Source organism: Ylistrum balloti, unplaced genomic scaffold (assembly GCF_031769215.1).
Source record: "Ylistrum balloti isolate Yb309-2 unplaced genomic scaffold, AGI_CSIRO_Ybal_v1 Utg369920, whole genome shotgun sequence".
Lineage (NCBI taxonomy): Eukaryota > Metazoa > Mollusca > Bivalvia > Pectinida > Pectinidae > Ylistrum > Ylistrum balloti.
Genome location: NW_026782038.1, coordinates 235707 through 343901, shown reverse-complemented (window position 1 = coordinate 343901; position 108195 = coordinate 235707). Strand labels below are relative to the sequence as shown.

Here is a 108195-nt window from a genome sequence, read left to right as displayed (position 1 = left end):
ACAAAAGATAAAAAAGTGCTGTAAATAAAGATTGTATACAAAATTGAAAACATATAATTTTGAATAAAGTTTGGGGATTAGGTGTGAATAGATGATGATGAGGCAAAACACTAATAATAATAAACAGCTCTGTTGTTGATCAGTGTATGATGTGATAATGAGGATAAAAGGTTGATGATGAAGTGGTGATGATGATATGATGATTACAATGCTGAATATGTGTTACTGCTGATGATGATATGATAGTGATGATGATGATGATGATGATGATGACGATATGGTGATGATCATGATAATGAAGTGATGATGATACGATGATCATGATGATAACTATGATGATGATGATGACGATGGTGATGATGATGACGATGATGATGATGATGATGATGATGATGATGATGATGATGACAGCAGTCATTGAGTTTGTATTATTATAGGGGCGTGTGAATGAAACACAGTAGTACATTGTATGTCATGTCAGCAAAGAGGAAAGAGTAGGAAATAATGAGTGCATGTTTTGAGTGAGTGTACATGGGTGTAGTGTGATGTGTGCTAGGGTGTGTATGTGTATGTGAGTCTAGTATATATCGTGTGTTGCATACCTTTGTAAAATCTTGAAAAACAAAATAAAAAAAAAAGTTAAAAAAAAAAGATTGTATACAAAATATGATAAAATGTTGTAAACAAAAGGTAATAAACCATTGTAAACAAAACAATTTAAAGTAATTTAAAGGTATCGTACACAATATAATAGTGTTTTGTTTAAACAATACAGCTGAGTGACGTAAATATAACAAAGTTTGTGGAGAAAGTAGTGTCAACAAAATATATAATAAGCAAAAATAAGGATGGGATATCTCGATAACTGGCTCTCTGATTTTACAGATATACATATTTCTACAAGTACAAGAGCTAAACGTCTTGAGAGATCTTTCATAATCTTATCTTTCATAACCAACATCTCAAGCCTTTTAAAATATCCACATGACCAATTTCAGGAAGATTCTTATGACTCACACTATCACTATTTCAGTACATGTTTAATTCCTAGCTCAATTACTGCAAGGTGTTCACTTTTTGCACAATCATGTTTTTCATTTCGGAAATCAAATGACCTGGGTTTTTTCTATTTAGTTTATTGGGATTTTCTGGCGAGAATTCCCAGGTGTCCTCTACGCTGCTACCTTAGATACTCACTAAAAACCTGTCTATTCATGAGAAAGGTGTACGTTACGTCACAATTAATTTCGAGGTATTTCAGTTAACTGTCTTTGTAATGATTTACTTGTATGTTAAATTGATTTTAGATTTATGTATAAAGTCAGTTTAAGAAAACAAATAGTAAGACAGGTGAAGACGTCCGTGCATTAAGATTGTGTTTTTTAACACAGAAACTGTTCTCATGTCCTAGAAAATCGATGTGATTTAACAGGTATAGTTGGACATTGTAGTCCAGTATGCCACAATGTTTAAACGCGGAATAGTTAGCACATTTGTGCGGACGAGATAGAACAAGTACTTTGACATGGAGTTTCAAGAATATGTAGATATTTGTCTCACTTAGCCTTTTTATTTTGTTTATATTTTTAAATTACATGTATCATAATTATTTCATTTTATGCGCTTTATCTGGATCTACAACTTTCCCCGTGTAAATTGCCAGATATATCTAAGCGAGAGTTCCTCTCTGGGTCACTGTTAATAAGAATTCGAAAGCGGTGACTTCAGTTGACCTGAAGCGTATGTGACATCATGTCGTCGTAAAACACACTGCCACTTACAGAAAATGATAAAATTAACGCGTCTTACCCGGCCAAGGTGGTAGTTTTACACCTGTAATTACACTACTGATGCTTTATGAGGTTGACCTGAAAAGTTGAAAGCCATTGTTACATAAAGACGTATATCAGAACAACGATACACATTTCTGCTTCCTTTTGGCACCGCAGGTAATTAGTAATTGGCAAATATATGCTCAGATCCGATGTAGAAAAGCCACTTTGACGTGCCGATGGCCGATAAGTGACATTTGTGAGGATTTTGGACACGCGCTATGGACGTTGATGGTAGGCATAATCGACGGATGCCCGACATTCCTCGTTTCTAGGAGGTCACACACTACTACGAGGAGAATCTACAAAATAGTTTGTAATGTTTTGTACAAGATGAATCTGAATGTTTCGACTTCTTGATATCAAAGAAGTACCTGTCTGTACCATATTGAGAAAGAGTACAACACCAGTAGTTGTTTGGACATCAAAACTGTGTACTAGACAGCATATTAACGGAAATAAAAATGTAATTCGAGCACAACAAAACCTTGATACTTAACGGAGTATCACTAGCATAACCATTCCCATTGATTGAATTGATTGATTGGTAAGGTTTACACAGATCGCAAATATTTTCTTAAGGAATTATTCGCAATACATTGAACTACAGGTAGTTTGTCAGAAATATACTTGGTGCCACAATTGGATGATTGTAAAATGCGATAAAAAAATTATATTAATTTCCTCAAACAAAATATTTGATTCTCTTGTATGTATATCTTGGCCTTCACTTTGACGGTTTTTATTTCCAGCCCAACTAAGGAAGAAAATGAATTCTGTCCTCAAGCCGTAACATACCAAAGTCTCAAAGTGATATGTCGTGCTCATTCCTATCGCTCAGCCTCATTCCATGAGATGCACGGGGTCAGGCTAGCTCATTGGCAGTATTTACCCGAGTGGGTGTCATGTTATTACCTTATCTAGGTTGTGATATTTCAATGCGATGGCACTATACAATCGTCCGTCACGGGCCCCATTGTCTGTGGAGCCCATTTCCTAATGCCCATGACTGTACAAGGATGTAAAACCATTAATGAATCAGTCTTTCTCTAATGCTGAAGGTATATCAGACATCCTCCCCTAAGTTTGATGTAGTAATTGAGGTTATTGCACATAATATTTTGAACAAAGGACAGACAAATGCAAGTCTACTATTGGAGATAAAAAATAATTGTGTTTAAAAACACGTTAGAATATATGACAAGTTTGTGTGGGAAACAACAAGAGACTTGATCCAGACTCTTTGTAAGAGAAATTTCGGAGAACCGTTGGTGGACTCCATTATTGATCCATTATTGAGTTTCCACATACCATCTTCAGAAAGCAGCCTAAACTCTCTTCCTGGGCTGCGCTCAGCGGTACACCTTGATGGAGAACAGCGAAAATATGGCCGATGACCAGTATAGCAAACAGAAGATACGACGAAATAAAACTGCCTTCAAGGAAACTTGTAGAAACTGTATAAGGTTTGAGGAAGGAGTAGATAATCGGTTGGTAGAACACAAAGAATTGAAGTCATAAAATACAGTAGGTTGTTGGGAGAATTCACAGTCGCAATAGAAATAGGAGGTATCACCACGAATCGGCAATGGCCCTGTAGATATGAACTTAAAATCTGAAAAAAAATAACCATCCTTCTCGATTGTAACATTTGATAGAGAAGGAGGAGATCATTTACAAAAGATATGCAAAAAGTTGAAATTCGAAAGAGAGTTGTCGGAAAGGATAACGACCGTAGACAATTACCGTGAAATGAAACAGTGTACGTTTCCATTTAATATGATATCCTTGGCGATCCATGGCGAGCAGAAATTGAAACTTGGAGACTGTTTTTGAAAAGGAGTAACCATTTAGTTATGTCATTTTCAATTCATGACATAACATCATTGTCCTTCTTGTTTGTGACATCATAATTGATTTCTGACCTAGCCAATGAAAAACGCCCCAGTGTATCTTACACCAGTAACATATAATAAAAAAACCCACGAATGAAGTGAATTCACCGGATATAAGGCTGATTATGTGATAGAACTTGACAGTGCGGCAGATATGGTGACGACACGTCTGAAACACGTTCGGCAGGGCGATATACGCAATTTCTAGGAAATACAAATGTGGTATCGAGGTACTGTATGGAACGACAACTCTGGTAGAAAATTTGTCTGATAACCCTAAACAACAATCATGAATAAAATGCTTTTTCACTGCTGAATCAAACAGTAATATGAACTTATACAATATGAATTTCTATTTTTCGGCAAAAAAAGGACTATATAAGAACTGATCCATGTGTGACTTCAATAACATCACAGTGATTGTTGAGAGTGCTTTAAGCATCAATGGCTGTCATTTAGAAGTTAAATGACAAAATTCGTTTTAATACCTATCTTACACTAGCTGAACTATTTCAGTGTCAGAGAAAGTTTGTTTTTTTTTCAGTAAAAATGGAAACTAGAGAGTCAATAAATATAATAAAACTTGTGTTCAATCAACAGTGAATAATTTTATTACACAAACCCAATTTCTATTCTGTTGTTAAGAGCTGGAATTTTGAAGGTGATCGTATTTGAGACAGAAAACGCAACACTATGATGACAAAAAGCGGATGACGTCGAATAACATACGTTAGTTCTGGTATAAGGGAGACCAAATAATCACGGAAACTTGCGGCGTCAAAACAATGTTTACATAACGGGTCAGGGTTGTAACTTGTTGTTTATAATACAAGAAGGGGGATAATCCTTACGGGAGCAGTCCGTTAAAAAAGACGAAAAACTCAGCCTTAATTAATTCTTGTACGAACTTTGTTGTCAAAGTTCTGATTTTAAATATACATGTAAATACATTTTTCAAAGTCCAGAAAATAACAGCACGAAGTAGAATCAAGTGTAAAACTGCTGACGATAGCAAATGTGTATAGTGTTGTATTTAGTGAAATACACTGTACGTACAACCTAGTGTTTTCAATAGCTAATGATGAAGATCATTTCAATATTACTATCCTACTGTACGTCGACTGAAAAAAATTAAAATCGATGGCTATAAATGATCGAGTTCTGGATACCGAAGCCCTTAATTCCATATTTTATAATATTTAACGTTGGGCGATTTCTACGTACAGATACTTTTCCTTGACAAAGTCGTGCGTGCCTGCTTCTGTGTTTGGTTATTGTCAGGTCAGTGAATCTGTATAACATTTCTGTAACAAGATGTTATGTTTTTTCGTACCCGGAAGCCAAGACAATTGGAAAGCTATCACCGTGCGGCTGTAATTTACAATACTTAGGTTGGATGGGAGATAACTCAAACGTTTTGTTAGTAAGTTTGATCCTTCAGAGACCTAAGTTCCTATACATATGATATATTATAAGTCAATATGAATGTATCAGTAAAACAAGCAATCTATTATACACGATTCGAGAATTCCCCAGCTCAGGGCAGACTTCCATAACAGTCAAAGACAATATGATAACTATGATTGTACATCATTTTGTTGTATTCTGTACATAGCATATTTTCCATGAAATTTGTGATCAAACAAACGATATTGATTTAATTATAAAATTCGGATAGTGACTGACCGTTTTGTATTCATTCTTTTTGAATTGGTTACCATTTGTTTTGTATCCATGTCTGTTGATTTTGTTTGAGCTGTTTATTTTGTAATGCATAATATTCGTTTAACAATGCTATCAGTCTGTTTTGCTTATTTAGATGTTTACGAAATTAATTGTACTTTTTGTAATCTCGTATTCTTTATCCTTTTGTGGACTAGCTACACCAGAGTTTGTAGATAAATCATGGTAAAACAATATAAAGGTGGAGACTATGTTGTCAACCGAACTGTTCTATATATACATAACATCTGAAGTAGGTCTATCAAATCTAACAACGTCTAATCCTGATGTTCATTTTAAAAAAACTCTGAATTACTGCAATCTTTTACGTTTTATGTATAAATGTTTACCATTGTTATGATGTTACCTTACCGAAGACAGCTGTCTATCACCAGCTCATCTACTGTCAAATCGGCGGAGGAATATTGCAAGTAATGTAGGACAAAATGAGAAATGAAAATAAAAAATCTAAGCGTTGAACAGTTTTAGCCGGCACTCTTAGACATAACTAGACATTAAGCTAGAACCAATCTGTTTGGACCTCTCTATTTCTGAACAGTCGGTGCTCCGTGATTGGTTCAATCTGATAGTACATCTCTATCACTTAACAGTTGGTGCTCCGCGATTGGTTCATTCTGATAGGACCTCTCTATTACTTAGCAGTCGGCGCTCCGTGATTGGTTCAGTCTGATAGGATCTCTCTATCACTTAGCAGTCGGTGATCCGTGATTGGTTCAATCGGAAAGTACATCTCTATCACTTGACACTCGGTGCTCCTTGATTGGTTCAACCTGATAGTATATCTCTATCACTTGACACTCGGTGATCCGTGATTGGTTCAATCTGATAGTACATCTCTATCACTTAACAGTCGGCGCTCCGTGATTGGTTCAATCTGATAGGACCTATCTATCACTTAACAATCTTTGCTCCGTGATTGGTTCAATCTGTGAGAACATCACTATCACTTAACATACGGCGTTCTGTGATTGGTTCAATCTGATAGGACCTATTTATCACTTAACGGTCAGTTCTCCGACACCCAACTGGTCAAGGTTCAATTCGTAATTAATAGGCGACCTACCCCATTTAATGATAGCAATGTATGTAGATACTGTTTTATTGTAAGACACTACGAGCGGATTGAATCAGATTATTCCTTATATAGATCTAAACCCCGAAAAGGTTTGTGTTGTGTTACTCTAGAGTGGTAAACAGTTACTAACACGTAAAGATACAGTAAAGATAGTTCAGACTGTCTTACCAAAACATCGTGGTAAAAACCGGATCTTTGCGCTAACACTTACTGCAAACAGTTTCCCAAAAGGCAAAAGATCAAGGATTTCGATATTTTCATCTCTACGTCATCGAAATGAGGATATCTCTGTGGGCGATTTGATCATGTACATTGTAGGTTTGAAGTTCTTAAAAGACAAAAGTCAAAGCAACAAATCGACCCAAATGGTTCATTGCCTTTGTGTATGTCAACAAGTGTCTGTTAGAAAGTAATGCAACAAGGATTTCAATCCGTTCTTTTCTTTTGTGTGCTTTTCCTAGTCTGTTTCCCCATTCACATTACTTTGAAAGATATGTTTGATTATCAGGGTAGGAATACCACGTGACTTTTAAGTAGCACACACGTGACTAAACCAAAATGTCGGCGCCGATTCAGGTATCTGTCTATGAGCACAAAGTACCACAAGCAGCACAACAATGGTACAATCGAATAGATATATGTTCGTTTCCAATAAAGTATTGTTTTAAAGTTGTACCCAATCAACCAATTTCGACACATAGAATTCGTCATGTTATTGTACACATTTTCCCCACAAACACGATATATCTTGTACATGTCGATACTCTCTGTTCATAGTTTTACCATTGAAGTAAAATTTTAATTTCCTGAATGGAGAAAGCATATCATACACACGAATACGTTCATATTGATAGACATTACGTATAAAATTTACATATTTTCTCCGATATTTAATCAATGTTTTCTAAACGATGTTCACTTGTGATGATACCACCAAATGACGAAATAATTCATCGTGTGCTGATACGGGGTGTCCATTGTAAATCAGTAACATTTAAACACGGGCCTTCAAGGTTTTTAATCCAAGTCCAATTGACTGATGGGATTTTATGCATATTTCGCAGCATGTTGATAAGAAGGATTCTGATTTTGAAGGTGATTATACTTGTCAGCAATATTGAAATAAAACACGACAAAACAACAAATAACGTAACAATTTATTTAGTTACTAAAATACATGAAATATGGGATAGTTGTTATAAAAGACACACATTCAAAAACTCCCCATTCCATGTGTGTCGTCACACTATTATCTCTCTCGGTTCCTAACACGACTTTCTCCCGCTTACTTTCCGAATTCGCGTGCTACACTCACATTTTCACACAAAGTCACATTGGTCCTTTTTATAGAATGAAAAATCCTCAGTTGGACTTAAAACTATAGAAAATAAAATGATCATGACCGACCAGTCCAATCGGAACACTTCAATTCTTGGGGTTTATTATTGAATTCGACTTGTTCATCTGAACAAAACATTTCTTAGGTCTTAGGTTTGCAGTTACGAAATTGGACTGTTACTTGGGACTTTGACTCCTTCATTATAAAATATACAGATCAACCATACAGAAAACAAACACTACAGCCGGGTAATGTTCTTCACTTTGTCATTTGTAGTCTTTGGCAAAGTACTGACCCGAATGTTGAACTCTTTTTTTCTCTTGTGTGTGGAAAAAGCACACACTATCATTTGTGAAGGCTAGTTACATCTTTATTGGTATTTTGGTTCTCTGTAGCTGAAGATCGTTAATGAAGTTTACTGCAGAACACGTGACGTTAATAAGGTTGCATATTGACCTATTTTCCCTGTTGTTGCGGTTGCTGTTGTTGCTGTCCTTGTTGTCCTTGCTGTTGCTGTTGTTGTTGTGGAGAAGGGCATGCCATCATCGTACACGCAGGCTACAAGAGGAAGACATTAAAGAAATTAGTATCGCGCATGCCCGGAAGGAGTTACGAAACGTTTGTAGTGCCAGGGGTCATACCGCTGTACACCTGTAAGTGCTGAGACGTTATGATCCGTCAGGAAACATGAAATATGGCTAAGACTTAGGTAAATGGTGTTTAATGATCACTCGTGTGTATATTAGTACCAGATAAAAGATAGAGACGGCTAGTAATGATTAATTGTTCATTGTTGGGCGTCAAAACCATTTTATGATAACGTACACAAAGATACACGTGCAAGTTAAAATATTAGCAGATTTGAAATTTTGGTATGGAAATAAACCATCGTAATACACTCACATTAACAGAAAACAATTTATGAAAAAATCAGATATATTACGGCTTTATATAAGTTTAACTTACCGTTCCATCGGGACTATTACAGGTACACGTGTTTCCACACCTGTCGATTTGACGGGACTGGCCTAGAGGGATAAACAGGTTCTGTGCCTGGCATCCCTGGCGGCAAGTGCAGGGCAGAATTGGGATCCAAGTTGGACACATGTGGGCACCAGTTGGTGCGAAAACACACTGAGATCCACCTGGGCAACCTCTGAAACGACAAATATAGGATAATATTGAAATTTCAAAGTAATTTGTCATATTTTGTTTTTATAACTCGTTAAGGCAATACAAACATTCATGAACATTCTTATAATAAACAAACGAATCAATCATTTACCTTGTTTTATTATTCTGAGAACAATGAACAACTCGTGTTGTATTTAGAAATACAATGACCAATGATTACCATTAATCTTGTTTAATGAAGCTACAACATATATCGTCGTTCTTTTAACATGTTTTGAATGGACAAACTTTAAGAAAAAACACTCGCATCGTTTTTGGACCTCTGTATGTCTATACCATGAATCTGGGCACAAGTTTCCGACATATATAAAGCAATTCCCAAATCTATTTCTAAAATTCATAAATAATGTATTTCAATATAATATTCTTTAGCTGAATCACTTTTAAATGAATGTTTCAGTCTCTTAAATCTTTGTTTTACTTTTCAGTTAGCTTTATCAGTTTATTCTGTGTACATTTTGTTTTAATTTCTGCAGGTCTTGAATTTATGAATACTTATGACCAAGTTAAAGGTTGGCCACTCTATCAGAATGTTCCTAATAACCATGAAACAGCGGGAGGGTAATTAAACTTTACTACGTCCCTATAGAATACAACTTGAAACACAACATAGCCTTTGTTTAGCCTTTTAATCAAGACTATAAATGCTTCGTGATTTTAAATAATACAGTGTTTTACGTCTGATGTTGTTTAATTACATCAGTCCTGTGCCGCACATTGCGTGTTAATATAATTTAATTATTTTTAAATACTTACGTTGTATGGCACTGGCCCGGCCTTTGTCCGAAGGGGTTAAATGGATTTGGACCAAACTGATTATTAGGACCAAACTGTCCGGTCTGGGGTCTGAACTGTCCATTTGGTCCAAATTGTCCAGCTTGAGGTCCGAATTGGCCGGTCTGGGGTCCAAATTGTCCGGTTTGTGGTCCAAATTGTCCAGGTTGAGGTCCAAACTGACCACCAGGGATTTGCTGTCCTGGTAATTGTCCCGGCTGTTGTCCTGTCTGTCCATTGATGAACGTTTGGCCTTGACCAGTAATAATTCCAGATTGTTGTTGACCACCATTGGTTGTCGCAATTTGACTCGTTCCACTAATTGCATTTCCGGTCTGCTGGGTCGCTCCTTGTTGGTCAGTACTTCCGGCTTGGACCGGAACTCCTATTTGTCCTGGAAAAGCAGCTGTGTTCTGAGGTGTAAATGGCTGTGCTTGTCCGGGAAAAACGGTTGTGGGAAAAACGGATGGACGAGGTTGCCCTGGAAATCCGGGTTGTACGCCTGGTTGTCCGGGAAAACCTGTCTGCATACCTGGTTGCTGTCCTAGAAATAGTGGAATTTGTCCTGATGTTGCCTGGCCTGTCTGACCAGGAAACATTGACTGAACGGCAGGTTGTCCTGGGAACCCGGTGGGTCTGTTTTGCTGTCCTGGAAATGGTTGAACACCAGTTTGTGTCGGAAAAACGGAGTTTATGGCTGGAGGAGCAGGTGGAAAGCCGTTTACTCCTTGAGCCTGACCAGTGAATCCAGTATTGACAGTTGTACCCGTCGTTGTGCTTGGAACTATAGAGTTGGTCATCTGACCATTGGTTGTTCCGGCGCTTGTTACAGGCACTGTTGCAAGTCCAAATTGAGACTGATTGGTCGTTTCTGGTACGGTGACCGGAGATTGACCACTGAAAGCAGTAAAGAGATTAGGAGTTTGCATTCCATTGGAACCTGTTTGTCCGGAATTAGCGCCAGTTTCTTGACCTAAGAACATTGGTTGGGACGGAAACGAGACGCCATTTTGTTGTCCTGTTGTAGTTCCTTGTGCATGCACCAATGCAATAGATACACTTAATATGAATCCGACAAACAGCGAACGTCCAACACGGAATAGCATGGTGTAGTCCTTCAACACTTCGATACAGAATTCAAGTGACTGCGGAAACGGTTGTGCAAAACTTTTATACCTGATGTTGTCTCTCCTGTCACCGCCGCTGTATGCCGTCACTCAGATGTGACGATTTAGTTGGAATCTCCCTCCACACGTCACACAGTGATGACAGATAAGATTGATCTAAGGACGTACCTGAGGATTTTCACGGACCAGTATCAGTGGTGATATTGACCCCGGGTCAAACACACTACACACACCTTTCGTAGGTTTATGAAAAATATAATATTTGACCAATCAATGAACGAAACATCTGTGGAATTCTTGGACTCAACATGACGTAAACGACATAAGGTGATGTTTCATTCACGATTCCTTTGATCAGTGATTGGTCATACAGAGGCATGTTGAATTGATGACACACTGACAGTCTAATTTATATAAGACTTTAAATAATAGGAATACTTCCTAGTGATTAAGATTATTCGTCATAAGATAGTTTATACTTTTTTTCTAAAACTTTCTTTGAAATGAAACCAATGTAATACTAAACGTTATAATAAAACACCACGGAGAATGTATTATAAATTGAAGTTCTTGTAAAACAGTTCACTTCAGTATAAAATTAAATATCAATACGCCCCTTGACTGTGATTTTCTAACAAGCAAAAGACAAGCCTCCCTTTGATTAGTTATCTAACCCCAAGTAAAAACATACCAGTTTCCTCTTGTTGAACTTCTCTAACACTTCCAGGGATTAACATCCCTTCTGTTTCCCTCGTTAGCTAAATGACTATTGAAACATATTCATACCGAGACATTCAAGTGTGATGGACAGAATTAAGGACGACAGCTCGTTTCGGTCATACTTAAATTATTTTTGGATGTGAATTGTTAACGAAAAATCAAGTCGAGTCATGTAATTTTACAAGGAAGTAATTTTGTCAGCGTTATGTTCCGCTGCAGTTTTATGTTATCTGACAATGTTAAGATAAATATGGATGTTGCTGTTGTGATAAGAAACGCTGACATTTGTAAAACATGTATATTTTTTATATTGTAACAAAGACATTCAAAGATACAATTATTGCAGATTTGGTTCATACCAGCATTCTCGTATACTGTAATGACACATTACTTTTCAATCCGATTCTGAAGGTGTTAACGGTCGTAAAAAGGGTTCACAGGAGTAAGAATCGCCTCTACTCTGTTCGCTCGTAGAGACCCCTAACATATTCATTACCTACAGGGCATATTTGGAAGGTTTTTATTGGGCAAGACTGGTCGTTGATAGAATTATGTTATAGTAATGAGCCTCTATTTTCTATAACGGAGCGAAGATTTGACGGTTTTATTGGGATTTTTCAGTACAGCGCCCAAAATACTAGTTTTTGTGTCGAGTTAAGAACTATAGCCTACAGAAAAGAGAAGCTAAAAAGTTGAGAAGGACAGAATGAGAATGGGTCCACATCAGGCGTTTCGAGAAATTGTTCACCAGAAACAATCGCTTAAATTTCAACTTTGTAACCTCCACATTTGTAATGTTGCCCATGGGTTTTGGCGGTGTCATTAAAACATTATTGAGTTAAGCGTAAGTGTTTTATCGAGAACCAAAATAAAAACCATGACAAGTCTTTAACACATTCAATCCTTTTATTAAATGATATTTAAGTAGTGACAAGGCATGATTCATCAATATTCTGTGCATGTATAAAATGAAAAGCGAACATTCAGACTTATTTAGAAGATATGATTATCAATCTATAGTTCCCGTCGGTCGCTTTGTTATTCGTCATTAATTATCAATGACCACAAGAACTGACCACTCTTTATTACCTTCATTACAGCCGGTAAGTACACTGACCATGCGTACAGTATGACTAAATAGTAAGACTGTTGAATGACCAGTATGGTCCGAGTGTCTCATGTGTTTACGGTAGTGGTCAGAGAAGAGGAATTACCTTGTGTTTAATAAGCCGTGACCATGCAGAATATACTCGCTATTGGTCAGTGTTTCGTGACGTAACGCGGCCCATATCCATCACTCACAGTCCCCTGTGGTCATTCAGGAAGTGATGACCAGTACATAGCTGCCAGAGTATAAGTATTCAACGGAATCCTGCCGAGTCTTAGAAACTTATATGTACATCAAAAACACTATCAGATGTATAGAAGATAATTTTATGAAACGTTTTGGGATAATTTTCTGTCTCCTTTATCTCAAAATACAAATTTGATTGAGTTTTCAAGATTTTTTATCTCGTTGACCTTGGGTTGTTTTTCCGCAGAGTCTTGCAAGATCGTTTTGGGTTATTCTTGACTCGTACAATACAGGCAGATTGTACAGAGTGTGAAGAAGGTACGGACTGGTGATAGCAACATTATGTACCGGAAGACTCTCAGTTTGTTGATTGGATTTTGATAAAACATATCTTATTTGTTCAATATAACAAATGGGATTAGGCACAAATCATCACAACTTAAAGACGCCTTCTCCAAAAAATTACAGTGCACACAGATCTAATATATCTACAATAGTAAACACTTTCATCAAATCTGATTTGCTACATATGCATATTTTAGAAGAGAAGAGATGAAAAGTAGAACAGAAATTGAATATTTCTCAGTACAGAAGTACGGAAACGAAGGAGAAAGAAATATGTACTACTAGTGTACCATGGAAGATTTTTACAGATGACCTTACTGTTTTTGATAAAAGTGTAAACGAACTGAAAAATATTTGTATTTTGCTCATCCGACAGGTTTAGAGAGCCACAGAGAAGAACATTACTTGTGACATTACAATAATGGGACGTCTTATAAAATATCAAGCTGCTTTATATGATATACTATAAAAAGTAATTTTCACATTCGTTACCACATTCACACACTGGAACATGGATAATTTGTTGTCCTTACATGTTATAGGCCGGGATGTAGTATTATGGCTATAGTAATCCTAAACATTGAACTAAGTAACGACACTTCATTCAGTACACAGACAGTTAGACCCCAGATGAAGCTTACCGACCCAATGAAGTAATAACAATAGAACCGACAAGTCAATTGTCAAATCCGTCACTTTATCAAGATACAAACTAGTTCACAAGTTACATCACAAAAACATGCATCAAAAGCACACAAATCGCAGAAAACAAAAGTTAGAAACTACAATCGAGATCAATGATATGAAAGTTTCCAAAAATCAATCGGCGAGTTGGATGCTGAAGTCCTTTTAGAGAGAGCGGAGAGCCATGTTAAGGTGATTATATCAGAGACATATATAACATATATATACGTCTCTGATTATATATACATGATCACACACCAATAGAAAGTGGCTGTCGGTACATTTCGGTCACACTATATATAAGAAATTGGTAGTAGATGTCAGCAATTGTATCGTTGAGATTCATATGTGTATATATTTGCTTAAAGTAAATAAAGCTCCAGGTTGATTATTTGCTCTTAGAACTAATTTATTTCTGTTTGTGTTGTCAATAACGCCAGAGTATATGGCATTGAACTCACGGGTTTTTAGCAATGTGTGTATGTTTTGTGTATATTTGTGTTTTTCAAATGTTTGATGGAAATACGTCATTATCAAATGTAAATATAAGATTTTAAGATTAGCTAATGTAAGTTCAAAACTTCACCAAACAGCTCAGTGTGTAGGGATTCCGAATATCAATGTCAGTATTGGAGTGTCGTTTTATTGAATTTATGGTCTAAAATTTATGGTGTAACCAACAATTTCTGCTGATCAACAACACATTGCGCTGCAGTTTGTTTTCTTGCAAAGTTCTGTGATAACGACCACAACAAAGTAGTTTCATACCTACATGAACATTTCTGAAACAGTCTATAATAAACCCTGTAATGTGCTATGTATCAATTATGTTTTGTTACTATATATGTAGTACAAGATAATTAAATATGTCTTATAAGATAAGCTGGCATTTCTTATATGTAATATGAGGAGAGACATACAGGATTTAATATGCCTGTCATAAATCACATATCATATGGAAACGAATCTGAGATCCATTTTATCACACGATCGACTTCTCAAACACTTACGATAGAAAACGGACATTTTTACGTCAAACTTTAAGTCATGTTCGCTCTTTATCTATGATCTCAGTTGTAACGTCACAATGACATCTGTGTATATATGACGTCATTTCATAATCTAAGGTGATGTCACAATTAGCTATATAACACGTATAAAACGCGAACATATGACAAGGCAATCGGGTGATAACTTGAAATATGGCCTTGATTTATGACTTGTTGGTCAATCAGTTTTTATTGTTGTTGTCTAGACAATGTTTACAGTTGATCAATTCCCGTATGATGATATATTGTTGTTGACAATAGTAAACATACAAACAACTTTCGTAACATCGACAGTCTCTACGTTGGAAATGCATGAGTGATTTCGTGTTTATCAAAGAGTGTCATATAGTGCTCCTATTTCTGATATTGTTGAATAATAATAACATTATAAAAGTAGTCTATGATATTCTAATCAAATGACCAACTGAACATATTCGAAGGCAATCAAGTTATATAAAAAGGAAAGAAATTTCAACTGGTAAGACAAACTGACACATTCGATGACGGAGCTGTCTCTAAATAGCTTAAACGTACTGTCTGCTTTAAAACCATACACATAAAGTAAAAATGTTTATGTTTGGCTCACTGTAAACTGTTTCAAGCACTTGTTATGCCGATACTAATATACCTATATATTTATTAATATATAATATAAAATATTGGTCGAAACTTTTAAGACTGATAGCTGAATATTGAGGAAGTGTCATGTTGAATCGTTAGAACTAAATACAAAGAAGCCCAATTGTCAGACAAGCTGGGTCTTTAATATAAAACAGGAGCTTTATAGGTTGGGTTTTAGGGACGTATGATTGGCAGGTACTTAATGAAAAAGATTTCTTCCTATAAACAACGGACACATAATTAATTTATTCAAGTATTAAGAAATGGTTTCGATAATTCTTCAAAGTGTATTATATTCATGTATAAACATATCGAAGACCAGTTTGCTACACAATCCTATCTCATCAAGCCACTTACTTTAAAGATAAATACATGTATATTGAGACTGGAAGATTTCATGGCCTTCATATAAATCAAAGACTGTGCACGCTGAGTGACGAAAACGAAGTTGAGGATAAAACTCATTTCATACTATTATGTCCAGCATATTTAGAAGTAATATCATTACATATCAAACCAAACTTTTATCATCGACCATTTGTTTTCAAATTATTTCAATCGTTTTCAAACAATAATGTGAAAACTCTTCGTAATTTTGGTAGGTATCTAATATGTAATATGAAGATGAAATTAACACATGGTTGTATATCGGTTCTCGTGCTCTTTTCATAAAGTTATGAGGTAAAACAGTGCACATCAATTTCTACATTGGTACAAATAGAAAAAATGTTGACTTCTGGTATTTTATTAGCCCTCTTGCTGTTCAGGTTGCTTGTTATTAATTTTTCATGATGACATCATAATGTTATGACGTAGTGCGTGATGCTTTATTCATGTTTTTTTTGTATATATATACATGTGTATATGTTTATATATATATAGTGGCAAATGTTCTCCTTTATCTTATACAAAGTTTTGTTATAATATGTATGTACTTAACATGTAATCCTATATGATATTTGCATACGGAATAAAGTTAATTAAATTGAATATTGAAATTCGGTACATAGATCGATATCAAAAGTCTTATAATGACAAGAAAAAAGGGCGTTCGATCGATTTGTATTTACAGAGTATCTGTAATCTATTATTCATATTATTTCAACAAGTTAGATAAAAATGTCAATATTGCCTACAGGGCAGGCCAATGTCCAAATTAATCATATATTCACAAGCGTCCAGCAATGTGTCCAGAATTTTGCATTCTAAATCCAACCCTTTGATTATAGAGGAAGTTTCAACTAATAAAACTTTACATGAATCAACATTACACCAAACTGAAGTGACCACATAGCCGTCGTATATACGAAGCTGCTTCTTGTAATCACTGTCATAAAAATAAGGCAAAAATACAAGTGAATTTAGTGATGAAAATAGTCTCCTCTGAGACTTAAATATAAAATATGTGAAATGACCAGTATTAGATTGAGAAAATGAGACAAATTTCCAAACTTATCTAGTAGTCATAAACTACAGCTTAAAAGGAAAACAATTTGCAAAGTTTAGAATATGTGACCATAGTAAATATATGTATAGCAGTTACATATTGGATCCTGGTTGTAACGGAAGAGAAAAACCAAAAATTGAATTTATCATACCTCAGATTGAGGTTTCATTCTTGTATTCCATCATCTGGGAATACTGCACGGCATCATATCACCGGAAAATATACTCCTGCTCTCAGACAGTCCCCAGGCAAACACGTCATCTCGATAGTGTTTATCCTCGATTGTGATTGATTCGTGTTTACACTATCGCCTGTTTTCGATACCGATCTATGAAAATCACTTATATACAATTTTTGTAATTAGTGTCACCTTCAAACCATTTTAGGACCATACCGCATTCTAGTCTGATATTCATTTTTTGTCTGAACTCGCTTATAATTTCCTTTTTGTTGCTTTTTAAAATCAAATTGTTGGTTAATTAACTTTAACTACAAGACTGAAATAATAAATGTTCTTGAAGATCAGCATAATTTACTTACAAGAGCAACTGGAAGGTCAACCGAATCTTGACGAATAAAATTGACGTAATTTAAGCAGATGTCTGTTAAGTCTGTATTTAATTGTTTGAATTAAAGATGCACTAAACAACATCCTATGAAGGTTTCTTTTGATTTAGCTCCAACAAGGCCAGAAGGTATCCATATGTCTGAGTACATTACACAGCAATACTTTGTCACCTGACATGCGCTAAGAGTTTATTGTATACTCGGGAAGTCCCTTATTGTTCTTTTTGGTATTCTTAGTCAATGGCATCACGTTGGAATGTTTTCGAAGTTTGTTTGTTTATCGACTGTTAATTACTTCACGGCATTCCACGCTAATTGTAATCTGATGACAGTGGTCATTTCCTCTATGACCTGCCACCATTCGGACACTTTTATTGTCCATGTTGACAGTTTGATGCTGTCTCACGTAGGAAGTGCCGCTCTACGTCACCGGGATCGCGTACAATTGTAGGGGAAACATGTGTATGCGTCATCGTTTCATGCCGTTGCACATCCGACAGACCACAACAACCTGCTTTCCGTGACAATAAGATGCACATGTTATGACCAATACGTACGTCATCAAGTAGACATTGTCTGTATATATAGATCCACAGAATAATGTCCAAACCAGAAATAACACAGCCATTGACTAAAGCATTAGTTCTATACAATCCAAGAGGACTTTATATCTATACAGGATTTTTTTACGTATCAATCTGAAGTATAAACTGTAAAAGACAATGAATACCATTCTGTTGTTCGCTGTAGCAGTACTTGGAATCCTTTCCGACTGTTGTGGACATATCATATATCATCGAAGGAAAATTGTATCACCGCTCATCCACCGTCGTGTTGTCATTCCTCATCGAATTTATATTCACAGGTATCCCACCTATATGGTCCGAAAAGGTATGGGGACTATCTACCCAACAAAAGGCCATGGACCTTTCTACAGACCAAGCTTTCCTGCTAACATAAATACATTTCATCCGCAAGCGACGGTAACACCAAACTTTATAGTCCCTTCAAGTGACCTTGGGTTGAATAAGAGGTATGTTTTCCCCACTACTGGCGGTACCATCAACCATGAAAACAGCGGTATCGTAAATACGGGATTCGTTGTTCCCCGAGAAGCTGGAGTTATCCCTAGTGATGTGAATGTTGTTGGGACACCAGATTTTGCTAGTTCCGTACCAACATTCCCAAATCTTGGCATCAACTCCATGTTTGATACTGGAGACAAAATACTGATTTCGGGAGTCGAGACCGGTATAGGCTTTAAGACCAAAGATGTGGATGCTGATGGGAAACCAGTCGTTCAAGAACAAAACAAAAACGGAGATCAAGCAACAACACCAGACTCTCCATCATCTGACACAGGAATCAGTTCCATAGTCGTTACAGATCCCGGTAATGGAGAGGAGCTCCCAATTATAACTCCAGTGATCATTACTGATGCATCCGATTCCAACCTCCCTGACACGGGACTTCCCGACATGACATTTCCTGAAATAGGATTACCTGACACTAACAAAATTTTCCCCGGAGTCGAAGGAGAAAAACAGAACTCGAGCTGCCATCAGACGTAAGTATTTTATGTTAAAAAACAAACCAACAATCACTCCTACTATTTGCCAGTAAATGCTTTTAGTGAGACTATTATTATGTACTCATTAAGTATTGAATGAAACTGCTTACATTACAGCATGTTTAAAGATATGCCAGTTGACATGTTCTATTTCTCTTGTCTTCAGTGGTTGTGATACTGGAGCTGAGTGTGTATTTGCGGAGGAATACATTTGTCCTAGCTACATTCCCTCCGTTGCGTGCGAGTGTCGCCTGGGATGTCGCCTCGACTATACCTTTATCCCTCTGGGTGGATCTATCACGATCGACGTTTGCGGAAACACGTGCTCCTGTAATAACATGTATGGCGCGGTAAGTTATAAACTCCATCATTTGCATATCAAAATGATAACAAATCAAATTGTAATTTTTAAAGTCGTGAAGTATATCGAATTTCATAATATGAATGACCTACTTCACAAAGGTTCTCCGTGTATATTTATTAGATGATGAACATGACAACTAAAAATGGTACTTAAGGTTAACTGGTATACGTTGCATTTTCGTAGCATACCTTCACTTTATGAAATTATCATTGATTATACTTAAGCTATTCATGTCATTTTCTGTTTCATTTTTAGGCTGAATGTACACAACGCATGTGTAAACCAGAAGATCCAACAATTTCCATTACGGGAACAGTTTCATCAGATGCTGATCTCGGAGGGTTCCAAGGCGCATTCGATAGCCTTCCTACAGCAAAGATCGACAGCGGATTTGAAATTTCAGCTAGTTCCTCAAATCGTGTCACAGTCCCGGAATTGCAACAATTTATCGAACCTATGAATGTGGTGGAAAAAATTGTAAACGATTCTTCATTACCAGAAACTGTCTCTCAAAAACCTGGGGATGAACTAAACAACGTTACCGGAATTTCAAATACAGACGTTACTACAACTAGAGAACTTTCGACAGAATCTCCTTTGGTTTAATCTTCAAACGATGTCGGTTGTTAGAAAAAAAACAAGGAAGAAAACATTATTATCTAACATGAAAAGGGACGATTCAAAGATACGGTCTGAGGTTAAAACTATTTGACATTATTTATACTGTTAACCACAAACTTTCCTTATTAATCAAATGTGTTAACAAGTTTGGTTGAAACGAAAAATGTCGTAAATACTATATAGTCCTGAAATTCAAATAGAACAGAAACTCACCGCACAATGGAAATTAAACTCAAGAATAGAGAGTAAAAATATTGAATATTAGTATGTGAACTGCTACAATTGAATATTGACGTGAGATTTCGGACGGAGAGCGAAGAACTTTAATTTATTTAACATATAACAATTTTAGAAATGCACGGTAAATGCAGCAAAATATTTTTAAAAAAGTTAATGGTAGCAACAGATATTCAACTAGACACGGAATGAGTTAATTTTGACTGTTTGTAACATTGAAAAGAGGTCTGGTAGTGTCACTAGTTCTGGATGTTTAGTTTTCAAAACAAGTTTATGAAAGCATCGACGTGTGAAGTGAGAAAAGAAAAATTGAAAGCGAGGGCGACTGTAGGATGCGTGGTTACTAATTCATTAAACATAAAAGGCAGAAACTGGACATAAGTTTCATGTCTTTTACATAATGTGTCCCTGTTAATCATGGAATCCTAATATGTGCTACCTATTGTGCTCAATTATCATAGCGTTGTGTCCCCATTAATTTACGTATTTATGTCAATGTAATGACACCTTTAAGATATATCATGTATATGAAATCCTTATACCATTGTATATCAATTTCTGTATTAAATTATTGCTTTTTATAATAAAATGCTTCATAAATATGAAACAGGGTTTTTATTCCATTATTACATAGTATGATCCAGGTGATTCGTGTCCCTCTTCCAGTTCATCCTGGTAATACTGAAATGCTGAACAGTGTTGGATGAGTATGACATTTGTGTTTATGTGGGTGTTTGATTGAAATTCATTTCAGTCCATCACAGGATGGGCCACTGTGTCATCACACTGAGATGTCATAATCTGGAAAGGGTAGCAGGACACCCTACCGGTAACGGACATAATACATTGTCAGCGGGCACATTTAGCACCAGACACTGCGCACACAGCTCCATTTCAATGACTTTAGTTATCACAGTTTGTAGAAAGAACTCATAACCTTCGGATTGTTCTACTTAGAGGCCAAAGATGATGTAGCAAGAAAGGGACATTTACGAAAAACTTCAGGAAAAAGAAAATCAGGTCGAAAGTTAATAGAGGTACTTATAACACAACCAGTGGAAGATTAATGAGTTACTTTTGATGACACCACTGTCGCCTTCATCAGACAAATGACCAGTATGTAATCTATACGTCAGTGCTAGTACGAGTCACACTGGCCATTTATCTGATGAAAGTGACCGTGTAGTCATCGAAACGTCACACTCTGATCTTCTACTGATTGTACTATGAGATGAAGGTGTTTGTGTTGTCATCGAAACGTCACACTCTAATCTTCTACAGATCGGGAGTTATTTATAAAAAAAAAAAATAGCAATTTTATCACATTAAATTCCTAAGAAGGTTGATAATTCTCGAATGTCAATCTTCTTCACACTGTTTAAATGTTTTTTCTAACGCCTTGCTTCACTAAATTTACAAGTAAAATATTCAAAAAGATCTCCGCCGAAATTTACGACAGTGTGAAAGAACGTTGAAATACTTTTCATATGTTTAACTTTGAATCTTTCCAATGCTTCTGATCCCAATAGGACACTGCCGTGATACTTTGCAAGCGATTTTTTTTTTCAACGAGTCTTGTTAATTAAAACGTTACAGAACACGATTGGTTTCGTCAGTATCTGATGCAGTTCAATTAGGCACGAAAGTTGCGCACGTGCTGTGAAAGGAAATCTTGCCTGTTATGGTATGCTTATTCTTTTCACCAACTAGCGTTGCGACATCGAAACGTTTCTCGGTTAACAATTAATGGTGTTCATGTCCAGCAGATTATAAAATACATCTAGAACACACATTGATATTCGCTTGGTGCCTGTTCCTTTAAATCTACAATTAGATAATTAAAAACGAAGAACATTTAAGAAAGAAGAAGAAAACATATCTATTTCATGAATTCCTTCTACACCCCGGTCTCCAAATGGATTAAATGGGTAAAACCTACCTACAATCACATGATGGAATTGGCTAGATATATTTTTGAAAGTTCTGTTCCTTTTTTGGCAGTGGTGACATTCTACGTCATTGGACGGTAAAACCACCGCTTTGGGATGGTACTGTTTTTAACTAATTGAAACGTCGGGTCTGTGAAGGCTAGGGTACGTCAGAATATTCTTAGAGAGTGAATTAAATTACACTTATATGAACCTTCAGCTATATCAGAATCAGCTGGTATCATAAGTTGATGCTTTACAATATCTAACACTACAAATGACATGGCATATGGTGTTCCCACTCCGATGTAAGAATTTGCTCAAAACTGTTTGTTGAGATTCCTGATCTGTGAAAGTTGCGTCAAAGACAGCGGTATTAGCACTATTTTCTTTCATTCAATGCACAATTGTTAATACTTCACTAGTTTGTGACTACGCGTTTCATTTAATAAAAAGTTGGTCACTGTAACTTACTGAGCACGACCCTGCTTTATTTAATTAATCAAGTGTTACGTATGTTGTATTTCATATAGAAATCTATATTAACACAAAACTGCGTGCCCGGTTATCTCGAAAATTAAGCAATAAATAAGGTCGAGAGATTGCTATCCTTGCCTAATCACTGGAATGTCACTGAACATCGTAATCATTAACATATCATTATACATAATTTCCATTGCACGATCCGTTAAGGCAGGTAAGTGAAAAATCTAAGACTCATTTAATCAAATCTCATATAGAATAAAAAATAAATCATGTAAAATCATAAATCTGCTTCATATAAAGCCAAGAACAATGTGGATGATTGGACTGATCAATCACGTACTTTTAAGAGTTGATGTTGTGTTGAGTTGACAATTGGAATATTTCTGGGGTAAACAGTAAAGACTGATCGGTATCGTAGTGGTTGGTTTCATCTGACAGGAAAACACGACATCAATGTGTTTATTTCACAATCTCGTGATTCAGTGTGTCTGAATAATGATCTAGCTTTAATTGATTAGCATGGCATTTGTCATCTTTGACCTTAGCTGACCACTCGCATTCGTGACCAGTAAACATGGAGCTAGGCATGTCTCATAGGCATGTTAACGTTGTTGATATTTTCAATGCATAATTATCAAGCATGTCAAACCTTGTAATATTTTTTATATCCTTTAATTTTCGTTTCGAGTTTAGCTTGTGGTTGCAATTTCTGAAATGAGTAGGAATACTCCAACCACGAGCAACGAGCGTATTTGTTAATAAAAAATAAACCAATGATAACGTCATTTTCATTCATTGGTATATAGTGTATCCAGGTAATGATATTGACATTATCGTCATTACGACTTTTCTAAGTTCACTAATTTGATCATAGCGAGGATTTTAAACAGTAACAAAGCACATATTACACGACATCCGTTTTATTTACATATTTTATTTTAGAAATTGTTATTTGAAGTTCGTTGCATCAGAGGATTTCAAAGTCGAGCTTAATTGGAGCTAAATAGGGCTGCTTGTTGTCAGAAACATCATCAATCATTTCATGAATTCTATTCATTTTCTGGCGTGTTGTCAAAACTAGACACGGAGTAGTCAATATTATAAAAGGGGAAAGGATGTTTAAAGTCACGAAATATTATATGGGGTGAACCTTGAAGCATTCATTTCCGTTGCCCTCCTTGCGTTCACAGTTCGGGTCACTTAGGCGACAGTTAAATACAAAACACCATTTTCCCTAACGATCAATTTCCAGCATATTTTGCTATGGTCGCCATTACGAAATCTCTCTGGACTTAATTTTGTAAATCTACTATTTCTCTCAAACACGCGAGAGTTTACTTTTTTGAATGTTTACAAGGACAATGTTAAAGAGATTCCGTAGTGACAGTCATTACAGAATTAAACTGAAAAGTGTTTAGAAAGAAATGAGTGGAAATGTCGTTAGTTTACAACATGTAATTGCTTCGAGCTGTATGCAAGTAAGTTGAAAAAAGTTATAACTACCAATCCTTCTATGAGTTGCTAAATTCCTGTTTTTTCATACAGAGGGGGGTTTAGGCCATCGACGCAACCAATATGAAAACATAAAATCGCGGTTAGACAGTCAAAACCCTTCGCATTAGGTAACGCCATGTCCATACTTTGTTGGTATATATCGATTAATTCAGTATCAGGGTATTGACTTGTGAAAATAAAATCACATTTTGGTCGCTATTGTTGTTTGTTTCTAATAAATGATATAAGAAGCCATCATATATTACATCAGTTATATTGGAAAAACTGAGCTGAGAATATAGCTTAGTCCTACAACATTTTGTGACCATAATTACGAACAATAGCCTGTGCGTCAAGAACAAAACAAGAACATCATCTACAAGTGTTAAGTATTTTTAATATCCATTTCATGGGGTTTTTAATCACTTATGCCATATTTTTTTTGGGAGTTTGGAATGGGAAATCTGTCTTTTTCCAGCTAAAATTTCGAAAATCATTACTTCGGTATGCGTCATTCATAGTACATTGTACTACAAGACCATATTTGGAACTAAATCTCAATGAAGCCAAATGGTACACGTGTCAAAGGTCACGTTTGCCTTATTTGGGAAAAATCTTCAATGGTCGAAGTACAAGCGTACGTTTCGACGTCACAAACATTTATATCAAAGGTCAATTTAAGCCAATAACGTGTCGAGGACTATCCTCCGATGACCGGTCGTGACAGATGATTGATAGATGTCGGTTTTCATGTACGTAGGCCATGTGTGGATGACCTGAGATTACCAGACTGTCATACCTAGTGAAAGCATGACGAAAGTAAACAAAATGGAAATTTCCTATATATATGGATGGAATAAATCCGGATCTCATCACACCTGTCTCAACACTTCACCGGCTCACATCAACTTTATTTGAGAATCTATACCTTAAAGTTCTACAAATAAGTTCAATTGTAGAGTTAATTTCACGGCAGTAGCAAATATTTCGTTAAAGCTCAGAAACAAGATGTGTACATCAACTGAATTATTGTTTCTCGTCACTTTGGTTCTGGCGGTAGCCCCAATAAGTGCTCACCGGTATCATCAATTTAGACCAGGAAGTGGGCCGATGATCATTTCAAAGCTTCCAAACATAATTTACCCAAGTACATCCAGCGTCTTGTTGCCAGGACAGCAGCTCTTCCCAAATACGTACACGTCACAGTTTCCTACAATTCCACAGATTCCCGCCATTTCGTCCCAGCAGCAAACTGTACGACCAATGACAGGAGAGTTCTGGCAGACACAGCCTAATGCGGTACAGCGCGTTCCTGCTTCAGTGTCCCGATGCCGTACAAGGTAATTAATCTTAGCGGTTGATATTGAATTTTGGATACAGCCGTGCTTGAATCTGTTTGGCATTTTATAATTCTGTATCAAATTGACAATATGTTACTCCTGTTTACAGCCGTGGCTGTGCCTCTGGTGAAGAGTGTGTTTTCGCTGACAATTGGCAGTGTCCAGACTGGATCCCCAACCTTAAATGCCAGTGTCGACAAGGTAAGTCACTCACCAACAAGTCCTTATGACAATTTCAAATAATTCTAACACAGTTGATATTAAAACATTTCACTTCTCGAAGATTTAACGAAGACGTTAATATTTCCGAAAAAGAAAGAAAGAAAGAAAAATTCACATCAGTCATTAAATCTTACTTTATGATTAATATGATTCTATGTACTATTTACATGTAAGTATCTTTTTTTCTATTTTAAAAAGGTTGTCGTCATCAGAACACTTTCATACCGTTTGGAAAGACAGTTATTGTGGACAAATGTGGTAACAAATGTTCCTGTTTTAATGTATATGGCGCCCCGGAGTGTTCCTTTGAGAGCTGCTGAACATACTAAAATGTAAATTTTGCTTCGTGTCAATGAACATTGGAGACTTGCTGAGACAGTACGTTTTTATCAGACTATTTTGGATCATTGCACACTCTAGATAATTTCAGTAAAGGTTATGTTCAAATACACCGACAAATTTTACACACGGAGTTGCTGACAATTATTGCTCAGAATGTCTCGTAGAGTTGCTGGACAATTGTCCTTTCGAGAAAGGAAGAGAAACTTTTTGGGTGATTCTCAATAAATCTGAAGATAAACACGTTTAATTTTAGACTTGCTGGACAAGTCTCCTGAAGAAAAAATGACAATTTGTGAACGATGTCGTTTGAATCTAAAAAAGTGCTCCAACTTTGTGCTAAACCTCATGTGATAGTAGCTGAATAACTGTGTTAACTCGTGTTCACAATGAAATGCTGTTTGACAGTTATTATTTTGTATAAAGTGAGATTCCATTTGAATGATGATGAACCTATACAATTTTATGTGTTCTCGAGAAGATATAGAAGGTATATCCTTCACATGAAATCTATGTAAGAGCTCATTTCAGTTTGGAAAATATCAGAATATGTTAGTCAAATAATTTTCAAACTTACATTAATGTACTTTAGTGCTTTTACCCATCGATAACGAGGACATAATTTATTTATTTGAAAGTACATCTTAAGTTAGTCTACAATGGAACAGATGAACAATGGCTATGTTGATATAAAATGTCATTTGAAAATCCTAGCTCATTAAAAAGGAATTATTCCTGTGCGTTTGCTAATTTGAACACCCTTGTGTTTCTGGATTGATGAAGTTCCAAAGTATATTTCTTGTGTGTGATATAATATTTTGTTTCTATGCTAAGCGTGTATGATCTATGTCTATGCTATGTATGTATGGTAATGTTTGTCCTGTTGAGGTCGCATTCTATTTCTATGCTAAGTGTGCTATGCCGCCTGAGTATGATGATATCTATAATTTTCCATTTAATGCTTAGAGTTTACAATATTCTGTTTTATGCTAAGTTTGTGTCATGTTCTATAATAGATGTTATTTATCAACTTAGGCACATATCACAAAAACCTGTTGCCTGGGTGAAAGACAAGTGCGTTTACACTACACCTTCTACTGGAAGTGTGTATGATAATATATCATTTCTATTCCAAGTGTGTATATGATGGTGTATCATTTTATTCTAAGTGTGTATGATATTTTGTGTTATTGCTATGGTAATTGTGTATAATGGTGTATCATTTCTATTCTAAGTGTGTATGATATTTTGTGTTATTGCTATGGTAATTGTGTATAATGGTGTATCATTTCTATTCTAAGTGTGTATGATATTTTGTGTTATTGCTATGGTAATTGTGTATAATGGTGTATCATTTCTATTCTAAGTGTGTATGATATTTTGTGTTATTGCTATGGTAATTGTGTATAATGGTGTATCATTTCTATTCTAAGTGTGTATGATATTTTGTGTTATTGCTATGGTAATTGTGTATAATGGTGTATCATTTCTATTCTAAGTGTGTATGATATTTTGTGTTATTGCTATGGTAATTGTGTATAATGGTGTATCATTTTATTCTAAGTGTGTATGATATTTTGTGTTATTGCTATGGTAATGGTGTATCATTTCTATTCTAAGTGTGTATGATATTTTGTGTTATTGCTATGGTAAGTGTGTATAATGGTGTATCATTTTATTATAAGTGTGTATGATATTTTGTGTTATTGCTATGGTAATTGTGTATAATGGTGTATCATTTGTATTCTATGTATGTGTATGATATTTTGTGTTATTGCTATGGTAATTGTGTATAATGGTGTATCATTTCTTGCTATTTGTGTTATGTGTTATTATTGTGTGTATGTGTGTATATTTTGTGTTATTGCTATGGTAATTGTGTATAATGGTGTATCATTTCTATTCTAAGTGTGTATGATATTTTGTGTTATTGCTATGGTAATTGTGTATAATGGTGTATCATTTCTATTCTATGTATGTATGATATTTTGTGTTATTGCTATGCTATGTTTTATCATTTGCATGGTAACCTTGTAATTCTGTTGTCATATCATAATTATTCATATTTATTATATTTCTACTTTTTAATAAAACAAATATTTTATGAAACTGTTGGGGTGGTGGTTTATTTACTACGTTTAATTCTACAGAAACAAGACATAATAATCCCGGCAGTTCAATGGATTTCCTCGTCACGTACTATCATACAGTGCATAATTAGTGGCACATGGCACATAAACTATTTTCATTACAAATTTCTAATTAAAAAGAGTTGAAACAAAAACCGGAGCTCAACCATAATATAAATAGTAGGCTTGTGTATGTATATACCGTGACGAGATGAAATAAAAAAAAAATATCTGGAAATATGTCCGCTATCAGATACCAGAACATCAGGAAAATAGATACTTTGGGTAACGCACCATTTCCGACCAAAATGAATAATAATTTGGACACTTGTATTTATTTCGTTAAAATTGGAGAAGTTTCCCTAAGTGCTATATTACATTACTTGAGATAATGCAATCCGTATTTATATCCACAGTCTTTTTTAGCAATTACAATCGTATGTATTTTAGCCAATCAAAGACATGTATTTTCTACCATAAGAAAGTTTCAATGACACATCGCTACAAACTTCAAGATGATGGGAGATTACTTTTCGGACGTCAGTATTGACGACACTGACATCAATGAAGACACTTCGAATATTTGGGATATTTCAAACAGTAAGTAAAATATATGTAAGTTATGAACGAATGAATGATAACGTTTATCCATCCGTTTTCATATTTGACATTTTAATGTAAATCTACATATAACTTAATCAAGATTGTAACATGTTTCAAATATATCATAATGTAATTAAAGCAAAAGAGTGGTTGGTCAATTTTATCTAACTGTGTGCACTTCCTAACCTTAACTTAGTAATGTCAACGAAGCATTTAGGCCGGTGTAGGGAAGGGAGATAACCAGAACAAATTAGATTTGTATTTAACCTCGCTGAAGCCTGTAAACTGTGGCATATTGTTATATTCAAAATTTTATTATCATAATTATTTGTTAATGATATAAATCCAATAAATAGTCTGTAAAATTGATCGAATTTCAGTTTCTATACCTGATTCGCCAGACGAAAGGACCTTCAGTGTAATTCCAAAGGTAAGACTCAATATTATTTTGACTGGGACGACATTCAATATAGGCCTAAATCATCAAAATATCATACATATATATAATATATATAACTGGCTTGGTCCGTGAATATATAATCATGACTATATGTTATGCTCTGGTTTCTGGCAAGGTAAACTACGATATATACACCATTTATTAAGAATTTAAATTTCTGTTTGGAACAGACCCGATCACCTATCTCTGGAAGATCAAACACTGGAGAAGAAAAGGATGGAAATTTGAAAACGAGTACGTTTAAATCCCTATCTCCACCCTCAACATCCTGTATCTCGGAACATAACTGTATGTTATCTATATCTCTTTGTTTTTCAGTAAACGTTGATATTGCACACAGTGTCCACGATAAATGTAAGGTAAGGTAAAGTTTTCAATTATAACTCCAGTTCGACAGACGTTTGAGTTTTTGTTTTAAACTTGGTTTCAGTTTACCTATGATTTTTCATTTTACAATAATACTTACAGTTAAGACTATATTTCTAGAACATTTTCAATAGCAGTTTAGTGAAAGTTCTTCTAATTCAACTACCTATTCGGCACGTGCAGTTCCATTTATTGAATTTACGAAACAGCAGCAACTTACAACGCCATCTCATGAATAACATAGTTGTTAACAACGATAACTATACAATCTTTAGGTTATTAGGCTTTAATTGATTGTTTCTATTTCATTATCGTAGACGGCAAACCCAATACACCCAAGACAGCCAATAGGTGAGTTTAACTTCACCAAGTTAATAAAATTGAGCTACAATAATGGTTACTAATTATCTTGATCAATTATATAGTTAAATATTTTTCTTTCTTTTTTAGTCTATCCTCTTTTGGCTCTTAATCATATGTTGCATTGACAGCTTAATTAATGATGTAGTAAAGTCAACAGACAACAGTACATCCTAGTTTGTAAACCTAATGTAGTTAGAGTGTAGTACATCCTAGTTTGTACACCTAATGGAGTTTAATGTGTAGTACATCCTAGTTTGTAAACCTAATGGAGTTTAATGTGTAGTACATCCTAGTTTGTACACCTAATGGAGTTTAATGTGTAGTACATCCTAGTTTAATGTGGCGTCCTCCGTAAAAAATCAAAAATGTATTTGGAAGGAGTATCTAGTGTTACATTAAGAATCATTCTGGCTGCTTGTTTCTGAGCAATCAGGAGCTTGCCCATTATATTTCCACTCTGGCTATACCGTACTACACTTTACAAAATGTGGCAAAATGCAAGCATGGAAAAAAACTGAGTTTTCCTTCCGTGGGTAGATATGGACTTATACGACGCAATAGGCTTAATCTTTGCCTTATTTTGCCAAAAATAAATGAAACGTGCTCTGACCTTGTCAAAGATTTATCAATAACAACACAAAGTAATTTATCTCTCATAACCTGTTACAGAGATCTGTTACACAAATCAATATCTAGAGTTAAACAGTTTCGACTTTGTTTCTGTTTAGAGGCTATAAACATACATTTTCTTACATATCTGTACCAGCCCTCACATTTAATCGGGACTTTGATTTGACGTCGTTATTACATGAAACCGCTTGCCAGTTTCTATTAGACGTAACGTCACAATGAACTCTGATATGCCGATATTTATTGTTTATCTTTGCAGGTAAACATAAAGACTATTAGTTTTCGATAGTGTAGTAAGGAATGTTTTACAATGCTTTAAAAGAAACACTTCAAGTCGTTCAAACGCCGTCTTTCTTATCATTATCGACATTCCAATATCATGATTATGCAGACAGGATTGGACTTCAGCTTGAAATAAGGGAACTCTCTTAAAATTAAGATATAATGCTGAATACATTTCACAACGAGTTGGTTGATAAATAGAATGAACATAATATATATGAACATAGTTACATCATCTTTGCTTTTAGCCCCTATATTGAAGTACTACAAAATACTTGGACCTCCGCGGATTTCAGCTGGCCAAAGAAAATTCGACATAGGAATCCACGTTACAGATAATGGTTATTCAGATAATGACGCGTCCACCAGAGTTGAACCGGTTCAGCAGAACGAACCCTTTTCTCCATCATCTGCAAAGACTCGTCAAACTTCGCAGAAAAATTTGAGAAGAATACTCACACAAGAAGTACTTTCTGAATTTGACAAGATCCCGGAGGAAGAGGAATGCACACCGAATGAGAGCGTGACCCATGTGCCCATTATCAGTACGCCTACAAAAGACTTAAGCGACACACTGACATCGTTTAAGGGTATCAGGTTACTTGGTATGTCCATAGAGTGATTATTCATTGGGTGAACTCTTCCAATTCAGCGATATTTGGTTTATTATATTAGACAACGATAGTTTATATATCTTGTGTTCGTAAATAAAGATAGTGGTTTCGCCGGATTATTTGTCAGGGTTGCTTCCCTTCCTTACAATTGTAGATTTAGATCCACATGGACCAAATTATGTTGAATAAAAGTTTTGTGAAACAAATTCATAGTTTTTAGTATTCGTATGTATTATCATTGTCCCTGATCCATTCAACAATGTTAAAGAGTAATTTACAAAATTTCGAGAATGTCGTTTGCTTTTTAACTCGTCCTGTTTTCATTATTTTCCCTTTCAACATGAGTGATTTCATGATTTCACGCATGCTCAACAGCAATCAAAATTGCTGATGTCGATTGATTGGTCTATGCTGATAAAGCAATATCGCTTTAACTTGATTGACTGGAAACGTCCATTTCGAAAAGAAGTTTAAATGGTCTGATATTGTATATGGAATGGTTCAGTCAGTCGGTTGAACGCCGATTCAAAATGCTCACGTTTAGTTTAGACCGTGGTTTAAGCAATCTGAGACGTTTAAACTACATTATGGTTATTTACGAAGTATTAAAAGAAGTTAAAAATTGAAATGTAGAAACCATGACGAAAAAGGTCATGATCCAATTTCATAGCTTCAGAACTAGATCTGGCTGAATATAGGATTAACGTTTTACAATATTTACTGAAAATAGATTAAATGTCGCTAGATGCCAGTTCCAATTGACATAAATCGGTCATTCCATTTGATTTGCAAAATCGTAAACACCTTGTAATAGCCCGAGGTTTGTCTGCATTCTACATGAGTGATGCGTCAAAGTGTCTCCTGCTTAATCGGATGTAGTCATGTATTTCTCGGTCAAGATGAAATATAGCAACGGATCTAAGATGGCGTCTCTCTCCTTGGCAACCCCCACCCACCAGTAACATCATTTCATCAGCACACAATGATTCATTATTATAATACTTCGTTTAAGGTATCTCTCTGTAAAGACATTAACTGGTATCGTTGCAAAAAGAAAAAATATCCAAATGCACCAGAAAAAGTTGATGAAATAGACAAGAGCTGGAAGATTTTCCAGTTATATATGGAACCGTAGTCCAATTTTGATCTTATAAGAGCTCCATAAAGTCTTAGCAACACTTTTCTATCAGCTCCCCAACCACTGTGGGGCGCCACCTTTAGAATATTCAGTACCTTAAAGCATTTAGCTTTAAGGTATTTTCTATGCGGAAGGAACGACAATTTACTGTCGGAGTTGTCCGAGGAAGTTGGTTTGCTCAACAACCGGAGACTTGGATTGTCGTGTTGTTTCCGCATTTGACAAAAATGCTTACTAACTGTTTTTGATTGTGAAAATTTCAATCCATTTTCATCTTTCCAAATTTGGAGTCGATTCAAACAGTGTTGTAGTTGTCTTTCGATGGTATTCATATTCCTTGATCGATAACATATAATGAAGTCATCGACATATAGAGCGCCCTGCATTGAAGGGATAATATTTTGACAATACTGTTAATTTTAAGTCTAGAAAATGTAACCGAGAGAATGCTACCTTGTGGTACAACCATTTCCTAATGATGAACACCGGAAAGGGTCGTTCCATTACAGAATTCAAATACTCTATCTGATAGGAAATTTGAAACAATATTTGGTAGATTACCTCTAACACCTATACCGTGCAGATCTTTCATTATGCCGTATGTTTACGTTGTGTCGTAAGCCTTTTCCAAATCGAAGAAAACAGCAACCAAGTACTCCTTCTTTAGAAAAGCCTCATGCACAAAGGTTTCAAGTGTAAACATATGATCGTTGGTACCTCGCTTAGATATAAAAACGCTTTGTAGGGGTGATATTATGATTGGATTCAGATATCAAAATTAATCTTGAATTTATCATTCGCTCCAGAGTTTACAATCGCAACTCTTGAGTGATATTGGGCGGTCACTGGAGGAATCTATCGTATCTTTAACCTGTTTGTGGATAGGAATCACAGTTGCCTTTTACCATGATTTTGGGACATTTCCCGATCAAAAAATAGAATTAGAAATAATAAGTTTTTCTAATGATGACTCTGATAGATATTTTAGGACCTTATTGTGAATATCATCAGGTCCTGTTGTAGAGTCATGCGATTTTTGAACGATTCTCGAAGTTCTAACATGGAGAAAGGTTGATTCTAAGTTTCATTGTTTTCGGAAGAGAATTTCAACTTCGTTTTTTTCTCGTGTGGTCCTAAATTTTTGAAATGTATTGGAATGATTATTGACAAACGGACTTTTGGAAAAAGAAGATCCTAAAGCATTTGTAATATCAAATTTCGATGTGGCTAATTATTTGTTTTGAGATTTCCCATCGTTTTGAATGTTTTACAGCTGTTTCGTTTAATCATATCCATACCTTTTTGGTGGATGTATTAGAATTTTATTTGGACACACACAAGATATCCGAGACATTTTTTTGGGTAAGCGTATAGCACAACGGGCTTTTGTCCTCATAATTTTATAGTTGTGTAAGCTATCGCTTGTGGGGTTTGTTTGAGTTGCCTCAAAGCGATTTTCCTATTGCTAATAGCTTTATAAAAATTTCATTAATCCAAGGTCTTTTGTTGTGTTTTCTTTTGGAGTTTGGTCAACATTATTCGGCTATCTGAAGAAGTTCGGTAGTAAATTATTCCATCGGGTCTTCTAAATTCAGGAAAACAATGGTGTTGAGAATTTTGGTACTGAGATGTTCAAATTTACTCCAATCTGCTTTATATGATTTCCAATGGGGTACATGAACGCTCTCTGTGGGTCCAAAATTCCTTAGAAATATTGGTAGGTGGTCGCTTCCACAGAGATCGTCATGCACTGTATTCGAAATTGAGTAACAACGATGGGTGACATAAAGTTAAATAAAGGTGCGAGAATGTTCAGGAAAAGGGATGCCAATAAAATAGATTTATTATTGTAAACGCAATGGCTATTTTCCAATATATTTTTTTTTTCATTTTTCACTCCTCTCATTAGTGTCGGGTGAACCCCAAAGGCTGTTATGACCATTAAAGTCAGCGAAAAGTATAAATGGGGGAGGCAGTTGCGAAAGAAACTCGTCTAGTCGGTTATTCGTAAAATCAGAGTTTGCAGGGATATAGATAGAACATACTGTAAGCATTCTATGGTAAGTCATAATAACGAGATAACTGAACTAATAACGAGATAACGTAAGTCATACGAGATAATGCAAGTCGCAATAACAGATGATTAACTTGTAATAACGAGATGAGATAAGTTGTAATAACGAGATAACCTAACATGTAATAACGAGATCACTTAAGTCGTAATAACCAGATAGCTTAATTCATAATAACGAAATAACTTCAGTCGTAATAGAGATCGAGATAACGTAATTTGTAATAAAGGGATCATTTTTATTTTTCATGTAGTACTAATCAGTTTGGTAGGAAAGAGTTGTATTATACAGGTTAATACATTTGGCATCACTGTATCTAACTCTTCAATTTGTAATAGTTGCATGGTGCTATTAATACACACAATACAATATCACAGTGAGATGAGGGTTTCTAGCACTCTTATTGTCTCTATGGAAAGTTGTGATCTGTATAAATGTGAGTTAACTATTGTTTTATATGACTTAGCTTAGATTCAAGAGTAATATCTGAGTTTCAAAATAAAACTGTTTTCTCAACTTGAAATTCAAAACCAAAACTTTGCTTTGTAGTCCTTTCTTTTATTTCCATAAATGACATAACGTTTCAGAGGTCATGTATATTTTATTGAATTTTGTTTGTAATATAATTTACCACTGACTTGCTTAATCTGGCAAGAAACAAACATATTTTAATGTGTTTGACAACAATACTTTCCTACTATCAGTTGATCACCTGCTTTAATCTTACCAAAATCCCAGGTGTGATTAGACATTGGATAGGTGAACATTTCCAAAAATGTACAGTGAGATGAGCTCATTTATGCAACTTGGGAAGCAAAAAATTAGAAACAGCATTTGACTTGTTGAAATAAAAAATCAATGCACTAACTAATGCTTTCATTGTAGATAAATTACTCTAAAACAATATTGTTTGGGAGGTTTTTCTTTTCACTTTAAAAATTAAATTATAAGATAGATAAAGAACAGGTCTATCAATCCAAGCTACAGACTGACAATGAAAGTTCTATCTTCAAAAAAACAACCAGAATTAATTCTGAACATAAGTTGCCATCAGTTTATAAATTGAAAGAAGACATTGTCATCTAGCACAATCCTCAAATAATTAAAATTAAAATAAAACCAGCACCCACTTTTAATAAATTCCGAAAGCATCTTCTGTATAAGGAATAACAAAGAAACCATTGATTACACTCAAAAGACGTGCACATCTTATGATTAAGATACATTTACTGGCACTCAACATGTTAAACATTATTGATACCATATACACATACTGATAAATTTATCCGAAATAAATACACCAATTTATCAGATGAGATTTCACATATGTAATTTAGACGATACACATATTTTACAGATGAGATCTGACACAAGTAATACAGATGACACACATATGTAACAGACCAGACATGACCCACATAACAGAGACAAGATGTACCATGTGCACAATATTCTCAATGTACACGGTTCTAATTATCAAATCAATGACACTGCCAGATTCTTTTGAAGGAAATGTTAAAAACTGAAACCTTACGTTTCATTTTTAACAATAATCTCTGAATGAATAACATTTATTTGTTATACTTTTCCTATTTATTCTCTCTACAGTGAATAAAGTCTGAAATTCCAGATGTTTGCCCCAGAAAAATGATAACTTGTCAACATCTCCATGTTGATGGCTTACGTCAAAGCTCATTACTGTATGGTACTTCCCGGGCATTACTCGACAATTTCCGCCATTAAGCAATTGTACAAGTCCCTGTTGTTGTTTAAAATTTATTTCAGAATAAAAAAAATAGTTAAAATGATGCCACTTACCATTTATATTCATTTATAATGACTTTTTTTATATTATCAACAGTAGAAGGCATAACAAAATATTTGTATACTGGATTTTTGGTTAACATGTGTTATGTTGAACCAGAGGACTAAACTGTTGCCTGAGGCCGAACGCTATGTTGACCTCAAACTCAGTCAACAACTGTATAACATTCAGGTATAACTTAAAGCTGGTACTGCAGATGAGATCTTCTAAAATTTGAAACAAGTCTATTAGCATTTATCTTCAATCTAAGTAATGTCATTATACACAGATCTAGACAATACACCAGTGAAAAAACATTCAGTACAGTCTTGCTACTTTGATACATAAAATAATTGTGCAAACAAATATTAGCCCAAGTTTCCTTTAGCCCCTTCACCAGCCATTAGACATTTTCACATCTATCAATCACAACGTCTGGTGTTGCAGCTGGGGCCATAGGAAACTCGGACTACATATATACATATGTAAATCTACAGAATACTTTTTGTAAACAATAAATCTTTACAAAATAAAGCGATGCAGCATAAACAGAATACAAGGTGCCCTTACCACCACAACTGGAATATCATACTACACATTACACAACTCTTAATAAAATGACATCTTGACAGTGAAATTATTCTTCAAGACAGCTTCACATTTTTGCAATATCAGTAGTATGTAAAGAATACTCCAATTGATGTAATGTCTATGCATAGCACTGTTGTCTATATGAACATCTGTGTAAGGACACCTATCATGTGAAGTAAAAAGTAACAAATCTTCCCAATATCAAGATCGTTCTCTTCATTGGCTCAGCTTGTTTAATGACTTTTGGAATTTAATTATTGTTAAGTTCACATCTTAGTATCCTTTTCCCTCTCACAAATCCATTATTTTTCCAAATTTCATGTCATAATATCATGGTTACAAGGTTTATGTCAGAACAGATACTGTAAACATACTATGGTTACCGGGTGTATGTAAGAACAGATAGTGAACACACACCATGTTTACCGGGTGTATGTTAGAACAGATACTGTACACACACCATGGTAACCAGGTGTATATTAGAACAGATACTGTACTCACACCTAGTAACCAGGTGTATGTCAGAACTGACACTGAGCATACACCATGGTCACCGTGTGTATGTTAGAACTGACAATGTACACACACTATGGTTACCAGGTTTATGTTAGAACTGACACTGTACACACACCATGGTAACCAGGTGTATGTTAGAGCTGATACTGTACACACACCATGGTTGCCAGGTGTATGTCAGAACTGACACTGAGCGTACACCATGGTCACCGTGTGTATGTAGGAACTGACAATGTACACACACTATGGTAACCAGGTGTATGTTAGAACTGATACTGTAAACACACCATGGTAACCAGGTGTATGTTAGAACTGATACTGTACACACACCATGGTAACCAGGTGTATGTTAAAACTGATACTGTACACACACCATGGTAACCAGGTGTATGTTAGAGCTGATACTGTACACACACCATGGTAACCAGGTGTATGTTAGAACTGATACTGTACACACACCATGGCTACCAGGTTTATGTTAGAGCTGATACTGTACACACACCATGGTAACCAGGTGTATGTCAGAACTGACACTGAGTGTACACCATGGTCACCGTGTGTATGTAGGAACTGACAATGTACACACACTATGGTAACCAGGTGTATGTTAGAACTGATACTGTACACACACCATGGTTGCCAGGTGTATGTTAGAACTGATACTGTACATACACCATGGTTACCAGGTTATTAACAACACTTGAAGTATATATGTATATACAATTATCACAGACATTTTCATCATTACAAGCAACAGTATACAGTATGTTTATATATATACAACATAAACAGAGCAACATAATCATATTAATGGGTACAGTACATGCATAAGCATGTAAAAAGCATGATAAAATACTGACAGATATATTTGTTATTAGAACAAATTAAGAAATAAAAATCTTAATATCATACTGAAATTCAAAAAATCATGTTATCTAATACATCTAATCTGATGTCTTATTATCTTGTATTTTTTAGGACAAAATGGTCCTCTTTAATATACAAAATATAAAGATGCCCTAGCAATTCTTGTCTTTATGTACAACAACAACGGCTAATATCTTGCAGACAGGGATGAATAAAGGTAGGTTATTATCTTTATATAGCCTGAATTCAAAGTGACACAAATACAATTTAACTATACTAAGAGGCTTCAGCTCAAATATATGATTACACTAGTGCAGATCTTGTGACAGTACAGATATAAAATGTACAAACTGAGACAATTGGTACATTTGAAATGGCCGGCTTTCCAGAATTAGAATACCTGATAGAATATTTGTTGTCATGGACAAAACTCATATTTAATCAATAAGTACAATGTGTATTTCCCAATAAAAAGAAGAGGCCCATTGGGCCTGTATCCTTCACCTGGATCTACATTCCTATATGTTGGGTATTTCAAATAGTTCCAATAAAATCTCAGTCACTTAACCTCATTGATGAGGCAAGACCAATAGGTTAATTCTTATATCATTACTGTCTTTCTCTTTATATTCTCAGTAAGAGTTTATACAGTTATTGGGTTGGTATCTCAACTATATCAAAAATATGACCCAGAAATAATATCCCTTTTGGTGTTTCTAGATGCCAAGCAATTCTATATATATATATGGTTATGAGATGGGGATTTCAATTGTTTCAAAGATATCACCAAGAAATCATCCAGACGGTTGAGGCCACACTCAAGGGCCAGTTCTTACATTGAAAATGTGTTTATCTCTTGATGTCCAGGATCTCAACTGTTTCAAAGACTTTACAATGAAATTGAGTCCCTAAGAGTGGGGCCAAACCTCCGGGCCAATTCTTACATCACAGTTGTGTTTATCTCTTTATGCCCAGCAATGTTATACATGGTTATGGGACAGGAATCTAAACTGTTTTCGGGCCAAACCTCCGGGCCAATTCTTACATCACAGTTGTGTTTATCTCTTTATGCCCAGCAATGTTATACATGTTTATGGGACAGGAATCTAAACTGTTTTCGGGCCAAACCTCCGGGCCAATTCTTACATCACAGTTGTGTTTATCTCTTTATGCCCAGCAATGTTATACATGGTTATGGGACAGGAATCTAAACTGTTTTCAAACTAATTTTCCTTATTAAGCCCCTCCCTTCCTGCCCTAGGGAGCAGAGATTCATCATTTACACAAAATTGATTCCCATTCAATTAGAGATGCTTCAGGTCAAATTTAAGCAAAATCCAATCATTCCAACAGGAGTAGTAGGATTTCAAAGAATTTGTTCTATTTTTCCTATTGGGCCCCGCCTCTCCCCTCCCACCCTAGTAGGCCAAGATCCACCCTTTATACACACTTCAATCTCCTTTAAGATGCTTCAGATCAAATGCAAGCAAAATCCAATCATTCCTACAAGTGGAGTAGGATTTTAAAGGACTTGCCAAATTTCCCCTTTTGGGCCCCTTTCCTCATGCCCTGGCAGGCTGAGACACAAAATTAATACAAAAAATCTTCCCTTCCCTTAAGGATGCTTCTGACCAAATTTGGCCAAAACCTCCTCAGTCATTTATGACTATTAGCATTATTTAGATAAAGTTTACAGACGACAGATACCTTTGGGCCAAGTGAGCTAAAAAAAAAAAAAAACAATAGATGGAAAGGAAATCATTCATATAATTTCATACACATTCTGTTTTTCTTTTTTCTTTTTTTTTTTGTATATTTTACAAAATAATGTGGCATTAAATTCAAAAATATGTAATCTTATAAAAATAAAATTTGTAAGTCTGTTTTGGTATTGAACACTAAATCACAGATCTTCATGCTCTTGCTTTCAGCAATGTTGGCCCTAAGTATACAATATTCCACAGAATTTTCATAAAATTAATTGCAAATTTTCCCACGTACATTCGACGATTAAAATGATTGATTCACAGTGTGTTTATTAGTAAACCTTCACAGTTAATAAAACTGCAAAGTATGTTTTATTTGTTAGTTAACATTTCTACAGTTTTAACAAGAACTTGATGCCTCCATAATTCTCAATAGTACATAGTTCTTATACCTCTAATACATTTTATGTACTAAAAGTCTGTATGAAACATGAAACTTGACAACTGAACTTTAATTTATCCATTGAAATATATATTCATTGCAATATACTCCATAACCTTTACAATGTCCATAAACATCCCTTCAATACATGTAGTGATTCTGGTATGTGGTGATGAATGAATGACAACAGGCGATTGTAACAGAAAGATTGGAATATGACACATTTAAAATGCCAATGAGAAAAATCACTTATGATAATTATAAGCCAAAATTGGTAAATGAGTGTTTCTTCTAATAATATTACTTTTACTTGTGTATTGTAACCATATTATAGAAACTTCACAAAACATTGGTCTTATTTGTTCCTTAATGGCTTGATCTGTTCCCTTTTTTCTCTTCTTTCCTCTGCTTTTGCTCCTAATTACATGAAATTTCCTCTTAAAATGTAGCTATGATAGTTTTTGACAGTCAGATCAATGACCATATTCTGTTCTGATCAGTCCCAAAATCAGAAGTGAATAACTAGGGAGTATTAAAGTAACCTACCCATTAAATCTTAGAAACATCCATCCAGTATTTCTCAAGAAAAAGTGATAAGTTTACAAACATTCAATGTGAAAATCCACATCCTCAAGGAATTGTGATTACAGACTTTCACTGCCAAAATCGAAGATGTCAGCCATTTTGTTTTCCTGATCAGTCCCAAAATCAAAAGGGCACAACTAGTTACTATGCATAACCTATATATAAAATGCGAGAAAGATCCACCCTTTACTTCTCATGAAATGATGATAAAAAAATTGTTGAGGGATGGACACTGACTGCTGAATACTGGACATGGTGCAGTTTGTACTGCCCACTATCTGAGAAAAGTAGGCTAACAAAATAAACATTCAATCCAAAATCAACAGCACTATATGCATCACTTGAATACAACTATGACACAATCATAGCATCATTACCTTTGCAGCAGTTTATACATAATATCATAAATTACATATACTTAGCCATCACCATTAAGCTCTGCTATCCACGTAACCTAGAGAACAGACCTACATAGTGTTGCAGAAATGCAGTTGTAATTGTATTTGTATGGGTTTAATATTTTAACTGTCACAAACATCTTCATTAAAGCATCTTTAGCTGTCACCACTTCCCAGACCTGTATGTAAACTTTGTTATCCTTTCATTTTGGCTACCTACTGGCAGCATCTTTCAACATGGCCAACATTTTCTTCTAGCTACATAGCATCATTTAGGAGACACTTTATGACGGCTTGGCCAACCTTTCCTTCCACCAAGTAAATTAGAATCATAATGCAGCTGAATATTACCAAAGGTGACATTGAGTACCTTCAGCACATCACCTTCTATCTTAGTAAAGTAGCGACGTGGGGTGTAGCCATCCCTCACAGATCGGCACACAGTGGCCATTGATGTTTTCTTATTTCTAACAGTGGACATCAATTCCTGTAGAAGTTTTGTTCTGTGGTTGATCTCGGACATGCGTGGTATATACACATCTACTGCAGAATGACCAGGGTGGTTTACACCATGACATATGTGGAAATTTAATTTGTTGACAAGTTTACTAGATCTGGGTGATGTTGTCGAACAAAAGCCAACATATTGTAAAGATCTAAGTTGTCTTAGGCTATGCTGTTTGAAGTTGTTTATCAATTCTTTTAAAATCTTCTCACTATGTTGTGTCTTCCTGGTACATGCAACAGAGTTCTTTGTTTGCCACAAATATTTCCTAACTGCTGATTCTGCTTCTTTAGTGAGGAAGAGAGCTTCCTCCTTACATTTTCCACTGCCTGAGTTTTGGTTCTTCTTGCCAGATATTCTATTAGCATCTTCTGTACTTTTGTTAAAGCTCACCTTACCTCCATGACCTTGGGACTGACCATTATTACTTTTGGACGGCAAGACATTTTTAGCCTTGTTGAAAGTACTGTCAGCACAGGAAGATGCCTTTCTCAAAATTGCTAGCACACCGACAAGTAACCGGTCAGCATCTTGTTCTTGGATTGCCCCTTGGGGACAAAACAATTTTTGTATAAGACTATCTAATTTGTGGATATTTTCCAGAGTGATATTAGCATCCAGCAAAGGCTTAGAGGCATAAGCACAACCATAAAAATCCTCATCTATATCAAGTAATACAGATTCACTGGAAGTCACTAATTTATTTTTGCTCAATTTTTGGACTGCAACATCTTCTCTGATTTCTTTGTAGAAGAATGACTTTTTGACATGACAAAGATGAGGGTTAATGGAAACACTCATCTCTGTTGCCTTGTGTAAAGGTAAATATATACAGCTTTGTGCATTTTTTGTTGTATTGTGGAAGCATAAACAGAACACCTTGATTTTGTCTTTGTGTGGACCATCCACCTGAGCCCAGCCTACCTCCACCTCCCCAGACTGTTCAATACCCTCATGTGTGTGTTCTGTCCACTTAGGCCAAATCCAGATTACCTTTCTGATCAACCCAGCCATTGCCGCTTCCTAAAATGACATCAAATTTGAAATCTTTACCGAAAGGAAACTTTTCAATTTTTTATGTTGATACATGAATAACTGATAACATTACATCTTTTTATGTTGAGGGTGCTTGTCTTGCATGAAAACATTACAGAAACTGCTGTACAAAAAAGTCAATCTATTCATACTTACCACAATGAATGCATCGTTTCTCTGCATCATAGTATGTAGCTCCTTGTTGTCCCTTGGTGGGCGCCAAGCTGGGTAGCGGCTCAGAAAAAAGGGCGGTGCCATGTCACTGTGACCATCTACATGGATCTATAAGTAAACAACATCTCTATTTATGACCCATTATAACACACAAAATACATTAGAAGATTAAAAAAAAATTCTAGTTGAAATGATGAAATAAATGGATTCAAAATTGTTTAATATTAATAATACATTGCAAACTTTCTCTTAATCTCAGTTGCTTAACAACTTATTCTCCAACTTCGTAATGGAATATATTTGTAGGCTAGTAGATTTTATACAACCATGAAAATCTCACACATTTTCTGACTTTAAACATATTCATCTTTATTATTATTTGTTTTTTCACATTTACCAAGGTATTGCCATGTTGAGGCATGTATCCATTTTTAGCTGCTTCAAACCAAACAGGAAGCACTGAAATACAAGGTAAAGTTTTGTTATTATATAACTGCTATACATCCATATATAGATTCATTTAAATATATAAAACACTTGTAAAATTTAGTCGATGCAACAGATCCCAGATGGATTTTATAATTATACTACTGATATTGGTAATTTTTAGGTTTTATCTTTCTCTCTCATTTCCTTCTTTTTCTCTTCTTTGCTCCTTTAGTTTGAATGTTTTGTATATTGTAACTTTATGCCTTGATAACAGCCAAGGTCATAAAAGGACATGCAAGGTTAGGGTAGTGGAAGAAAACCGGATTTCCCAGAGAAAAAACACTGACGTGTGGCCAATACCTGACACTGCCTAACGTAGGCCTTGAAGTCGTGACTCAGGTGGAAGGGCTAGTGATAAGGACAGACTTCTTAACCACTTGGCCACTGTGGCCCCTAGTTTAAATTAATCAATTGGTAGCATATGTCATACAGTTGGGTAAACCTACAATATAGTATGTAAAATATTTCTTTCTTCCAGACATGCTCTCTAAGATAATATGTAAAAGACCGTGGAAAAATATGCATTCCTGCTGAGTGCACCCAGTAGGAAACAAACCTAGGTCTTCAGTGTGATAATACACAACTCAATGGAGCCAAAAAAGCATGCTCCCTCAGGTGAGTGACAGAGACCATATTTAACATCATGCACAAGCCACACTGACCTGCTTTTTTCACATATACAATGAAACTACAATTTTGTTGTATTTTCACCAATCTTGGGGAAAAAAACACAACCGGAGAAAAAGGAAATTCATACGAAATATGAGAAACATCCATCCAGTACTTTTCAGAAAAGAGCTATAGACAATGGCTATCAGTCAAAATACTATCTCGCCATCTTAATTTTTGATCAATCACAAAATTTAACAGGTACAGCTATATGGACCAGTGAGAACCTACATATGATATTAAAGGTAATTTCATCCAGTAATTCTCAAGAAATAGTGACAGCAAACTTTAATTTTAAGATGACTCCTGTCACTATCAAGGATTTCATTTTTCAGATCAATCTTAACAAGTTAGCATAAAGATCCAACAATGGCCAGCTTTTTTCAAAGGATAGTGAAAAAACTTGTAAACTTTCAAAGTCCAGGATGGCTCCCATTGGCCATTTTGGTCCTTTTGTTTTGTCATATCAGTCTGAGAATTCGGTGCCACCACTTGAAACCATGGGGAATCCATACATGAACTTTGAGAAAAGGTTCATCAAGCACTTTTCAAGTAATAGTGATAACAAGAATTGCTTCATAAAGAAAGATGAACAGGCAGATAAACTTAAAGACAGCTCCTCATTCGATGATGGTGGGCAAAGATTTTGGTACGTATTCACATATGTACAGTATAAGATAAATAAAAGACAATGAGAGATGTCAAATTGTTTCTCCTCTCTGTTTGTTCTTTTATCAAGGACATTTATATCTGTTGTATTATCAATTAATTTCAACTTTGAAAACAAATGTTCAATGTAAATTTCATACATGAATAATTTCTCATCATTGATACTAACTACCACCTCTGTGTTAAAAAAACACATCCTGAACTTCTGACAGTAAACTTTTTGAAGACTTTTACACAAGTATACCCTAGATTGACAATTTCATTTAAAAGAATGATAATAACCCTGATGTGGCTATTGGAGTCAGAATTATCATTGACATAGCCAGGTAATAACAAGTATGAGATAAATGTTCTGTCATTTTTTCTGAAGAATTGATAGCTTTTTGCTTGGATAAATGATATTCCCACACAATTGTATCTCTAAATTAAGAACTCTTACAGTTGGCTGCATGCTGTTTGATGTTTGAGCAGACATAGGTGTATATCTCTGTGGCACATTCACTATATCACAAGTCAAACAAGTGATGATGTAAATGATGCATGAAGCAAACACAGGACACTGATCATAAAAGTATTGTTTAAGTATGAGAAGAATAAGCAGCCTTTAGCTATATACCAAGATATACTGAGGCATATGTAACAGATCTGCTAGAAAAAGTTTGTATTAAAAGATCAAAGCATTTTTCTTAGGCATGCAAGGATTAAGTGAAATAAATATTTCAAAAGAAGGATTTTGAAATCTTGGCTGTGATCACACCTCTATTTGCCTATTCACTGAGCTCAGATCCTATTAATCCATAAATGCTAACACTAAAATTGATTTTGGTTGAACTTATTCTATATCTTGATATTGAAAATGAAGCATAAGGATTATAAACATTTACTTCTATTTTCCACATTGGGTCACATCCCTTTGCCTAAAGGAGTGTCAATGTAAACCTCCAAAATCCCTCACCCAAGGATGCACTCCTTATACTGAGAATGCTTATCGATATAATAGCACCCCTGGATTATTTCATGACAAAATTGAAGGTTCCATCTCGTGGATAAGATAAGAGGACTATTTCAATCCTTTGACGTAAATTAAATAAATCTCTAGGTAGCATAACAGTATGTTGTACTGGCTTTGAAACTGGGTTTCGCTCCTTTGTAATCTTCGAAGCAGCATATCATCTGTCATTTACTGGCTTTGAAATTGGGTGTCGCTCCTTTGTAATCTTCGAAGGAGTTTATCAGTCTGTAATTGGTCAGTTTTTTCTCCTGAAACCTGCTCTAGACCTATCAAATTACTTTGCATTTGCCTTCCATTTTGCTATGAAATGTTCCAGGGTGTAGAGAGTGATAGTGAGGGTAAGCACTTGAGTATCGAAGATGGTTCCAGGAGTATTGAGAGCGAAAGTGTGGGTAATCACGAAAGTATCAAGGATGGTTCCATGTATGAAGAAAGCAAAAGTGAGCACAACCCTTGAAGTTTGACGATACGTAAACAGCAGTTGAACTTTTTTGTTGTCAGGTATTCATATACCTATCAAAAGGAAACTTTTTAATAAACCTAATGAACGGTGGATTTGACCTCTTTCATATCTAGGAATACACATAACTTGCCATTTCAAAATTCAGGTATTTGCATGAGAAGGTGCACTGTGCTTTATATCCTACTGGAAAACAAACAAAAATGATTTTCCCTTGTCCTCAAAAACATTCATTTTGACTCCATACGTTGACAAAGGTTCCTAAAATAAATATAGTTTTACTCTGTTTCATATAAGAAGCGAGTCCCCAGACTTACAGTTCATAAATTTTAAGGGTCTCAAGGAAAAGCATAAAACAAGTCACAACCCAATCCTGATTTATAACCTTCCTAACTCCTTACTTACTCATCCTATGTTTAGTAATATGGTAAAGTGGTTAAATTTAATGCACTTTGCCCTGAAAGCAGCAACTTCTTCCTTATAAGCAATCTATATTGTCTAATGCCACATGAACTGGATACTTCACACTTCGCTTCTTGCTTTAGTTCGACGTATGTGGTGAACATCAGATCAAAGAAGAAAGGTCATGGTAAAGTCACCAAGATAAATGAAAGAAAGAATTGCTGTATTGATGTTCCCATATTTAATGCTCTCTACCCGAAGTTGACAGCAGTCAATTTATTGCAAACTTAAGTTTTAAAAGGGTTCTATTTGAATTCTGTATTAAAGCAAGATACTGAATTTGCACGAGCAAGTCTGAGGAAGAAATAGCAATTTTTCACAGAAACACATATGTTGAGTATATTGTTGCAGGTTTTGGTGAACATGTTGCATGTTTTGTTGAACAATGTCTTAATTGTAACCCTTGTAAAATACTAGCCACAATATACCACTCGGCTAGAGAGAATTTCTCTTTAGCTCGATTGGTTGAGCGTCAGACTAGTAAGCCAGGGGTCCCGGGTTCGATTCCTTGCGGAGGCATTGAGATTAAAAATGACCTCTGTTACATTGGCACCCATGTAGGGACCTGGGAATAGTACTTAGCCATGCCCTATCAGCATCGCTGTAACCCCTGGAAACTCGAGGACGAGTTATTTCCTGGAGGGGGAGTATGTAACCCTGGTAAATTACTAGCCGCAATATACCACTCGGCTAGAGAGAACTTCTCTTTAGCTCGATTGGTTGAGCGTCAGACTAGTAAGCCAGGGGTCCCGGGTTCGATTCCTAGCGGAGGCATTAAAATATATAATGACCTCTGTTACATTGGCGCCCATGTAGGGACCCAGGAATAGTACTTAGCCATGCCCCACCAGCATCGCTGTAACCCCTGGAAACTCGAGGACGAGTTATTTCCTGGAGGGGGAGTATGTAACCCTGGTAAAATACTAGCCGCAATATACCACTCGGCTAGAGAGAACTTCTCTTTAGCTTGATTGGTTGAGCGTCAGACTAGTAAGCCAGGGGTCCCGAGTTTGATTCCTAGTGGAAGCATTGAGATGACAAATGACCTCTGTTACATAATGAGAACATTTACTTTGTGAAATGGACTATAAAAGGGGAAATCATATTTTTGTTAAAGGTGCTAGTTGGTGTGACTTGAACCTAATACAGTCTCTGTCACTCAGCTGATGGACACCTTCATTTGCATTGGCTCAGTTGGCATCGCCATGGATTATCACACTGGAGACCTGGGTTTGATTCCTGTCTGGGCACCTAGCAAAAGTGTATATTTTCCCATTCTTTCACAAGATTAAGGAGCTCTGAGTAATCAAGAGTGATACCTTTCAAGCTGTTGTGAAATGAATTGAGTTCATAGTGAATTTAGGACTTTTCCAGACTTTAACTGAGGGTGATAAATACCAGATTCTCGACACCATATCTTACCTTCATGATGCTCCTCCACAATGAAGACAGGCAACTTCCCGTGTTTTAAAGACTTTTTCCCGAGGTTAGTGAAGTGAAACAACGGTCCCTTCTGGGATTTGTATCTGTATGCTCCTGGTAAGGCACCAACACTTTTCGGTACCAGGTTAAAACTGGTAGTACTAGCTTTGTTATAGCGCAACAGACTGATATAGATACCCACTATCACACACACGAAAACAACTCCGATTATGTTGCTTATCATGTGACGTTTCCAAAATACCCGCATACTTGCATATTTCATATTATTTCTTGAAATATCAATGTTATTACACTCGTCGTGTAACTACGACACCAAGGCAATCAACTACTTCCTCCCATGTAACTCAGAATCAGCAGTCTCTGTGATGTCACCGAAGTCAGAAAGCATCAGAGTAGAATGGGTCCGCTTATATCGTAGCAAATTTAATATGATTAAATTTTTAATTATAGGAATCAACTTAATATTGTTAAAGCGATACTATTTAAATTTAATTTTCTTACCGTATGAAGTAGCATCAGGCATTTTTATTAATTAAATACCAAATGTGAAAGTGAAAGTAACATATTTTTAATGATGTTAGCGACACTGAGAAATCATGGCAGAAAGAGGTGGTGGTGGTGTTGATGAAAGTGGGAGTAAATCAGGTGATGATAAACGTAAGAAAATTATTAGTGTTGTTATATCATAGCTAATATGGCGTGTTTATTATTCTAAGGTTGTTCTAATGTAAACATTACATGTTAAGATATATTTTGACTGCTTGTGACAAATTCTATCATCCGTCGTGTTTCGGATGTGCGGTTGGGAAGTAGGGTTCACATAATGAATGATCGTGAGAAACAACAGTATCCCGATTGTCATAAAAAAAAGCACTCAAGACTTTAAACACGTAAGTTTAACGGAAATTTAGGCCACTTCCATGTAACCCGGTTAAAAACGATTCAGGTGGTTTAGAATTATTCCGTGATAAACGAACGCACATGTACCGGATGTTGGAACTGGAGTATGTTAGGCTTAAATGTACAATGACAGAATTTCCTGTCAAATTTTAAACAATGAACCTAAAGAAAACTTGTACCAAATAGCATAACATTTCTGGAAATATGTACGTGCAACTACCAAGCTAATGGTGAAGTTCATCAGAAGAACATTATTTAGCTAGTTAGTTTCTAAAAAGTACAACTAGAACCCTCTGACCGCATGTACCAAATATCCCGCAGGTCCCGATCTGTACCTTACTTTTCTCTTACAGGTTTAGCTAGTTCAACTGCTAATGCATAGTGGCCTAAGAATATGTATAAAATGGGTCAGAGTCTATTTAGGGCATACAATAATTCCAACTCTTGTCACGTACACAAATGAACTTTTAAAATTGATGAAATTCAGCAGTCCACACAATGATTAAAGCAATATTATCATGTGGGTGGTATTGTTGCTTGTGTATTATATTATTAAGTATGTTTGTAGTTGAATATTTGTATGCATCCAAACATTTGTAATTCCAGATACACACAACAGATCTTATTGATGCATTTCATGTGTCCTCTCACATGACTATTCAGATACACTTATACACTTTAACCAGATCAAAGAGTACTTTAAAAAGAGATCAATTAAACTTAAAAGTGCATATTATTCCACCCCTATTTTAATCATGTTTTGGCTTTTGACCCAGCATCATCAGATGGTGGGCTGTTCAAATCGTACTTTGTCTGTGGTCCAGCATCTGTGTTTCCTTTCTCTGTCTTTAATTAATTTCTTTTATTGCTAGCTCTTGAGATGTGTTGGACCAATCAAATTTTCAAGTTTCATATGTAGGTTCCCTGTGATTCGTTGATTTTGGGATGGATCAGATCCATAAAAGTGGTTATCTCTATTTCTTAAGTAGTTTCTGATGGATCATTTTCAAATTTCATTGGTAGGTTCTTTTTTATCCATTGTTGTGCCATCTTGGTTTTGAAACTGATCAGAAAAACAAGCTGATTGACAGAAGGCATCTTGGATTTTGACTTTTTGACAGTAAATATTGGTTATCTGTATTTCTCGGAAGTACTAGATGGATCTTTCTCACATTCCATACCTGGTATAAAGATTCTCCTTAGCCCCTAGTTGCGCTCTTTTGATTTTGGAACTGATCAGGAAAGACAAAATGGCTGACATCTTGCATTTTAACTATGAAAGCTTATAATCACTATTTTTTTAAAAGTAGTTGATGAATCTCTCTAAGACTTCATATATCAGTTTTTCTTGGTCCCAAATTTTGGTCTTTTAATTCTAGGACTGGTTAGAAAAAACAAAATGGCTGACAGGCTGTCATCTTGGGTTTTGACAATGAAAGTTTGTTACAGTGTCTCTTCAGAAGTACTGGACCTTTCTCATATTTCATATAAAGATTCCCTCTGTTAGCACATAGTTTTACTGAAAATTGTTAAAGACAAGTTAATGAATGCATGTAATATGTATTATTGTAGGTATCAGTAATGAACAGGAACCAATGATAGAAACTGCTACGGAAGCAAGGGAACCTCCACCCCCAGATGTTGTGCAGCTGTGTAGAGAGACATTCCAGAAAACAGCAGAATATTTGCGAGGAGAAATGGAGGGTAACTAAATTTTAATAGATTAACAAATATTTAAAGAGACAATTCAGCATCCCATATGATCTAAATGGTGGGTCGGGCAGTGGGGTGAAGTAATTTTCAATTATTTTTTCTTAATCTCTATTAAATGATCCAGAACCATTACATCCTCAATATGATTAGAGCTATTAAGTAAGTTGTAGGTGATGGGTTAGATATGTTTTCAGAGTAACTGAGGATATATCCAAAGGTTAGGTATAAAGGACTTTGTACATAATGTTTAATCTTTTCAAGATCATAGCTAGGAGTCAATGATATTTTACATCCTGTGTTATGAAGTAATACAAAGGGATGCTCCATACACATTTTGTTTCATGTTGTGTTACAGTGTATTGGTCACGAGATGTAAATGTTGATGTGAAAGACATTATATATTTATCTGGTACAAGTCAATGTTTCTATTCCTTGCCTGATGTATTATTTTTTTTTACAAACACTGGAAGTAAAACAAATGAGTTAGATTAAACAGTTCTATTATCCCATAAATTGAACTGGGACATAATTCCTTTGATTTAACTTGAGTGTGTCTGAAAGTCTCATTTCTATATATTATGATTGTTTTTAGGAACTATTGAAGATTACAGATTGTTGGAGAACATGAATAAAATTACCATTGCAAAGTACTCAGAAATGAAGAACCTAGCACAAGATATTAGTACATCACTTCAAGAGCTGAATGAAAAATGTGAGTTATTGAAAAAAATCAAAAATACACAAACAGAACTGGAGAATGTGACATTAATGTTATCATAACTTGAAATTCAAAAAAAAAAAAAACAAAAAAAAACAAGATAGCATATATAACCAGTAGAATTAAATCAAGGTCTACTTAACACTGAGTTCCTGATTAGATGTTCTCTGGAAAATACACCGCCATCTGTAAAATAAATCATATCTTTTTGTGATGGTCAAATGTGAGAGTTTTCCAAAAATATACATTTGCTGGGTTTTCTTTTTATAAATCTTGCTTACAAAATTTGCTAGTGATATAATACCCTCGAATTTAACAAAAATATACAGTAGTCAGACATCACCAGAATAACAATTTTTGGGATTAGTTTATTGTAAGAATGACTTGAAAGAGAATTAGGTTTTGAGTTTTGGTTGCTGAAATTTTGCATTTTTTTCCCAATTTGTGTGAAATAATTGTCCATTGATTTAAACAATACACAGTTGTAAAAATATACATGCATTTAATACATGTTCTTATGTTTTATAGACAAGACTCTTCAGCCTTATCTAGAGCAAATTGACCATATTGAAGAAAATGTTAGTAACTTGGAGCAAGCAGCATATAAACTTGATGTATACTCAAAGAGATTAGGTAAGTATGGAGTAGGTTAAATGTATAATCATCCCCTACCCAACAAAATTGGTGAGGGATATTCAAATGGGTTGCACCCGGCCATCATTCCATCCATCCTCCTGACCATCCCTCTGTCCGGATGTTGCTTTCTGCATGATATCTTTTGAAGGACTGCTTGAATTTTGATGAAACTTGGTTGGTACACTTGTTTCCTTAATCCCTTGCCCAAGTTTGATTAACAGCAGATTAGGCGCATATTTAATGAGGCTGCTGTGACCTGATTGGCTGATTTCTTTAATTACTCTGTGGGAATGCTTTCTGCACATTATCTTATTGAGGAATGATAAGATCTTTAGGAAACCTGCTTTGTAGTCCATGGATATCTCACTGGACTTCCTGGATACTACTGTATTCTTCAACGAAAATGGGACACTAGGTAGCCGCATATACAATAAACCCACGAATGCCTTTTAATACCTACACTACAGTAGTAGCCACCCAGGCGTTGAGAATCAGGAAGATATGCAGCAACAAGACTGATGTCGCACTAGAATGCTATAAACTACATGAGAGGTTTTTAAAGAGAGGATACCCGCCAACAATTATCACTAAAGCCATAGAGAAAGCCAGAAATACTACCAGAGATATCCTACCAGCTACACCAAATATGATGAAAGCTACCAATGTCTCACCCTTTGTTTTACCGTTCAACCCATGTATCCCTGTTATGTCTCAGAGTCAAGCACTACCTTATGCCTAGATGAAAGACAATGATGAACTATATTTAGTGATTTAAAGAACTGTGCTTTAATGTAATTTAGTTTCCAAGATTAATTTCAATACTCTATTACCTACAATTATAGATATAACAGTATAATTCAGAGGCTAATCTGACCGTACAACGATACACATTGATATTACGTCATAATTATGCTGAACCCCTTAAAAAGTACTTCAGGGGTTGAAAATATTTGTAAAATTGTCCTGATGAAGGCTCGACCGGAGGCGATACTAGTCGACAATAAAGTCGAACCAGCTACTAAACCGGCGACGTTTGAGTTTGTTGCGATTGACTCCTTACCCTTTATTATGTAGATATTCCGTCAGTTGCCCTGCATACCCCTAGGTATCCAACCTCAAGTGAAGTACCACACTGAACCACACACTTACCTAGATAGCGACGTTGGCTCTATATACCCTGTTTAATCTTACACATATATATATATATATATGTATATGGACCATGGATGGGGAATTCCTGTCAAGTCCATGTGAGTCACTGTCTATCACATAAACTCAGAATCCTTTATAGTCAAAGGTCAGATAACTCTAATGATTTTCATTGTTTGAAATTATATTTGAACTTTGAACATTTTGTACTAAAACTTGTACATTATGTTGAATGTGAAAATTTGTAATCTTAATGTAATTTCCCTCTTAATCTGTTTCAGAAGCTAAATTTCGGGCCCTGGAGAAAAGATGATTGAGACTGAACATGTGTAGAGTTTTATGGACAACTGATCAGAAGATCTAGAGGGTTGTTATAATCTATGACATTGACATTCCATCAAAATCATTATTAAAAATCATAGTGTTTATTTATGTCTGTGTGCATGTTTCTGATATACTGATCATTGATAAGCACCGTGTTATATCAAAGATGTTAGAACACAATATAAAATTAGTAAGAACAAAAGTGCAAAACGTGACAAACCTGAATTTTCATTGTGTGTTGGATAAGATGAAAAATAAGTCTCATATAGCTTGCACACTAATGTTCTGTCCCACAGTGTGCAGTAATTCAAGTGATCATTTATAATTGAGAAAGTTTACTCCATTGCTCACCCTTGTTTACAAAATGGCATCAGATTTAGACAAAATGGCTTTAGATGACACAGTTCTAGTATTTTGAATGAGACATTTCAAATTCTGCTTTTGTTGAGTTCAACTATAATACCTTTGTTGGTTTCAAAAAGTCAATGTAATGTCAACATGTAATTTATTATTCATCCAATGGGAACCAGAGGGGATTATAGTCTTTCTGCTATCTTGTCTGGGCCCTGTCTTCAACACAACTAATTTTGTGAGACGGTGTGTCATGTATCCAAAGTAGGTAACTCTGACAAACATTTTGACCTTTGATCAACTTTAAAGTTAAAGATTATCTTGGCCCTATCTAACACACTAATAATCACAGGAACTTCATACATGGGATATGGGTTTACCTGGGTGAGACGGTTACTCATCTATCTAAAAGTAGGTCACTCTGACCTTCATTTTGACATGTTACTTCATCAATGAAAATCTTGCCATTTGTGCATTTTAGATCTCATAATTTCACATCCAGTGTGGGACTGTAATTTGCCAAATTGTCTCGTTGCACATGACCTGATCACAAAAATTGGTCACAAACAAAACTAACTGATTAGCTGTCTACTGAGTCAGTTGCCATGGAAATCAATTACATGTATGTGCGAGTAGTTCCTTGTCTTTTTTCTTGCCTCCCAACCCTACCAAAGGCTATTTCAGTAAAACATCTACTTGACCCAAGGATTCCATAGATATCTTCTATCCGTAGTTCAGTTTCCTGTCTATTACTTCTAAGCAAATTGTCAGTATAGACCTAAACAAAACTATGAGTCTTGGGCCAGGATAGATGTTTTACTTGAGCATACCTGACTGCTGGTTCAAGTGATTGGTTTTCCTGCTTCTCTCCAGTTTTGTTTTTGTTATTTATTGTAAACACATAGCTTCATTTTTATTTAAGTACCGAAAACTTGAAAGTTAGATATTACCTACTAAATGATATAATGTAGGAAGTAATTGAGACTTAAATGAGACTGTTATTGTACTACAGTTGTATTTTTTCTGAGCAGTGAATTCTCAGTTTCGCATTACACTTGATCAGAGTTCTTTTAAAACAGTTTTCATGTTATTATAACAAATATGATACGGAAAAATTGGATACAAGTTTTTATTGTCGTAAAGTGTGGTTTAGTTTTTGTTGTCAGGTTGCAAGACATTTAGTCTTTCCTTATTATGTAATATTGTACAAGGATGTATTACATTAGCACTATCATCATTTAAATCAGTAGATATCAGCAGATTTCATTCCATGATCCTTCTTGTTTATTTCTAAATGTCTGTCTACAGAATGTGATGTATAGAGCATATGTTATATTCTTGCACAATATTTCTGATCAAGACTAATTAACATACACTACTATAAAATTACATTACAATTAGATAATCTACACCATCATGTATTTAAGTTAGGAAAAATGCAAACTTTATGTCTCAGAAAATATATATGCCAAAATGTACATCATTGTTTAAGCACTAAAAGTTGCTTAATATGGTATTTCAATTATCGTGCTGATGACAAGGTTAATACAGTCCAATTAAGGTTTTGTTATATAATTGTATATATTGAAACAAAAAGAGTGCAATATCACAATATTGACTGTAAAATGATAACTTCTGTGATTTTATTGATTAAAAGATATCAAAATTACATGTGAAAAGACTTCTTTATAAAAGTCTCTCCCCTCAGCATTTTGTGATAAATCATTAATTGTGCATAGAAAACTTGCTCATAAGTTTTATGATTATTTTTAAGGCTGTGGAGCTTTTCTTTACCTTGTGGACAAAACGTTTACAATAAATAGACCAAGAAAAATGTTACATGTTTGATGCTCATAATTGCAATTTCTAATACTATGACTGACTTTCAAAATTGTTTTTGTGGCATACCGCTAGTGTTGTTTTTCAACAGATCTTGTGTGTGTAGGCATGTCTACAGAAATCAGCATGTTGTTTACCAACCCTCACAAGATTATTGTGACCTTCATTTAAGAATTGCTTAGTACAGCATTCCGAGTGTAATTTTGGGTAGGAAAAAGAAGAAAGGGTATTTTAGTAGTGTTCATTTGAACCTGACACAGCATTTAATAGCCCTTTGCAATAAGAAAAACTTCACAATTTAAATGTATCAGATATTGATACTGGTTGTTTGTAATTATTTTATGAAGTTGTAATTTAGAAAATTTGCTGTCATTTATAATCATCGAGTTATACTGAGGCAGTCTTTGTTGTAGGAGTAGGGAATGCTACTTGACAGATTTTGTACAAGGATACTGAACCATCGTCATCTTCTTGATAGATACTGATCTGTAAAGGTAGACAATTTAAACAGCCGCACCATCTTGATAGATACTGATCTGTAAAGGTAGACAATTTAAACAGCCGCACCATCTTGATAGATACTGATCTGTAAAGGTAGACAATTTGAACAGCCGCACCATCTTGATAGATACTGATCTGTAAAGGTAGACAATTTGAACAGCCGCACCATCTTGATAGATACTGATCTGTAAAGGTAGACAATTTGAACAGCCGCACCATCTTGATAGATACTGATCTGTAAAGGTAGACAATTTGAACAGCCGCACCATCTTGATAGATACTGATCTGTAAAGGTAGACAATTTGAACAGCCGCACCATCTTGATAGATACTGATCTGTAAAGGTAGACAATTTGAACAGCCGCACCATCTTGATAGATACTGATCTGTAAAGGTAGACAATTTGAACAGCCGCACCATCTTGATAGATACTGATCTGTAAAGGTAGACAATTTGAACAGCAGCACCATCTTGATAGATACTGATCTGTAAAGGTAGACAATTTAAACAGCCGCACCATCTTGATAGATACTGATCTGTAAAGGTAGACAATTTAAACAGCCGCACCATCTTGATAGATACTGATCTGTAAAGGTAGACAATTTAAACAGCCGCTCCATCTTGATAGATATTGATTTGTAAAGGGGGACAATAGGGCATAGGCACAACTTGCTATGAATAGATAATAGTTGCTGATATTGATTGTGATGGACAAGATGTGGGTGCAGAGACATGTGTTTCATTTGAGTGTGTACATCAGGACATGCCATTTAAGAAAAAGTGCTAGTTGGGAGAGTCAGAAAAGCATGTCTCTAGAAAATAACATGCCAACTGCAAGCTTGCTGCCAGCAAATAAACATGAAATTGAGTGTATCTTTTGATGCACTGCTCAGTTACATCCAATTTACTTATATCTTGTTCAGTGACTATCAAGTATGTTGATAGACATGACCTTGACCTTATATGTAGATCATGCCTGACTGGATCCAGGCCTGCAATAGCCATGGCCTTAGGATATGTAGTGTTATAACTTTATTACGGTGGTACTTAATTGTTAAACTCCACAAAATTTTGAAATGGGAAAGCCATATGTTTGAAATTATGAATTACTTTACATTATTTTAAACAAAGATTGTGATACAGGCCATTTTGGCTTTTGTTTCATATACAGGCCCATGTACCAGGTATTCAAAATTGGACTAGCTAATCACAAATTATTGAAAAATTAACCTGAAATTCTAAGTTAGAAAGTACATTTAGGGAGATTCCAAATGACCACCTGATGGAAAAAATATTCTCAATTTTCGAAATTTTTCTCAACTCACATTTTAAAATTTGTGTAACCAATGTAATTAAAATCTGATATCTCATTTAACGTTTTTTTTCCTACCTTGCTTCGCATCAATAGTTACAAGGTGGAATAGAAGATCTGATTTTAAATAGATTGGTGGTAAAGAAGAAAACAAAAACGCCAGAAAAGTACAATATTTATTGTTGGACTAAATTTCCATCACACCAACAGAATGTGTTGTATAACATCACCACACATACCTATAGATATCACACAACATACACACCCAACTAGACCATGTAGAACTATACATATCAGAACCATTCACAAAACGATGGAAAATGCCTGATTTACTGGGATGTTATACCAACAACAGAATTTCTTATTTCATTAGATAATGTTATTAGTTAAAATCTCAATCATTCAAATTTTTAGGAAATAAATACCTGATTGAAACAGATTAATTTACTCTCTATAGAAGTATAAGCATGTTAAGTGCTCAAAATACTAGAAAACACTACAAGTATTTAAAAGATGACTTAACTGACAGACAATGACAAGACCATATCACTTGAGAAGTTTGTGTATATATATATATAGATAGATATGCATGTTATAGGTGGATATATATCCACCTCTAAGATGCTTATTAATTAACAGTCTGAAATAAAGTGTATTCTAATAGATATTAAATATATATATATATACGAAATATATATATAATATATTAAAACAGAAAAACAGTATACTGTTATCCAAAACATTGTAAAACAAATGAAGCACTTCTAAAAAGTTGATTTTAACTAAAAACAAGAATGGTCTAGATTATAAAGACCAATGTTTGAAATGAAATGAAATACATGATAGTTCAGTCACCAAAATTCTTTTAGTCTCTCTTCATCCAGATATTTGACAAGTTTGATAAAAGCACATGTGGCATGAAAATGACTTTGTTCATAGTTGACCTCTATTTACATCCATTTTAGAGGTATATATTGTAGGCTTGAAATACTTATTGTAACCAAATGATTGCCTGATACTAAACAACAACTTTTATATGTGATGGATTACTTATACACAAGCGATGTTAAATGTACGATTGCATCATCGGGATCAATGATATCTGAATCTCAAGTGTAAAACATCATGTAACAACAGCTTAATTATGAAGCAATGTTTAACTCATGCTAATGATACAGCTAATTTAAATGAAGGTACAAATGCACATTCATAAGGTCATGGTGCAAGGATAATATATTCTACTTAATCAACTTGTCACCAAAAAGGAAAATAATTTATTGCTAGCTTCAAATTGGACTGTAAGTAGCTTTACTAATGCAATCAACATCTGGGGGCAAATTTTCTGTCACATCTAAGGTATATATATTCATGGGTAAACGTATCTGCTCTTCACTCTCTAGGAAAAAGCTGTTGAAATATCGCTCATTTCTAATACATGTATTTATTATCGTAAACATCAACGCTTCATATAACTGCCACATTTAATTTTTAAAACTCATTATTAGATGACTTAAATCAAACCTTTGAAATTTTGCTCAGGATAAATAAGTAAACAACAAGTTGACCTGACTGTTTTAGTCAATAAATTAAGACTAATATACCGGGCAAAGATTTATGATTTCAATCATAATCTATCACATGTATAAACAAATAACCTATTTAGAAAGACTTTAAACGCTATAAACTACAAAACAAAATACTAGAAATTTGCTCTTATATTATGATGTAACAATGTTAATATATTACTCAAACAATAATATAAAGGAAAACAATCTATTTTATAGCTAAATCACAGTTAATTGAAAGCTTAAAAATTGCAGTCTAACCAGACTTCATCACTAATGAAATGTGCAGTCATCATCACAAAATAAAAGCACAATATATCTGGAGGGAGGGACGGGGAGACTACATTAACAAATAGTATAAATGTACTGTAACTAGTGGGTTAAGATTTTAAATCCAAAGGCTGGAGTATTGCCCATTAAATGGCAACAGATATGCAATTGTATTTTTATACAATGAATTCAGTTCATAACTGGAATTCAGTAACCCTTTAACACTCATCCAAAGATACTTTTTCTTATCCTTTATAGATTCTTGCAGTATTTTGAATTTTAAAAAAATAATCTATTAAATAAAGACTGACGGTTAACCATATACTATCAACAAGGGTCCCTTGTTGTTTAGATAAATAACTATCTCATAGTTGTTTATTATAATTTAGACACACAAACACACACAATAGTTTAACAGTCATCTCTACATGTTGGATACAAATAACACTACAATGTATTGATAATTGTGTTATATCAGTTTTGATAACATAAAAAGTCACCAACAATGAGACTTGATTTAAAACTCCAGGAAACTTAATTTAAAACTCTAGGATAAGTGTAATGCAATGGCACAAAAAGAGAAAAAGAAGGAGCAACAACTGTTTTAAAATGAATTGGTGGTTTAAAAATATATTTGATAAAAATGTTACAAAACCTTCCTAGAAACTCTTATGTAGTTTTGAAAATAAATAAAAGAAATTACTGAAATGTCCATGACTGTAGCAATACAAATCTTCCACATTAAGTTTTTATATTGTGAAATACAAAAAGTGAATATAGTTTACTGATCGTAGTACACAGGATCAAAAATGAGTATTCATTTCACATTTTTAGAACAAGTCTTTTATTTTTTATTTTTAAAAGACTTGACAAACAAAAATTAAAACTTCCAAGATGAAATTCAGAAAACCTCATGAACTACAAATACAAATTTGATACTTTTTATCACATAACTTGGAAAAGTAACATTTTGACAAATCTTAAAGCAATAATGTAGAGGACACTCCCAATTGATTTCTGACTGGTGCAGCAAATGAAAGATGCTCCAGGGTAGATATCATTACTGGCACGCATGCAAAAACATTACATGGGCAAGTTCACTGAATAACAGGATGTTAATGTAATTAAATGATATAAAATAATCTGATTTCTAACTAAATTCTAATAAAAAAGAAAAGGAAAAAAGGACAAAAAATCATGATACAAGTACCTATTATAAATTTCTTGCTGAACTGATAAGAAACATGTTTTGATATTTCGAATGTTTATTCTATGGCCCCAATCAAACATTCATTAACAACCACCAGGAGTCATGTACTCAAGTGATATTGCAAACTTTAAAACAGGATTCTGACCCCCATGTTTCATTTAATATTTTACCTAATAAACTCCTATTTGATGTTTCACTTTAAAACAAAAATAATTTCCTTCGTTTTGGTTAGAAACATGTGTTGTATGTAAGTGTTTACAATTGCTAATATGCCAAATACCAAGACTTATGAAAATATGATACATTAGAATGTTAACAGGTTTTTTTTAATATTGGATATTATAAAGGAAACTGATATCTTTGCCATCAGCTTACTTCAAACTAACAATACGCTTTAGCTTTAGAACAGCTACTTAAAAGTTAAAGAATGGAAAATAAGTTTGCTTCCTGTTGATTTTGATAATTCCATTCTAGCTATATCTAGGAGTCTAACTTAGCCAGTTCACTTGTGTACACGCCGATACTCTCCATGTCGTACAGTACAAAGTATACTTGCTTTAGAGAGCTGCTCATGACGGTGACAAAGTAGTTACTGATGGCCTTTAGGATAATCTGTGCTGCCGTTTGTTTGGGGAATCCCGCACTAAAAAGCAAAAACACAATGTATATGTCAAGCACTACAAACATATTTGATTTCATTGGGGTCAAACTTTTTAGTTTCATTGTAAAAAGTGAAATCGAACCCACAAGAACATGACTCTAAGCCTTGAAGATTCAGTAATTTTTGTAGGAATTTTTGTAGGTGAGTACAGAGCACCATTTCCAAATTTTGGGTCCTCAAAAATTGACCATCTGATTTCCAATTTTGGTTTGCCTTTATCTATGGAGGGTTTCTGTAAAATCTCACAGAAATTAGTTGTTGAAGTTTTGAGAAGAAGTAAAAATGTAAAAAGGACACACTATGACAACACACAATGCTGGATAAAATGGGGATAGCCATAGGTCACAATGAGACAAAGTTTCAGGTGACCTAAAAGTTTAATATTTCTAGCAATTGCTTTCTCAATAAAAGTGGTCAATTGTTGGGCAAGTTATGACATTTCTGCTGGGTGGTCCGTTGCCACTCCGTCAGAATCATCAACCTGTCCTGGGTAGCTCATTATTATGGATGTAAGTCAGTGGTGAGGTTTGACATACAACATCATTCATCAAGATTTATTCCGAGTGTAATCAGCACATCTTTTATGAACACTTAACAACTGACAACATACACCATGCATTTGAACACCAGTAAACATTGCAGTCATGCATACGTATAATATATATGTGAGTGTTATTGAATAACTTTAATCCTGTCATTTTACTTTGGCACTATTTTCACAATTGTAATTTGAATTTTTTCATTGGTCTAAAGGCATACAGAGATTTTATATGTCATCATAAAGTAATCAGTGAGTTTAAGCATAAAGTGACTCATTTAAGTCAAAATAGATACAGTTATGTTAAGTTCATTCAATTTAAATTCAGGCTTCATTACCATTAAGTTATCACTTCCTATAGGAAACAAATCAAACAAAACCATTACAGGTACTATGAAATACATCAAAATATATATGATAAATTACCACTGTAAGTCAGAGCCTTTCACATCATGGCAAGGGAGACAACTTCCCACCCCTTCACACAAGTGGTATTTACAGAGCTAGACTAAAATATGAATATTCTATTACATTAGCTACACATAAGAATTCTATATTTGCAACTTTTAACTGGCAGTCTTACCGTCCACTTCCAATTGAGGGGAATGCAATACTTTTAAGGTTCTTTTCATCTGCCAAGGTTAGACAATTCTTGACTGTTTTCTCTAACAACTGTTGTGGGTTACTGGAACTCCACTGAGGTCCATTGCAGTGGATAACAAACTTTGCTGGAAAGTTATGTCCTGGACATATGGCAGCTATAGCGAGATAAAGTAACACCACCAATAAGCAGTTAGTAGCATTCCTGTTAGAAGTGCTATGAACAACTGACCTCTGGTCAGTTTCCTGTCTTGATGCTTTGTAAAGCCTAATGATACATAGCCACACTTGTTCAGAGGTAAATCCAAGGCTTGACCCTTGCATACATTCTCTTATATTACAAAACAGTCACTGAGTAAGAGGTCAACCAACCTTCAACACATTCACAGGAACAGATACAGACATGAAAGGATGTACAGAGGGAGACAGGAGAACAAGGAGCTAAAAGTAAGCATAGCAATATTTGATTACAAGCTTGTAACATTCCCAGAATTTGCAATGTAAAGATTGCATGCAAAACACCTATAGTGACAACAAATAGATTGTCAGGGTAGAGGTTGGATTTCTTTTCTGTAGGCAAGTGTAGCTATGTAGCTTTAACACTGAGGTAACAGTGACACTTCTTGTTATACTTCAGAAGCTGGAGGAAAACCCTTGTACATACATATGTTAAGATTACATCCGTTGAAGTATTCTTAAAATATAATCTCAATCTGTTTCTGAAGGACAACTTTTTGTGTCATATTTTCAATACATCTTATACCAAAATCAAACTTCTCTTTTATTTCAAGACAAAATTGTGTGTCAATCCTAAAATTCATAAAACTTCTGTTTTGTAATTGTGTGTAATTGTTTGAATTATAACTGTGACCAGGCCTGTTGCTGCCTTTAAATAAATATGCAGCTTCATATACATCATCAAAAAGTATCAAATTATTTGCCAAAATATCCTTATTTCTTTCGTATATTTTAATCCTGAGTGCAGGACTAAAATCCTTGAACCTCTAATTTATACCTGCTTGCATACACAGCGAAAGTACTTGACTATATGCCTGGTAACTATCTGAAGATCACCACATTACCTCAGTGTAACAAAACACAATGTAATAAAACAATGCAATATATATGACTTACTTTCCACTACCTATTGAGGGTATAGCTATGGACTTTAAATTTTTCTCATCCGCCAGTGTTAATACATTCTTGACAGCCTTTTCCAAGAGTTGTTGTGAATTGGTAGTACCCCACGATGGACCATTCACGTGGATCACATATTTTGCAGGAAAATTATGACCAGGACAAATGGCAGCTGAAAATTTGGTGTTACCAACTCATATAAATATTGTTCTTTAAAATTTACAGGGGGACAAATATTTTCAAATATTTTATTCATTCCACACAGTTTTCTAAACAACAGTGAGTTAAAACTATCAGATTAATGAAACAGAACAACACTAAATTTCCCGTATGAAGATGAATTTATCTGTTAGCATATGATAATGAAGATTTGAGAATAATGACCCCATCTAATAAGTTCATTAGATAAAAATTTCTGCTCCTTCCAGTCTTGTACTTGAGTAATGTTGACTTACTGAAGTGACAGATGAGTACTATGACATACCTCCTGCTGTATCCAAAGCACCATTGGATTTATATAGCTCATCAACTTCCTTGCGGAACTCCTTACCACCAGCTTTCTCAATTGCAGACCCTGAAAGTTTGGCAAATATGTTGTAACAGTTATCATAACAAGACTATATCTATATGTGATTCATAGCTGGGATCATTCAAGATCTACATACCAGATCAAATGACCATTAGAATGAAGATCAATCTATTTGTCTATCATTTGGCTTATTAAGATGGATGATTGGACATTAAAGCATCATTTTCCAACATCTTAAGTCAGTTAGCATGAAAAATTTCATGAAGATATCATATAGTTGCATGTGTGAAAGAACAGGGAAAATACACATTCCTGCAGAGTGTACTGACCAGGAATCAAACCCAAATCTCTGGCGTGATAACCAACTGGCTCTACCAACCGAGCCAAAGAAGCATGCTTCGTCAGCTGAGTGACAGAGACCGTATTTAACACTTTATACAAGCCACACCAACCCACTTCTATTACACAGGATTAAATTTCAACATCCATTTCAGGTGTTCAATAAATTAAATATGTAACCTAAATTATTTCATGTCAGACATCAATAAAGTTATTAGTTTCACTTTAAAGCTACCGACAGTCACGCAACTGTGATTTTGGTTTCCATGGTGGCCTTATGTATTTTAACTTACCTACTTCACCCCCCATGTAGAAAGCAGAACTGGTTGGGTGTACAATGGCATCAGACAAGATTTTCACCAGGTCCCCTTGTATTACTGTCATCTGAAATATTGTGGAAATTTAAATGAAGACTGAGCTTCTATGATCCATTGCTATACATAAAAATAATAAGCCCATTCTGATTTTGCATTTTTTAAAAATTATTTGGATATCAAATGTTGATTAGTAAAACATTGTATAGATGAAATATAAATATCTGCTTAAGCTGAGTGACAAACTTACCAAATATTTCATGTAGTCTTTTTTACTTTATGTTCATCATAAAATTAAGTATTAACCAGTAATTTCTTATTTTAAAGCAGTAACAAGATTTCTAAAAATAGTCGGCCAACCTTCTGTCCCAGGAACAGCTTTTTCTCTGACAGGATGGTGAAGCTCCCAGCAGCTGTAGCAGCCACAGCTTCAGCAGATCCAGTGATACCCTAAAAAGAGATGTAGAATTCACACAGGTGATACCCTATAAAGAGATATAGAAATCACAGGTGATACCTTACACAGAGATATAGAAATCACACAGGTGATACCTTACACAGAGATATAGAAATCACACAGGTGATACCTTACACAGAGATATAGAAATCACACAGGTGATACCTTACACAGAGATATAGAAATCACACAGGTGATACCTTACACAGAGATATAGAAATCACAGGTGATACCTTACAGAGATATAGAATTCACACAGGTGATACCTTACACAGAGATATAGAATTCACACAGGTGATACCTTACACAGAGATATAGAATTCACACAGGTGATACCTTACACTGAGATATAGAAATCACACAGGTGATACCTTACACAGAAATATAGAAATCACAGGTGATACCTGACACAGAAATATAGAAATCACAGGTGATACCTTACAGAGATATAGAATTCACACAGGTGATACCTTACACAGAAATATAGAAATCACAGGTGATACCATACACAGAGATGTAGAAATCACAGGTGATACCTTACACAGAGATATAGAAATCACACAGGTGATACCTTACACAGAGATATAGAAATCACACAGGTGTTACCTTACAGAGATATAGAAATCACACAGGTGATACCTTACACAGAGATATAGAAACCACACAGGTGATACCTTACACAGAGATATAGAAATCATTCACAGGTGATACCTTACACACACAGAGATATAGAATTCACAAAGGTGATACCTTACACAGAGATATAGAAATCATTCACAGGTGATACCTTACACAGAGATATAGAATTCACACAGGTGATACCTTACACAGAGATATAGAAATCACACAGGTGATACCTTACACAGAGATATAGAAATCACACAGGTGATACCTTACACAGAGATATAGAAATCACAGGTGATACCTTACACAGAAATATAGAAATCACAGGTGATACCTTACACAGAGATATAGAAATCACACAGGTGATACCTTACAGATATATAGAAATCACACAGGTGATACCTTACACAGAGATATAAAAATCACACAGGTGATACCTTACACAGAGATATAGAAATCACACAGGTGATACCTTACACAGAGATATAAAAATCACACAGGTGATACCTTACACAGAGATATAGAAATCACAGGTGTTACCTTACACAGAGATATAGAAATCACACAGGTGATACCTTACAGAGATATAGAAATCACACAGGTGTTACCTTACACAGAGATATAGAAATCACACAGGTGTTACCTCACACAAAGATATAGAAATCACAGGTGTTACCTTACACAGAAATATAGAAATCACAGGTGATACCTTACAGAGATATAGAAATCACAGGTGATACCTTACACAGAGATATAGAAATCACAGGTGTTACCTTACACAGAGATATAGAAATCACACAGGTGATACCTTACACAGATATAAAAATCACACAGGTGATACCTTACACAGAGATATAGAAATCACAGGTGTTACCTTACACAGAGATATAGAAATCACACAGGTGATACCTTACACAGATATAGAAATCACACAGGTGTTACCTTACACAGAGATACAGAAATCACACAGGTGTTACCTCACACAAAGATATAGAAATCACAGGTGTTACCTTACACAGAGATATAGAAATCACACAGGTGATACCTTACAGAGATATAGAAATCACAGGTGTTTCCTTACACAGAGATATAGAAATCACACAGGTGATACCTTACACAGAGATATAGAATTCACACAGGTGTTACCTTACACAAAGATATAGAATTCACACAGGTGATACCTTACACAGAGATATAGAATTCACACAGGTGATACCTTACACAGAGATATAGAATTCACACAGGTGATACCTTACACAGAGATATAGAAATCACAGTTGATACCTTACACGGAGATATAGAAATCACTCACAGGTGATACCTTACACAGAGATATAGAATTCACACAGGTGATACCTTACAAGGATATAGAAATCACATAGGTGATACCTTACACAGAGATATAGAAATCACTCACAGGTGATACCTTACACAGAGATACAGAATTCACAGGTGATACCTGACACAGAGATATAGAAATCACACCGGTGATACCTTACACAGAGATATAGAAATCACACAGGTGATACCTTACACAGAGATATAAAAATCACACAGGTGATACCTTACACAGAGATATAGAAATCTCACAGGTGATACCTTACACAGAGATATAAAAATCACACAGGTGATACCTTACACAGAGATATAGAATTCACACAGGTGATACCTTACACAGAGATATAGAAATCACTCACAGGTGATACCTTACACAGAGATATAGAATTCACACAGGTGTTACCTTACACAAAGATATAGAATTCACACAGGTGATACCTTACACAGAGATATAGAATTCACACAGGTGATACCTTACACAGAGATATAGAATTCACACAGGTGTTACCTTACACAAAGATATAAAAATCACACAGGTGATACCTTACACAGAGATATAGAATTCACACAGGTGATACCTTACACAGAGATATAGAATTCACACAGGTGTTACCTTACACAAAGATATAGAAATCACACAGGCGATACCTTACACAGAGATATAGAATTCACACAGGTGTTACCTTACACAAAGATATAGAAATCACACAGGTGATACCTTACACAGAGATATAGAATTCACACAGGTGATACCTTACACAGAGATATAGAATTCACAAAGGTGTTACCTTACACAAAGATATAAAAATCACACAGGTGATACCTTACACAGGGATATAGAATTCACACAGGTGTTACCTTACACAGAGATATAGAAATCACACAGGTGATACCTTACACAGAGATATAGAATTCACACAGGTGATACCTTACACAAAGATATAGAAATCACACAGGTGATACCTTACACAGAGATATAGAATTCACACAGGTGATACCTTACACAGAGATATAGAATTCACACAGGTGTTACCTTACACAAAGATATAAAAATCACACAGGTGATACCTTACACAGAGATATAGAATTCACACAGGTGATACCTTACACAGAGATATAGAATTCACAAAGGTGTTACCTTACACAAAGATATAAAAATCACACAGGTGATACCTTACACAGGGATATAGAATTCACACAGGTGTTACCTTACACAGAGATATAGAAATCACACAGGTGATACCGTACACAGAGATATAGAATTCACACAGTTGATACCTTACACAAAGATATAGAAATCACACAGGTGATACCTTACACAGAGATATAGAATTCACACAGGTGATACCTTACACAGAGATATAGAATTCACACAGGTGTTACCTTACACAAAGATATAAAAATCACACAGGTGATACCTTACACAGAGATATAGAATTCACACAGGTGTTACCTTACACAAAGATATAGAAATCACACAGGTGATACCGTACACAGAGATATAGAATTCACACAGTTGATACCTTACACAAAGATATAGAAATCACACAGGTGATACCTTACACAGAGATATAGAATTCACACAGGTGATACCTTACACAGAGATATAGAATTCACACAGGTGTTACCTTACACAAAGATATAAAAATCACACAGGTGATACCTTACACAGAGATATAGAATTCACACAGGTGTTACCTTACACAAAGATATAAAAATCACACAGATGATACCTTACACAGAGTCTACTAGCTACATTTTTCAACACACAAATAAAACCTAATCCATTGGGCTACTGCTAAAAGGTCTGAAGCAGTTCTAGTTCTAATCAAATATCATGCACTATATCTATGCATCTAAAACACTATAAACATAAGTTTATTATACTAAGATTTATTTCTGAATTAAAAACATGTCCAACACCAAATTATCACATGTACATCTTATTCAAATACTTTTGCAAACTTATTTGATATAAATTTAAATTTACAAATAAAATGACAACAAATAAATCTTATGAATCATTTGTGCTTATTGATGGTACAATATACATATCTTATTAAAAATCTGCTGGTACTGATAGGACCAATTATATAATGTAACTTAACAGGCATTACCAGCCAGTAAGTGTGGGCACCATCACTTTTGTAAATTGTATATCTCTATTAATAAAGTCATGAAATGACGTAAATCTATTTACCGGTATCACCTTTTGTTGAAATATTTATGGACCAATAGAGTTTTCTGATGATAAACAGTGCCCTCAACTTGATTGGCAATAGTTCACCCCTTAACAAGATCAAAACACCACCATAATATCTTCATTAGGAGACAAAAACAAGAGAATTATTTCTGCGTCTGGACTAACCTTCAATGGTTTGACTTTAGCTATTTTTCCTGTCTTTCCTGTTTTTGTTACTGGTTTAAGAGGAGCTCTTACAACCTTGGGTGTGACCTTGACCTTGGCTTTTTTCGTTGAACTTGGAACATCATTCTGTTTTGATGTACTACTGGTAACTTTATTAGAATTGGTTTGTACAGAAAGTTTGGGTGGCTCCGACTGCATCTGAAATTTAGAGCCTTTTTTCCTCATGAGAAGTTCTGGGAGTATTCGAGGAAGTACACCACCATTGGCAATGGTCACATGCTTTAGTAGCTGAAAGAAAACAAAACAAGCATGTATATCTCTATCATTGAACATCGGCAATAGTATGGTGTTTCTAATTTTAATTTTTCTAAACACCTAATAGCAATGATAATTTTGTGGTTAATCACAAAAATATCTTGTTGTAGACATCTGATTTCATAGATAGAGAGTACTCATGAAATCCACTGGTACTAAGACTATATGTACTCTTAGCGTTTATCATCTCATGGACCATGAAATCAATAGAAATAAAACCCCACAAACATTTTCTTTTCTTTTTTTTTTTTTTTTTTGCAGTATGTAACATGCATAGCAGCAAATATATATTGTTTCTAATCTTTATTTCTTAAAACACCTTGACCAAACAGTATCTTTCTGCCCGAGAATTATTCCCTTACTTACTCATAGTATTTCTGGACAGTACCACAAGTAAATTGTAAGAACTGGCATCACAGAGAACTTGAGATTTATATATTGATTTCAAACAAATACAATAAAAATGTAAAGGGTATTTGGTGTTTACAAACCTGATTGAGTTCTTCGTCATTGGCCACTGCCAATAAAATATGTCTAGGTGTGACTCTGCTCTTCTTGTTGTCTCGTGCTGCATTACCAGCAAGCTCTAATATCTCCGCTGAAAATTTAAGGTTTCTTTATTTTAAAAACATCTCATGTGACATGTTGGGATTTAAATAAATAATGCTATCTGCCATTTCTCTTCTAAGTAACTTTATTTACCATACATTTCAAAATCAGTACCAGGTGCAAAATCTAATATTTTACAAGTAAAGAAAGTATTTGGTAAATATCTTCTTTAAATCCCCTACTGATTAATATACCTTGATTCAATAATACTGATAAAATTACACATCAAACTGCAAATTTGTTGTAATTAACAAAAACTAGAGTTCTCATTCATATGCAAATTTTCACTTTCAAAATAAAATACTGCCGACTAATGTCACAATCAATTGTCGGTTTCAATGTATATTCATAAATTGTATCAGGTCTTAAACCGACAATATCAAGAATAATTACCTAATCTGGCATCTACTAAGTATTAGAGATAGGGATAGCTGCTAGTTTTATGTTGTTGCTGCCTGGGTTTCCCCTAGTCCCAACACCAACAGAATAACATTCTCCATACAGTTGTCAGTTACACACAAGCTTCAGCAGCAAAAATATTGTGCAACACTGCTACATTTTCCTTGTCAAATGCTAGGTCGTGCTGACATTTTGAATTCGTTTTGGTAATCATTTTATGTAAATCAATATTATACACTGAAAGTAATTTTTTAAGAACCTGAATTATTTGTCATTGGTCTCATACTATCATTTAAATCAACACTTTTGTTTATTTGACCACAACCTTTTTCTGCTGACTGTGCTTAAAGCTTATGTGAGAATGTACACAAACAGGGAAATAATGGTGGATGTTAAGTACCGGTCAGATATTCTATCACAGCCGCCATGTAAACAGGTGCCCCCGACCCGATACGATAGTGGTGTGTCATGTTTTTCAGGTATCTCCTCATTCTCGCCACCGGGAATAAAACACCAGCTTTGGCCGACTTTGACGTCGCCTTCTTCTTTTTCGCACCGCGAGCTGACATATTGCTAGACTTAGTGTTGAAGCTCGACCAACAAACGACACAACGAATGTGTTGATTGGTAACTATTTATACATTAGCCTCTCGGCAAGCTCAAACAGATCTACAGGAAGTAGAATCAGCTGTTCCATCCAATGGGGAACGCCCCTTTTATTTTGCAACAGGGACAAATGATGTGAAGTACTGTCTACATCTCTTTGAAAAGCTATAGCGTAGAATTTCATGTTAACTAGCCTTACTGTGTTAATACCCCCTTCTTCCTTTTTGAACAAAATACATATTTTTTTTCAAAATGCTAGTTTTCAAATTGATTGCTTAAACTTTTGTGATAAAACTTTTAGTATCAACGAAATAAGATATATTATTAAGCCATTTACAGCTGAAGTACCACCCTATTTTACTGTCAGGGACGTATAATATTATCATTTCAATTAAAACTTTTGTTTATCTGACCACAACCTTTTTCTGCTGACTGTGCTTAAAGTTTATGTGAGAATGTACACAAACAGGGAAATAATGGTGGATCTTTCCGTCCGAAATATGAAAAAAACTCATCTTTAAACACTAGTCCGCGCTAGTAGATAAATATGATTAATAAACTTAGTACCCCCCCCCCCCCCCCGATTTATTGGTGCAATTTTTATTAAACGTCACTTAAACTGAATAGAATTATTTTTGTTATGAAATGAGATTCATCATTTTCAATCACCAAACTCATAATCTCACCAAAATCAGATATTAATCAATACAATTAATACACGGTAGGTGATGAATGACATCTGTATCTGTTCAGACTGACAAACTTAAGTCCGCTCCTCTTCACATCATTTCACATGCGTCCACTCGAGTAAATGTCGTGACATTATTTCACGCGCCTCCATGTAAGTAAACGCCGTGGCATTATTTTACACGCCCAACTTGAGTAAGCGTCGTAGCATCACTTCACATGCATCCACTCGAGTAAATGTCGTGACATATTTTCACAAACTCCCACTTGAGTTGACGTCATGACATCATTTTACACGCCCATTTCTGAGTAAACATCGTGACGTCATTTCACATGACCCACTGGAGTATAACGTTGCGACATTTTTCACACGACCCCACTCGAGTAAACATCATGACGTCATTTCACACGCCCCAACTCGAGTAACCGTCATGACGTCATTTCACACGCCCTCACTCGAGTAAACATCGTGAAATTTCTTCACGTGCTTCCACTAGAGTAAACGTCTTGACATCATATGTCATGCCCCACTGGAGTAAACATTGTGACATCTTTTTATACGCCCCCCACTCGATAAATGTGCCATTTTTACACACCTCCACTCAAGTTAACGTCGTGACACCTTTTTACATGCCCCCGCTCGAGCAAACGTCGTGACATTTTTTCACATGCCTCCACTTGAGTTACCGTCGTGACATTTTTTTCACATGCCCCAAATTGAGTTACCATCTTGACATCAGTTCACACGCCCCTGTCTGAGTAAACGTCGTGACATCAGTTCACACGCCCCTGTCTAAGTAAACGTCGTGACATCAGTTCACACGCCCCTGTCTGAATAAACGTCGTGACATCAGTTCACACGCCCCTGTCTGAGTAAACGTCGTGACATCAGTTCACACGCCCCTGTCTGAGTAAACGTCGTGACATCAGTTCACACGCCCCTGTCTGACTAACATAATCCAGGGGCGTATAATACAGAGTGTATACGAAGTGATTTCGTTGTTTAACAGGTCATGCCTTTTTTTTGTCTTTGGCTATGATTAAATAAAACAAACGGTTGTTTTTGTTGTATATAGATTTGTGCAGTCGGTACAATTATTTGAGTTGTCTATGTTCACGAGTTATTTCTCTTTAATTGTACAAATTTGAATATGTTTGCACACGATTCAGCCTGCCGTACGTATTTAAGTCGCGGTAAAAAGTGGATAAAAAGATGTGTAATATAAAGAAAACCATGTAATGTGGATCCTACATTAATAAGAAAGACAAAAGATCCTGACAGGCGGCCATCTGTGATTATCCAGGGTTACGTTCACTTCACCCTCGATATTCCAGGGTTACGACCACTTCATCCTCGATAATTCAGGGTTACGATCACTACATCCTCGATATTCCAGGGTTACGATCACTTCACCCTCGATATTCCATGGGTTACGACCACTACATCCTCGATACTCCAGGGGTTACGACCACTACATCCTCGATAGTCCAGGGGTTACGACCACTTCATCCTCGATATTCCAGGGTTACGATCACTACATCCTCGATAATTCAGGGTTACGATCACTACATCCTCGATAGTCCAGGGGTTACGATCACTACATCCTCGATAATTCAGGGTTACGATCACTTCATCCTCGATATTCCAGGGTTACGATCACTACATCCTCGATAATTCAGGGTTACGATCACTACATCCTCGATAATTCAGGGTTACGATCACTACATCCTCGATATTCCAGGGTTACGATCACTACATCCTCGATAATTCAGGGTTACGATCACTACATCCTCGATAATTCAGGGTTACGATCACTACATCCTCGATATTCCAGGGTTACGATCACTACATCCTCGATAATTCAGGGTTACGATCACTACATCCTCGATATTCCAGGGTTACGATCACTACATCCTCGATAATTCAGGGTTACGATCACTACATCCTCGATAATTCAGGGTTACGATCACTACATCCTCGATAATTCAGGGTTACGATCTCTACATCCTCGATAATTCAGGGTTACGATCACTACATCCTCGATATTCCAGGGTTACGATCACTACATCCTCGATAATTCAGGGTTACGATCACTACATCCTCGATAATTCAGGGTTACGATCACTTTCTCTCCTTGCACCTCTGTCATAGCAAAATTGAAGGCACAAGTTAAATAATACCATTGATTCCAGGAGAGAGAAAAAAAACCTTATTTACAGACTTATTTTGAAGATTACGAAGGAACGACACTCAGTTTCAAATCCATTACAATATACCGTTATACGACCACGGAATTCGTTTGATGTATATCAAAGGATCAAATGAGTCTCATCGTCTTGTCCGTATGGTGTCCCACATGGAACCTTCAATTTTGCCGTGACATGTGCCAGGGGTGCAGAGATCTAAAGTGATCGTAACCTCTTACGTATCGAGATGTACTATTGTTGCCTTTTGTGTTTCTCTGAAAACTGAGAAACAAAGCAATCGGTGCTGATACCCCAGGGGTTACGATAACTTTCTCTCACGCAGAAAGTGATTGTAACCCCTTGAGTTTCGAGGATGGATTGATTGTGTACTTGGGAAAGACACTTGAATTGATTTGGATTGTATGCGACGAGCCTCCGGTGGTATGTTAATCAGTACAGGTAGACCATTGTCTACTACCTGGAGTCTCCGCCTCAAAATGGTCTTTATTGTTTCAGGGCGATACAAATAACAAATAATAAAACGCAAAACGTGAAATAATCCCAGCACAGCTCTGTTTAAAAGAAAGACACACAATCATATATAAATAATATTACAACGAGGTTAATTTCTATTATTATCATTTTCCATACAAAGTTTTGGAATTAAGAATTTCTACTAGAGTACTAGCTTCATGTCTGTACAAAGTTTTGAGTACCGGGTAATTACCTTGAACGGTTTAAGAGAACTGGCCTGGAAAAGCTGAACTTTGTGATTTGACGTATCTGTTTCCGTGGTAACAGATAAAAGTATTTAAATGGAGAACATCCCCATAGCAAATGATACTATTAGCTTAATGAGTGTAAAAAGTTTTGAGCAATTATCTTGAAAGGGTTCAGAGCACTGGTCCAGACTGAAACTGAAATTTGTAATGAGGGTTATCTGTTTTCATGGTTACAGGAAACAATGAACTAGGTACTAACCTAATATAGGAAGTTTTGTGTAGTTGAGTGGAATGATTTCGAAGTTGTAGCCCGGAAACATTAATTTTGTGGGTTTTTTTTACTATGTTTCAATGGTAAGAGGAAAAATGAAATGTTGTCAATAACAAAAGGCACAACTAGGGCAATAATCTATAATAAAATAAATTGTGAAGTTTAATGCCCTCGGCGAGCGGGTGGACAGAAGTACGGACGGAGCCCAAATTAATATCCCCTGCAAACGCGTTTCGCAGGGGATAACAAAATGAACGTATGACAAATGAAATTCGTGAGTCAGTGAAATATAATGAACCTAAGACGTAGGTGTTGAATTCCCCCTCAGTTTGGACTATTCCACTTGGAAGGGTTATAATAATAATAATAATAATAATAATAAATTTATTCAGGAAAGATTTGCACAAATGTATACAAAGCATGATAAATAAAATACATGTTACAGAGTACATAAGGTGAAAAATTGACATAAATAAAACATGCAACACCGGAACATAAAATCACAATAAAGACAGCTGATATATATATTAAACAAATCTATCCAAGGATAGCCCAAAAAGCGTAACAATATACGCTTATTTCCGTTGGGGTCCTTCGAAATGTAGATAAAAAACCCATTATATGTCTCAATAGTAAACATAATCACTGTTATGTTTATCTTTCATTTTGTCTTGAAAGTGACGTTTTACTTGAGATTTGAATCTAACTTTTTTGGGTATTGTTTTTGTATTTTCTGGAAGTAGATTCCATTCTTTAGCTCCGACAAAACAAAAGGATGTATATTCAGCTGCATGAATCATTGGCAGAGTAAAATTATATGTTGATGAACGAGTATTTTGCAGACACGGATTTTTTTCAAAAGATGCATACATATAATTCGGAGCTTTTTCATGGAAAATATTAAACATATGATTCACTCTGAGCTGACTTACTCTTGAAACAACATCAAGCATGTTTACCCGAAGAAAATCATTGTGTCAGACTGTACCTATTGTGAACATTCAAAATAAATCTAATTACTTTGTTTTGTGCTACTTGTAAATTCTTTTTAAGTTTTTTCGATAAACCTTCGTACCAACTAGTACATGCGTAGACAAAGTGACATCAAAATCAAAGAAGAACATAGAGTTTTTCTTGACCTAAAAGATAAACACTGTCCATTTCTATACAAAAATTTGAGACGTTGGTGGACCTTTTTGACAATTGAATCTACAATTTCTTCACCCGATAATGAATCGTTGATCTCTATGCCAAGATATTTCACATATCTTTTGACTTCAATTACATGATTATTACACACAATTTTAAAATCCGAATTTTTTGCCACTGGATCTAATTTCCTTCTTGGACCAAATAGAATGCTTTCTGTTTTACCTAAATGCAATGAAAGTTTGTTATCTACTAACCAATCTTGACAGGACTTCAACACCAAAGACAAAGTTTGAGAAGTAACTGCTGGGTCTCTGTGATAGAATAATATTGCAGAGTCGTCGGCTTGGATTAAAATATCAGAAATAGTAAAGGTCCTAGCAAACTGCCTTGGGGTACACCGCAACCTATGTTACAAGACTCTGAAACTGTTCCGTTTACATTCACAATTTGTTTCCTTCCAGTGAGATAAGACTGAAACCAGTAACAGAGAGTTTGTCACATGAGATTTTATGGTCTACCGTATCAAATGCTTTCTGCAAATCAAGTAAAAAAATACCTGTAAAAATACCTTTAGCATTCTGAGACTTAATATGATCAATCATATGTATTAAACACGTATCTGTTGAGTATTTGCTTCTGAATCCTGACTGGAATTCATACAGTAAGTTATTTCTGACTAGGAATGTCTCTAACTGGCTATATACAGCACGTTCTAGAATTTTAGATACAATACTTAGAATACTAACAGGACGATAGTTTTCAGCATTTAGTCTATCTTTCTTCCTATAAAGTGGTTTAACCTTGGCTATTTTTAATTCATTGGGAACAACACTCTCCGAAATAGACATGTTGTAGGGTTGTAGACACACGGAACTGCTTTGGATGCAAAGTCAAATTATATTCTAACAAATAATATTTACAAATCGTTTAATTTCAAAACAGGCACGTTTTAATTAAATCAAATACTATATATCAATTCATTTACAAATTATCAAAATTTCAACTCTTGGTTGGGTTATTCCAAACAGTAGGCTAATAAACATCCAACGTATTATTGACCAATCAGAAACCAACTATCAGTTTGCTGCCTGACCTTTAGGATGACCCACTTCACTGCGAACATATTATTATCGTCGTAGAGGAGGCTGTCAACATCGACTGTGATTATGGATTCACGATTTTTCTCCCGTTGTTTAGCCTTTTGTATGCTCTTATCATTTAAACTAGGTAAGTAATTTCAAAACTATATGACTGTATTGTTAATTTGTGTTGTTTTAGGGATGATACTTTCCGGAAAATAACGCTAGAACTTTCCTGATTATAATCTCATACAAACTTGGTTGTGCTACTGAGTACTCGCTTGCTGCTGTGTACTAAATCAAGAGACTTGGTGGACTGAGAAATGGTTTTGTAACAGTAAAACGTGAGATAGTCAGTCACTGAGAGTCCCACGCGGTCCTTCTAAGTCATTGGCAGTCTGATATCACGGCCTCATTGCCGTCTTATAGACTTAACCGTAGGTTCCTGCTTTGAAGAATGTTCAGTTGTATAAAAAGCTTATTTCAATCAAAATGAGCATATCATATTGTCACAGGAAGGAATAAAAAATGTTCATTTTCTGGTCCCTGCTAGCGATCAAACTAGTGATCTCTCGCTCTTAAGCAGACACCCGGTAGTAAGGCCATCAAAACAGTCACACTCGAAAGTATTTGCTCTGTTGCAAAATACTTCAGTTAAGGATTCAGTTAAGGATCTTATTTGGTAATGGGTCATTTTCAGCAAAAATCAAATAAATGTCCATATATAGAATTGTGAAGTGAAAATATGGAGTGTCCAGTTCATTTTTGAGTGGCTGATAACTCAGGGTTATCTCTCTTTTTAAAATATTTGTTTTACAAATACGTAATGTTATTACTTACGCTACACATAACATTATATGAACACATGTAGTTCAACCAAAGATAAAGTCCATCTTTTCGTTTGGTTTGAATTTATCCTTATTTTTTTTTTGCAATACCATGTCTCCTGCATAGCCTTTGATGTATTGAATATTTGCTAGAACTAGAAATGTATTTTTTAAGTCTCCGATAAAAAATTAACACAGATGTCTGGATAGTGTATAAATTACAGATTACATATATCTAAATGCAAAAGAAGATAGGTTAGAGTTAGTATAAATTGACTAGGAGTATGATGCTGTCACATTCGGTTATGGCATTTCAGTGTGATATCACTCTTACACAGCTTGTTCATCACCATGGAGTGACACTAACAGATACAAGCTAAGTACAGAAAACCCAAATAGAAAATGGTATCAATTAAGATACAGTAAAACTCACTTGTGTCAAACCTGCTTGAATCAAATACATCGGAAAAGTTGAACATTTTGTTCTGTCCTGTTTTTTTCTCATCTTTAACTACGTAAATTAAACACAGATGACTCGACACTGTTGAGTCGAATAACTGAACTCAAAACAAAATACACTGTAGTCTGTTAATCATAAATCTTCTAGGAAAAAAACTAGCAATAACTACCACACCAATGCAGATTAATAAAAATCCCAGTTCGTCATTTACAGTGTTTATGATTTTTAATACATTTACTTGATATACATATACATTTATATGAAGTGCAAGTTATATTTCATTTTACAGGTGTGGTTCTGTATGTATTGCTTTTTGCCACAGCCGTCATCTTTTCCTTACTCAACTCTGTACTATTTGCCAATGTAGAATGTGCATGAGCACATATTTATCAATTTTTTTTTTTAAATAATGATGACAGAACTTGTTACTCTTAAGGATATACATCTGAGTACAATATTTGCGTTACTTTAGGTATGAATTTCTCTATGTTATGTATATAAGAGACCATATGATGAGTTATTCAAATCTCTGCATCCATGGTCTGTCCATCCATCTGTTTGTCTGTCCGTAAACAATTTTTGTTATCGTTCTTTCTTGAGAAGAACTGGATGGATCTTTCTCAGATTGCATATGTAGGTTCCCCATGGTCCCTATTTGTGCCCCTTTGATTTTAGGACTGATCAGAATAATAAATTGGCTGATTGGCAGTCATCTTGGATTTTTTTAATGAAGTTTGTTATTTGCTATTTCTTGAGAAATACTTCATAGATCTTTCTTAAATTTCATATGAAGGTTCCCATTAGTCCCTAGTTGTGCCCATTCGATTTTGGGCCAACAGACAGACATTTTGGATTTTTCACTTTGAAAGTTTAATATCACTATTTCTTGAAAACTTACAAGGAGATTTTTCTCAAATTTCATGTATAGGTTCCTTTAGGTCCCTAGTTGTGCCAGTTTAAGTTTAGGACTGACCAGAAAAAAGAAAATTGGCGACAGGCAGCCATCTTGGATTTTGTCTAGGAGAGATTGTTATTGCTATTCTTAAGAAGTACTGAATGGATATTTCTCAAATTTCATACATATGTTCCCTTTGGTATTTCCTTGTGCTTGTTTGATTTTGGAACTGATCAGAAGAAACAAAATAGCTTCCAGGTGGCCATTTTGCATTTGGCAGGAAAAGATTATCCTTGCTATATCTGCAAAAGACCAGTTAGATAAAAGTCACATATAGCAGGACATTTCTCTTTATTTGAGATTTCACATTTTCTCAAGAGTCAAGGACATACGTAGATAGTGCCGATAGACAATAGGGTCGCTGATGGAGGCTTATATAGTGCCATCACACTGAAATTCTTATCATTGCCCTGATCACAGTAGGAAAGTCCTCAGTGGGTTGCATTATACTCATAACAGATTAATCAGTTCTCGTATGTCCAAGCAGGGGGCATGTACAATGGTTATAGAATAAGATTTACTAGTTGTGCATTATAGGTTATGATGCAGCATTAGTCCTGTTGATAGGAAACCAGTGATGTAAGATATTTATTCAGACATGAAGATTCTGTACAGTATTGTAGTACTGTATGTGTCGATTACAAAAGAGAATATGATCTTACACTTCACACTACGTATGGACGTTTTTTTCTGTTTTGCAGCTGAAGCTTCCAAAGATTTGTACCGATGCCCTGTTGTTGTTCGACGAGACCTCAGTAAACATTATAGTGTGAGAACTTTCCAGGACAAGTGTTATGTGTTTGTTTCCCGTGAAGGAACATGGGTTACTGCAAGAGAACAATGCCATAGATGGGGAGGAGAGCTTGTTTCTATTCCTAATGAACATATAATGAATTTCTTGAAACGGACATTGGGTAGTTTACGATGGACAAATACAGGCACATGGATTGGTGCTAATAGTAGAAGTGGGGGTGTATGGAGATGGACTACTGGTATGTCATTTTCAGTTTGGCGTATCAATTGTGTTTATATATGATAGGATTTTATGAAATTTTGATTTATATGTAATGCATATATTATATACGAAACAAAGATTATATATATTATGTACCATATACAAAATATTATGTATAGTTCATGATTTGAGTGAAAGTTTTCCTTTTTCAATTAGGAGTGCTGTGAAAATTAAGTACATTATGTCATAACTTAGTAAGTTATCAAAAAGAATGATTGAAGTGATATAAGGTGGCATTTTTCATTAGGATTTTTTTATGACAACCAGAAATGATGAATGACAAAAATGTGTGGTATGAATGTAAGAAAAAATTGTTTTGATGTTAAGGTGAACGACTCCAGTGGGGTTACTGGGCCCCTGGCCAGCCTAGCAAATCACTTGGATTGTTTTCTATTGAGGACTGCGCCCTGATGAAAAGACAAGATGGCTATCGTTGGCATGACTACCATTGTGACACAGACATGTTCTTCAGATACAGATCTGTATGTGATTTCCGTAAGTATCCTGCACATAATGGTAATCTGGTGTTAATGCAGAATGAAAACAACAAGATTTATCAAAATTTGCTTAAAGACATACTCGACTTATATTCAAAGTTATAACACTCAAACAACTTCTTCAAATTTTTCAAATGACTTTGAATCTTGATATTTGACGAAAAGGTTTTTGGTTTTAATTTTATTCTAACATGTTTTCTGAAAAGAATGCCCTTGACACATTCAAGATCACATGGGTTAAAGAATCCATCAATGGTAGATGAATAAGGATAACTGTCCACTAGGCCACATGTTACATGATGGACTGTAAAATAATTGAGAAATCATCTTGTTTGAATTTGTCTGTTAGATCTAAATGGATAAAACCCCTGGCATTCAAGATCTTTTAATGGTATCTACACCAGCTACCAGTTTTAGTTGGTAAGGAAAACACATGTACAATATTTTTATATTGTCACCGTATGAAATACATAACATTTTATTGCATTAAGGTATAAACACCTATTATGTCACTATATATAATGAAAACAATGATATTTAATGAAAGATAGTAATGATATATAGGGTGCTGTGTTATCTAATCTTATTCATGTGGCAGTTAACTACACCTGTATCACTATTATCTACCAATGGAATGTCACCTTGTAGTGAATACACTAAATATAACATTGTGCCATCATCACTTACACAATAAAGACTTTCCCCTTGATGGTGTTAAAACAAAATTGAATATTTATGATAAAGTGGTTATTTTTTTATCAATTCACTTCTTTATATTGGAATTGATGGAGAATTTGTTATTTGTGACTGGATATTATGATATTGTTTGAACACAAAGGTTTTGCATGGATCTGACATTCAAACATTAAAGAGTAAAAACTGGACCTAAATCTCTAGTTTAAGTTATAATAGGGACTGGCCAAAGTTTTGTAGGGCTTCATCTTTCACTTAATGATGATTAATTGGAATGGTGAAAATTCTCAGATGTTTGATTCAAAGTCAGTAGAAATGAAACTTTTCAACTTGCAGACAAAAGTTAAAGGTCAAATTTATGTATCTCCTACATTAAGGAACAAATTAATTAAGTTACCAAACAAGAAGTTAAATCATCACAGGAAGTCATCAAGTTAAAAGCCAAGGTCAAGTTTTGTAATTCTATAGATGGTACTTAACTGGAAATCATTCTTCACATGATAATATTTAAGTGAAGGTGATAGTAATGAAGTCCATTAAGAAAAGATCAACAAACTGCAAGTTCATGAAGAATCTAGGTCAAATTTTGTGTCTATTAACTTCAAGCTGGTAAACATATATACATATAGGACATTATTACATCATGTAAGTGATTTAAAGAGCAAATTGAAATATAAAGCTGGTTAGAGTTGGGTCAGGAGTGTCACTGACCATATTGTAACTGTTAGGTCTGACCATTACTTTAGCTGAAGTTCTTAAAAACATGTCATTATTCTTAGCTGTAGTTGTTATAGTATTATTATAATATTGTCATCAGTATCTCTGAAGTGGAAAGCCAGCCCGCTCAGTTCAAGACCACTGTGTAATGGATGGGGACTTGTCAGTTCAAGAAATGAAAGTTCAATATTGATGAAAATGTTTATAAATGTATTTTGACCTGTAGCAGATAATTATCATGAACATTAATTTGTTCCAGTTAGCATCATGGAGGCTTGATAGGGGCAATGTCAGAGGTTTTGTGGGAAAATTTCCCCTTGCATTATCTTATTACATGATATGTCAGATGTATAACTTACTCTAGGTTAGTTGGAAGTTTAGTAAAAGCTGTGTTTAGCAGACAGTTACCTGACCAAGTGAATTGTCCCTTATATAGAGGTGTCCGCTGAATTAAGGACGGCCTCTGTCAAAACTTTCATACACCCTGCCTAAAATCAATCCAATCATTTAATAAACATGGTTATGATGTACTTGTAATGGACAGATAGAAACCATAAACACATAATAAATGATAAAAGATTTATTTCATAAATTATAAAGAAAATATTAATTACATGTTTTTTATGATAACTATTTCAAATTTATAAAAAGAATTTATTGATAGATCTGATCAAGCCACTTGGCCCTGTAACATGATAAAATACTGATTTATGATATAAGGACACTGCATAAATGACATTAAAACACTTATTAAAAAGAGCTACAAAAGTTAATTACAAATTTGATTTCTTTCAAGACTGATAGAACTGGCAGATCTCTGATGAATGTTTGTTCACTTGAATAACAGCTTTAAAATGGTTTGCCTAATAAGCAAACTGAGTTCAAACAATGATAGGTCAACTTAATGTGAATTATACCTGAGAGCTGGTTGCTCTAACATGTATCATATGATAATGTTAGTGCTGCTCTCTACAGAAGTCAAAATGGACGATTGCAGGTGGCAAGTTAAATCTGTCATAAAATGACTGTCCTCTAATTCAAGGTCTTTCATAAAGAAATTATGTATGTTGGGGCCCACAGGTGTGTCTGTTGTCTGGATAAGAGAGGTGTCCACTTATTTGAAATGGACACTACTAGTGAGATATAGTATTGTAAATCAGGACTTGGACAATCTGTCCGTTATAGGAGGGTGTCTGCTGAATTAAGTTGTCTGTTATGACAGATTTTAATGTAACAGTTGGTGATCCTGTCACTATACATCTATCTTAAAAAATGTCTCTATTATTTTATATAATATATACCAGTGATAGTTCATCGTCAGGATACATGTATTTCTAGACCATGTGAATGTGAAGCTGCTATGGCTTAATTTCATTGAAAAGAGAGGGAGAGAGAGGGAAATAGATGATTTTGATAAACATTCTGAGATTTGGAATAAGTTAACTTGAAGTGACCCTGGAGCATCAATATTTTTGATACACCCCTGCGGAGTGAGAAAACTTGGGTCTCAAGATCATAAGGTGATATTAACAGACAAACATGGGTGTTGACATGGCAGACAGTGATGTGGGTGTGGAAATTTGATAGGACACAGCTGAAATTCCCCAAGCTTTTTTACAAGCAGACCCTGTCTAACAGGGTTAAATATCACCAAAATGTCTGTGAAACAAAATATAGTACATTCCGAGGGCAATGGGAGACTTCCGCCAGATATGAAATTAGCCCTGAATAAGTGTTAACTTTAATGTCTGAGGTATCGGAACAGTCTGGTCATAGCTATATTGTTGTGTAAATAAAATGATTTCTTTTATTTTCATACTCTGATGTATTGGTACTTCATTCCTTATTGGGGTACTTTTATTGGTGCAATAGTTTTCTGGATATGTCATCAGATTAACACTAAATTGTCCAAGTTTATGTACATTTGTATATATATATATATACGTATTGTTTGTGGGGTCTATAGTTGGTTGCAGATATATATATGCGTGTACTGTCATGAAAATCACTGTCAATGTAAGTGTTTTTGTTTGAAAGCACTTGTGTTACTTGCCAAACCCAGTGTTTAAGTGGGAAGATATACATTTATGATTATAAGGCACTTGATGGTGTTCATTTTAGGCATATATAAAGATAGTTATAGATATTACTCACCAACTCATACAGGAAATTTTGATTTAGCTGTTTACTTGTTGGGAATAAATATATCAGATTTGTCTGTATACAACCCTGCATATGATACATGTTGTAAATAGATATTTATATTTAATAACAATAATTATAAGTTTGTCTTTCCTGTTCAGTATATGGTACATAAATACCTAATAGAAAAAAAAAACAACAAAAAATAAACTGCTGAAATCATTCAATTTTAAGTTTATATATAAATGAACCCAGTAAATTAAGAAAAGAGACAATACTTTGACCTTGTTTTAACACATGTACTTACCATATATGATAGATAATTTTTTACAGCATCTGTGTTTTTGCAACTACACACAAATGCCAATGTGAATATGCAAAATATTACATTGTGTTATCATCACTTACACAATAAAGACTTTCCCCTTGATGGTGTTAAAACAGAATTGAATATTTATGATAAAGTGGTTATTTTTTTATCAATTCACTTCTTTATATTGGAATTGATGGAGAATTTGTTATTTGTGACTGGATATTATGATATTGTTTGAACACAAAGGTTTTGCATGGATCTGACATTCAAACATTAAAGAGTAAAAACTGGACCTAAATCTCTAGTTTAAGTTATAATAGGGACTGGCCAAAGTTTTGTAGGGCTTCATCTTTCACTTAATGATGATTAATTGGAATGGTGAAAATTCTCTGATGTTTGATTCAAAGTCAGTAGAAATGAAACTTTTCAACTTGCAGACAAAAGTTCAAGGTCAAATTTATGTATCTCCTACATTAAGGAACAAATTAATTAAGTTACCAAACAAGAAGTTAAATCATCACAGGAAGTCATCAAGTTAAAAGCCAAGGTCAAGTTTTGTAATTCTATAGATGGTACTTAACTGGAAATCATTCTTCACATGATAATATTTAAGCGAAGGTGATAGTAATGAAGTCCATTAAAAGATCAACAAACTGCAAGTTCATGAAGAATCTAGGTCAAATTTTGTGTCTATTGACTTCATTACTGGTAAATCATACATACTTAATCTTTACTGTATTAAGTTCAAATTGCCAACATTCAAACTGTTATGCAAAATTTGGGGATGGGCTTATCGCATGACAATGAGCCAAATATCATTTATGCATATTTACTTGTAAGTGTACAGGAATAGATTTTGATGGGTTTATTTTGATGCATGATAGTACCTTATTGGCTTATACAATTAATTAATGCAGGGTAAGTAAGTGTAATATATTTTCATAATTAATTTGTATCTATTTAAAAAAAAATCGGTTAAAGGTGAGGATCCACTTGCACATTTCTTTAGATAGAATATCATTTGTGAGCAAGTAGACTTTCATTATAAATGTAGAACAAAATAATGACATGAAATTATGATTACATTGTAGAGAAAACTACGGCTTTGCAGTAGTATATATAGGCTAATATGTACACTACCCTCACTGATACTGCTAGAAAACACTAGGCATGATGGTAGGTAGGTCTTTGTTTGCTGGCCAACATATTACTATTTGATAGCTGTTCTCTTGCGATGTATTGATCACAGGATTGCGAAACTGTTCCTCATGAAAATGCTTCTTCATCATCGCTTGAGTCAGATATTATGGAAATCAGTGATTCGTTGTATCTCCCATCTATATTCCTGAACATTCCTGGCATCTTGTCAATACAGTATTGATCATGACTGTATACTAGTTGTAATTATAAAAGTGTCAAGGCACAAAAGATTAGTCAGCAATTAGTCAATGGTGTGACACACAATACTAGATTTTAAAAAACATGTTTACCTACACCATGTGTTCCTATATATCACTTTGATAAAAATGTAAGTTAGCATACCAGATTTTTCAATAGGTGTTAATGCTTATAAAGAGTTTAAATGCTTAACACATTTGTAGTGACTGACTGAATACATATATATAAAATAAACAGATAAAAAAACCACAAAAATATTATAAAATGTCATCGTTTATATGACTACTTTGTCAATACTTTTTTGAAGTTTCTTCTATGCTAGTGATTTTGTAATAAGATCTTAATTCCAACACAACTAAAAATATGTTATAACAGTTTTGATTATTTTAAGGAAGATATTAATGTTGCACAACTGATTTTGGACATGTTTCCTTTCTGTAGACGAGTTTCTGACATGATTTATCAAATAGATATTTGAAATAAGGAAGTGATATATATGATAGGAGTAAATTAATTGAAAAGTTTGTAAAAAACTAATAACACACGAACGACAACGCTGACTAGTGTAGAGTTAGCTTTTTACTGTTACCAGGCATGTCTTAAATGGAGTTGTTACACTTTAAGTTTCAGAATCAACACTTTGTTCTGATATTGTACAGTCCAATATTCTTTTATTTAAATTACTACATTTAACAGTAGAAAATTTCTTTTTTTAGCTCATCACCTGGTCCTAAACTTATGCCATGGCAAAGCATCTGTTGTGTATCTGGCATCTACTGTCTGTCAGTTTTTACTGAATGTTGCTTGTAGTCATGAATGATTGAACAGATTTTGACCAACAGTTTTTTTTTATAAAAATTGGTTCTTGGCCCCCTGGGTCCTGAAGGGCAGTACTCTAAAGGGAAATTTTGCAAGTTCTTTAAAATCATACTCATTGTGAAGGAATGATTGAATTTGCCCAAATTGGTTTGAAGCATTCTATGGCAAAGGGAATTCAATTTTGTATAAAAGTTACATAGGTATCAGCCCAGTAGGGCACAAGGGGCAGGACTCATTGTTCAGTCCTGGCCCTCATGGGAGGGAGGGGAGGGGCAAAATAGGGGAAATAGAACAAATTCTTTAAAATACTTCTTCAGTAGGATAGTGCCTGAATGTTGTCCCAATTTGGTCTGAAACATGCTTGGGTGAAGGAGAATGAATTGGATATGAAATGATGGGTTTTGGTTCTCTTGAGTCGGAATGTTGGAAAATCCTTCTGTTGTCTTTTGGCCTGAAGCAGTTTTTGTGAATTGTGAATCTGACTTCTATTTGATATTAAAGTCGAGACCCAATAGGGAAATTATTTCAAAAATCATTTTTTCATTTTGATGAGTGGTACAGGCCCTTTAGTCTCCTCTTTCAAAGACTAACATATATATTGGTCCATACAGTGTTCTCAGACTGAATTATTGTAAGGTTGGAACTAGATCAATATAATGAGCCAAGACTATTTTTAAAGGCATATTTTTTTCAGGTCTGATTGTGCAACCACCTTTTCAATGTAATGGTATGCTATTGTCCTAGATATTTATCTTCCCAGCTCCATTATATTTTATCATGTCAGATGTTTGGAATGAAGACCAATTACCTTGAAGGCAGTCAGTTAGACTGTGTCCGGTATAGTATATGTACAGTACCATGTGTTTACAGTGTAATTGTTGATAGAAGCAGCACATTATATCCTGCTGCTGCTGCTGGATAACATCCTGACTGTACTGAACAACAGTGGTCATGTGTGGATCATTCCCATTTTACAAAAGTGCACTGCACATGCTTCTGTCATCATCAACAGCTCCTATCATAATTACCTCTGTTGCCTGTTTGTGTTCATCAACCTTGATGCTATCAGCTGTTTGTTTTTGTCATTTTCTTCATTTTTGTGGTGGCCAATGGAAGGAATTTATACAAATTGTAATGGTATCAGATGATTTACAAACATACATCAAAATTGACTATTTATAGTTCATTTGTTTTCCATGTAAAAGTCAGTTCTGAAAATTAAGTTGTTAAAAAGTCAATCAAAAGACTGAAACTATTTTCTTTAGTTTAATTCTCAGAATTAAGAATTTCAATTACACTTTTTCTAGAAATCGACAATGATGAATTCTCAAAAATATTATGGAAAGTTACATCATGTAAATCCACATTTATTTGACCACAAATATGTACATCTGTCAGTGTAAACCTGCTATGTACAATAATTAAAACCACATTAAGTTTAAGATGTACTTTTTGAAGGATTTACTTGTATCAAAATTTAATCCACTATATAGGTTAAGTGTTAATCAGCTACAAGAGCTGAAGAAATTCCTACAACTACTACCTTCTACTCATTTGTTAAGTTTTATTTTTTTTCTTTCCATTTTTGTTCATTCATGAAGGTATGTCACCTCCTACGACTACCACTACCACCACCACAACCACCACTACTGTTAGCACCACATCTTCAACCTCTACAACCCCCTCCACCACCACCACCACTACCACCGAGGCAAGCACCACGGCAAACATGACCCTTGCCCCAACTGCAGAATCACCCCCCTCTAGTCAGGAGCCTGAACTGGTTGTTGCATATGTTCCGAAGTTAGGCTCTAATCATGATAAGCCAAAGATATTGGAAAGCCAAAAAATGGATTCAGGGTATCAAAAAGGTTAGTGGTGTTATTTGACAACACCACCCTTACTGCACAATGGAACCACAACTCAAACACATACAATCTTGGTATACTAGATTTGATTAAATCTGAGTGACAGACTTATTAAAATTTGGGTAAAACTCTCATCACATAATCTCATTTTATTTTTATTTTTTCTTATTTCAAATTTCATATTAATTCAACAACAATATGCCCTCAAATATCATTCCTGTTTGTAATTGGATTTAAGCAGGAGCTCTTGAGATTGTCTGCTGTGGTTAAGGCTTCATTGTGTAGTCAGGGGGTGAAACATTCGTCATTAATGTTCTTATAAAGCTTTCCATCTATCTTCTATTATCAAATATTTATTTTGTTTTTCAATTTGATTTATTAATATTAAAATTCACTTGATCAGTTTTTTCACATTTGTTAAAAATTAATTTATAAGTTCATCTTTAATATGAAATAGAAAAAGAAAAATGTGAATAATTCACTTGAACATCCAGACATTTCATCAATCAATCGATCAGTTCTTTAAAAAAAATTTGTGAATACTGCATACACAATTTTATTTGCGTATTACTCACAAGATTAGTGAATCAATTTCCCTGAAGTAAAGCTCAGATGTTTTACGTTGGAAAATTAACGGATATCTTAATAGGAAAATGTATTGAATTGCATGCTGTGACATTTTTGTGGTTATGTATTACAATGTATACACATAAAAGAATACAAACTTTGTACCCACGCACCACCTATAATACTTCATTCATAGAGTACATGACTGGCCAACAGGAAGTATTGGTAATAGTGATCATTGTCAGTTCGTTTGACATTTCATTCAAACTAAAAAGTAAACAATTGTGTTCACTGGCATATATGATATTTCTAATTTCGGTTGAAAAAGTGCTGGCCTTTAAAATTACTGTTTATGCGGAAAAGTTTAAATTAAATGATAGCATGAAGTGTTCTGGGTATTTTGAGGGTCTACACTGGAGAGACACATACAGCAGATTATTTTGAGTGTTTAAATGATAGCATGAAGTGTTCTGGGTATTTTGAGGGTCTATACTGGAGAGAGACGTACAGCAGATTAATTTGAGGGTTTAAATGATAGCATGAAGTGTTCTGGGTATTTTGAGGGTCTACACTGGAGAGAGACATACAGCAGATTAATTTGAGAGTTTAAATGATAGCATGAAGTGTTTTGGATATTTTGAGGGTCTATACTGGAGAGAGACATACAACAGATTAATTTGAGGGTTTACACAGGAGAGACACATACATCAGTTTATTTAATTTTTTGAGGAAGTAATTTGTTGAATTTGTAGTTTTAAGAAATCTGTTATGGAAATGGGGATTCTAGTCAGGGATATATATATATAGAAGTTTAAATCATTATTAGAAAGGTGTGGTATTGTTACACTGCATTGTTGGTCAACCAAAAGAAATGGATGTAGTTGAAAGAGGTTTAGTTGGTAATAATATAAAAAAGTACAAATACATTCTACAATGCACCCCTCCTTTATCTGAAAATTGACATCAAATATTGTAGTTCTTCAGTTTCTTATTACCCATGTAGAAATAGTCCCGCTGTAACATATGAGGCAACAAACCTGGGATTTTCCTGTGTTTTCTTCTTTTATGGATAATTCTGAAACTATGTATACTGCAGTTGTGTTCTCATGCCATATACTCACCTTTAGTTCATAATTCTGGTGTTTCATACTACATATGTAGCCAAGATAACACTCCAAAGTAGCCATATTGATGATGTATTTATAAAATCTTGGCAATGTATTAAGTCCAGTCCTTCCCTTTGCTATGTCTTGCGACATTTGTATACACTCTCCCTTCTTGACCCTCTCCTGAAAAAATTACTGCATTTCGGGACACAGCAATTTAAGACCCGCTAGACAAGTGAAGCCTAAGAGGCACATTCTTGAACATCATCTTTACACAACACACAAGCTGTGCAATCTGCCACAGGATGAGCTTTTGAATTATTCAGCCAGAGAGCTGTTCTTATTTAATTATCTCACAGGTTTTTATAAAACTTCAGTGTTAACCATTTCCTTCACTTGGTGTAAATGTGAACCATTTACATGATCAGGATATTGGTTTTTAAGAGAAGTTTTGACAGGAATATTTCTGCCAGCACTTGTGCAGCATTTGATAGCTTATGGACACCTACTTTTTCAAAGTAGTTCATTAATATTTTCCCTGTCATTACCAGAAAATGAATTTCAGAGCATGCAGTCCATAGATTTATCAGATAACAAATTTTAGCTTACTTTGCTGAGTTATGAAATAAGTGTATGATTTCATATCAAACCCATACACATGTAAATATATTGCTTCTGTTTTGATATATTTGTCTGCTGACAAAACCTTCAGTGCTATAGTTACACCCCATGTTACCTCCATTTCTTCAATTCATTCACTTTTTTCAAAGTGTATACTCTTTCTATTTATGCATTGTATTTTCATCCATTTCATAGCATTCAAGATCATGTGTGCATGTTAACTGTTTTTGTATTTGTATTGTACTACCTGTCAGTATTCATAATGAAATAGATTTCAAAAATGTATCATTGTAGTCATACTAGCTCATACCTATGGATGGTGTGTAATTTGATTATGTGAGAGATGAATATGTATGTGTGTCCTTGAGCCCCCATCATGTAGTATCTGTACAGGTGCAGAGCTAGCAGAGAAATGCAGTGAGTATTTCTTAAGAAAGCTTAGGAGGTGGTAACCAGTCTACCAAGCTCCCAGGCCTGTAGACCCTCTCATGTAATATGTATACAGGTGCAAAGGGAGAATTATCTATTTCTGCTCATTTGGGAATTCACCTTTTAATGCTCTGCAACAACTTTAGAAGTAACATATAGTCAGTGCTTTGTTACTTCTATATATGGGAAAAATCCATCTGCTGGGAAGGAAATTTCAAGGAGTAAGATATATTTTTCGGAATTTGGCCGTATTATGAAATACATCGAACTGGGTATGTGGCCCATATTAAACCCCACAGAGCCCCCAGAAAAAGCCTTGTTTGCACCCCAGCCTCCAACCCTGTGGCACTTCATCATGTTGTGTGTGTTCAGGTGCACAGTGAGAGACGCATATTATGCATGTGTGCCCCAGCCCTGAGCATTTCATCATGTAGTATGAGTACAGGTGTTGATAGAAAAATGCATATAATGTTTGTGTGCCCCAGTCCCTAGCTCAGTAGCCCCTCTTTGTGTAGGATTGGTATGGTGTAGCCTAGATGTGCAATCCACATCTGTGATCAGATAACTTGTATCTCCTCTGTCTACAAGAAAATGTGATCTGACATGATTGTTGGTCTTTTATCTGGAAACCAGTTGAAATTCTACATATTAAATGGATATTTTAGATGGCAGCTGGTTGGTGGAGTACTATGTATACATGTCCTTTTGTTTACAGTTCTAGTGTTGAGGCGAGGGTTAGGAGTGGACTTTGGATCTGTGGTCGCCTGATGAGGGCCAGCTATCTTTTAGTGGTGTGATTCTCAGTAATTGTACTTTTGATATGGGGAGAGAATTGGGGACAAGATAATGTAACCAGCCAAGTCATCATCACATGACAACCTGACACCTTAGATATAACACAATAATTGATGTTCAAACAAAAAACAGAGACAAATACCTTATCAACTTTTCATTGACTTTTCTGGATAACTTGAATTAAATTGAGCCGGTGTTCATGATATGCATGAATTTTGAGTTCATTTGTTTGTGACTGAAGTTTTCATAAAGTTTCTTTTCTGTAACTTTTTTTTTTTGTAATTCAGGTTTAAAACACTTAAAATAAACTATGTGATGCATGTATAAATAATCCTACATTTATATCCAGTTAATAAAAACCCACATATCATTTATTGCCTTACTCTAGGTCAGGATATTTCAATGTCCACTTTTTCTACCTCTAATAGTTTGTATTATGACCCCTCAATGGATTTCTAATCACCTTTATATTGATCAATCTGTTTGTGAAACAAATTATAGATCCTTACTGAATTTGATATTTTAGATTTTTTTCTTTTTAGACATTTTTGGGTCAATAATGGGCCCAATTTGTATTTGAAATTATTTCATATTTATACCAATTTCCAAAATTTCCCAATTAACCAATACTGTTTCTAAAATAAGGCAGAAAAAGCCGTATCTCGAAAAAAGTCCGTATTTGTAGTTGTTAAAATGTGTATTTTTAACCATTTTCTGACTCATAGTAAGTTTGACAAATCACCATTGACATGTATAAATATCAAGTACATTGTACTGGTATGTATGGAGGTACTTCTATATATCTTATATAAACACTGGAGTCTGACTCACTTTCCAATGATGGTGGAGTGAAAATATTTGTGTATAGAAGTTCTTTTGCATTGGAATCACTTTTTTTTTGGTTACATTTCAAAAAAATTTTGGGATAGATAAAAACACAAGCAGACAAATCTTTTGTTTTGTTTTGATTTTGTTTTTTTTTTTGTTTTTGTTTTTTTTCTAAGAATTTGTTTCAGATAAAATAAAAATGATTTGGTGAAAAAGAAAAATGATGGGACCGCAATTAGAGTCAGGACATAGTTGATTTACTGGAGACTATATGTAATGGTATTGAAGTATAGTTCGGTATAGAATTTAATATATACGACATCCTGGAATCAAAACAAGAATCTTAAAAGACAGCTGTCAACTTAACATATGTCAGCTGCAGAAACGCAAGAGTTATAGAATTAAAGTCCATACCTCTGAAAGATTAGATGCAATCCTTATAATTCTCTGTTCTGTAAGTCGATATAAGATATTACATTTATCTGGCAATATAGATATTAACTTTATTATATATATTAACCCCCCACCGTGGACTATTTTAGCATAAATGTGGTATATGACACTGATTCAAAGACCCTTTATATGCCGTGGAGTGGGGTGGTGTAATACAGAGTACATGTACTCTCTTTTTCCATCTCATGCAGCATGCATTAACTTTGAGAATATTCATACATATGGACAGTGGTAGTGTGATGTTGTATTTTGTACTTTGTGTTTATATAGCCTATGAGAATATACACACATACATATGGACAGTGGTAGTGTGATGTTGTATCTTGTACATTGTGTTTATATAGCCTATGAGAATATACACACATACATATGGACAGTGGTAGTGTGATGTTGTATCTTGTACATTGTGTTTATATAGCCTATGAGAATATACACGCATACATCCGGACAGTAGTAGTGTGATGTTGTATCTTGTACATTGTGTTTATATAGCCTATGAGAATATACACACATACATCCGGACAGTGGTAGTGTGATGTATCTAGTACATTGTGTTTATACAGCCAATGAGAATATACACACATACATCCGGACAGTGATAGTGTGATGTATCTAGTACATTGTGTTTATACAGCCAATGAGAATATACACACATACATCCGGACAGTGATAGTGTGATGTATCTAGTACATTGTGTTTATACAGCCAATGAGAATATACACACATACATCCGGACAGTGGTAGTGTGATGTTGTATCTTGTACATTGTGTTTATACAGCCAGTGAGAATATACACACATACATCCGGACAGTGGTAGTGTGATGTATCTAGTACATTGTGTTTATACAGCCAATGAGAATATACACACATACATCTGGACAGTGATAGTGTGATGTATCTAGTACATTGTGTTTACACAGCCAATGAGAATATACACACATACATCCGGACAGTGGTAGTGTGATGTTGTATCTTGTACATTGTGTTTATACAGCCAGTGAGAATATACACACTGACCCTGACAACACTAGTTTGTTGTTGTGTATTGCAGAGGCGGGGGGGGGGGGGGGGGGGGGGGGGATATGTATATGAACATTTTCTTTTCCATCCCATGCAGCATGTGTTAAATTTGATCATGATGGTAATGAGTGACATGTGATAACAAATTGTACCTATTACACTCCTTTAGTGCTTAAGTGCATGCATGTGCAATCATGTTGAAATGATTGTTAAATCAAACCATGTATATGTGCATGAAGCATTGAACTTCACTATGGTAAGTGCAATGTATAATACACAGAAAGTTTGTAATAGTTATGTTTTAATGTTACTATCCTCCACCCAGAGAAAAACACTGGAGGGATGTTTTTCTATTTTCATATTTAGATTTCCATCGTTTTGTGTTTGCATGATCAGTTTTGAAGCTGATTTGAAAAATCTTGGATTTTGAAAAGTTTGTTATAGCTATTTTTGAGACAGAACTGCAGATTTTACATGAACTGTTAATACCATGATAATCAAAATCAAAGGAGAAAATTGCTCACACACCAAATATGGTGTCTATTGGCACTAAGATCCTCGTGGGATCTGTAACACAGAAATCTGAATAGTTGTGTGTTGCATTTTGTCCTCATAGAGCCAATGAGAATACACATACATCATGACAGCACCAGTTTGATGTTGCATTTTGTCTTTATACAACCTATGAGAATATACACACTGATCCTGACAACACTAGTTTGATGTTGTGCAATGCTTGGTGTATTTACAGCATACGAAAATGCCCATATTGATGCTGAAAAAGCCTCGTCAACAGGTGATCGCCATATGGAATCAGAGACCCACACAGATAAAGACAGTATGTGTTTCATTTTATGTTTCATATAGTACATGTGCTTCCTTCACATTTAAATAATTTCTGAAAATACTTCCACAACATGTGTATTGTTTAATATGTCTTAGCTAAAATTTCTCACTCTAAGCAAACAAAGTGAAAATATTAAATAAAAAAAACCCTCTTGATTGGTTTGCTTGATGTTTGATTTTCCAAAACCGAAAAATCTGTAAATCTGTTGAGATTTTTGAAGAACAATCAGATTTTACCCTACTATAAACAATTTCTTTTTTTTCAGTCTTATTGAAAATTAATAATGAGTGCAAGATTCTTCATTTTATGACACTGATTTGCATCTGTTTTAGGTCTGCTGATAGGGTTTATATCGGGAACAGTGGCGGTTCTGTTGTTGGCAGTGTTTGGCTTCATCTTCTGTGGTAAGAGGTAAGGAAGAGCCTTCATTGATCTCCTTTTAGTTTTAAGTGATTTATTTATTGAGGATGTAATTTCTTTTCCTATAGTTTTGATGAAGAAATGTGAGCCAAGCAAAGTCAGGTGAACAATACAGGCTCTTCATGCCTCTTGTCTTTGAAAGCTTTTTGTGTAGGATCATTCAAATATAAATAAACTTTTTTTTTTGACTATTTATAGTATGACTGTTGAATATTTTAGGTTCCATCGAAAGAAGCCTGTGGATGAAATGTCAGTGAGGTTTGAAAATCTCAACTATGCTCGTATAGATCAGCGTGATCAGGGACCACAACGGGCGCAGAGTAATATCTACATGGACACCAGTGATATGAATCGACTGTATGATGTGGTCACCAAGCAAGTCGACCATGGGGTCAACCGCTATGACACTCGGTACACATCTACCCTGCAGGCCAAGGGGGGTGCAGAGGGGGGCAAAGACATGTGTTGTAGTGAGGATCCAGATTACGAGACTCCTATTAAGAAGTGTGCACCTTCAAGAGATGACAACCCTCCAGCCCCTCCTCTCCCTTGTTTGAACAACCGAAGGCCTTTACCAGTCCGTGAGAGTGAATATGTGGATATGTCCGTAGGAAGCAGACAAGGAAAAGCTACCAATCTCATCAACGAGGCTAATCGTGTGGTTGATCCAAGCAAGCCAAGTAATCTGGAGCAGCGAGTGGAATCCACAGACCAGCCCTTGTATGCTAATGACAATGCTGTCAATGAAGCGTTGGAACATGGTAGTGAGGATGAGAGTGTCCAGCCATTCCTCCAAGACAATCCGATTGAGAGCACAACAGCACAAGAGGCAGAACAAATCTATGAGACTGTGCAGTGATAACTTGGGCCCAATCTCAAACATCCACTGTGTTCATCATTATCATCAAGTGGGTGTTGCTAACTTCATACTGTATTTATTTTGCAATAAGCCTAAGGGTGCCATCATATTAATAAGAGTTCAGGGATGGGCTTAGAGACAATAAATCAGCATTTGTTTAATGTTGCTGAGCAACAATATATGGCTTATTACTAGGCATGGGCTTATTACTAGATAAATATGGTATTATTAGCTGCCTGCTAACCTGGATTGTGCTTATATGTTTATTTCAGAAAGAAACTTCTAACATAAAACAGAAGTTGTGAACTCCTACAAAATGTATTCAGACTTTCCCGACTAACTAGAGCTTTTTCGTTTGTGACCATGTACTAGTTCAGAAGTTGTATAGTTCACTTCTTTTCTCTGGATAATGGATCTCGGTTTGAAATGTACACCTAAGCTATATTAGAGACTCTAACTGCCATAGTGAGGAGGAATTTTGCCATATTTGTACAGACACAGGAAAACCATTTTATACTGTCACTATTTCGGCATTGTATAAAGGGGTCTGTGATACATTGAGTGAGATTGATAAATGAATATGTAAAGAGGATGTTTAAAATGCCTATATTACAAAGATATTGTTGAAGGTGAGCTGTTAAGTAAAAAGTAAAAAGTTATCAAAGCAGCTGCTTGATATAGGAGTATATGATATTATTCTTGTTAATGTACAATTATTGTGTTACTCTTACACTGTAAATGTTCATGTGCCAGTGCAAGTGTCTGCTTTTGCCTCAGTAATTTCACACTCATCCATAAAATGGTAAATGTAGAATAAGGACCTAGAAAATAGATCCTCCAGGGCTTCCAGTGTTATGTAACCTGTCAATATTAGGGTTAAATTAATGTTACCTGGCAGTACAAGGATGATATAAACCAATCAGCAATATTGATACTGATGCAAATTGTAACACAGTTTATCCTTTTTGTCAGAATTTTTAGTCATTATTTTTATTTAGTCTTTGTTGTTTGTTATTTATTGACTTTTTCAGACACCTGGGATACCAAGTGACCAATTGTGATCTCTTTCTTAAAAACCCCTTGACCAATTTTTATAAAATTTAGTAGAATACTCCATTGCCAGAGATTAACCAAAATTATGAATGATATGGTTCTGCCCCAAGCAGCCCTTGAGTGGTTGGGTCAAAGGGGTTCATACAGTGCTTCACAAAAATCTTAAAATTCATCAGCCAAGGATCTCATATTTCCCCTTGGGCAGGGATAAAGTTTAATAATGTAATTATAGGAAAATTACATTTCAGAGCATAAGTTGATTGATTTCTGTTAGAAATCATTTCCGGTTAGAATTCTCAACTTTGCACTACATGTAGAATGTAGTTAGAATTATCTGACTTTGTCAACAAAATGATTTCTAATATTGGTTGGTAGAGCTAATGCTGTGTAGTATTAAGTAGCAGATTTCCTCTGCTTCTCCCTTGGATACTTGAAGGTATGCAGGGGATTGGTGAATTAGGATAAGCTCAAATCAGGGGAATCAATGACAACAAATTAGGGAAAGGTTTTTTGAAATGGTTTTGTCTACAGTATTGGGCTTCTTCATGGATTCATGGTCCAGGAAAAGCCTAATACTGAGGGCAAAACTGGTAGACAGACTACCTAATAAATTACAAAGAACCTGTCTCTTACTTGTTGGGGTTGATACTCCTGATTCATATCTAATTGCAACAAATCAACATTTTTTATAAAATCTAGATGACATTTATTGCCCTTTTGCCTCTTTTTTTATCACCATTTGTAAAAAGAAAAATGAAATCTGACAATTGCGCAATTCATCATGTTGTACTGATGTGTTTTTCTTTAGTATGGTACAGATTCTTTAAAAAGTCAGTCATTCCAAAGGATATCTGTATACATGTACAACATTGAAGTAAACTCACTAGAAATTTAATGTTACACTGATGTATTACAAGAGATCATGTTTTGTTATCTTCCTTAATCACTACATCCACTACATCCACTTCTTCCTTAATCACTATATCCACTTCTTCCTTAATCACTACATCCACTCCTTCCTTAATCACTACATCCACTTCTTCCTTAATCACTACATCCACTTCTTCCTTAATCACTACATCCACTTCTTCCTTAATCACTACATCCACTTCTTCCTTAATCACTACATCCACTACATCCACTTCATCCATTTTTCTACAGTTTTTTGTATTCTTAACTGCTTTGTACATATGTGGATGTATGGGAAAATGCTTGTCCACAGTTTTTTCATGTTCTCACTTAAAAAAGTTAATTTTTTGCTCACTGTTAATGTCTGCTTGAAATGAACAAAAAAAACATTAATAACAGTTTGAACATGAGACATCAGCTCATTTTTTGTTAATAGTAAAAATGTGACAGTCACAAAAATGGATTTAGTCACAAAAATGGATTTGAATTGTTTAATTTAGATGAAAAAACTGATATTTTGTTTAACAACATGATTTTAGATTTAGGGATACTTGATTATGAAAACAGTTTTATTTTGAAATGGGATGAAGATCCTGATGTAGCATTGTATATTGTAAGGACCAATGCATGTTTCTAGTCAGTAGCATCTTTATGAATCTGTATATATGTATATAACAAAATCAGAATGTATCTAGTCCCATTATAATGTAGTGGAAATCACAGATTGTACATTGTAAATATATATCACTGCTACCTAGTCTATACAGAAAGCAAACCTTCAAAATGTACTTATAATATACTGATACAGTCAGTATTAAACACAGTGTTCGTTAGTCAAATAGAAAGCAATGTTTTAATCTATAGTTTTCCTTCGATCTAGAAATACTTGCCAGATAAACATTTAAGTGAATTAAAATTTTCTCATGGCAATATGAAAAGCTAATGTAGATAAATTCAATTTGCACATAATTTTTTGAAGTCCCAAAATCATGATTTATATAGTTTCAAACAGTGATAAATGAAGCTTTATATCTATATTAAGGGCATTAAAGAGAACAAATGCTGGGCATTAAAGAGAACAAATGCTGGGAATTAAAGAGAACAAATGCTGATGTGATTTAGTTGAATATTTTTTTAAACAAAAGAAGCTTGTAGATTTTTTTATGAAGTTTTTTTGTAACAGGTGAAAATAGTGCTTGTACTGTGTGATGCAGTACATTACCATTACTGAAGATTGTCTTTTTTTCTTTTTAAGTAAAGGCATATACCAGATACTATTACTTCAGTGAAACAAAAGGAACACTACCAGATAACATTTTTATTAAATTTTGTTTCACTTCTGTTTGATAATCTACCTAATATGCAGTATACAACAGATTGTAGTCCTTTTATGTATAGAACTCTATGTACATCTACATACTGTAGACAGGTTTTACTATCAATTATTAAAGATACATCATGACCTTTAGAAAACATTAATTGATCAAGTCAGTGTTTTCAAGGACAGATGTGAAGTTGATTTTTCTGTCTTTATCATGGACAAAGAATATTAAGCCTGTGTCTTTATTAAAAATGTGATTTATAATCCTAAATTGAATTTGCATACTTTTTATTAAGATTTAAAGTTAACAAACACTGCATAAACTAAAGTAACTTATATTTTTGAACTAATATCATTTGCATATACTTATACCAAAAGTTTGCTTTCAACTTTTGCAAAACAATTGTTTAAGACAGCATGCAAATATAAAACAAACAAAAGAATGAATGTGAGCTAATTAAAACCGCTTTCAGATAAGGGACATTAGGTTGCTTGTACAATTGATGTTTGTTTGATAATATGTCAAGATACATTAATCATGTCTTTGTGAAAAATGTTTTTATCATTAGGTAACAAACTACATATTTACACACCATGGTGATGTATTAAATAATGTATAGAGTTAGCATGGGTGGTAGGTGACACATGTGTATATATCTCAATCTGTTTATATTTTTCTGAACTTTTTAGTCTGTTATTGATTTATTGTTATAAAGTCTAGCTCTTAGAGAAAATATGACTTCTTTGTTGATATTGTAAAATCTTAAGAGGTAATTCAGTGAAATGTCAATTTCTCATCTAGAGCCAAAATAATGTAGATACATGGTTGAAAGAATTTTCATGGAATCTGAATACATGTATTTTAAAACTTTTAATTATTTGCTTTGAATATTCCTTTAAATAACTGTTGAGTTTTATTGTGATAAAAAATTCATCTGTTGTACCTTTTACCCTACTCTACATGAGTTATTTTATCCCATCCACCCAATGTTGTATTGCACCATGTTCTATGTAGATGTACATATTGCCATTAATACAATCAGGCTGGATTTTTGTACCAGTTCTTTCATTATAACCTTTATTCATGTTATATGTGTATCAAACCTTTTATGAATGATGACGGTTCTAATACTTTATAATAAAACTAGTCCAGTATGGAATATAAATACTGTTGTATGTTGTCTATTCTTGATGCCAGTTTACCAAAGTCGTTCATAGACTCTAGATTGATATGAGAAAAAGTTCTCTTGGTGTGGCGGTTGTTGTGTATCAAAAGCTGGTCATTGCCTACATTTTGACCTCTGACCTACATCAAAAGAATAGGTCGTCTTGGCTCTATTGCCTACACTCATAGTCACTGAAACTTCATACCTTGGGAATAGGATCACCTTGGTGAGGTGGTGTGTTGGTAGGGGACTGTAATTTGCTGAATTGTCCTGTAAGATACTAAATAATGTATCATCAAGGATAGTAGTATGTAGTGTCTTCATCAACAGTCGCCCATGTACATTTGTATTGATCTTTGCCGGGTTTATTGTCTCATGAACAGCCAAGTTCATTTTGAGGTAAAGTATCTTTGTACAGTTGGTGGTAACTTCATGGAAAAACATACAGAAGGCCCATCACATATCATTAAGAGCAATCAGGATGAAGTGTCTTGCCTACAGACACAACCAAAGCAGCACAGACAGGTGTGTTTCTCAGCATCCTAAGAAACAAAAGCTGGGAGTGTCAAACCACCTGCAGACCTACTGAGAGCTATCACAGCCCTGAATTAGGTTGAGTAGGTACTAATTGACTACCTGGCAACAAAGCAATTATGTAAAAAGGTTGATTTAAAGATAAGACTGCAGTCCTGTCAGGGGGATTTCAATGAAGTATCATGGGAAGGTTAAGGATATGGGCTGGGACATGGAAACTACAGAAACCATCTTGCAAATTTTATTTACAACTTGTGATTATTGGTTCTGTTAACAGAAATCAGATTTTAATACAGAAAAGAATTTGACTGAAATGAGATATAAAAACAAAAACAAACAGAAAAATAACCACTTGATGGAAATCATATTTCAAAAAGATTTCAATGAAATTTGAAGGATTTTAATTTGATAATAGTAAATCTTCAGCAAGTTAATCTAATCCAAATTAGACTTGTAGTTTCAACCCTTAAAGAGGATCCTCTATTTTCTTTTGATTGTAATGGTCTTGAGCTGATGTTATTCAATCTTGTAAAGTATCATGGATGTGTTCAATTGTTTTTTTCAGATTGTATATAAATTTCTAGAAATGTAGAAATAGGAATTTTTTAAGTCTCATTTTATCATGATATTGACTGTTAAATGTCAAGGTGATATGGTTATAATACTGACTATTCAGTACATGTATCTAAATGTTGATCTGAAAATTCAGTTGTCAGAGCTTTTGAGGGATATGAAATGTACAATTTTTAAAAGAAAATCTGGTTAATTGAAGAATTCGGTTTCTAAATCCTCAAAATAAATGAAATATGCCGTAGGTTTGTATTCTGAGGTTCTGTCAGTTAGTATGTTTTCTCATTCCCGTTGTTCTGTGAGTTCTTATGACAAGTGCAAAGGTTTGCCTGCATATGTTTTTATGGCTTTTATAAAAACTGCCTTGTATTACATTACAACATATTAAAAAGAGCTACTTAAACATAAACTGTCTTCTACTTGATAAATTTTAACTCTTCTCTCTTGCATTGGGATTTATAACTTCTTGTTTGTGTAAACTTTACATGATTTGATTCTTTATTTGTATAAATTAGATTGCATGGGCCATAGGTTCAAGTTCAGTTCTCTTTATCTCACTCAAGGTTCACTTTTAGTCATGCACATGTATAGGTGAATAGGTGTAGGTTTTACTTTGTATGTATGTATATAGATATATATACAGTACAGGTACAGTGACATACAAGGTCACAGAACAATGTAAATAAATATATGTGAGGTGGTGTTTATATAATATTTTACTCTGTAAGATGTTACAAAGTTTAAGATTAAGTGACAGTCTAACTATTGACCTTTACAACAAATTGTCCTTTAGAACTCCATACCAGTCCTCTCACCCCTCACATACATGATCACTGACACCAGTCCTCTTCCACATCTCATACCTCTCATCCTACCAAGTCCTCACCCCATCCCAGTCCTCTACCTTACCTCAGTTCTCTCCCTCACCCTTAGTACTCACACCCAACCCAGTTCGTAACCCCCCCCGCTCCCCATAGTCCACAACCTACTGTATTCCTCACCTTACTGCAGTCCCCATCCCGCCTGCCCTCACTCCTATAGGCCTTAACCCACTGCAGTCCTCACATTATTGCAGTTCTCACCCAACCAGACAACACACTACCACAGACCTCGTCCAACCTTAGTTCTCACCCCAATGCAGTCCTCACCCTTACTGAATAGTTCTCACCCCAATGCAGTCCTCACCCCCACCTACTGCAGATATACTGCATAGTGCTCACCCCAATGCAGCCCTCACCCCTACTGTATAGTGCTCACCCCAATGCAGTCCTCACTCCTACTGCATAGTGCTCACCCTAATGAAGTCCTCACCCCTACTGCATAGTGCTCACCCCAATGTAGTCCTCACCCCTACTGCAGACCTACTGTATAGTGCTCACCCCAATGCAGTCCTCACCCCTACTGTATAGTGCTCACCCCAATGTAGTCCTCACCCCTACTGCAGACCTACTGCATAGTGCTCACCCTAATGAAGTCCTCACCCCTACTGTATAGTGCTCACCCCAATGTAGTCCTCACCCCTACTGCAGACCTACTGTATAGTGCTCACCCCAATGCAGTCCTCACTTCTACTGTATAGTGCTCACCCCAATGCAGTCCTCACCCCTACTGTATAGTGCTCACCCTAATGAAGTCCTCACCCCCACCTACTGCAGATATACTGCATAGTGCTCACCCCAATGCAGCCCTCACCCCTACTGTATAGTGCTCACCCCAACGCAGTCCTCACTCCTACTGCATAGTGCTCACCCTAATGAAGTCCTCACCCCTACTGCATAGTGCTCACCCCAATGTAGTCCTCACCCCTACTGCAGACCTACTGTATAGTGCTCACCCCAATGCAGTCCTCACCCCTACTGTATAGTGCTCACCCCAATGTAGTCCTCACCCCTACTGCAGACCTACTGTATAGTGCTCACCCCAATGTAGTCCTCACCCCTACTGCAGACCTACTGTATAGTGCTCACCCCAATGCAGTCCTCACTTCTACTGTATAGTGCTCACCATAATGAAGTCCTCACCCCTGCTGCGGTTCTTACCACATCAGTCTTTGACCCTACAGCAGTCCTCACTCCATCAGACCTTAAGCCTACTGCAGTTCACAAATGTTTACAGAAAATTGGTTTGTGATTTTTGACCAACAGCACTATACAGATAGGTTAATTACCATGTACAGGTTTATTTCTTAACAGTCACTGTACCTATGTACTTATCTAAACTTTTGATACATTTTCCACCTTTCTTACACATTTTGTCATGAATAGATTGATTGACGTCTTGCTGATGATGGATATTTTTCACACATCTTTTTTTTTTTTTTTTGCACTTTAGGACAAATTTAAAAATTAATGTACAGGAGGCTTATGTGAACTTTAGTTTAGTCAGTGTTGTTATCTACATAGTGACAGCTTATCAACAGCTATCGTACTATTCATGAAAACAACTATAATTGATGGTGAAAAAGACACACAAGTGAATAGCACTTTTCAACACAAACTTTGAAGTAGAAAAGCAGAACATAATGATATGGGATGACTAAGGGAAATCAAAGTTGGTCGAAATAGGTATTAAAATCAGTGGAATGTGTTCAGGAAGTTAGGCCTTTTGTTTACTTTTTGCACAGAACTGAGTGGGTGATGTAGTCTCGATGAGAATATCCTGTGAATGACATTTTATGTTTTAAGTGCTGAGGGAAAATTACCACAGATTACAATACAAGGTACACCTCTACACAATGCGATGGTGAACAATTTCCCTTTGTGATGGGCCACTTAGACTTAATATACAAGTACAACTCATAGACGTGATTAGGTCATTGGGCGTGTGACAAAACCCAGACTTTGAACATGTATGGAAAACAAATCAGTAAATTAACTTAATTCTTGTCTTTCCTATACTTTGTTATTCCATGAATTAGACCTCTACTGTAGTCATAAATAGTTTGCTGAAAAACAAACAATCACTCCCTAACATTTTCCTTGCACAGTTTATAAAGCATTTGCATGAGACTGGCAGAAATTAATCATGTGATATGTGGGTGAACTCTTCTTACCTTTCTGAGCTCTTAATGTGATTGTGAAAGTCACAGATCATAGCTTGCCTGAAACCAAGACAGATCTCCAAACCTTGGTTTATAAAATAATAAAGGTTTGTATCAATGAAAGGTCCTTCTGATTTTAAGGTTTTAATGCTGAAAGCACTTAAGTAATAACTCTTCAAAATGTTTTGGAATTAAGCTGTCGCTTAACAGTTAGCCTCAAATTATAATTTTAAAATGTACCTTAGACTCAAGAAGATCAGTGGGGAACTGAAGGTGGAGATCGCTGAAGGATTGATATTTGTAACAAATAGATTAACAACACCATAAAACAATGTGTTTTAAATGTCAAATGTTTCAGTGTGTTAATAAAAAAGGAGGAAAGTAAATGAGCAAATCTTCATGTAGTTACCAGGATAGGTCTGACAAGTACAAAATAAATAAAAACATATCAGAGGTGGTTAGTCAATATGATAAACATGTCAATTCAGTATATATGTTACAGTGTGTTGATACACAAAAGTATACCAGTTACCATTCAACGATTGTGTGTGGGTGCACTGACAGAAAAACCGCAAACGTTTCTGTCACTGTTATGAGTAATCTGCACTCAGTCATCATATTAAATGCGTAGTAATGCAATGAAATTTACAATTGAAATTCTTAGAAAATTAAGCAATTATGAAACATCAAAAAGACACAAAATGATAATTTTAAAACTGAGATTTTGGACGAAATTTTATCAGAATTAAACCATTCACCTTAATAGAAGTGCTGATTAAAATTATCTATGACAATGCATTGAAATGCTGAGAGGATGTGAACTCTCAAGACAACAGATTAAAATGGTTTTTTTTCTTCGTTTTTTTAATCTAAAGGTCTAGTGAAATTTATGCAAATATTTTTATAACATTGACATTCACGATGATACTAATCAGCAATTATCTTTAAAAACTTTTCAATTAACCTTCAAGGGATAGATTTTTGTCCATTTAGTGTGTGAAGCATTATTAGCTCAGAGACAGCGTATATTTAGAGACATCTGTGACTTGGAGCTTGGAGCCAGGCTACAAATAAGCTCAGTTGAAGGAGCATCTATAACCTGGACAGCTGTGTGTTTCCTTTGAGGAACCCGAGATCACTGATCGTCAAGTATTGTTGTTGTTGTGCCCTTCAGTAGACACTTAATTCATTGGCTGTGGATAGCATGTTCTCACATGTTCATTAGTGAGACAGCCACCAGTTGTTACTAGGAGACCCACCTCAAAATAAACACAGGCAATGAAAAAATTTAACTTATGATTATATAAAGATACAACAATGACAAATAATTAATGTGACATCATTACACTTACACAAGTATAATGAGCTCACTTGCATGAAGGCTTTTGAGCTTATGATTGCATCTGTTCTCTGTTTGTTGTCATCTTTTCTTGGGCAAGCAGCATCCTGGGATGAAGTACTACCAACTTTATTGAATGATCCTGACCTACTTTAAAAGTCACAGTCTTCAAATTTGTCAAATTCTTTAAATGAGTTCTCAATGATGATAATATTGAGACAGTAGCATGTGGGGTTGAAGACCTATCAAGTTTATTCAAATGAATGATCTTATGAAGGTCATAGAGGTCAAATTGTTAAAATATTTAAACAACCTTTTCTGAATAACCAAGAGGTAGCTTTCAGCATAGTTTGTTAAAAGTTGACCTAGACCCACGTTCAAGCTCACAGGGATCAAATGTGTT

General features: G+C 35.0%; 8 protein-coding genes across 9 annotated transcripts; 5 read left to right on the top strand and 3 right to left on the bottom strand.

Moving 5' to 3' along the window:
- Positions 1 to 8340: 8340 nt before the first annotated feature.
- On the bottom strand, positions 8341 to 10958 carry LOC132546916 (collagen alpha-3(IV) chain-like). Its single transcript, XM_060210643.1, has 3 exons — positions 9835 to 10958; positions 8851 to 9040; positions 8341 to 8442 (listed from the first exon to the last, which is right to left on the bottom strand). The coding sequence occupies exons 1-3, from the start codon at positions 10956 to 10958 to the stop codon at positions 8341 to 8343; spliced, it is 1416 nt and encodes a 471-aa protein (XP_060066626.1).
- Positions 10959 to 18428: 7470 nt separating this feature from the next.
- LOC132546883 (uncharacterized) lies at positions 18429 to 20246 on the top strand. The gene is made up of 3 exons (XM_060210610.1): positions 18429 to 19273; positions 19443 to 19626; positions 19896 to 20246. Exons 1-3 carry the CDS (start codon positions 18429 to 18431, stop codon positions 20244 to 20246), a joined length of 1380 nt encoding a protein of 459 aa, XP_060066593.1.
- Positions 20247 to 25414: 5168 nt separating this feature from the next.
- Positions 25415 to 26288, top strand: LOC132546915 (uncharacterized). The gene is made up of 3 exons (XM_060210642.1): positions 25415 to 25746; positions 25856 to 25947; positions 26167 to 26288. The coding sequence occupies exons 1-3, from the start codon at positions 25415 to 25417 to the stop codon at positions 26286 to 26288; spliced, it is 546 nt and encodes a 181-aa protein (XP_060066625.1).
- A 2663-nt stretch (positions 26289 to 28951) lies between these two features.
- On the top strand, positions 28952 to 31762 carry LOC132546914 (uncharacterized). The gene is made up of 4 exons (XM_060210641.1): positions 28952 to 29036; positions 29420 to 29469; positions 29670 to 29733; positions 31389 to 31762. The coding sequence occupies exons 1-4, from the start codon at positions 28952 to 28954 to the stop codon at positions 31760 to 31762; spliced, it is 573 nt and encodes a 190-aa protein (XP_060066624.1).
- Positions 31763 to 40577: 8815 nt separating this feature from the next.
- Positions 40578 to 49063, bottom strand: LOC132546896 (uncharacterized). Its single transcript, XM_060210624.1, has 4 exons — positions 48771 to 49063; positions 43985 to 44046; positions 43570 to 43695; positions 40578 to 43401 (listed from the first exon to the last, which is right to left on the bottom strand). The coding sequence occupies exons 1-4, from the start codon at positions 49051 to 49053 to the stop codon at positions 42142 to 42144; spliced, it is 1731 nt and encodes a 576-aa protein (XP_060066607.1). The 5' UTR covers positions 49054 to 49063; the 3' UTR covers positions 40578 to 42141.
- A 324-nt stretch (positions 49064 to 49387) lies between these two features.
- LOC132546913 (biogenesis of lysosome-related organelles complex 1 subunit 2-like) lies at positions 49388 to 56251 on the top strand. The gene is made up of 5 exons (XM_060210640.1): positions 49388 to 49448; positions 51264 to 51395; positions 51997 to 52116; positions 52651 to 52755; positions 54189 to 56251. Exons 1-5 carry the CDS (start codon positions 49388 to 49390, stop codon positions 54218 to 54220), a joined length of 450 nt encoding a protein of 149 aa, XP_060066623.1. The 3' UTR covers positions 54221 to 56251.
- Positions 56252 to 58396: 2145 nt separating this feature from the next.
- Positions 58397 to 72085, bottom strand: LOC132546887 (core histone macro-H2A.1-like). The gene is made up of 8 exons (XM_060210614.1): positions 71907 to 72085; positions 70990 to 71096; positions 70184 to 70471; positions 65757 to 65846; positions 65376 to 65466; positions 64699 to 64788; positions 64212 to 64386; positions 58397 to 61921 (listed from the first exon to the last, which is right to left on the bottom strand). Exons 1-8 carry the CDS (start codon positions 72073 to 72075, stop codon positions 61759 to 61761), a joined length of 1173 nt encoding a protein of 390 aa, XP_060066597.1. The 5' UTR covers positions 72076 to 72085; the 3' UTR covers positions 58397 to 61758.
- Positions 72086 to 78285: 6200 nt separating this feature from the next.
- Positions 78286 to 102309, top strand: LOC132546925 (uncharacterized). 2 transcript variants are annotated; one of them, XM_060210651.1, is made up of 7 exons: positions 78286 to 78358; positions 81154 to 81444; positions 81795 to 81962; positions 89648 to 89917; positions 96486 to 96572; positions 96914 to 96992; positions 97221 to 102309. In XM_060210651.1, the coding sequence occupies exons 1-7, from the start codon at positions 78298 to 78300 to the stop codon at positions 97858 to 97860; spliced, it is 1596 nt and encodes a 531-aa protein (XP_060066634.1). In that variant the 5' UTR covers positions 78286 to 78297; the 3' UTR covers positions 97861 to 102309. The 2 variants fall into 2 exon arrangements, with proteins under 2 accessions (XP_060066634.1, XP_060066635.1); XM_060210652.1 differs by lacking the exon at positions 89648 to 89917.
- Positions 102310 to 108195: the final 5886 nt, after the last annotated feature.

Bases quoted from the DNA above. Each gene is read 5' to 3' on its own strand.
- LOC132546916 (XM_060210643.1), bottom strand. From the start codon at position 10,958: ATGCTATTCCGTGTTGGACGTTCGCTGTTTGTCGGATTCATATTAAGT. The intron at 9,041-9,834 runs GTAAGTATTTAA...TTGTCGTTTCAG, and splicing joins CCGGGCCAGTGCCATACAAC to AGGTTGCCCAGGTGGATCTC. The intron at 8,443-8,850 runs GTAAGTTAAACT...TTCCTCTTGTAG, and splicing joins GTAATAGTCCCGATGGAACG to CCTGCGTGTACGATGATGGC.
- LOC132546883 (XM_060210610.1), top strand. From the start codon at position 18,429: ATGAATACCATTCTGTTGTTCGCTGTAGCAGTACTTGGAATCCTTTCC. The intron at 19,274-19,442 runs GTAAGTATTTTA...TCTTGTCTTCAG, and splicing joins AACTCGAGCTGCCATCAGAC to TGGTTGTGATACTGGAGCTG. The intron at 19,627-19,895 runs GTAAGTTATAAA...TTTCATTTTTAG, and splicing joins GTAATAACATGTATGGCGCG to GCTGAATGTACACAACGCAT.
- LOC132546915 (XM_060210642.1), top strand. From the start codon at position 25,415: ATGTGTACATCAACTGAATTATTGTTTCTCGTCACTTTGGTTCTGGCG. The intron at 25,747-25,855 runs GTAATTAATCTT...TCCTGTTTACAG, and splicing joins GTGTCCCGATGCCGTACAAG to CCGTGGCTGTGCCTCTGGTG. The intron at 25,948-26,166 runs GTAAGTCACTCA...TATTTTAAAAAG, and splicing joins TAAATGCCAGTGTCGACAAG to GTTGTCGTCATCAGAACACT.
- LOC132546914 (XM_060210641.1), top strand. From the start codon at position 28,952: ATGATGGGAGATTACTTTTCGGACGTCAGTATTGACGACACTGACATC. The intron at 29,037-29,419 runs GTAAGTAAAATA...ATCGAATTTCAG, and splicing joins TATTTGGGATATTTCAAACA to TTTCTATACCTGATTCGCCA. The intron at 29,470-29,669 runs GTAAGACTCAAT...TGTTTGGAACAG, and splicing joins CCTTCAGTGTAATTCCAAAG to ACCCGATCACCTATCTCTGG.
- LOC132546896 (XM_060210624.1), bottom strand. From the start codon at position 49,053: ATGAAATATGCAAGTATGCGGGTATTTTGGAAACGTCACATGATAAGC. The intron at 44,047-48,770 runs GTAAGATATGGT...CTTGTATTTCAG, and splicing joins TGTGGAGGAGCATCATGAAG to TGCTTCCTGTTTGGTTTGAA. The intron at 43,402-43,569 runs GTAAGTATGAAT...ATGTCATTTTAG, and splicing joins GAAACGATGCATTCATTGTG to GAAGCGGCAATGGCTGGGTT.
- LOC132546913 (XM_060210640.1), top strand. From the start codon at position 49,388: ATGGCAGAAAGAGGTGGTGGTGGTGTTGATGAAAGTGGGAGTAAATCA. The intron at 51,396-51,996 runs GTAACTAAATTT...GATTGTTTTTAG, and splicing joins TTTGCGAGGAGAAATGGAGG to GAACTATTGAAGATTACAGA. The intron at 52,117-52,650 runs GTGAGTTATTGA...TATGTTTTATAG, and splicing joins TCAAGAGCTGAATGAAAAAT to ACAAGACTCTTCAGCCTTAT.
- LOC132546887 (XM_060210614.1), bottom strand. From the start codon at position 72,075: ATGTCAGCTCGCGGTGCGAAAAAGAAGAAGGCGACGTCAAAGTCGGCC. The intron at 71,097-71,906 runs GTACTTAACATC...TTAAATTTTCAG, and splicing joins TGTGATAGAATATCTGACCG to CGGAGATATTAGAGCTTGCT. The intron at 61,922-64,211 runs GTAAGTCATATA...TTTGCTTTTTAG, and splicing joins CCCTCAATAGGTAGTGGAAA to TGCGGGATTCCCCAAACAAA.
- LOC132546925 (XM_060210651.1), top strand. From the start codon at position 78,298: ATGGATTCACGATTTTTCTCCCGTTGTTTAGCCTTTTGTATGCTCTTA. The intron at 81,445-81,794 runs GTATGTCATTTT...TTTGATGTTAAG, and splicing joins TGTATGGAGATGGACTACTG to GTGAACGACTCCAGTGGGGT. The intron at 81,963-89,647 runs GTAAGTATCCTG...TCATTCATGAAG, and splicing joins CAGATCTGTATGTGATTTCC to GTATGTCACCTCCTACGACT.